The following is a 144,179-nucleotide window of genomic DNA, read 5'->3' as shown; positions in this document are numbered from 1 at the left end:
AATGTCCTTAAGGACCGGAGCAAATTTTATGAATATGACCTGTGTCACTTTATTCATTAATAACTTCGGGATGCTTTTACCTATCTGGCTGATTCTGAGATTTTCTCGTGACATATTGTACTTCACATTTCTTGTAAATTGGAGTCGATACTTATAACGAATCTTTATGAAAAAAAAAAAAAATAACGTGAAAAATTGTGAAAAAATGCATTTTTTCAACTTTAAAACTTTTCTGCTTATACAGAAAATGGTTATACCACATAAATTATATATTAAATAGCATTAGCAACATGTCTACTTTATGTTGGCGGCATTTATTAAACTATCTTTCATTTTTTTTTAGACAATAGAAAGCGTAAAACATTAGCAGCAAATTTTCAGTAAAAATTTCTAAATCAGATATTTTTAGGGACCTGTTCAGGTTTAAAGTGTATTTTAGGGGCCTGTATGTTAGAAAGCCCAACAAAGCACCCCATTTCAGAAACTGCACCCCCAAAACTCTGCAAAAGCACATCCAGAAAGTTTTTTAACCCTTTAGGGGAGTCACAGAAATAAAAACTAAGTGTGTAAGAAATTTGAAAATTTTTATTTTCTGTGCAGAGATTTTATTGTAATCCAATATTTTTCATAATTATAAACCTATTACCAGAGAAATGCACCCCAATAATTATTGCCCCGTTTCTGCAGTTTATAGAAATACCCCATATGTGGCCCTATTGTGCTATTTGACACAACCACAAGCCTCAGATACAAAGGAGCCCCTAGTGAATTTCAACGCCTCTATTATACTTGGTCATTTTTGACTGTACCACTTCAGGTTGGCAGAGGCGCTGGGGTGCCAAAACATAAAAAACACCCCTAAAGGGACACCATTTAAAAAACTACACCCCTCAAGGAATGTAACAAGGGGTGCGGTGAGCATTTGGACTCCACCGGTGCTTCACAGATTTTCCGAACAATATGGCGTGAAAAAAGACAAAAGTATTTTTTACACTAAAACTAGCCTTCTAGCCTTCAATTTTTCATTTTCACAAAGGGATAAAAGGAAAAAAAAAACACAAAACATGTAGCGCAGTTTCTCCCGAGTACGGAAATACCCCACATGTGGACATAAAGTGCCAAGCGGGCGCAGGACGAGCCTCCAAAGGGAAGGAGCGCCAAATGGCTTTTGGAAGCTGGATTTAACTGGAATGGATTTCAAGGGCCACGTCGCATTTACAGAGCCCTTGTGCTGCCTAAACACTGGAAACCCCCACAAGTGACCCCATTCTGGAAACTACACCCCTTAAGGAATCTAACAAGGGGTGCAGTAAGCATATGGACCCCACTGGTGACGGGCACAAATGTGGAAAAATGTGACGTGAAAGTGAAAATTTTCATTTTTTCACTTTCACGGCACAAATGTGCCCATCATCAAGGGGTCCATATCCTCATTGCACCTCATTGTGGGGGGTTTCAACTGTCTTGGCAACACAGAGGCCTTTTAAATGCAACATGGCCCCTCGAAATCCATTCCAGCCAAATCCAGCCTCAAAAAACCAAATGGCGCTCCTTCCCTTTGGAGGCTTACTTTGCACCCGCATGGGGCTTTATGTCCACATGTGGGGTATTTCTGTACTCAGGGGAAATTGCTCTACACATTTTGTGTTTTTTTTTTTATCTTTTAGCCCCTTGTGAAAATGAAAAAATCAAGACAAGATCAATGATTTAGAGTAAAAAAAAATTAAAAATTACACTAAATGTTGGTCTAGCCTTGATTTCTTTCCATTTCCACAAGGGGTTAAAAAAGAAAATAAACACAAAGCGTGTAGAGTAATTTCCCCTGAGTACAAAAATACCCCACATGTGGACATAATGTGCCATATGGGCACAGGGCAAGCCACCAAAGGGACAGAGCGCCATTTATAGGCTGGAATGGAGGCCATGTCGCAATTACAAAGCTCCTGTGCTGCCAGGACAGTAGAAATCCCCCACAAGTGACCCCATTCTGGAAATTACACCCCATAAGGAATCTAACAAGGGGTGCAGTGAGCATATGGACCCCACTGGTAACAGGCACATATGTAGAACATGTGCCGTGAAAATAAAAAATATCATTTTTTTTTCATTTTCACGTCCCAAATGTGGCCGTCACCAGGGGGCCATATCCCCACTGCCCCCCTGTTAGATTCCTTATGTGGTGTAGTTTTTAGAATGGGGTCACTTGTGGGGGGTTTCTACTGTCCTGGCCGCACAGAGGCTTTGTAATTGCATCATGGCATCCTCTAATGGGAATGGCGGCCATACCTATTTAGCTATAGGTGGCGGCCATACCTATAAAGGGGCAATTCTAATTTATTTGGGGGTATTAGGCCAATTATTAGTTTATAAGGTTAAAAATGACAGGTGTCCATCAAATTCAACCTGTGTTGATCCAGAGGAAGGCAAAAAACCCTTGTGAGGCAGACGACAGTAGCCTCATCACAGGGGAAAAATTCCTTCCCGACTCCATAATGGCAATCAGAATAATCCCTGGATCAACATGACCCCTGAAATAGGAATAAGGGACAGAATTTAGAAAATGTAGAACTCCAATGACGTGTGGTACGCCTTGAAGCGATCCAGTATGCAGTGGCCGGGGTGATCAGGACAGGTGGCACACTGGAAAAAAATGGTGTTGCTGATAAATGCCGCACTTATGTGCAGCACTTATCAGCAGACCGTGGCAGTAGGATATAGAAAAAAATACCCTACGCCAAAAAGGAGGAGTTGCTGATTAGCAGCACACTCACGTGCGATGCAGATCAACATTCAGCGGCGTAAGGGTGCGGAAAATATAAAAAAAAAAAATTGAAAAAAAAAAACCTTTACTACATGCTGAACATCCCTATAGCTGCTGATAAGTGTATTACACTTTTCAGCCGCTAGAGGGCAGCAGAGCGCTGAAAAAAAGTCGAGGACATCTGAGGGGCCGACGGAAAAGGCCGAAGACCCGAACAGAAGAAGATGACGTCACGGAACCCGGAAGACACCAATCGGGACCCCGGGATCCGGTGAGTATGGCCAAATACCTGCTCTGGACCCCTCAGCTACCTAGCTGAGGGGTCCAGGGCAGGTATTTATCATTTTTGGGGACTTTGATCGCCGTGGTACCGGCCGGCCGGTCTCGGCGATCGGGACGTAGCACCGTGGCCACCATTACTTTTAACAGTAATGGCGGTCGGTGCTGTCTCGGACAGCACCGGCCGCCATTATTTTCCGGACAGCACCGGCCGCCATTGAACTGATCAGCCAATAGCAGCAATCGTCAGCATGGGGGGGGGGCGACAGGGAGAGATGGCCTGCAGTGTGTTTCAACAGGCCATCTCTCCCGATCGCATGCGACCGGTCCGCGGCGCCCTCTTAAAGGACCCGCGTACCGGTACGTCATGGGTCCTTAAGTGACAGTGATCCATGACGTACCGGTACGTCATGGGTCCTTAAGAGGTAAAGAGCGACTTGGGTCCCATCCCTTAGAGAGCAACTTGGCTCCCGTCCCTTTAAGAGCGACATGGGTCCCTTTTAGGAGCAACCTGGGTCGGTTTAAGAGCGACCTGGGTCCCTGTGCTCTTAAAGGGACCCAGGTAGCTCTTAAAGGGACCCAGGTAGCTCTTAAAGGGACTCATTTCGCTCTTAAAGGGACCCATTTCGCTTTTAAAGGGACCAAGGTCGCTCTTAAAAGGACCCAGGTCGCTCTTAAAGGGACCCAGGTCGCTCTTAAAGGGATCCAGTTCGCTCTTTAAGGGACCCAGGTCGCTCTTAAACTTGGGTACCGTCCCTTTAATTCCTCTTACACAGCGGCTTGGGTACCGTCCCTTTAGGAGCTGCTAGGGTACCGCCCCTTTAAGAGCGGCTTGGGTACCGTCCCTTTAAGAGCGGCTTGGGTACCGTCCCTTTAAGAGCAGCTTGGGTACCGTCCCTTTAATAGAGGCTTGGGTACCGTCCCTTTAAGAGCGGCTTGGGTACCGTTTCTTTAAAAGCGGCTTGGGTACCGTCCCTGCTACATGCCTGCCTCAGCTCTGCTATTTTACTGACTGAACTCTGCTACTTATAATGGTAAAGATCATTGCTCGGTTACCATGACAATCTTACTCATGTCAGTGAGACAAAATCGTTAAGAACCTTCCATATATTACATCTTCTATTGGCCAATAGTGGACATGTGACTGTGGATGTTGTGATACATTGCCTGACAAGACCTTAGCGTTCCTATTGGCTGCTATATTTCAGCTATTTGCATATGTGCTGTGATTGGCTGTTAAAGGTTAGAGTGTGGCCATTATTTCCAATGGGCCATTATTTTCTATGGGAAATAAGGGGTGTTTAAACGTAAATTTCTTAAAAACGACAAATCCGATCGAAACGAAAAATAGATAGCACACCTCACACCGCCGAGGGCTTCGAAACGCAGTTTGAACAGAGTCTGTGCGCAAAGTGGTTCGGGCTTTATTACGCGCAGAAAAATGTCTGGAAGAAGAAGGAGAAACGGAAGAAGAAGAATACGGATTACAATATAGTGCTTTTCAAGCACTATAATGACAGGAGTCCTGACTTTTGACAGTACTTCTGGCTCTAATTTCCTACTTTGTGTGTGGAAGGAGATCGGAGCTGGGAGGGAACCACAACACAGTCACATAAAAACAAACACAAATGGACTGGCTACTCAGCCAGTCAGTGATTGGGGCGGGACTCCGCTCAAGTTATTGATTGATTGAGCAGGCTGTCCATTAGCCAAGACAAGCATTTTCCCTGAAGCGTGACATCATCACAACTCGGGGGAAAATGCCTTTCAGTGGGGACCCTGAGGCCGGTCCGGCTGCTCATCATGGGGAGAGGTAAGTTAGGACTCGTTATTACATTCCTCCTGCTTCTGCCTGCTGCCCGTTTTTTAAAATGGCCGGACTTCTACTTAAAATAAATCAATGCTCATCACAGGTAGTAACTTACCGGATAATCTGACAATCTTTCTCCTCTTGGTCTTACCAGGAGAAATACATTGGCAAAAAAAGAATTATCAGATTCCTGCTAGTTGCAGCCCATGCGGTCATTCCTAGGAAGTGGAAGTCTGTCTCACCTCCATCGATCTCTGAGTGGCTGCGGTAGGTATTACACATTGCTAGAATGGAGGAACTTAGGGCGGAATCGCATTCCACCCAAGTTGCTATTGCACGCTTATCGCATCTTTGGGAATTGTTTGTTTCATCGCCAGAGTTCTGTTCCTTTGGGACAGCCCTGACCATACCGGTATCCTCTAATGCTTAAATACTCCTCTCCTCCTTCCCCTCCTTGCCCCCCCCTCTTTGTTTGTGTTTCTTTACTCCCCCCCCTGGACCACACTGGCAGGTTGCCTACTCTGTTCTCCTAATTCTTTCCTTTCCTTACTCCTTCTCTCTTTTTCTCACTTGTTGTTACTTAGTTATACAGCAAGGCAAACCCTGCTAATAGGAACGCTGCAGTTGTTTTTTTTCCCTTTGTTTTTTTGGATAGGCTTTCCAATTACCCTTTTTAGGTTGCTATATTTGGGGTGATGAAGCCCCTTGGGATTGATGAAACTTGTTCCAAGCGCCTTACTTATCTGATAGTGATCCCCCTTTTCCATATGTTTCTCTTTATGTTATTGGCCTCAGAGTCTGTGGTTTCTTGTTATGGTTTTAATTACCTTGTGTTGTACTCTTACATATTCTGTATTTCTTTTTTAAATTAATAAAAAAAAAAGATTTGAATATAAAAAAAAGAAAAAAATCAATGCTGGGAATTTGAATGAAAACTTCTAAGCCCTTAAACATTGTAAACAAGTAAAAGAACACTTACCAAATGATGGCAACATAAAGTAGACATATTGTAAATATTAATTATTAAGGGGGTATTCCACTCAAACATAACTTTTTACATGTTGCTGCCCATGGTGAGACTAACAATTCATCCTATATGCAAAAGAACACTGCAGAGACACCATCACATGTCTCGACGTCGGTGAACTAGCCAGACCTTCCCTCCGGGAAGGAACAACCAAGCCAAAGGCGTTCTCCAGTCAAGGAAACCACCTCAGCAAGGTATCTGTCCACAGACAGCTGTTTCGGGGTTTTTGCCCCTCATCAGTGTGGAGTAGGTTTCTGGCTAGTGGGAGCAATGACTAGTAAGTGCATGCAAAAGGACGCTGGTTGACCTCAGGGAGATCAACCAAAACACCGCAGAGACACCATCACGTGTCTCAACGTCAGTATATTCTAGAACATTGCCCCCTGGGAAATCAAATATGCAAAAGAACACTGCAGAGACACCATCACATGTCTCGACGTCAGTGAACTAGCCAGACCTTCCCTCCGGCAGAAACCTACTCTACACTGATAAGGGGCAAAACCCCCAAAACAGCTGTCTGTGGATGGATACCTTGCTGAGGTGGTTTCCTTGACTGGAGAACGCCTTTGGCTTGGTTGTTCCTTCCCGGAGGGAAGGTCTGGCTAGTTTACTGACGTCGAGACATGTGATGGTGTCTCTGCAGTGTTCTTTTGCATATTTGATTTCCCAGGGGGCAATGTTCTAGAATACACTGACATTGAGACACGTGATGGTGTCTCTGCGGTCCTTTAACAATTCAGCCTATACTTGTTATCTATTTAGTCTCCTTCCCCCAGTTCTGAGCTGCTGCTTTCTGCTGAAGACACAAAAAAATATATGTGAGCTGCTTTTTCTGCCTCCCCCTCCTCTCCCTCCCTTCCCAGATGGCTGAGTCCTTGGCAGGCTTTATCTGAAACTTTGTAGCATTTTTTGTAATGCAGGGAGGGTTAATCTGAGGTCAAGTTGCTGATGAACTCACTATGATTATCCCTTCAGCATTACAAATTTGCTAAGAGAGGGGGTGTAAGGTTGGTAAGGTGAGGAGGCTAGTGGGGGGAGGAAGAGAAGAGATAGGGAAGGGGGAAAGGAAAGAGAAAAGAAAAGGAGATGAGGTGGGGGGAAATAACGCAAACCGGTATGCTGGTGTTACAGTGCAATATCCTAACAATAGTAGATGGTAATTTTTAAACAATATCACCTACCCATTTATGACCAAGCTTCCAAATCTGAATAACCAAAAATTAAGCACCTTGTGTCCCTAAGCTGATTTATTAAACGGTACCATCCTCTTTGTTACAAAAAGTACATAGAGAAATAACAAATATGCATATAGCTTTTTCCAGTCAGACATAACACCTTGCTGGTAAGTGGCAGCTATGTGATAAAAATAGTCACATTTTCCAGGGACATTCATTGTCACCCAAGGTTAACTGCTACAGGTTCTGTCAGCAATGCAAATTGTTTTGCCTGTGAAATCCCATTGTATTAGATAATTATTCAAATAATAGTTATACATAAAAGTTAATACAGCAAAGAACTAAACAATGGCTGAAAACAATAGTACTGAGCAATTCAGTGAACATTACATAGGAACTGAGAATGGTGGATAAACAAACACAAGTTGCTAAGTGACACCTTACTATTGCCTGTATGCGTAATGAACTTTAAACCAACATCATGGCCAGTGTGGGATTAAAGAGCAGACTTGGCAATGTACAGTATGTATTCATTTGCATAGTGTTTTATCTGAACAACTGATCCAGTTCTTTTTGTGCTAGTTAAAGTGACTGTACCACCAGGCCCAGGCTGAAACACTGGAGGCGGCCAACCCACCCCCAGTGGGAAGAAACCCCAGCCCCTCCATGACGTGACTCCATTAGAATCAACGGAACCCTATCATAGAGGGACTGGGGTTTCCTCCCACTAAGGGTGGGTCAGCCCACCTCCAGTGCTTCAGCCTGGGCCTGGTGGTACAGTCACTTTAAGTATATAAGGATATAAAGCTTAGTCAGAGAAATAAATCATTGAAGAAATTTTGAGTTGGCAAAACATGAAATATGAAAGGTATCTGAAATGATGGTCCCCCTGGATTACCCTTCAGCAAAGTGATCATCCATGAGACACTATCGACAAGATAGTTACTATTTTACCTTCTTTACTTTACTAATTCTGCTGTACCTTGGTAGAGCCCCTCCCCACTCTCCCTTGTTTTCCCCATTCTTTCTAGGTCTTGTATTTACACCATGTTTGGATTGTCCCGTGGCAAATTAAGGGGCCGGCAATTCTATCTCCAGTGCTTCAAAAAGCACTTCCACACGCCAGTCTTGGTTTATTCATGTAAAAAAAACAAAAAGCAATGTCCTGGTGGTACATTTGCTTTAAGAACAGAGCCAATTTTCATTTTTGCTTTTTACTTTTTCCTCCTTGCCTTCTAAGAGTCATAGTGCCTTGATTGTATCACCTACATGGCTTGTAGGGCATCATTTTTTGTGCCACAGTCTCTAGTTTCTATTAGTATATTTTTTTCATATTTTTTTCATATTTTTATTTTTTTTTCTGATAAATAATGTGACAAATAATCAGTGATCCGCTTTTTTCGTTCTAAAAAAGTTATTTTCGTTGTTCAATAGTTTAATTAAAACAAATCCATACTTTTGCAATTAAATATACTGTAAATAAATATATATATATATATATATATATATATATATATATACACATTTATATATACAGTGGTACCTTGGTTTAAGAGCAACTTGGATTGAGAGCGTTTTGCAAGAAGAGCTCACAGTTTTTCAAAATTGTGATTTGGTTTAAGAGCATTGCTTTGGTGTAAGAGCTCCCTGTACTGGGTGGGAGGGTGAGTGGGGGAGGGACATGGTCTGCATAGCGGGGTCTACAGCTCTGTACTCTGACCCAGGAAGTCTCCCTCACCTTCCAAATCATAGCAGATCCACTTCAGGCTGGGGCTTGCATCAGGGGACAGGACTGTGGAGGTAATCTCTTCATAGCTGTAACCCCTCTCTCCCCGGGCAGAGAGTGCTGCATGTGTGTGCCCACATGTGCCCTGCTCATTCCTTCATGCTCCCTGCAGTCTCTGTCAGTCCTGATTGGTCCATGCTGAACACACGCCCCTTCCCCATTGGTGTCATGTGACCACACAGACCTCTGACAGCAGCCCTGCTTCTCTATTCTAGCCTGTTGTACTACACTACTGCATTATGGGGATCTGCAGCTTCATCCTGTATCTACAAACTGCTGCTGTGTCATCAGGGTTATGCAGTTACTATACATTATACTCCACATGCTGATTGCCATACTGTACAGTAACTTATATATGACATATTCAGCTGTTTCTAAATGTTTTTTTATCTGTTTTACATGTTATTCATAATAATAAATAATTGTTTTTGGGGTGTGGAACCAATTGTCTGCATTTCAGTGATTTCTTATGGGAAAATTTGCTTTGGTTTAAGAGTGGATTTGGATTACAAGCACGGTCCCGGAACGAATTATGCTCGTAATCAAAGGCACCACTGTATATTTATTTTAACAGTATATTTAATTGCACAAATATGGATTCGTTTTAATTAAATAAAATAACTTTTTTTAGAACAAAACTTTGTTTTATTAAGTAAATATATTAACCAATACAGGTTCCGGCATTATTGCAGAGGATCGCTAACCCCCGTAATGCCTGTATTACTGATTCCCCGCTTTCCCAGGGAGCTGAAACTTTATTAAAACTGCTAAACAAACAATTGTTTAGCTGTTTTATCGAACTTGAACCCGAATCTTTGCAAGATGCTCGTCCGAGTAACGAGTACCTTAATGCTTGAACGAGTACCAAGCTTGGGCGAGCATGCTCGCTCATCACTATCTACGATCTTTACATAGAGCTTACCTGTGGAAGACTCTATGTGAAGATCACCAAGCTGTGGTGCAAGACCTCCAGCAGTCACTGTCAGTTAAATGCCCCAATCACAGCATTAAAAGGGTTCATTTGGAGGCTGCCGTGTGAAAGCAGCGGCCCATCAGTGACCTGAGAGTGGTCGGTTCTAACCTATTATGAAGCGAGCTCATACTGTGCAGGATGTGATAAGAAAGAACAGGAAAGAAGTATTTGGCATCATTTACAGCCAGAGGTTATGGCCTACCTTTCAACCTTTCAACAATACCTGATTTTTTTAGGTCACCCAATTCCCAAACTATGTGGGAGAACTTGATGGGAAATATGTGAAAATAAGAAATCCCAATCTAGTGGCTCATCTTATTTTAATTACAAAAAAGATTTTTCTATTATTTATTAATTTGCGATGCTTGCTATCGCTTATGGTAACACTAATGGGGTACTCCAGCTAAAGGTAAAAAAATAAACCAGCTGCAAAAGCATATAGCCTTGCTTACCTGCCTGACCCAGTTCTCAAACCAAAAATCCATTTGATTTGGGGTCTTAGTTCAGTATTTTGTGGTTGTATTTCCTGCTTGAGCAATTGCTTAGTACTACAAGTTCCACAATGCATTGCGCTTCCTCAGCTGTTCATCACAGCCCTCCACCCTGCCTAAAGCTGTTGCAGAACATCAAGGCTGTGTTCATTCATTGCAGTTTCATTGTGTTACTAAATTATTTAATTGCAGTACTCTATAGTTTGCAGTCCTGCATTACTTCATTGTATTCTCTACCTGTAACACCACACAGCATGCTGTATTCTCTACCTGTAACACCACACAGCACGCTGTATTCTCTACCTGTAACACCACACAGCACACTGTATTCTCTACCTGTAACACCACACAGCACGCTGTATTCTCTACCTGTAACACCACACAGCACGCTGTATTCTCTACCTGTAACACCACACAGCACACTGTATTCTCTACCTGTAACACCACACAACACACTGTTACTACCTGTAACACCACACAGCACGCTGTATTCTCTACCTGTAACACCACACAGCACACTGTATTCTCTACCTGTAACATCACACAGCACACTGTATTCTCTACCTGTAACACCACACAACACACTGTTACTACCTGTAACACCACACAGCACACTGTATTCTCTACCTGTAACACCACACAGCACACTGTATTCTCTACCTGTAACACCACACAACACACTGTTACTACCTGTAACACCACACAGCATGCTGTATTCTCTACCTGTAACACCACACAGCACACTGTATTCTATACCTGTAACACCACACAGCACACTGTATTCTCTACCTGTAACACCACACAGCACACTGTATTCTATACCTGTAACACCACACAGCACGCTGTATTCTCTACCTGTAACACCACACAGCACGCTGTATTCTCTACCTGTAACATCACACAGCACACTGTATTCTCTACGTGTAACACCACACAGCACCCTGTTACTACCTTTAACACCACACAGCATGCCATATTCTCTACCTGTACCGGGGGGGAGACATCTATAAGGGGGGAATAATAATGGGGGGGCGTCTATAAGGGGGCAATAATACAGGGGGGCAATAATACAGGGGGGCATCTATAGGGGGGGAGACATCTATTAGGGGGGGAAGCCATCTATAAGCGGGAATAATACAGGGGGGAGCCATCTGTAAGGGGGGAATAATACAGGGGGAGCCATCTATAAGGGGGGAATAATACAAGGGGGCATATATAAGGGGGGAATAATACAGGGGGAGCCATCTATAAGGAGGGAATAATACAGGGGGAGCCATCTATAAGGGGGGAATAATATTGGGGGGAGCCATCTATAAGGGGGATAATACAGGGGGGGGAGCCATCTATAAGGGGGGAATAATACAAGGGGACATTTATAAGGGGGAGCCATCTATAATCGGGGAATAATACAGGGGGGAGCCATCTATAAGGGGGGAATAATACAGAGGGGAGCCATCTATTAGGGGGGAATAATATGGAGGGGAGCCATCTATAAAGGGGCAATAATACAGGGGGGGAGCCATCTATAAGGGGGGAATAATACAGGGGGAAAGCCATCTATAAGGGTGATAATACAGAAGGGCCATCTATAAGGGTTATAACACAGGGGACCATCTATAAGGGGGATAATACAGGGGGGCATCTATAAGGGGGGAATAATACAGGGGGGCCATCTGTAAGGTTCGAATAATACAGGGTGGGGGAGCCATCTAAAAGAGTGATAATACAGGGGGGAGCCATCTATAAGGGGGAATAATACAGGGAGGGAGCCATCTATAAGGGGGGAAAATACAGGGGGGCATCTATAAGGGGAGAATAATACAGGGGTGCCATCTATAAGGGGGATAATACAGGGGGGCATCTATAAGGGGGGAATAATACAGGGCAGCCATCTATAAGGGGGATAATACAGGGGGGCCATATATAAGGGGGGAATAATACAGGGGAGCCATCTATAAGGGGGATAATACGGGGGGCATCTATATAGGGGATAATACAGGGGGCATCTATAAGGGGAATAATACAGGGGGGCATCTATAAGGGGGATAATACAGGGGGACATCTATAAGGGGGTCACATAGAGTCAGCCTACCCACTAAATGAGGGTGTAAAGGGGACAATACAGATGTGCAGTGTGTAGAGAGATGAGGATGGTGCCAGAGTGAGGAGACTAATATGTGTGTCTGGCAGATTCTGTGAATTCGTGGCTCAGAGAAGTTCTTATGATGGCCCAGGGCGGATGAAGAAGAAAATAAAAACGACTCTGATCAGAGAAGACGTCTTCTGTGAGTCACCTGATATAACTGCAGTGTAATGTATATGGAGTACAGAATCTGTGTACAGTTGGGTCTACTTCTATATGACTGAATAAGGTGATAGTGATCTGTGTACAGTGGATCTTATTCAGTAGCATTAGTCAGTATGTGGTGGTGGTATTTATTACTTGTGATCCGGTACTTTGTTTTATCCTGTATCCTTAGTATACAGGATTTTATCAGTAACAATGTGGTGATGGTAGTGGTTGTGGTGTGGCGGTAATATTTCCCTCTTGTATACAGGTATTATACTGGTATTATTGGCAATAGTGGTCAGTAAACGGGATTTGGTCAGTAATGTCAATCTTATCATATATATATATCCCGGTCGAGGCCCAAGTTGACAGTCTGCAGCCCTCAGGATATGATGGGAGTTGTAGTACAGTAGTACAATCCTCTGATAGCTGCTGCTATACACAGATGTATTGCTGGACCTTCAGGGCTGGTGGATGTGATCCACAGATTGCAGCCACCAGGAGACTCTGCACACAGTGATTTATTAAATGGTTGTCCACTCCTGCATACAGTAATTTATTAAATGGTTGTCCACTCAGAAACTACAGAAACTCCCGGCATACCCTGAGAGCTGTATAAATGTAGGGTATTCTGAGAGTTTTAGTTCCACTGAAAATTTTATTCACAAGGGATTTGTCACAGATACAAATAAATCCAGAGAAGGACCAGGCCAGCATGTCTTGTCTTACTGGTTCTATATTGGTGGGCCCTAAGGATCATTTCCTCTGGTGGGCCACAGGTACCCCAGTCCGACACTGTCTACCTGTAACACCACACAACACACTGTATTATCTACCTGTAACCCCACACAGCAGACTGCATTCTCTACCTGTAACCCCACACAGCACACTGCATTCTCTACCTGTAACACCACACAGCACGCTGTATTCTCTACCTGTAACACCACACAGCACACTGCATTCTCTACCTGTAACACCACACAGCACGCTGTATTCTCTACCTGTAACACCACACAGCACGCTGTATTCTCTACCTGTAACACCACACAGCACGCTGTATTCTCTACCTGTAACACCACACAGCACACTGTATTCTCTACCTATAACACCACACAGCACACTGTATTCTTAACCTGTAACACCACACAGCACACTGTATTCTCTACCTGTAACACCGCACAGCACACTTTCACTACCTTTAAAGGACAACTCCCATGAAAATCTTTTTCCCAGTAATTAAAGCATATTACAAAGTTATATAACTCTGTAATGTGCTTCAATCACCTATCTGCCTCCCTTCCCTGTCTTTTCCCCCCTCCACCCCCCACCAGGAAGTGGACTAAACTGACACATACCTAATAACTGTCGTCACCAGTTTCTTCTCTCAGCTCCTTCTTGTGACGATGAGTCATCAGCAGGAGGGCTGGTCTAGCTCCTGTTACACCAGCCTCCCTCTCCCCTGCCTTGTCAGGTGACTTAGCTTGCTCAGCTCCCATTGGCTGAGCAACTGCAAGCCATCTGAGTCCATGTCACTTGCTTAACTTCCCTAGTGACATGACTCATTTACTCACTGAGTCCAATCGGCAGCAGGAGAGAGTATGAGGGTAAGGGGGAGCTGCCTATGTGCTGGGAGTCTGTCACGAGGGACGATAAGCAAGTGACATGACTCAGATGGCTTGCAGTTGCTCAGCCAATGGGAGGTGAGCAAGCTGAGTCACCTGACAAGGCAGGGGAGGGGGAGGATGGTGTAACAGGAGCTAGACCAGCCCTCCTGCTGATGACTCAACGTCACAAGAAGGAGCTGAGAGAAGAAACTGGTGACGACAGTAATTAGGTATGTGTGAGTTTCCTCCACTTCCTGGTGGGGGGTTGAGGGGGGGGGGGAAGACAGGGAGAGGAAGGCAGATAGGTGATTGAAGCACATTACACAGTTATATAACTTTGTAATGTGCTTTAGTTACTGGTTACTTTTCATGGGAGTTGTCCTTTAACACCGCACAGCACACTGTATTCTCTACCTGTAACACCGCACAGCACACTGTATTCTCTACCTGTAACACCACACAGCACGCTGTATTCTCTACCTGTAACACCACACAGCACACTGTATTCTCTACCTGTAACACCACACAGCACACTGTATTCTCTACCTGTAACACCACACAGCACACTGTATTCTCTACCTGTAACACCACACAGCACACTGTATTCCCTACCTGTAACACCACACAGCACTGTATTCTCTACCTGTAACACCACACAGCACACTGTATTCTCTACCTTTAACACTGCACAGCACACTGTATTCTCTACCTGTAACACCACACAGCACACTGTATTCTTAACCTGTAACACCACACAGCACACTGTATTCTCTACCTTTAACACTGCACAGCACACTGTATTCTCTACCTTTAACACCGCACAGCACTCTGTATTCTCTACCTGTAACACCGCACAGCACGCTGTATTCTCTACCTGTAACACCACACAGCACACTGTATTCTCTACCTGTAACACCACACAGCATGCTGTATTCTCTACCTGTAACACCACACAGCACGCTGTATTCTCTACCTGTAACACCACACAGCATGCTGTATTCTCTACCTGTAACACCACACAGCACACTGTATTCTCTACCTGTAACACCACACAGCACACTGTATTCTCTACCTGTAACACCACACAGCACACTGTATTCTCTACCTGTAACACCACACAGCACACTGTATTCTCTACCTGTAACACCACACAGCACGCTGTATTCTCTACCTGTAACACCGCACAGCACACTGTATTCTCTACCTGTCTATGACAAAATTAGGGGGCTCAACCTCAATGCAAGCTACATCTAATATAGGGGTGTCACTCAATGTCTTATGTACACTACCAATGAATGTAAAAGAGAAGACAAGACACAAATTGAGAGTGTTCTACACAAACTATAATTAAGTCAATAGAATAATATTTTATTTTATTTATTTTATTTTATTACAACAAAAAAGAAACAACACTAAGAAACATAATTAAAATAACTTAAAAATTCCCATAAGGCACAGCAAATCTGTGGTTAACCCAAAGAAACAATACAAATGGGTGTAGAACCTACAGGGGGCTGCTTACAAATAATATTGAAACCATGATCCGGGTAAAAATAATCAATGATCAGAAATATATATACAAAATTCAATCTTCGGGTATTGGACAGCACAAAAAAAGAATAAATATACAAAAGTAAAATATACAATAATACAGCAACAAATCAAGATATAAATTAGTGAGCTATGAGTATACACTGGAATAAAGTGCAAATAATGCAAACAAAAATCCCACTTGCTCCCAAGGGGGAACACCTACTAACATAATGTACACCAATACTAATCTCCAGTAACTAATATAAATCACACATAATATGAAATGATATAAAGTAAAAAATCCCTGTGCACCAAAGTATGCTGATAAACTGCAAATACCACAAAAACCTCATAAAGCAGCCACCCTGGAGCAAACTCCACGTGTATCATCATCCTCCGGTGACTGTCAGTGTAGGTCGCTCCCAAGTGCTTTCATAAATACTTAGGGTCCTATTACACAGAGCGATTTTTATTGATTAACGACTAACGATAAACGATCGCAAATGAGATTGTTTATCTTTAATGGTGTGTTTACACAGGGAGATTTATCTCACAGATTTTGGAAGTCAAAACAAGGAACAGACTCTAAACAGGTCATAAAGGAAAGACTGAGATTCCTCCCCTTCTCACATCCATTCCTGGCTTTGGCTTCCAAAATCTGTCAGATAAATCTCTCTGTGTAAACACACCATAACCTGAAGTCGTTCACTATATTACACAGAACGATGGTCGTTAGTTACGATCGTTACTATGATCCTTTATTCCTTCTGATCACAGCAAAACAATGAATAATGTGCAATTACACTGAACGATTAGCGAACAAATGCGGAACTTGAGCAAAAGAATGTGGAATTACAGTGAATGTTTAGTGAACGATTAACGATAATTTTAGGTTCAGATCTAAATCAACGATCAACGACATACAAACAATTTTTGGATCGTTGCCTGCAATTACACAGAACGATTATTGTTTAAATTCGAATGACATAACGATTTTTCGCACAATAATTGTCCCACGTAATAGGGCCCTTACACATTATGCTGTATTCTTTATCTGTAACAACACAAAGCACGCTGTATTCTCTACCTGTAACACTGATATTGGAATAAAAGTAATGATCTTTTTAAATTTAATTTGTGCTTTTTTTTCTTCTCCTCCCCAAGTGCATATTATAATCGAGCATCGTTTATCTTTGAAGTTGAGCCCCACAATAAGGACTTTATCTGATATTATGTTACATGGGATATACTATTTATGTCTTGTTTTTTTGTCCAGGTGGGATTGACAGTCCCGGCTCTGATCCTCTGTGCTGTTTTTAATTATTTAATTTACTGATGTTACTGCATCATTTTTGTGAAGACGCTGCAGTACTGCAATGAAACTCCACCATGTGTGAACATAGCCCTAATGTCACTGCAGGCTTTTGCATCAGTGAAGTTGCAGCAGCTGCTTCTATCACTCCCTGCCTGCTCAGGTGTAGGCTGATGAGGCTGGTCAGAGATGTTGAATTGATGAATCATTCAGAGGGGTGAGAGATCCAGCCAAGCCTTCTGTGACATCAGAGATGATGTATCGACACGGAGGAGAGAAGCTGGGGTCATTACAAGTTTTGTAGTCCTTGCATTTTCCATTTCCTATTCCTGTCAGTGGTGAAAAGACAGAAAAGCCATTGAAGCGAAGACTAGTGGTAATAACATTATATTAGAAAGTTATATATTTTGGGGTAATTAAATACAATTTTCTTATACTGGAATACCCCTTTAAGACCTCAAATATGGGCCAAAGGTTGTATCCTTAATACCTGGAGAATGTTTATTAATCAGCTTACCAGAGTCAGGAGGCTGGCCAAGTGAAGTTTTGGTATCCTAACCTTAAAGTGGAGGGTCCTGACAAGGTGCATCCAGCTTTTTGAGAAAAAAAGTCTGCACTGCGTCCACAACTTCTGTCATGTGGATGAGAGATGAATTTGCTTCCTATTTTACCAACCCGCAGGGAAGTATCCCCTGGCAAGACATTATTGTGTAGGTAAGCACTAAATTAGGAGTTGTGAACAATTGTATCTTTTTTTTTTCTTTTTACAGGCAATGGTTGACAACCAAGGAGTGGCAAAAAGAACAAAGCAACTGAAATTGATTTTTTTGTTGTTGTATTCCCATGAAAACATAATGCAATGCACATAACATTTTAGTTGGTCATAGCTCACTTTTCAACAGCCCTGCTTGACATTGTAGCACACCCAGGTTTGCGCAAACCATTGAGACTCAACCAGTCAGCTACTGGGGCTGGATAACACTGAAGTCGCTGATTGCATCACTGTCAACATTTTGGGGGAGATTTATTAAAGGGTGTAAAATATACCCTGGTGTAAACTGCCCAAAGGAACCATTCACAGCTCAGCTTAGTCCACAGCTTAGCTCAGTCCTATGGGCAGTTTACACCAGTGTATATTTTACACCCTTTTCTCCCCCACTGATTGTGATGCATGATGGGGAGCAATGTAGGTAAGAATAGTTAGCAACCCCCCCATACACACACACACACAATACTAGAAACAGATTTTTAAAAATTCCTAGCTAATAAAAGAATTTCGCTATGTTCTAAAATTTTGTAGCTCCATAAACAGAGACCATTACATTTCAAAAAAGTAAACACTGAAACTATAACACTTTTATTTTAAACAAGAACACTTAAAGGAGAAGTCCGTGGGGGTGAAAATAATTTCGTTCTGAGGGTGGGGGGAAAACAAAAGAAAGCTATATTTACCTGTCTCTGTGGCCGAGCAGCACGCATCCCTCTCCTGGACCCTGTCGATAGCCTGCATGTCTCTCCCTGCTCCTACGTCACAACCAGGTGAGGGATCCCCCGCTCAGCCAGCCAGTGACTGGGGCAGGATACCGCTGCAGTCACTGATTGGCTGAGCGGGCCAAAGCCCAGCCTTCAGTGACTTGGCAGCCAGGTCATGACGTACTTGACAGCCAGTAGAAAATGCCATCTGGCGGTGTACAGGAAAATCACCCCCCTTCCCATTTTATACATAAAACACATAAAAATAATGAAGCTAAATAACATATAATATACTGTAGCGTGCGTAATTGTCCGATTTATTAAATTAAAACAATATTGTTCCCGCACGGTGAACGGCGTGAACAAAAAGCTGTAAAAAAACGCAGAGATTGTTTTTTTAAATTACATTTTATGTATAAAAAATTAATAAAAAGCGATTTTTTTTTTCATCTACAATGTTACAAATGAAAACTAGAGATCATGGCGCAAAAAATGATGCCCCATACGACCCCGTAGGTAAAAAATTAAAAGCGCTATAAGAGTCACAATAGGGCCATTTTAAATATACCTATTTGCAAACATGCATATCGCTGTGTTCAGACTGACCTATAGAATAAAGAAACAATGTCAGTTTTACTGTAAAGTGCATCATGTAAATATGGAGCCCCCCAAAATTTGTGGAATCACATTTGTTGACCCAAATTCAGCCCATAAATAATATTTTGGGGGTTCCATCATTCATTTTATGGCAGATTGAAAGAAGCCATTACAAAGTACACCTGTTTCTGAAAAAAAACTCACATGGCCCTGTAGGTGGAAAAATGAAAGAGTGATGGGTCTTAGAAGGCAAGGAGGAAAAAACGAAAACGCAAAAGTGACAATTGGCCCGGTCCTTAAGGTCATTTCAGGCTCTGTCCTTAAGGGGTTAAAATGGATGACACTAATGGTGCTTTTAGACGGAGCGATAATTCGCCCGATCGCACGATTAACGATGTTGAATGAACGATGTGTTTTTTATAACGATCAGTGTTTAGACGGAACGATACATTGTACGGAATAATCGTTTTGCGATCGTTCAAGCCTATCTCACACATAGGGTAAATCGGTGAACGACTGTTTAAACGGAACGATCTGCGAATTTTTTGCGAATGCCGAACGACAATTTTAGAACATGTTGAAAGATCAAAATGAACAATTTATCGCTCGTCGCTTGATCGTTCGCAGTATTTACATGTACGATTATCATTCGAATCCAATCGTTATCGTGCAAATTCGAACAATAATCGTTCCGTCTAAAAGCACCATAACCCCCTCAATATTACCAAAGTACCCACTGCTCAGGAGTACTGCGTTAGCAGGCTAGTATTATTAGTCTGGTGAGGACCAAAATAAATGGCCCTTCCCAACTTGGTATTACATAGGCTGCTGCTGTTTGGTGTTTTATCTGGTTGGTTATGAAAGAAACATTGTCACTTGATAAAGTTGAAAAATGTCCCTATAGAAATTCTCAGTGTCGCCTCGGACTTTTATGTTATTTCTTATCTGCCATGTCTAATCATATTTGTAGTTTACCGGTATTATCATTGATCACCACTAGATGTCACTATTGCTTAACCATTGTGTATCATGTCCACTAAAACAACAAAATGGCAGGGGAGAAATGATAAGACATGCACCACTTTTGTGCCGAAATTTTGGCCCATGTCAAATTATTCAATATAATTGTCATTTTTGATTCCAAATGTACAATGTAAAAAGCAACAATGTCCATTATTTATGACCATGAACACTAATAACAGCCGATGTTTTTCAACAACGACTTTTATTTGCCCTTATTTTTACATTGTGGGAACATAGCCTTAGACTGTGTTAAACCACAGTAAAATAAAAGCTAAATTCAACTATTTTTTTTTTTCACACAAAATAAATCAACATGGGAACAAGTGAATTTTTTATTTTTTTTGCAAAAACAGGTCATAAAAACTGATCATGTTCATTATTTGGAATGGTCATAATCAATCACAGCCTTAGGCCTCATTCACACATCCCCACAGCAACCAATCACAGCTCAGCTTTCAGCTCTGTTAAAATATAAGAGGAGCTGTGATTGGTTGATGTGGGATGTTTACACCAGGTGTATATTTACACCCTTTCATAAATCTCCCTCATTATTTTGAATGGGGCCATTTAAATGTCTGCGTTTATTGTATGTCTGCAATTGTGTTCCGCAAAAAAAATAGAACATGCTGTAGTGCGGATCAGCAATTGCAAAAAGCATCACTGTCTAGAATTTAGTGGTACATGAATTGAGGACCACTACAATGCTGTCAACAATGTGGGTCCATGATTGCGGTTCCACAATTGCCAACATGTGAATGAGGCCTTATTCTATACTCTGTGAGCACTGCCGTGTATATATCCACAGACTTCAATGGAGTGCAAAATATTTAAATTACAGCCATATTTTTACATCAAAATCACAGCTGTATTTTACCTTTATTTTATGGTAAGTTCAAACATTGTAAAATATATGTAAATCTACTAATGTGTTCTATTAAAGTTATTAAAAAGCAGACATAAAAACATCTGTAATTTCCAACACTGGATTTACAGATTTTTTTTTTTTATACAATTGCCCGGATTTATTAATCTGAGACAAAAATGATTTCAACTAATGATTGCAACCAATCACTGGAAATTGTGGACAAACGTGTGGCAGTGGCTTTAAAAGGCGTACAGCGTCAGGGATCCACAGTTTCCTGTAGTTAGTCTAAAAGAGAAGAAAAGGCATAATATACCAATTGTTATATCATATGAATTATAGCTACAACATTACATACCCTAATCTCATACTTTCATTAGCAAGTCTGCAATAATTATATAAAAAAATGTATCTCTAAATAATAGGTAAAAATGCATATGTACTGTGTATATGCACATATTACCAAATCAAATGCTGTATATAAATCCTTGGTGTAATGGTTGAGGATGTAGATCCGCTGGACCACCACAATCAGTGGAGAAAGCCGCACCAGGGAGCGGAGTCTAAAGGGGCTGTTGGCCTTCACCAGATCCTGCTGCAAGGCAGGTTTGGCTTGCTTGCTCTGGTGGGCGAGGTGCACAGAGCCCCATAGGGAGGGGGAAAAAGCCAGGAACAGCAACTGGAAATGGTACTACAGGCAGGAACAAGGCTGGGAACAATGTAATGGGGTAGGGACACAGAGGCTCCAAGAGAGGAAAAGGACAGGACAATATATATATAGGTGCACTAGCCCTTTAAATTTCAATGAACCGTCGCTTGCTTCTCCTAGGGAGCAGGGACACATGCACTGATAAAAAGGAGGAAGAGCAGGGAAGGGTAGGGGAACACGTGGAGGGGCCAGTCTGCAGGCAAACCCGTACCCCAATACCAGGGGCACAGGGTCCTCGCAGCAGAACAGGAGGAATTGGGATGGCCACAGACTAGGCTGACCAGTGATTTATAGAGGCAAAACTATGTTCTCATCTTTAGCATCTATGCCTCTTTTGATGCATCCCATGACTTTATAAGGCTCCGTGCACACAGAGCAAAATCGGCGGAATTGTCCGCCGTGGAATGTTGCTAGCCTTCGTGTCATAGTGACACTCTATGGGAGGCTCGCATGCTGCATATAGTGTCATTATGACAGGGAGTACTTATTTACTGCAAAACTCTGGGATGGATGCCTTTTGGGTCCGGAGATTAATTGATTTTAATGTTTTTAAGGTGCCACCTCACTTCTTGTTATGTTAGGCAGGTGAGATTTATGGGAGGATTTATATCACCCCTAGTCTTGTCATCTGTTATAGGATTCTCCTCGGTGAATATTTAGTAGATTGGCCTTTTCCTCATCCCCCTCCACCATTATCCCCAGATTATTTTTGAGGGGAGCAACATTTTCAGTTTTAAAGGGGTATTCCCAAAATTATTTTTGCATTAATACGCTGCCCACCCGTAGCTTTCCATCTTTCCAATATAAAGTTAGTATGGATTCTGCACAGTTTTTCTGTTATCCAGCTGCATTCACCCCCATGGAATGCATAGAATCATCAGACCTCAGTCCAACCCGACACGCTCCCTGCTCCCGACCCTCCGAGACGGCATCACGTGTCCTCAGTCCCAGTACAGTGAAGTGACTGAGAACACTGATGGGGTGGCTGCTGTTAGAGAGGGAGACAGTGATCAGCGCAGCTGTGACAGCATCCCTCTAACAGCAGCCACCCGGTCACCCCCAGCCCAGAGCTCACCCCCTGTGTCCAGAGCCTCCCGGGCGCACCGTCCAGCACTCACCCGCAGGACACAGCCCCCCCCATCCCTGCTACACCGTCACCGCCAATTCAGTTCTGCTACACCGTCACCGCCAACTCAGCTCTGCTACACCGTCACCGCCAACTCAGCTCTGCTACACCGTCACCGCCAACTCAGCTCTGCTACACCTTCCCCTCAGCTCTGCTACACCTTCCCCCAACTCAGCTCTGCTACACCGTCACCGCCATCTCAGCTCTGCTACACCGGCATCCCCAACTCAGCTCTGCTACACCTTCCCCCAACTCAGCTCTGCTACACTGTCACCGCCATCTCAGCTCTGCTACACCGGCATCCCCAACTCAGCTCTGCTACACCGTACCCCCAACTCAGCTCTGCTACACCGTCACCGCCAACTCAGCTCTGCTACACCGTCACCGCCAACTCAGCTTTGCTACACCGTCACCGCCAACTCAGCTCTGCTACACCGTCCCCCCAACTCAGCTCTGCTACACCGTCCCCCCTACTCAGCTCTGCTACACCGTCCCCCCAACTCAGCTCTGCTACACCGTCCCCCCAACTCAGCTCTGCTACACCTTCACCCCAACTCAGCTCTGCTACACCTTCACCCTAACTCAGCTCTGCTACACCGGCATCCCCAACTCAGCTCTGCTACACCGTCACCGCCAACTCAGCTCTGCTACACCGTCCCCCCAACTCAGCTCTGCTACACCGTCACCTCAGCTCTGCTACACCGTCTCCCCAACTTAGCTCTGCTACACCTTCCCCCCCAACTCAGCTCTGCTACACCTTCCCCTCAGCTCTGCTACACCTTCCCCTCAGCTCTGCTACACCTTTCCCCCAACTCAGCTCTGCTACACCGTCACCGCCATCTCAGCTCTGCTACACCGTCACCGCCATCTCAGCTCTGCTACACCGTCACCGCCAACTCAGCTCTGCTACACCGTCACCTCAGCTCTGCTACACCGTCACCTCAGCTCTGCTACACCGTCACCTCAGCTCTGCTACACCGTCCCCCCAACGTAGCTCTGCTACACCGCCAACTCAACTCTGCTACACCGTCATCCCCAACTCAGCTCTGCTACACCGCCAACTCAGCTCTGCTACACCGTCCCCCCAACTCAGCTCTGCTACATCGTCATCCCCAACTCAGCTCTGCTACACCGCCAACTCAGCTCTGCTACACCGTCCCCCCAACTCAGCTCTGCTACATCGTCCCCCCAATTCAGCTCTGCTACACCTTCACCCCAACTCAGCTCTGCTACACCGGGATCCCCAACTCAGCTCTGCTACACCGTCACCCCCAACTCAGCTCTGCTACACCGCCAACTCAGCTCTGCTACACCGTACCCCCAACTCAGCTCTGCTACACTGTCATCCCCAACTCAGCTCTGCTACACCGACAACGCCATCTCAGCTCTGCTACACTGTCATCATCTCCTTCATTGTCTCAGCTCTGCTACATCGCCATCATCAGGCAGAAGCATTGCAACTCAGCTCTGCTACACCGTCAATTCCAACTCAGCTTTGCTACACCGACACCGCCATCTCAGCTCTGCTACACTGTCATCATCTCCTTCATTGTCTCAGCTCTGCTACATCGCCATCATCAGGCAGAAGCATTGCATGATGGGAAATGTAATCAATCTTGGATATAGATCGGCTTTTAGAAAAACTTGTAACTCAGGAACGGCAGCAGCTAGAAAGATGGGAGACGTCTCAAAATACTCAGGGGGACTTGGTGAGTAAGACCAGCTAGGTTTGGGAGCATTTAATTTTTTTAGCTCTTGGGGGGAATACCCCTTTAAGTCTTATTATTTATATAGGTGAAGGTTTGGGACTCTTTTTACTTCCTGTGGCTATCCTTCTTTCTGTGGCAATTTTTTCTTCTTTTTTTTTTTACACAGTCTATTCTTTTGCCTATAATTGTAGTTTTAGTAGTCTGAACACTTTTTAAAATTATTTATTGCATTCCTAACAGCTGTAGTTAACCACATTGGTTTTCTCTTATTTCTATGTTTATTTCCATAGGGTAGGTGTTGTTCACAAGATCTACTGATGATACTCAAAATCAAAGTGTAAATCAAACTACAAGCTGATCCAACTTCAGTGGAAATGCCTCAAGACAAGGAAATGAGTAGAGTGTGGCCTCCATGTGCCTATATGATCCTCCCTACAATGTGATCCTGATGTGGTGGATGTTCTCACGAGTGATTTCTTCGTCATCAGTCAACTCCTGGACAGTCTGTGGGGCAGGGTGGCGTTGGTGGATGGAACGAGATATGATGTCCTAGATGTGCTTGATCTTTAATTTCTAAGGCCTGTTTGTGAGAGGTAAGGAGTGCACCAGTGCCACACATGGGATATTTCTAAAAACTGCAGATTTCTGTCAATAAATATTGAGTTATTTTTATTTTTAATACCTGCAGTATTGCAGAAAAATACAAATGTTTAAAAATTTGCAGTGAACACTATAAAGGGTTAACAAAGTTCCTAAACCTTGTTGTGAAATAGACCTATTTCCTTATCCCCTAGACAACCTAGGACGTACCTGCAGGGGCGGATTAACTTTACCATAGGCCCCGGGCTGTTCACCCAGCCTGGGCCCCCCCAACCCACTGTAACTATGGCAGCATTAGCGTGGTGTTCATAGTACAGGATAGCTAACATCATGTTGCCCTGATTTGTGCAGAATTGTGGTAAAAATGTAATGATTTTTTGCAAAGCATGACAGAACTGTAGCCAGGAGTCAATACATTACTGAAAGTATAAGTCTTTTTGGGTGGCCATGGGCCCCCCAGGAGCTCAGGGCCCCGGGCTACCGCCCGAAACGGACCTATTATAATCCACTACTGCGTACCTGTACGCCCTGTCCGCCTGTCACCAGACAACCCTGGTGGTAAATTGTAAAATGTAAAATGGTAAATTATTTTAATACAATGGCTGCAAGGTTGCAGCCACATCGCTCTGATTGGCTGAGCACCAGGAGACACAGGAAGCCCTCAAAGCAAGCCGGAGCAGGGAAATGGAAAAGTATGTACCCGGGCCGCAGGGGTTAAGGACTCTGACTTTGACATACTTGCAGTGGGATGACAATCCTGCTGAGAGGATGTCATTGCATTAAAGTGAATTGGAAGGTATCCGCAGTGGATTGGAAGGTATCCGCAGTGGAAACCGAAAACGCAAAAACTAAAATTGGCCCCGTCCTTAAAGGGATAATACATTACACTTCCATTTTTTTGTGCATGGTGACAGGCAATGTATATAGCTGTGTCCCACAATCAAGGTGTGGAAAACCTGCAGCGGGCTGCTAGGCTGCCACTAGCCACTTGGGGACCACTGTAAAAACACATATAGACTATCACTAATGTGTTAAATAATTTTAAAGCTCAATAAGAGATAGACTAAAGATCAAACTCCTTCTTAACATTTTGTATCTACAGGGTCCATTTAAACCTATTTGTATCCACACCTAGTAACAGAGCATGGCAAGTAAAAGGGGGCACAGGTTTTTGATGTGGGATTCTGAGAGCAATCTAACATGGCTGCAAATGTGTACATATCATTTAATGAATAACCGTTGTTTGTGCTCACCTTTCCACTAACCTGTTGCCAAGGTAAATGTGTACCTACATTTGAAATCCAATGTGTATTGGCAAGAACAGGTATTTGACAAATATATTATAGAACAAAGAATTTTAGATGATTAAACTAACCTGTTCTATCATTTATGGTGGATGACTCATATGATTCATATTGTGTCTATATTAGGTAACATAAATAAGATTTTGTGTCCCCATGTCCTCACACAATGTTTATAGTTAGAATAGCTCACCATCCACAGTTCCATCTGTGTTTCTTAAAGCCAGTCATCAAGGACCACCGACAGGTCATGATTAGAGGATTTCAGAGATTTCAGAACACTGAGTAAACATCACTTGGGAACAAACCCCAGTAATCTGCATTCTTTGGGCAGTGTAGGGCACTATGACAGTAAGAGAGGGCAGCAGAGTGGTCAGTGCTCTGCTTTAAAAAACTTTTCACACCACATCTTTGGGGTGTCTGGAAGGGGTATGCATTGGAGGACCCAATGTATATGGTAAGGGATCTGTCAAAAAAAGAATCCCATGTTAAAAATGCAAGGTATGCATTTCTTTAAAGGACCCTGCTCCATGGAACAGAGCAAAGGTCTGTACTACTCCATCCAGCAGGAAAATGTGGACTTTGTCAGAAAGCACCCAAAAGGAGGCTTGAATGACACTTTCCCAGCCTCTATCAGGTGACTAGGGTCTATGACTACGTTTGCTGTATTGCTGATTTCCATGTGGCAAAGTGACACCACAAATGTAGTGTGAACAGGGCTGTGTGTGGCTGCTGCCACTTATGAACAGCCATATTCCTAACAATAGTCCATATCCATAAGGTACTTTTCAATGGAAAAATGAACTATACAAAGTACAGTAACATAATCTTAAATAAACATATTCTGAGTGTATTTTATTTTAAGCGCTGCTTCATCACATTATTTAGCCAACTGGAAGCCAGTAGCTTTAAAGGGGTTAAAAGTGCATAGTTAAAAAGTTGAAAATGCTCTTAACACATAAAAAAGCATGCAATCGTCAGGTAATCATATTATTTTAACTGAGTAAGATTGCTGACAGTGTTTGAGGTCTTCATACAATCCATTTTTATTGCGTCACTTTTCAATAATCATATTTCCTGTGATCCTTTCTTTCTCGTCCATTTACTGTCTGTGCATGGTTCACAGGTAGGCAGAAGCAGGTGGCTAGAGAAAGCAGCATTCTACAACATCAGTGATGATGCAACATGACCATCCATGTTATATAGGTGGAGCAGTTCTGGTTCACAGTACAGTCAGTATATGGGTAAATATCCCGTGCTTTTTGAGATGAAAGAGCTACATTCATTTTTTTTTTATCTTTCATGCTTAGAATTAGCATCATTACGTTCCACAGTGACACCATTGGCTTTAGATGCTAGTTCCTTCTTATTGCAGTCTTTCTCCAGGTAAAACTCTGCCAGTACAGGACAGTGCTCTGATGCCACTCCTCCCCATGACCAGTTATCTGGAATCCATGGATTAGTGAGTCCCTCTCTTATCACCAGAGAATAACCTGTATAGAATAAAAAAACGATTGGCAGTTTAGTACACAATTACTATTAGGCTATGTTCACATGTTTTTTCAACTCCATTTTAAGTGACATCCGTCATTTTGGATCTAAAATGATGGACGTCATTTAGCTGTCTGGCTGCCCATCAGTGCAATGACAGCTGCTAGTACATTATTCTAGTTTGGGTTACCAATTGGCCTTTGGGTGGGTCTTTAATTGAAAAGTCCTTTCAATTTAATAGTAATAAGGTGAAAGGATGGTGATAATAAAAACTGTGTGTGAACAACAAAAAAATAATGTCCACTGTTTGCAATAGATGTCCGAAAATAATTGACATCATCATTATTCTGACATCTGCGCAGACAATGTCCATTATTTTTTTTACTGTGTGCATTGGACGTCCGTTATCCCACTGACTTAAATGCACTGAAGTCAATTAAATTGCGGCAATAACAGAGGTCTTTTTAAATAGAAAAAGTGATCGCCTTTTTTTTTTTGATGTTGTGTGACCATTAAAGAGTAAGAATTAACATATACAGTGAACCCTCAACTTACAATGGCCTCAGGTTACAATATTTTTAACATACAATGGTTCTTTCTGTACCATTGTAACTTGAGATCAGACTCAACATACAATGCTTCAGACAGTCAGGATCTGAGGCACATATGAATAGCTAGATGACCAATAAAATTGGCTGTTTTACTGGTACAACCCCAGTATTAGTGAAGTCCATGCAGTGACTGGCTATCTAGTATCCCCTTCCTACAGTACAGTGTGATACTACATGATCTGTACTGCTGTACTGCTCTTTACCTGTGCCAGGATGAGCTGCTCCTTTAGGCACCAGGTGATTTTGGTCTCAAGAAACAATATTATCAACATACAATGGTCGTCCTGGAACCAATTAATATTGTTACTCGAGGGTCCGCTATACTATGATATAACCTCACTACTCAGTACTTGGTGGCAGAAATATTCTAATAGGGAAGTTGTGTTGTGAGGGCTCTACTTAACCTAGGGCCCAATATATAGCCAAAGGAGTGTAGAAATATTCTAATGCCACCAAGGCTTTGAAAATCAGTCATTTAATCGCCATAAATTAACAATTCTGGGGCTTTTTAATTTTTGGGTCTTGGTACTCTCTGTTATGCAGTTCCTCTGTTATTCCTCCTGGAAACATATTAAGGAATGTACAATTCCTTGTCATGTAAGCAGGGCAATGGGACTAGCTAATAATGAATTAAACACCAGAGGAAATGTGAATGACTAAAAAGAGGGCACCATTATTGGCACTGCTGGGATGAGCTGGGTTATTGTGGCCAACTCTCAGAATGGTGATGCTAGGAAGTTTACTGGTGGAGGAAGGAACTGCCTAAACAAACACGAACAAAAGGGCATCCTGTCCCTGCGAGACAATCATTTTAATGTCTGCTAAAAATAATGCATATACTTCTGGCACTGACCTGTGAAGACTTTCTTCAAGCTCTTGCTGATCCAGATATTGTCTAAGGACTTGTTGCCTTGAGGAGTTTTTGTGCTGATATTCGTATAGGTGTTAGCTGGAAGCAAGCTCTGGAACTTCTCTTTTCTTAGAGAATCAAAGTTATTGCTGTCTGGTGGTTGGCTGAATCCTCCTAAAATGATCACATCTTTTTCCCCTGGAACAAATGAAAGAAAGATTATCCATAGAAAATGGACCTTTGTATAGGATGTAAAATGTATAATGTACATCTTGAAGTCATATCCCTATTAATACTTATTTACAACAGTGTTATTACAATTGACATCCACCTTTACTCCATCAGGTGTCCAAGACCAAGAGGTTGTCTCAACAAGGGGCTTATAGTTGTGCAGGAAGCTGAGCCCACTAAGGGACCCTCAAAAAGGCCATTCCAACAGTGAGCCATAAAAAAAATCATATTAGAGCCTCTTGTATGCTGGTTATAAACATATGCTGTTATAAAATACAACAATACAATACAAAGCAGTGGTGATAAACTATGTAGTAAATATGTACGGCTAAGGTAGAACTTGTTATGGCATTAGTATTGGCAAATGTGCTGTGTGTTACCAGCATTAGGCATTGTAGTAGGTATATCACCCATCCATATCTTCACAGAGGGGTTTATGTATTGAAATTACAGACACACAGAGGTGCATGCAGCTCTTTTTCAAATCCACACAGTATAACAGACAGTTAATGGGGTTGTCCGAAGAGCAAAAGATGGCTGAAGCCTTCAGCTCCCTGCCCTGCATTCACTTCCTGTAATTGAGCTTTTTGGGAGGAAAGCCTTTCAAGACACAGAGGGGGCCAATGTATATAATACAATCATTGCGTGTGGGCAAAACCACATCCCAATGCAGTGTCCAGTAGCTGCACAATGTCCCTGCAACATCATAGTACACATTCCCTCAGGTCAGTGATGATCACTACTATACTTCATGAATGTGAAATGTCAGAATAATACTAGTAATGGTGATTTATTTCAGAACCTTAACAGTAGTTACATTAGCACATTAGAGGGGCAGCTAAACATTCATCAATAGGTTTTGTTAAAGAAGCCATGCTTATCAGTGCACCTAGGGGTATAGTAATGTGTGCCAAAAGGCCTAATTTGCAAATTAATAAAATAGCATTTTAAAGAAAAATGGCGCTGGAGAGACATATTAAAGGTAATACTAGACTGTATGCCCTATTTGCCTTTACCACCAGAATAACATGGTCAAACCTGATGATTCCTTTTAAGTTGTCGAATTTGGGTCAAATATTTTGGGGCCCTACACAAGATGCTCACAAGCTGGGATGTTGGCCCATTCCTCCTGACAGAACTGATGTAACTGTGTCAGGTTTGTAGGCCTATGTGCTCATGCATGGTTCTTCTGTTCTGCCCCTGAATTTTTTATGGGACATGGTCACATGTTCCTCCATGTCGGCCATCTTATGGACAGTCTTACCACCGAGCAGGGCAGCCCATAGTGGAGGAGGGGAGTCTGATTTTAGCTCTATGAGGTACACAGCGAGCTGCTGTCAGTAAGGGCTGTGAGTACACTTACTAATACTGTACACTGACCTATTTTACTATATATAAGTTGCCAACCCTTTTTTTTTAAGTGATAGTAACATCTTTATAAAAAAAATTATTATTTTTTTTTTTTATCCTAGACAATTTTGGAGTCTTTTTTTTTAATCTTCATTACATTTGTAATGGCTTGTTTAATCGCAGGCCCTTAACTGCATGAATGTTGGCCACATGTCACCTGTTCACACAGGGAAATATGTGGCCGATAATGGTGATTTGGATGGCTTCAAAAACAATGCCATGATCTGATGCACAAGTATCTTCTCAATCATTGGCTCATTGGTGACTCTTTTACACATAGGAATGAGTGTCCTTATGGAGGCTCATTTGCTGATAATGGATTCATGTAAAAGGGCCTATAGTGTACCATAAGACCACAAGATACCAAAATGACATTACACATCTGAGGTTCTGCCAAAAGAATATAGGTATGAATAATTCTGTAAATACAAGCTTAAAGCCTAGATATTGCCAGTATTTTAGGCTGCATTCCAGGAATGACTCTCAGGGACAGGTTAGATCATGACCAGGTAGCCAGGTCTTGATACTTTGCATACCTTTCAGGGTCTCCTGAAGTGTTTGTCCAAAGGTGGATGATTTGTGGCCGTCGCTGTGCTGCTTTCCACCTTCATGTGGGGGAGGGCACAGATGAATGTTCACCAGGGTGACATCACTCACTCCAACCTAAGTAGCATAAAACAAATAATCATAACTGAAATCAGCTATGAAAGTATTACATGATATTTATTAATATAATGCTAACATATTTTGCAGCACTTACAAAATACAGAGGCTACATATCAGATTAGATCAGATTTTACACAGTAACAACTATTCAAACGAAGAATGGCCCTCCTCACAAGAGTTTACAATCTATAAGGAATTAGGATAAAAATGATTGATTTGTATGGTACTCCAGCCACCTTTTCTAAAATGTATACAAGCAGGGTAGTACACATGAAGCTACATGAGTCATTTAATAACCAGTATTTATGTATGTACAGATATTAAAGGGAAACCATCAGCATGTAAGAAGCATCTAACCAGCTGATATGGCCCTATAGCATACAGGCCATTGAGGACGAAGGTCATTTTCTGACCTTAATCCTCAGCACCATTTTTGGGAACTTTGTACTTTATTAGATATAGATAAATGAGGCAGTTTGGTGCACTGGGGACAGGACTACCACCTTAAGTGGACTGATTTACCCCTGCCAGCCCACCCTGCATTTTACAGTGAAGTCACTCTAAAGTTCATTTCTGTATTGACTGTCGGTGAGCTGGAAGCCCAAGCAGGGTCAAGGATGGAAGAAAAGCGAGGAGACATTTCAGCTTGTAGCACTTCAGGGGATTGGGAGGGCCTCTTTTACACTGTGCACAGGAAAATAAAATAATATTTTTATGTTTTTAGATGCCACAATCTAGGATGGACACAGCTTTGTTGCTGCTAAGATGCATTTTCTTTGAGCTTAATAGCTGACATCTGCACCAGATCGTGTATATTTGAATGGACCCTATGTAGGGTTGCCAGACATGAAATCCCTAAAAATTACACTGTCTGACATTACTTAACTTCAGGTCAATGACATTGATTGACACTATAGAGGCCAAGAGCCACCTTTTTCTCTTGCACTGCTAAATTAATCGGCCATTAGCAACTACATGGTGGTTATATAGCTAGTGGGTTGAAAAAAGGCCAATCTTTGATAAACGATATTGATAATATAGAATGGGTCCAAAGACAGGCTACAACATGGTGGTCAGCCACCTAACTCACCTGGCTTTGGGTAATTCTTTAGGGTGCTTTCTAAGTGGTTCCTGACTTTTCAACCGTTAAAACTTTTACAGGTATCAGGTCTTAGCTGCTACGGGTAAAATTGGCACAAATAGTTTACAAAACATTTATAATTGTATAGTATACAGTTGAAGATGGAACGCTTCAGTCATTTATTTACTGGAGCTCTGGCCCTGACTGGCACACATGGAACTTCTAACCAATGTATACCAGTTGAGAAAAGTCAATAAATGACCAAAACGTTCCATCTTCAATTGCATATGATACAAAATTAAAAAAGTTATGTAAACTATTTGGGCCAATTTTACCCGGAGCAGAACATTGTGTGTGTCTCTCTCTTTCTCTCTCTCTCTATATATTTAATGACAAAATAAACCAAAAAGCATAAGAAAGAAACTGTTGTGGAGTGCAATTGATAGTAGGAAACACTGGATTATTGTGCGCAGACATACTACTGAGACAATCATCTCTCTGCAAGCACTTACAAACAAACCATGGGCCATGTATTTTCACACATATGCATTCTTCCAGGGTGAGGAAAACAAATCCCTGTAAATTGCTACGGTTTGTATGTGGTGTATTTTTGGAGAGGGCTGGAGGTGGGCCAGCAGGGGACTTTGCCATCAACTGCATGAAAGTTTTATTTTAGAATAGATTTCATGGCTAAGCTCCAAAATGAAGAAAGTGGAAAAGAACAGAATTTTTGTAAATCAAAAAATTTCATTTTATGACCTAATACATTTATGAATCCTAAAAATATTTTCCACATTTAGTCTTTGAACAACATACTTCTCTTATACACTTTTTTAACCAGCGCCTCATCGACAGGATGCAGTTGTTTCACAACAGGAAGATCTTTGTAGATAATGACATTCTTAAAAATAATTCAAAGTTTAATCACCAAAACATCCTAAATGTGATGCCAGGTTTGCATAGAAGAAGCTCATTTAAAATCTAAAAGGGCACCTGTCCACAGGTTGTCTATCTTTTAACTCCTTGGTATAAACTATGCAATCAGAAAATCTAATATATATACATGCAAATATATGTATTTATATGTATATATTATAGACATTGACAGTACAAAGGAGAAGTCACAGTAAGCTGAGTGTGCTCCTTCACTGTCAGAAAAAATGGCTGAAAGATAGCCATAGTATTTTGGTCTTGACTCTATAATCCAATGCCATAATTACCAGTATCATGCAATTCCTTATAACCTGAGGGTATTCAAAAGGTAAAGATTTAGTTTGACAATCTTGCAATAAAGCCATCCTGTTTACGTTGCCAACAACCTGAATTATCTGAAAATAGTCTCTTACCTTAAAATGTGCAATGTAGGGTTGTGAATAAGTGTGTTTGCCATTGCCATTATTCTGATGAGCTTCATGTAAACTAACATTTTTCAATTCAATGCCAGCTGATGTATCCCACAGAAATCCAGAATACATTCCTTTCTGTAAACGAGAACAAGGAAGAAATGAATTAATTTCTGATAAACACTATTTACTATATGGGCTCATATGGAAATGTAAAGATGATAACAAATCCTTAAAGGGTAGCTATGATTTAAACAAACTTCTGACATGTCATAGCGACATAGAGGTTTGTATCAATCAGGGTCCGGATGCTGGGACCCCCGACGATCATTAGAATGAAGTGGCAGACGCACCAACAGCATGTACTTTTTCTTTTCATCTCTGTCTCACTACTAAAGTAGCAGTTGATGCAAGTATAATGGAGCCCTATGGAACTTCCGGCACAGTGATTACCAGAAGTTCCATAGGGTTCCATTAAAATTCCGTCGACTGCTACTTTAGCAGTGAGATGGAGATAAAAAGAAAGAGCACACGCTGCTGGCGCATCTGCCCCTTCATTCTAGCAATCGGCGGTGGTCTTAGCAGATGGACCCTGACTGATACAAACCCCATGTCACTATGACACTTTAGAAAATTGTTTTAATGACAGGTACACTTTAACCAGGATTATACATGAACACATCTCTGTGTGTACGGGCCCTAAGGGTATGGTCACACATAGAGAATTTATCCTGTATAATGAATGAATATATGAAATTTGCAGCACAAAATCCACAGCATCCATTTAGGTTCCATTCACACGGAGTAAAATTGGCAGAATCCTGCCAGCCTCCGTGTCATAATGACAGTCTATGGGAGGCTCACACACCTCCTCTCTCTGCGCTGAGGAATGGACATGTCCATTCTTTAGTGCGGAGAGAGGAGGTGTGCAAGCCTCCCATAGACTCCCAGTATGACACAGAGGCCCCACCAGTTTTACTCCGAGTGAACGGAGCCTTACAATGAGTAAAATAGTTTTTTGTAACCCAGACAAACCTGCCTAATAATGGCAAAAATTGGCAGCAAGGAGGGGGGAGGGGGGGCTTTCTTTCTGGTACATTTAGTATTCAATGGATCTTTATTACAGTTCCACATAGTTTGTTACGCAGCTCTCCCAAAACCATAAAATCAAAGCTGCTACTGGTAGCTGGAAGGGAGATTTCTTTACAGTAAATAGGTTTATTATGCAGCAGATTTACAAGCAATCTTGCATTTATCAACACATTACAAATATGAGAAACTCTGCAATATATCCTATTAAAGAAAAATGTGATCTTATCAACAAATAATGTTCCCTTCTGTTCCCCGTGCCCCCCCCAATTTGTTCACTCACTTATAAATCACTAAGGAGAATCTGTGCAGCAGATAGCAGGCTTTCAGCTTCACTAAATAATCAGGTTACACTGCCTACAAAGGCCTAAGGGTAGAAAGGGTATAAGGCTGCAGGAGGAACAAAGTGCAGTGAAAGAGATAAAAGCACAGGCTGGACTCACAGCTTATACTTTAGTACTGCTCTATAATGGTCTCTATGCTGCTACTGTTTCTGAGGGTTGCTATCGTGAATTAGGAAAGCAGGATAGCATATCCTGAAAAGACATCAGAAATTTCAGTTACATGTCAAGGAAACAGTGATCAGGAAAAAAGATGTTTGTGAGCTTTCATATGATGTTGTATTCTTGCAGTATGGTTTCCTTTGTTTAGTGGTCTGTTATTACAGCCTTATAAGCCTTTTTATTTTATACTGAAGCAAAAAATCCATGATTTCTTTAATCTATCCAAAGCTCATTGTAAAAAGGCTCTCAGATCTTCTGCATGTTGCTCTCCAGCTATTGGCAGCTATAAATCCTCTTGTGCGCAAAGGGTGGCATGGCATCACTGAAACAGCATCAAGGTCAGAACCATAAGAAACATTCTGGGTATTCTATGGATGTCTCTTTATCTTTTAAAGGAAGGCCAGCATAATGACCATGTAATGGATAAACTGCACCTGATATAGAGGAAAACTGTCCTGGAGGTCTTAGGTCTGGTTTCTGAAGCTCCGATAGGGAATTTATAGCCATGAATAATGTTAGAGTCTGACAACCCCTTTAAGGACTTGGATATAGCCACACTGCCTTTCACACAGAACAAATATATTTGTTATGTGGCGGATTAAATCAATATCACCTGATGACATCCAAGGACTGCATGCCCTTTGGAATCCGCTATTAGCATGAACTAATCTGTTTCAATCGATTGAATGAATATTTACAAAAAGTTAATGGCGCTTTTCATATATCGTCTCTGTTGCTGGAAGCTTTATCACATGCTGGGTTTGTTTTTTTCAACCTTGAACAACCTTGAACTCATAGGTGTACCAGCCTCACTAATTCGCTTTGGAGAGAAAATCGGCGCGAAAAAACATTTCTTGGACATGAGAAAAACCCTTTTTATGGCATGTTGACACTCTCTGGAGGATAGTAGCAGACCATCTCTCCTGGAGACTCAAATGGTCTCATATAGTACCTACTAAATAAAAATTACCTGTGTAAATCCCTGAAACAAAACAAGTACAGTATAAGCTTCCATGCTTTTCAATATATGTATATATTAACACTATAAGGCTAGGTTCACACTTCTACCGGGCTCATTTTGTTGATCTTAGTAGCATGTTCCATTTATTTTGCTGGATCCAAGTAGACAAAAAAATCCTTCAAGCAGTAGATGAAAGCTGATGAAAGTCAATGGGATCGCTCATCTGCCTCTGTGGCAGGCATGGTTTCTCACTGCAGGCATGGTTTTTCGCTGTGCGGTTCTGTCACTACAGTGCCGCAGCGATTCAAAGAGTTTCCCCATGGCGGCATAACATTGACACGTCATGTCGGGCGGGGAACGAATCCATTACATTCCTTCTCTGTCCGTAGTGTCCGCAAATTTGCAGACGTGTGAATGCTCCCTTAGGCTGCTGTTGCTGGAGTTTACAGAGTTGAACTGAGTAGACTCATAAGTGGGTTGGGTTCACTGTATGTGCAGTTTTTCTATGTTTCCTTATTCAAAGTGTATAGCTACTATATATCCTATATATGAGTAAGAAAAACAAATAAGACTGGAATTCTTCTTTAATTTCATTCTAGTCATGGGTCTATACTTATTTTGGGGTGTGTTCTAGGGTTTGTTGCCTCCCCTACACCCATCCTACATTTTCTACTGATGTGGCCTGTGTGTGGTATTGCTGATTGTGTTTTATTCCCCCTCACATAAGTCACATAAGTCAGCAAGCCAGAAAAGGCTGAAGTAAAGAAAAACTCACTAGCATGAGCCAGGGTCTTTAAGAAATAGAAAGCATAATGAACGTACATCTTCACTACTTATTCTCCACATCCTATTTAATAAGAACAGGAGGAAGGACCATGGCTACTGGTGCTGGCCACTGAGAGTTGAAAAGAGATGAACTGGAAATCTGTCATGCACTGGAGGAGTAGCAGCAGCAGAAGAAAGCTTAAAGGGGTTGTCCAGCGAAAAAAAAATTCTTTCAAATCGACTGGTGTCAGAAAGTTATATAGATTTGTAATTTACTTCTATTAAAAAATGTCATGTCTTCCCATACTTATTAGCTACTATATGTCCTGCAGGAAATTTTGTTTTATTTTCAGTCTGACACAGCACTCTCTGCTGACATCTCTGGCCAAGACAGGAACCGTCTAGAGAAGGAGAGGTTTTCTATGGGGAGTCATAGAAAACCAAGTCTTGGCCAGAGATGTCAGCAGAGAGCACTGTGTCAGACTGAAAATAAAATTTCCTGCAGGACATATAGTAGCTAATAAGTATGGGAAGACTGGAGATTTTTTAACAGAAGTAAATTACAAATCTATATAACTTTCTGATATCAGTTGATTTAAAAGAAAAAGATTTTCGCTGGACAACCCCTTTAAAGGGAACCCATCTGCATGATTGTGCTTATATGGTTCCCAGAATAATAGTATAGATCTACTGTGAAGCTTGCGGCACATACAGGTTGCTTCAGTAAAGAGAAAAAGTACTTTTATTCTGCCGTGCAAGGCAGGGACAGGGGCGGCAATTAGTCATCTGGGCTGGGAGCTGCCAATGACTAGTCACCGCTCTCTGCCTGTTGGCACACAGTGCGGGGATGATTGACATGCGGAGAGTGCTGATTGGTTCTCTTTAAGGACTCTCCCCTGCTTAAGATACATTGTTGGATGTGCCTTTGGTATTTCCAATCCTTTCCATGGAAACCAAATAAAGAGAAAGATTTCAAACTTTACGGGTAAATTCACACGGGCGTCTCGCATAAGAAATCCGCAGCTAAACCGCAGCTAATCCGCAGCTAATCCGCAGCTAATCCACAATACACAAATTAATAATAAGAAGAATAATAAATGTATTGCGGATTAGCTGCGGATTAGCTGCGGTTTTTCTATGCGAGACGCCCGTGTGAATTTACCCTACAACAGTTTTTTATGCATTTTATTGCAGGTGTAGAGAGCACGTCTTTTAGTAGTTCTTTTTACTGTGTCTTTGCAGTGTTTGTACAACACTGATATGATACTGCAAGAGTTCAAGGATAGTGTGCACTAATATTCTGAAAATAACATCCAGTCAAGCAGACATGAACAATATGTACATTTGTCCCCATGCAGATGATCTCAAGCACTTTGTAAACTATTAAAAGAAATTATGCCGCTGCCAAATGCTGAAACAATATAGTGGCTTAATCAATATTATTCCATTAAAGTGGTATTAATGACAAGCAAACTTCCTGCCAAGTTACAGCGCTCATCAACAATGCATAGATTGCATCTCATCTCATAAATGATGGCTTGAAATAGTTTTGCAAGGCATTGTCTTCCTATGCAGGTTATACACAATTCATTGCAAGTAAAAGCTTTTTATTTGATCAATCCACTGGCCCACAGTGCTGATGAAAGGAATAAATGGGGCAGATTTAATGTGCTGAGTAGACATAGGAACAAAAAATAACGCAGCCAAGGATGTCAGTGACATATGACGTTCTCTACGACACTTTAATGTAGATCATTTACTGTCAAGTAGAAGTAATCCTGGCACGTGACACAATATACCATCAAAACCAAGTATAACCCTTTAATGGCCAAGCAATTCATTGTCCCCTTCCCAGAGCAATATGCAAACCAGATGTCTTTTCGGCATGTTTTTTTTTTTTTTTTTATGAAAATGGACTAAAAGAAGCCCCCTTGCACTTAATATTACATCTGAGAGAAAATTGCTATTTTTTTAGACTTAAACAAATGTTTTATGAATGTTCTCCTTTCAAAATGAAATGAGTCCCATAAAAAGTATGTATACAGCCTGAGGCTAGGTTCACACTATGTAACTGTGCGGCTGTATTTTTTATGCGGCTGTAAATATGCGGATGAAACTACGGCCGTGGGAAAAAATAGACATGCGGCTGAAAACATACGGTCATTTACTTGGAAATCTGGTTCAACTAAAAATAACAAATACAATCTTAAGAAAGTGATGCAAACACCTCTGGATGCATCTGGGAAAGCAGGGAAACAGTTTACATGAATTGCTATTACCGGGTTTTGCGATCCTCTGCAGTGTGCCGATGCCGATGCCTCTCATGGTTAATATATTGAATTAATAAAACACATTTTCTTTGTAATAAAGTCCCTTTCGTTGTTCAATAATTTAATTCTAACGAATCCATCATTTTGCAATTAAATATACTGTTAAAATAAATATATATATAAATAAATGTATATTTATATATCTATTTATTTTTTGACAGTATATTTAATTGCACAATGATGGATTCGTTGAAATCAGTTTCGTTGTTCAATAATTTAATTCTATTTCAACGAAAATGTGTTTTATTAATTAAATATTAATTAGTACAGGAAGCTCCATAAGCCGTTAATTCATATTGCCGGCAAAAGAGCTTTCTGTACTAATCATCACTTTACTTTAATTAAAACATCAAATGTTTCTTCTAATTATGTTATGACAATAGCATTATTAGAAGAAACATTTAGAATTATATGTGCGCTCAGCTGATTGGCTGATCGGCTGAGCACACATATAAAGAGCCGGTCCGCAGTACAGTGACTTCATTGTGCTGCGGACCAGCGAAAAGGACACATCGGGGTGAGTATAGAGCTCTCCCCACCCCCTCCCCAGCACTGCACCCCTCCCAGCAAGGAAGGGGGGTCACTTAACCCCTTCCTTGCTGGGATGGGTGCAGTCTGACATCAGTCTGGCCCCCAAGGGGTTAAGGGGGATGCAATGCATCCTCCCTTAACCCCTTGGGGGCCAGACTGTAAGCAGCGATCTGTAAAGATGCTGCATACTGTAAGGTGCACAACACCGCTCACAATGATGGGTGTTGTGCTCCTGTTTGTGTGTTTTTTGTGTGTTTCTCCCTTTTTGTTTTTCAGATATCGGTATCCTGGGGATTCCGTCGGATTCCGTGGACTACGTCGATGACCAGCGGTTGTTTTTTTTTTTTTTTTAATAAAATGGTCAATGAGGGGTGTGGGGGTGTTTTTATTTGAATAAAAAAATTTTTTAACTTGTGTCTTGTCTTTATTTCTTTACTTTATAGACTTAGTAGTGGAAGCCGTCTAATAGACGGAATCCATTACTAAGTTGGGGCCTAGTGTTAGCCGGTATAAAATGGCTAACACTAACCCCCTATTATTACCCCAGTACCCAATGCCACAAGGGGTACTGGGAAGAGCCGGGTGCCAGTGGTCCCGGAGCGTCAAAATTGGCGCTCCTGGATCGGGTGGCAGCAGGCTGGTAAGATTTAGGCTGGGGAGGGCCTAAACCAATGGCTCTTCCCACCCTGGTGTTACCAGGCTGCTCTCGTTTGGTTTTTAACCCTGCTGGTTATAAAAATAGGGGGGACCCTATGCGGGTTTTTTTTTAAATAAATAAATAATTAAAAAAAAAAAACGCATAGGGTCCCCCCTATTTTTATAACCAGCCGGGTTAAAAACCAAACGACAGCAGCCTGGTAACACCAGGGTGGGAAGAGCCATTGGTTTAGGCCCTTCCCAGCCTAAATCTTACCAGCCTGCTGCCGCCCGGTCCAGGAGCGCCAATTTTGACGCTCCGGGACCACTGGCACCCGGCTCTTCCCAGTACCCCTGGTGGCATTGGGTACTGGGGTAATATTAGGGGGTTAGTGTTAGCCATTTTATACCAGCTAACACTAGGCCCCAACTTAGTGTTGGATTCTGTCTATTAGACGGCTTCCACTACTAAGTCTATAAAGTAAAGAAATAAAGACAAGACACAAGTTAAAAAATTTTTTTATTCAAATAAAAACACCCCCACACCCCTCATTGACCATTTTATTAAAAAAAAAAAAAAAAAAAACAACCGCTGGTCATCGACGTAGTCCACGGAATCCGACGTAATCCCCAGGATACCGATATCTGAAAAACAAAAAGGGAGAAACAAACAAAAAACACACAAACAGGAGTACAACACCCATCATTGTGAGCGGTGTTGTGCACCTTACAGTATGCAGCATCTTTACAGATCGCTGCTTACAGTCTGGCCCCCAAGGGGTTAAGGGAGGATGTATTGTAAAACTACGGCTGTTGTTGCAGAATGCCAACTATTCATTAAATGGCGGCCGCAGAAAACCCTGTCAGTGCACACTATGGAGCGAGCGGCTCAGGCCACACGCTTCATAGTGTGCAGTGGAGAGTTCTGATGCGGGCGCGCACGGATGTGCCCGCATCAGAACTAAGCGGCGCTAAAGATCATCCGGCTGGTACTGCAGTACCAGTCGGGATGATCTTTTCAAAGACTGGCCATACCGATACTGTGTATGAACTAGTGATGCACGATGCACCGAAATATCGATACTACTATCGATATTCGGGGCAAAAAAACGGTTCGGTACCAGGTTTTCCTGGTATCGATACTTTATATTAAATAGCGCAGCTTAACATAAAGTATAGTGCAGAGAACATGGCCGGCGGCTAGCTGAGCGCCGGCCATGTTCTGTGTGCTGCCCGCCCGGCTCACCAGCTCTTGCTCCGTGCTGCCCGGTCCCGAGTGTCGTCGTCCCCCCGGCCCAACCGAGCCACTCCGTACACAGCAGGCGATGTACAGTGACAAGAAGCAAGTAGCGAGGAGGCTGCGGCCTGTGTGCGGGGGCCGGGAGTCACAGCGGAGGGGAAAGGGAGGGGGAGTGACGCCGGGACCGGGCAGCATGGAGCAGAAGAGGCTGAGCCAGGATGTGAAGGTTCTGCTCCACTACAGCTATTACTATCCCCAACATACTATACTAGTGCTATGGGTCAGCACTAGTATAGTATGTTGGGGGTAGTAGTTGTATGGCTGACACATAACACTAGTATAGTATGTTGGGGGTAGTAGTTGTATAGCTGTGTGTCAGCCATACAACTACTATCCCCAATATACTATACTGTGCATCTGCCATACTATTACTCTTAACATACTATACTAGTGCTATGTGTCAGCCATACAACAAATACCCCCAACATACTATACTGTGTCAGCCATACAACTACTACCCCAACATACTATACTAGTGCTATGTGTCAGCCATACAACTACTACCCCCAAGATACTATACCAGTGCTATGTGTCAGCCATACAACTACCACCCCCAACATACTATACTGTGTCAACCATACAACTACTACCCTCAACACACTATATGGTGTGTCAGCCATACAACTACTACCCCCAACATACTATGCTGTGAGTCAGCCATACTACTACTACCCAAAACTACTATAATAAAAACAAAAAAAGGGGGAAATATTGGCATCATAGCCTGTGTAAATGCATGTTTAAATGATCACCTTCCCTAAAATGTTACATTTGTATACGGCTGGGTTCACACTATGTATATTTGAGGCTGTATTTGTGAGGCTGTATAGCAACCAAAACCAGGAGTGGATTGAAAACACAGAAAGGCTATGTTCACATAATGTTGTAATTGAGTGGATGGCCGTCATTTAATGGCAAATTTTTGCTGTTATTTTAAAACAACGGCTGTTATATTGAAATAATGGCAGTTATTTACCGTTATATGGCGGCCATCCACTCAATTTCAACATTGTGTGAACAGATCCTTTCTGTGTTTTCAATCCACTCCTGGTTTTGGTTGCTATGAGGACCTGACTTGAGGACCAAATACAGCCTGAAATATACTGTGTGTGAACCCAGCGTAAAGTGTAAGTTGTAAATTAAAAGGAACATATATTGTACCTTTGTAATAGTACCGACCTGAAGAATATAGATGACATGTCAGGTATATTACATGGTGAACATTGTATATGCAGTCGGGGGGGGGGCACTTTATAGAATTATTATGGGCGGGTTATACGCTAAGTATTGAAATGGTATCGAGTATCAAAATAAAAAAGTTGGTATTGGTATCGAACTCAAAATTCTGGTATCGTGACATCCCAAGTATGAACATGGCTCCAATGGGAAGGGTCTAAGTTAACTGGTCAGTGCTCAGCCAATGGCTGAATATGGTTTGCTATTTTGCACGGCACTTGGGTTGTTTCCTCACTCACTCATGCTGTTTTTGAACAGCTATTTGCCTTCACATGTATCTGTCATGATATAATGATAGATGGATGGATAGATAGATAGAACAATTTGTTGTGTACCACTACCACCATTTTGAAATATTTGGGTTTATGCAAGAAGGGGGCAAGAATACTATATCCTGCTGCAATGATATACTGTATCTTGTTTTTAGGGCTAACAAAATGAATTTATTCCAATAATACAATACTTATGGATATTACAGAGGTGTGAATGGGAAGGTATGGGATGCTCCTCCGCAGTCCACACATGTGCAAGGCTGCCAGTTCAGTTTTACTGGAATGTGAGAATGCTGTTGGTTTAGATGGGCAGTTATGGAGTCATTAGCTTATTTTATCAATGTTTCCATTATGTACAATGTTGATCTATGTTAAGGTATTCCTTGAATCCTAGTATAATTACAGTCTGCATAATATCCACACATGCTTTTAATGTCTAAAATAAAATGTATAGTTTTACTATAGTGAAGGTTGCAGTGCCTAGCTGTATTATGAGAACACAATAATAAAGTAAATGAATGTAATGACTTTAATGTAGAGTTGATAAATGTTAATGTTTGCTTCAGCTCTGGTCCAAGAACAGCACAGAAACATTCTCTAGGCTGGCCCTGGCAATGTGTAATCTTCATGGCTGCACAAGGTGCATTACAACTCCTTAGTATAAGGGGTGCCATTGATGTCAATAATCAGGTTGCCAGGCTCCTCCAAACATCCTTTAGGCTCCTTTTAGACCAAGAGATTTCTTGTCCATGGGGGCTGCAAAGAAGCGCCAATCAGCGAGATCGGCAGCTTGTTTGCAGTGCCTTTATACGGCACAAGAAATCGAGCAGATGGGCTGCATGAATGATCCTTGTATCGTTCATGTAGCCCTGGAAACTGACAGTACAGATATGTATATATCCGTGCTGTCAGTTTCCAGATCACAAGCAGCAGTTCATACTTACTTACACTCCTTGTAATCCTTTATCTGTCTCTCCGGTCCTTGCGCCAGCTGTATCTTCAGGCCCCGCGGTCTGAAGAAATGGCAGCAGCCAAAGGACTGAAGGACCAGAAGCTGGATGCTTGTGATCTGGAAACTGACATCATGGATACATGTCTGTGCTGTAAGTTTCTCTTTATCTTACTTGGCCACAAAAAGACAGGGAGAAGTGCGGCTGATAAAGATAAATTTTAAAGCAGGCTCAAAAGATGTGATCAGACGATAATCTGGCGTTTCCACGTCTTCAACTGATAACATTCACACAGGCTGATTATCAGCTGCAGGGGCATTTTTAGCGACGCTCCTGGATGATAATCGAGCCATGTAAAAAGAAATCTTAATAAGTCTGCAGGGCACCTGTAAACCCTTCTTAATATTTCTACAGGTTTTGTATGTAATAGTTTGTGAATAACCATACCAGTATACCGTTTGGGACTTATAGAAGTGTCCCTATAGAAAGAGATTTTGGACCTACCTACTGCAGTAATGTCACAAAAAACATCAGTTCTGAACTATAACTAATAGAAGTGGTATCATATGATGAACACGTACCATCTGTACTAATGGATACATGACCTATGTAGCTGATCTAGTGCTTGATCGTTTTCATGAAATGGCCTTTCTGGCCAATTTTCTTTTCTTTTTTTCAAATGAAAAAAAATGTAATATTTTATCCCATTCAACACCCCCTTTAATGATCATCTTTTAATATTGAGCAGAAACAGAGATCATCTAAATAAGTTATATTAAGATGATGCCTTCCTATCAATTTGGAAATAGGACTTGGAGACATGAGTGGATGACTGGTTTAATTAAAGTTAAAAAACATAATTCCAAACATGGACACACACAATGAATTGCTCTACTTTAGACTTAAGCTGGCTCACCTTTACAGGACTCAAAAGAACAGCCGGATAACTATCCCATGCCAAAAAATCATAAGAATAATAATGTTGGAGCAATGATTGCCAAAACAAATGAAGGCCAACTCCCATGTAGCAGAGGAAATTTCACAGAATCAAGAAATAGCAGTGGAACCAGAAATAAGAATGCTGCATACCTCACTGGGGCTGGATGATGGCTTTTCAGAAACCACGCACTTCCACGATCCTCTGACGCCTTTCCACTTGCGAATGTTAGGTAGGGATGGTTGGTTTAATTCTGAACAGAACTGGGGAAATAGAAATAAAGAAGCTGGTATAAAAGCAACACACTGACATTTTAAGGCATGTTATAGAAACATTTACATACAACAACCCATCCCACACTTATCCCAAATCCACATGCAGCTTATTGAAGCAAATCTATCAGCAAATTTTTTTTATACTTCCTGATCGGATCAACTGCACTGATTCTGGCAGTGCCGATCATTCGGAGATCCGTCGCTCCATTCTGCAGATATGACTCTTTTTCTTTATATGCCAATTAGCTTGTGTCTGGTGCACCAGAGGTAGGTCCATTCTATTCATTAGGCATGATATAAGTGCACTGGGGGCACGGGCCCACCCTCAGTGAATAAGACAAGCTTATAAGCATATAACAATATAGCATATAACAGCGGTATTAAGAAACTCTGTATAAGGTTTTATTAAGCAAAAAAGCCTCTTTCTGTACTCAAAAAGCAGTTTTGCACCCCCACCCCCACCACCCCACTTCTTATCTGCTCATTATCAGGGAAAGCCATCTTCACCATAGAGGAGCAAAGTGAAGAATGGTTTGCTGAGTCCATTATTACCTATGGAGGGGGGGGGGAGGGGTCGAGGGAGATGAGTGAGCAGGGAGAGCAAGGAAGCAGCTTTACAGTTTGGAGACTGTCTGGGCAGATACAATGCTGGATTCAGGGGTCAGAAAAGTCAGTGCTTATCTGGAAACTTGAGATAAGATTGCAAGGTGTTGTGCTGTGCAGGACTGCCTTTTCTCTTCTCTGTGCTCACTCACCCCCCTCAACCCCTCCATAGAGCATAATGGACACAGAAATCCTGCTTCTTCTGAAGTCGGAGGGAGGCTGCAAAACAGCTATTTGAGTACAGAAGGAAATTCTTTTGCTTAAAATCTCTTGTACTATTGATACTTATTAATTTCTAAAAAGTGACATGACAGTTACACTTTAAGGCTATGTTCCCACTACGTATTAACTAAATAAAGACAACAAACGTCCGTTGTTTAACAATAAACCATCATGAACATTAATTTCGCCCATTGTTTTACAACAACAGCCATTGTTTGCACTCATCTGTACGTAGTGGGAATACAGCCTAATACCTATGCTTCCCTGGGCTGCAGTGTAGCTCTGATATTTGGCTCTGAAAACATCATAGATATGTGACTACTATGGTGGTCCTTTGATCTATGAGCCATGGTTGTGGTCACCTCTGCATCTTAGCTTGCATTTGCAATTTTATTCCCATGTGTGAGTTAATTACAAGGAACAGAACATACATTTTGTCATTTGTTTTACTTCGGCATAATATGTAGGTTTTTTTTTACTTAAGTTACCTTTGAAGTCAAACTACACACTTGACCTGTTATTTGCACATAAAATGTGAAATAAAGATTTGCCTAAAGTTCTGAAAAAGAATGTTCTGCTTCTGAAATCCCCAAAGGCTGTCAAGGACAACTAAACCAATAGGAAAAGTGTTATGGAATAGCTTCTAACCTAGTGATGTAAGTGTGCCCAAGGCATTTAGCTGTATGTGTATGGACAAACAGACAGTTTAATAAAGTAAGATATGTGATTTATTCTTTTGTTAAAGCTATGTAGTACAAACTGCTGCTGTACTCAGTTAACTGTCAACATAAAGGCAGCAAAGAATAGTTACAACACATGCAGAAGAAAACATACCAAATACCAAAATCAGCAGTATGTTAGGCTACTTGGACATGGTGTTACATCTTTCCGGTTATAATAAGAGGTGGATAATAGAAACAAAGCAACTGTATGCCTATAAATTACACCTCATTATTCTAACACATACCATTTCAGCATCTATACCGCTTATACTGACTAGCGGAAGACAGCTTGGATTAAACATTAATGGACTAATGAGAGCTGCTTGTTCTTCCTTGTTTGTGTACGTAGCTATTGATTGTACAGTAATATAGCACCATTAAAGTGGTTGATGTCTACAAACTACAAGTTAGAAAGTAATGTAAAATCTTGATATATGTTTATAAGGATGATCAGTGGGTTTCCTGTTTTAGGGTCCATTAACACATATGGGATCTGCTGCAGGTATCAATGTAACTAGAGATGAGTGAATTTACAGTAATAACAAAGTGAAGCACTTAGTTGTTTCTGCAATCCACTGATCAGCCTGCTTCCATTTAGCCGACTGCTCCTCATCAGGTGTTGGGAAAAGCTGGATTCAGTCTTGAGAAACTTCACCCTGTTTCCCAAGACTGGATCCAGCTTTTCCTACCACTCAGGGAGGAGCCGTGGTTAGTTAACAGGCAGCAGGCTGTTGAAGAGATAACAAAGCGCTACCGCCCAAAACTAACCTATTATAATCCGCTACTGGGCTAAGTCCCCTCTACCCAACTTATGATTCAGTATTTCTTCAGGGGGGTCTTTTACAAGTAAGAACAACTTTTCACACATGTAACACACTTCCATACTACAAGCTCTGTTCACACCGCTATTATGGTTTTCAGTATAATAAAAAGCAGTGCTGGATCAGTCAAATGATGTACTCCAACAGTGTCCAATGGGCCTCACTTGTAATAGGTTTCACTGGGTTCTGTCATAGTGTTTTTTTCCATTGAGAGTAAGAAAAGCCCTGTATGCTGTGCTTTTTTCTAGTCAAGTGTGAAGGAGCTACCAATGGCATCTCTTAATGGGGCCTCTGATTGTAGTGTGAACAGAGCCTAACACACCTGATACCTGATCCCCCAACATGTGAGAGCAGACTGAACTGCTGGTCAGAAAATCACAAAAGTCAAAAGACTAATTCCCCATAAAATATATAGTTACCACTCAACATCCCATGAAATGAGATCTAGAGTTTAAATTTACTGTCCAATGCGAATAAAATGTACATTTAATAGCTGCGGCTATTACTATAGAATACCTTGAGAGCCAGAGACTTGCTGTGCAGAGATTCCTGTAGAGATGACTTACAGAATGATGAACTGTTTCATAAATGTGACTTCTGAGGTGACTTTGTCAACTTACACACTACTTAAAAACCTCAGAATTCTTCTCTGCCATATATATAATACTATACTGGGGTTTCTGTCAAGACAGTTATATGAGGCAATTGTTATTCCCTAACAATGTTATGGCCGTAACTGTCCCCTTTACAACTGGGATCATGTGCAAATGACTTTAGGCTGTCGAGCTCGAGGGGGTACAGTTTTGCTGAGACTCCCAGCTGGTGTAGGGAGTGTTACAACCAGTATTACCAAAGAAAAGCCACCCATAGGTGGCATAATAATAGCTTACTTTCTTCTGGATGACCGCTAACTTGCAGATCTGATAATGTTGAATGTGAAAAATGTTTATAATATAATGTTATCCACAATAAAGGTTATTAGAATGAATAAAGTATTGCATTATAACTGCATAGTAAAAGGGCTTTTCCAATTCTATAATAACATCTGACAAAGGGATAAAATAACAGAAGGTGTCATACTCACTTTACCAATCCTCTGGCTCTCCCATGCCAATACCTCCCTAATTCAGCTCTATGGAGCCTGGTAAATGAAAACTACTGTTAATCAGGAAAGTGTTGGCAAAGGAATGGCAAGGGATTGGTAATATTATGCTTACTCATTTTGGGCCATCATGCCCGAGGTAAAGGGTACTTTTGAGAAGTTTTTTTATTTATTTATTTCAAATTGTCAAAGTGTCAGAAAGTTGTAGAGATTTTTGAATTACTTTTGTATAAAAAGAAGAAAAACTCAAGCCTTCTAATACTTATCAGCTGCTGTATGTCCTGCAGGAAGTGGTGTATTCTTTCTAGTCTAACACAGTGCTCTGCTGCTACAGTACCTCTCTCTATGACAGGAACTGTCCAGAGCAGTAACAAATTTCATAGAAAACCTTTACTGCTCCAAAAGTTTCCTGACAGACAGCAGAGGTGACAGCAGAGAGCACAGTGTCAGACTGGAAAGAATATACCACTACCTGTAGGGCATACAGCAGCTAAGTTTGTTTGTTTTTTTAAATAGAAGTAATTTACAAATATCTATAAATTCTAAAACCAGTAATTTAAAAACATTTTTTCTTCTTTCTCCAAGATAATTGGTGAAGAAAAAGTCATGTGTGGTGTGTGTGGGACCCAATGGCAGTTGCCCAGCCCTGCCTTAGGGTATACACATTGATCACTAAAACCAACTATACTTAGATATGAGTACCATAAGACCACTTGAGCATTTTTCCCCATCTAAATAAAAATACACCTTAGCTGCTAAATAAAGAACGGCAAGTTTATGCCAAAGAGCAAGACGCCAACTTTTCAAGGACAACACTTTTATGAGCTAGAGGGAATCTTAAGATTGTTCCTTAAGGCCAGGAAGCCCTTTGTGCAGCCCAAACTCTCTCTCAGAAATCAGCGTACTGCTAGAAATGTATCTAAGCCAATAACAAACTTCTTGCCAACACTATATGTACAGCTAAAATTAGACTAAACATCACTTTGAAACCTGAGAACACATTCTTCTGTTTGTTTCCATCAGCAGGGGTTCTATTGTCCTATGACCTGCTAGAGCAGGTAAAGAAGCAGAAACTTACCAGCGACTCAAAATACATACAAAGGCTCAAGATTTGACACTACATTTGTCCCTAAAATGTTCCTGTTTGCTTTGCATTAATGAAGCTAATTTATTTTTACGGCACGCTTTTGCAGGGAGCATGTCTTCAGAAAATGACAATTATTCACACACATTCTACATCTTAAAGTGTACCTGCCATAATCACAGGGTCATTTCAAAGGTTTTGATCAGTGAATCAACCATGAGAACATGAGGACAGGAGACACAGGTAGTGGCTGTCAACCCACTGCCTCCAGGCAGAGCCATAGCCTTATAATGGAGCTACCTGGACAGAGATCTCCTTGACTGATGAAACTATTAAACATACCCCTATAACATGTCAAGATTTTTTTTTTGTTTATGACATTATGAAGTTTTTCTTTTCCAACCACAAAGCCTAAAAACTGAGCTAACACTAGTTTTGTACAAAATACTTGCCAGTAGTGTCTTCGTTGTCAAAGGCAGTCAAATTAGGCTTGGTTCACACCTGCCATTGTCTCATTCATGAACGGAAAAGTTCATATTAAATGAACAGATAAGCAAAAACTGATGAGCAGACTGATTGCAAAATTGCCAGTTTTTTTAATGGTCCATTTGCATTTTAGCTTTTGTTCATTTATATACTTCAGTCAGCATCTGTTTGTATATCAGTTCATAATTCTTCCTTCACTGTGCATGCTCAAAAGGGTAATGACAGATAGCATGCAAACGGATGTGAATGGAAATACCTTCCACTGTGTTCTATTTTCCAGATGGACAAACATTTTTTTTACATGGATTAATTTTACATCCATCCAAAAAAACTGAACACTGACAGATCTGATAAAAACAGAGCACAAGTGATGCAAACGGAGCACAATAAAAACCCATCAAAATTAATAGAGAGTTTGACGGATCCGTTTTTCTGTTATTAACGTGAAAAAGAGTAATGGAATTGTGGTGCAGGGTAAAACAGTGGTGTGAACTATACAAATACTTACAGTTAAATAACAAATTCAAAATAGTTGTGCCACAGCAAATTGCTAAAATATCACAGAAATATTTGTCTAACCTATGTTTTTTATTTGTACAGCGCCAACTGATTCTTGATGAAGCATGACCAAAGTTGCTGTGTAGTCCTACACAGAATTACTCATCATGACAACCAATTTACAAACAGTATATGGCTATGTTTGTACACAACACATTGCGCTGTTTTACAAAAATACTGAAAATAGAAAGGAAAAAAAACAGCAAAGGGGGGGGGGAACAGACCAAACATCTTTTGGTCTATTTGCAGCATTTTTTTTTTCAGAGGCTGGCTCAAAAATTAGTCTCATAGTGACCCTAGCTGCCTAGTAAAGCAATGATCTTAAGATATATTTAAGAGGGATTGAGATCTTCAATATCACTACATAAGGAGGCTTTTAAACGTCTGCAGAATTCTGTATGTGCACGGGCGGAGTTCTGCAGACTGGACCTCAGACCTCCCAGCATCATGAGGTAATGTCCGGTCCGTAGAACACCGTCTGTGTACGGGCAGAATTCTGTGGACATGTGAGTGACCCCTAGCTCTACAAACAAATGAAACCATGGAAATGATTGCAAGGAGCTGGGACATAGGGTATAGTATAGGGCTTATCTCGGGGATACTTAGGAAAAGTAAAGGTAAAAAGAAGAGGGAGTTTGGGACTATGCAAAGCAACGTAGTGACAATGAAACTTGAAATATGGTTGGATCTGATCTATTCGAAAGCAGATAGAATAGCTTTAGCAAAGTCCATAGTATTTTCAAAGTTGACATACATATTTAATGCAACGCCTATTAGGATAGACAAAGTAACCTTTAAAAAGATTGAAACAAGCATGAACAGACATATCTGGTGCAGGAGGAGAGTGCAGATACATCTGAAATTTTTCAGCTTGCCTAGGGAACAAGGGGGTTCGCTTCCCCAGACTCTCCTTCCTCGCCCTCACAGTTGTCCTTTTTGATGAACCAAGAACGGGTAGTTTTATAACCATTTAGTAGAGATTGCAGAAAGGATATATAACAACATATTAGAAATATTAGAAATGTCCCTTGAATTTACAAATTATTGTACAATTATAATCTAATAAAAATAAATTAACACCTTACACCTTCGGGTTCATACGAACCTGAACCTCGGCAGGTTCGGATCATCCTTAGGGATATTAGGTCTATCTGCCACTGCAGGACCGCGGGAGGACAGGTCCCTACTGACACAGGACAGCTATAAATTCCAAGGAACACGGGGCACTCACTCAGAAACATAAGCATAGAGGGACAACCAGTCTATTGTAGCCACTGCTACCGAGGACCAGCCCTCCCACTGCTTCTAACTACGGTATAGTGAGTAGCCACATCGTTGTGCTTGATATTACCTACAGTCCTCTAACTATATGTGTACTATGTATTATACCTAACTGTATTACATTGTTACAATCTAGTAATAGCCTCGGCGCCCCTGATGAGGTCACGTTTACTGGTGACTGAAACGTGTTGGGCGAGGCACAATTAATTGACTATTTGGATTAACACTACATGACAGTGATTGGTGTGATTGACTGCCATACTCATATCGAAACGGGATAGAGTTATTGTCTTGGCGTGACCATCACGGTGTAGATTTGTTTGTTTAAAACCGTTTGCTTGCTAATTTTGGTTACAATTAATGGACTATCACAAGCACCGGACTGTACTAGACATATCCCGACATAGGGAAAGAACGGCACGACAGTGTGTGTAATTTTTTATTAATGATCTTATCTGTAAATATTTGTATATATTGGTGAAGGTGTCACCTGAATAAATACTCTCTAATTAAGCATATCCTACTCTTGTTATTGTTGTTTATATTGCTAGGATTATTTGAACTATTTGGTACATGGTGTTACTGAACACACTCATCCATACATGAAGGTAACAGAGGGAACAGACACCACAGAAGGATTATGGGAGCACGGGGGTACAAGTGCAGACGTGGCTGTGACACCTGACAGCTTAGCCCAGCGCCAACTATGGGACACACCGGGAACAGGCCGCAGACATGACAACTTCATCCAATTAATTGGTTACAGGCACAAATACAAAAAAGTATGTCAAGAATATATAATAAATTGAAAGAGAGTAGAGGGATATTTAGGGATGGTCCGAACCTGCCGAGGTAATGATTCCTGCTGTCTGCCCGCTCCGTGGAGAGAGTGGATACAGCGGGAGGACCACCTGGAAAACTAGGATACAGCCATAGCCATAGGCTGTATCCCAGTTTTACAGGTGGTCCTCCCACTGTATCCACCCGCTGTACGGAGCGGCCAGACAGTGGGAATCTGATGCCGAGCGTTCGGGTTCATACGAACCTGAACCTCGGCAGGTTCGGATCATCCTTAGGGATATTACATCTACGTGTAGGTGTAAAAAGGACCTGGGCCCATTAACGGACAATCAATGGGATAGGATATTGTGAAATGGGTATCCATGAATCAGAATTATGAAATAGTCCAGTTCAATATTATACAAAGAACTGAATTTTGGAGGGGGTGTTGGAGGAGATTAAAAAGTAATAACATATAGCCCGGGGCTGTGTGTGTTAGATGAGGACATGCAGTTGATGATTAAGGGCAATGAAAAGGTTGAAGGATAAGGTTAAACAGATTACATGAAGGTTTTGGGGGAAGTACTTTAAACTTTTTTTTTCTCTGCACTGGAAATGTAGGGGCTTTTTGTATAATAAAGGTAATGTAATGTAGGATAATTAAGGGATCACTGGACCGGGAGCACTGCAGTGGTAAAGAAAAAAACACAGCAACTACTGCCCACACATCTCAGGTATACATACAAAGGCCATCCAGACTTTAAAAGATCTATTTCAGGATAGGCCATTGATGTTAGTTTAACGGGGGTAATGACCTCTGGAACCCCCATTGATCGGCTGTTTGAAGTTCCAGCATTCTTCATTTCTACTTGTCCTTTCATAAATGTACTATTAGTAGCACTGTGACTCCTTCGTACAGGTGATCAGCGCAGTGGTGCTGTCAGCTGGACCCCTGTCAGTCTAATACTGATGGCCTATGCGGAATAGGTCGTCAGTTTTATAAAACTAGATAAACACTTTAATGGTGTGTTCACACCTACAGGATCTGCAGCTGATTTTCTGCAGCAGATTTCAGTTAAATAACTGAACACAGCATCAGATTTGATGCTGTGTGCAGTTATTTAACTGAAATCTGCTGCAGAAAATCAGCTGCAGATCCTGTAGGTGTGAACGCACCCCCGGCTGGGTTCACACTATGTATATTTCAGGCTGTATTTGGTCCTCATGTCAGGTCCTCATAGCAACCAAAACCAGGAGTGGATTGAAAACCCAGAAAGGATCTGTTCACACAATGTTGAAATTGAGTGGATGGCCGCCATATAACGGTAAATAACTTCCATTATTTCAATATAACAGCCGTTGTTTTAAAATAACAGCAAATATTTGCCATTAAATGACGGCCATCCACTCAATTACAACATTATGTGAACATAGCCTTTCTGTGTTTTCAATCCACTCCTTGTTTTGGTTGCTATACAGCCTCAAACATACAGCCTCAAATATACGTAGTGTGAACCCAGCCTAGGGTGCGTTCACACCTACAGGATCTGCAGCAGATCTGCAGCAGATTTGATGCTGTGTTCAGTTATTTAAATGAAATCTGCTGCAGAAAATCAGCTGCAGATCCTGTAGGTGTGAACGCACCATAAAGGGTTATAATATGGACATGAGAAATACATGCTTCTCATAAACCAGAAGCCAAATTATGATGCCAAATATCTTAAAAATCTAGATAAATAACATTTGGATCCCTCTGAAAAAAACAAAGTACAAGTACAAGAGACTTCACTGCTAGTATAATAAACATTACATAACTTCAAAGTACAGTGTCATAACGATAATACATCTGAAAACAAAAGCTCATGTAAAATGCATGTAACCCATCTGATCTGCCACTTAATCTTTAAACCACAAGATTAGAAAGGTAAATCGTATTATATATTCAAGTGACTCAACAAGATCCTATTTTCCCCTCCTGAAACAGAGCCTTGAGAACAGCTCCTTGTGAACATTAAAACAATGGTTGGCTGGAGATCTGTGCTATACTGAGGTCACCCTCTATTGGCAAGCTTTGTTTCACCAGGGCTCTCTGCCAAAAGGTATGTTTAGTTTTTTACCCAGAACAGCTGTGAAATCCAAACCTCCACCAAACCTGACAATAGGTCTCAGGGGTGCTGACAGGTTTAACCTTAACAACAAGCTCTGGATTGTTCCGTTATTATGATGTTGATTATTGTGTCAACCCCATTAAATTTATACAAATATTTAACACAACAAGGGATTTTATGGGTGCTAAAAAATAAGGATAGATTTATCATCATGCCTTGGGTAGAACTTGTAAAGTTGCACATTTTTGCAGAAACCAGATTGTTTGTGCATAAATGTGTGACTTTCTGACAATTCGCTACCTATGCACCAGATGGACGGGGAAGTTGCACAGTGCTGATTTTCCAAGCAAGCAGGTGGAAATCATGGTGTTCCTTTACCAGCTCTAAGCTCAGATCCAAAAGAGGCACGTGCCTCTCAATAGATGGCTTATGACATGGCAAGAGTAGTGTGGAGCAGACTTGCTTAACTGTCCCTCGTTTGGCAAGAAGGTTTAACACCAGTCAAAAGTTATTTATAATGTCAGATACTCTTGAACTATGGGGAACATTTATTAAGACTGACGTACTCGTTAGCCCGTCTTAAAATAGGCGCACGCCTTTTGGTGAATCCAGCTGGCCAAGCTCCCAACCCTGCAACCAGAGTACCAAATCCACACCTGCTTCCAGCAGGTGTAGATTTGAATAATGATTTATGCCTGCAAGCAGGCGTATATTATGATAAATGAGGTGTGGAAGGAGGCTCCACCTTGCTCCCCCCCCCCAGTCCCCCCTACTCACCCATCGGGCGACTAGGGGATACGGCAGGTGTACACCAGGGAGAAGGGGCGAATCTGCGCCTTCTCCCTGGTGTACACCCTAACCATAGGTTTCATAAATGGCCCCCTATATGTCTACTTTGCTTTGGCATCATTTGTTGAACATGTTTTTATTTTTTAGAATGAGAAGTTAGACGTTCAGCGGCAATTATCCAAAAAGGACCTGTTATTTTTCACTCTGCAGGTTTGTACGATAGTGGCAATACCTAATTTATATGTATTATGGCTGTACAAACAGGGTACAAGTCCTCAAGTCTATCCCTGCAAATTATATTAAAAAAAATAAAGGGAATAGTGCCTAAAACCTAACTTTCATTATTTACAGTTAAGATACACTAATGTCAGTGTGCTTAACACCAAAAGCTACAGATATTTACAGAACTTTATGGTTTGTCGCACTTCTGGAATGCGTACGCCACCATCAGAATATATTTTTAAAAGTTTTTGTATTTACACTGGGGCCTGGTTACCCCAGGTGAACCTAATGGCCCTATTCCATGGGCCGACTGAGAGGAGCAAACGAGCGCTATTAGCGCTTTTTTGCTCCTCGTTCCCCGCTCGCTGTCGCCACTATTCCAGAGGGCAGCGAGCGGGTGAGTCCGGGAAAGGCCGCGGGGAGGTGCGGGGGGTTGCCTGAGTGATCGCTACATCGTCCGGGCAGCCCATAGCATACAGCAGCGGTTTGCTGCTACTGCTCCTATTCCATTGCTGTATGAGTTGTTTGTCTTTCAACATTTGTTGAAACGACGCAACGATCAGCCGACATGAACGATGTCGGCTGATTGTTGCCTTCTATACCACGGGACGATTAACGGCCGTAACGGCCGATAATCTTTAAATGGAATAGGGCCTTTAGTTGCTCCAGCTGTTTCAAAAACTACTATTCCTATCTTGTCTGCACCAAAAAGCCAAACTTCATTTTATCCGCCATCAGAACAAAGGCTCAGAGATCTTGGCATCCTACATCACTCATCCATTTGTCACACATTGGAGTCCCCATATACAGGCTGAAGGCTGTCAGTCCAGGGGATCTGTCCTGCCATCAGGCTGGGGTTTGTGGCTATAAACTGGTTGCAAAAAATAAATCTGTAATAATAAGGGAGCATTCACACAATCTTCGCAATCTGTCTGTAAACGGAAGGTGTCCTGCAGAGTAGACCTCGGAGCTCCCTACATCATGATTAGTTATGAAGTCATGAGCTCCCATACTATTTGAAAGTACACAACATTGTACTAACCACGTCGGCAAACGTGGCTGTGTCAGTACACCAGCGCAAACATTAAGGCTGGGTTCACACTACGTATATTTCAGTCAGTATTGTGGTCCTCATATTGCAACCAAAACCAGGAGTGGATTAAAAACACAGACAGGCTCTGTCCACACAATGTTGAAATTGAGTGGATGGCCGCCATATAACAGTAAATAACTGCCATTATTTCTATATAACAGCCGTTGTTTTAAGAGAACAGCAAATATTTGCCCTTATATGGCGGCCATCCACTCAATTTCAACATTGTGTGAACAGATCCTTTCTGTGTTTTTAATCCACTCCTGGTTTTGGTTGCAATACTGACTAATCATGATGCAGGGAGCTCTGAGGTCTACTCTGCAGGACACCTTCCATGTACAGACAGATTGCTGAGACGTCAATTCTTTGGGTAGACGGCAGAATGTGCCCGAGCATATAATGGAGTCTATGGCACAGGCGGAGAGTCAAGTGGCAGTGTGCGGCGACAAGCGTCAGAATCCGCGAGAATTCCGTAGTGTAAACGCACCCCAAGACTGTAGGCTGGTTCTGCTAAAAATGTCAAGTTGGGGGTGACAATTACAACTGCAATACAGAATGGCTATGGGTGTAGCCTCCAACTTTAACTTTCTATAAATTAAGTAAAGTTCCTCTTCAAAATCCATAATTTCTGACGCTAATATGTTAACAATGTACTTTTGTAATTTCTATAAGAGGTCCCTTGAGTTTATAATGTGTTTTGACAAGGATGTGCCTATAATTTTAGTTTTCACATCCATGGTTTATGGTTACTGTGAAAATTAAGCGTAGGAAATTATATAGAAAAAAAAGTCCTAAAAGGCAGATATAAAAGTGTCTTTGCTGACCACAGCAACCCATCACAGTGCATGGGTCCGGTTCACACAGTGCGGAGGGGGGGACCTGGGGAAAGTCTTTTTGAATGCAGATAATGGCATATTTGCCTAATAAACCCAAATACAAAGTTTCTTAATATCGCCTGTATTAGTGATTTGTACAAAAAAAATAAAAAATACGACAGTGACACTTTAACCCTTTGAGGACCAAGCCCAAAATGACCCAGTGGACCGTGCAAATTTTGATCTTAGTATTTTCGTTTTTCCCTCCTCCCCTTCTAAGAGCTCTAGCACTTTCAGTTTTCTATCTACAAGGCCATGTAAGGGCTTGTTTCTTACAGGAGTAGTTGTACTTTGTAATGGCGTCTTTAATTTTACCATATTTACCATATTTTGTTTTTTGGTGTTGTTGATTTTATTTTACCATAACATGTATGATGGAACCCCAAAATATTATTTATGAAGATATAAATAGGTGAAGTTGTAAAAAAGAATGCAATATGTTAACGTTTGGGGGGTTCCTGTGTCTACGTAATGCACTATATGGTAAAAGCAACATGATACCATTATTCTATAGGTCAGTCCGAACACAACCATATAAAGGTTTACACAGATTCTCTAATGTTATATATATATTTTTTAATGAAATCCTTTTTTTTGGCAATTAGTTATTAATAAAATGGCCCTATTGTGACGCTTATAACGGTTTTATTTTTTCACCTATGGGGCTGTATGGGGTGTCATTTTTTTCCGCCATGATCTCTAGTTTTTATTAATACCATATTTGTGAAGATCGGACGTTTTGATCACTTTTTATTAATTTTTTTAATATATAATGTAACATCAAATCGGTAATCTGCACACTTTTTTCCCTCCTTTCGTGTACGCCGTTCGCCATTCGCAATGACACTTGTTATATTTTAATAAATCGGACAATTACGCATGCTACGGTATATTATACGTTTATTTATTTATATATTTTTTATTTATATAATGGGAAAAGGGGGTGATTTCAACTTTTATTGGGGGAGGGGCTTTGGGGTAGTGTATTGGTGTTTTTAACTTTTTTTTTACACACATTTGAAGTCCCTTTGGGGGACTTTTACATACATCAGTGTGATTATTCACACTGATCACTGCTATGCCATAGGCATAGAATTGAGCAGTGTGATAGGCAATCTGCACATTGAGGCTCAGTGAGCAGATCGCCGATCGGACCACACGGACCTCCGGCGGTCCGATACAGCAGTTACACTGTGGGGGTCCCGATCGGTAAGTGACAGGGGACTCCCCCTGTCACTTACACTTAAATACCACGGTGGCTGCGATCGCAGCGTTTAAGGAGTTAATGACACGCTCCAATGTGATCGCTGCAGCCTGTCATTAACGGTGAGGTGCCGGCTGCTCACTGCAGCCAACCCCCACATCCTATGAAGCACGCTCCGCTCCGGAGCGCGCTTCATAGCAGGAGAAACACCCAGGACGTACAGTTACGTCCAGGGTTGTCTGGTGACAGACTTCCATGGCTTAACTGTACGTCTAGGGTCGTCTAGGGGTTAAGGACAAAGTGAGGATTAAGCAGGTGAGTAGCAGAGCTTCTTTGTTTGTTTTACCATAATCCCCACACCTGACGATTTTCTCAATAAGTTGGATAACCCCTTTAAGATTACATAATTCAGTCCTATGTATATTAAAAGTTCTGGAACGTTTCAATATTAGTTTCAATCACTTAAGGCTATGTAAGTACAGAAGCAATCGCGGCTGGTGTTGCCAATTCGCAACAACGACCATGATTACTACGGTACTTACGTAGTGCTGCATCTGAATGAATCCCGGCCGGAGTGTGTATACATAGGGGGAGATTTATCAAAAGGTGTAAAATGTAGACTGCCCACAGCAACCAATCACAGCTCAGCTTTCGGCTCTGGTGAAAGGAAAGAGGAGCTGTGATTGGTTGCTGTGGTCAGTTTGCACCAGTCTAAATTTTACACCCTTTGATAAATGGCCCCCATAGTATATACTCTGTCCGGGATCCCTAGCGGCTGACATGTCAGTTTTTTGCGACCGCCTTTCAATGAATAGCGGCCACAGAAAACCCTATCAGTTCACACAATGGAGTGTGTGGCTCCAGCCTGCTGTACAGCTCTTATGGTGCGTTTACACAGAGAGATTTATATGACAGGTTATTGAAGCCAAAGCCAGGAATGGAGTTGAAAAGAGGAGAAATCTCAGTCTTTCCTTTATGACCTGTTCCCTGTTAAGACAGTCTCTTCCTGGCTTTGGCTTAAAAAATCTGTCCTACAAAACTGTCTGTGTAAACGCACCATTAGATACACATATCAGATTGGTTTGGGAAATACTGTATACTGCAGTATAAACTGCACTTTTTAGCAGGAAAATGTCTTAAAAAAGTAACAGAGCGAGTGGCCTTTCAGTTTCAGATTGTCCTGACTGCTTCCCTAATGTTTGGGCAAAGCGCTAATTCAACCCTTGACTGCTAGGTGAACTGTGCAGCTACTGATAGCTGTATGCATGTCTGTCTGTGTCTGTATATATGGAGCAGAGCTGTTTGCGTAGGGAATGTAGCAGAGGTCTGTGTCTGTATATATGTAGTAGAGCTGTTTGTGTAGGGAATGTAGAAGTCTGTGTCTTTATATTGATTGGTAGTAGCATTGTGTGTGTCTATGGGTTTATGTAGCAGATCTGGGTGTGTGTATTTTTTATGTGGCAGAGCTGTGTGCATGATGTGACCCCTTCACTGCATTGACCCCTTCAGATCACCAAGGAAGTTTAATTAGCATGAAATATTTTTTTATCCTGTATTTAGTTGTCTAAACCAGGAGTGCATCTCATACTCAGTTTTCAATTAAATTAAAGGTATCTCTCTCTTATAACCTTATAATATATAATTTCTAACTTCATGTTACACTTTCTGTCATTATGTTTTTAGAACAAGTCATGTGATCCTAATGAAATCAATGATAAGTATGACGCTAATAGATGACAAAATTACTGTCAGGACATATTACGGCAATTGATGGAATATACTCTTATATTTTCCCTCAGTTTATGGCATATTTATTACATGCATGTAAATTAAATCAGCGAATAAAAAATCAGTTACCTTTTCTAGAGCATCTTTATCTGTCAGCTCCTGAACAGCTACGAGCTTGATGCTAAGGATGAAAGGAAATGTGAGTAAGTATTTTATAGAGTGCTATGACATTCCTGACATTCAAATAATGAAATTGCCGAGAATGTAAAAAAAAAAGTCTTCTTTCTGACCACAGAGGGCCCCAGTTTAAATGGACCTGTGATGCAACCAGACATAAGCGATGAATAAGAGCGAAGAAGTTTCTTGAAAAAAATTTAGACCTTTTATCTAATCCAGGCCAACAATTTTAACTTTTTCGTCAATGCGTGGGAAGAGGTGGGAGATAATAATATAATAATAATATCCATTCAGTCACTATCATGTCTAACCACTTTCATCCACAAGGCAGTCAAAGTCATTTCTCACATATTTGTACATATTTGTACAGATCAATTCAGTTGATATAAGTCTTGGCTACTAGATGTCTCACATTCTTGAAAATTGCCTTTCACTGCCTGCTGTTAGGGCAAATCTGTCTCTAGTAGCAGAGAGACCAAGACGTAACACAGGAAGTAAGGGCGATGATGAAAGTGCTGAGCAGGGGAGAAAGTAGGGCAGTCCCAGCTTGACAGGTAAATCAAGGTTTCCATTAGCTCTTACCACCAATAGTTTTAGGCACATGTCTCCTGTGAAAATGAAAGGCGAGGGTCCATATTTAGCAGACACAGTCATTTACAACCAATGTCCCTACTACCGTATTGACAGTGAAAGCCTCATAGTGAAAGGAGGAGGTTAGCTCTGCCAGCCCTGGTCATTACCATTAACTGGTTCAGTTGCTTACTGCTAGTTCTTGACAGTGCTTTTACACTTGAGCTCCTATTAGATCAGGCATGTCCAAACTTTTTTCGAAGAGTGCCAAATTTGATGAAGTGAACATGTGCGAGGGCCGACCATTTTACATGCTACATGCTATATGCTTTATAACACAGGCAGATAATAGCAAGCTGGATACCTGGGGGGCCGTAAAAGTTCGGAACGCGGGCCGCAAATGGCCCTCCGGCCGGACTTTGGACATGCCTGTATTAGATGTAACCTTCCCTGTGCACTATTCTATATCACTGAAAACCACCTGGCACATATATAAGACTATCCATCACTACTGTACTGTAGGAGCAGCACTGTTGATGGATGCATGACCTCTCATCTTTCCATCTCTGTGTCACCTAGTATAAGGAAACACACTAGAGAGCAGGAAGAGTAGAGAAGGCTGGTCTGTGATTGGTCAGATCTCTCCCTAGAAGTATGGGCACAGGAAGTCTAGTGTGAGTACTTCCAGCAAACATGCCTCTGAAAAAGAGAGTAGATAGACTTGTGCATTGGGGTGCTGGTCCCCAAGATAACAAGGAACAGTTAAAAAACACAGTAGTCACTACTGCCAGCGTTAATCATTACACAGCCAGACTGTTTCATAATTTTCACACCATAAGTACAGGTACACTTAAAACCTACAAACACAATATTGCAGATTAGTTGTAATGTATCTAGCAAGGAAGATCCTGGCCATTCAAGCTGTACCTACTGCCAGGCGTAACTAATACATGTGCATCAGTTGCGTTAATTTCCTTCAACTGGAGTGGATCGATAATACACACTTCTTAGCATCATGTACCATACATTAACACATGTAAATATACTGCTTTTTGAGATCCCAATGTTAATAGCCTATCTTCATGATAGGCCATAAATATTAGATCATCTGATGACTGAAAGGGACTACTATAATCCACCATGCAGCTAACAGATGACACTGTAGTGGTAGTCCAGCACGCCTATAGATTTTAATAAAATCCTGTGTGGCTCTTAGTTGTAGTTGTTGAGACTATGACCAAGGCTAGGTTCCTATCTGCGTTGGAGGTCTGTTCAGAGGGCTTGTTTGTAGATTTTGTCTGACTGGACTATTTGTGCACCTAAACACTCTTTAAAAAAAATCGAGTTCTCAAAGATCCAGAATGAAATTTTCCTGAAGTGTCATAGTATTAGTGTGACAATAAACAGGTGATAATACTAGGTAACACAGTCAGGGTTTTCAAACATGGTAAGCTAGAAATAACTGTAGATAAAAATATAACCCTATGCATAACACAATGTAACTGAGACCCGGCCAAGCCACATAAATCCTGTCAAATTGGTTTTCCAAGCTCCATTTGACATTTTATTGTTTGTTCCCTGCATTCGCAGAAAGCATGTTAAGCTTTTTATCATCACCACATACTGTAAAACATTGTTTAAAATACATATAGCTGCAATGGATTTTTTCCAGTAAAGATGGTTTTGTCGTAAATCATTGCAAGTTTCCGTTCTTTTCCAAATGTGTGACACATAATCTGGGAATGCATCTCTTTCTGTGGATTCCTATTACAAGAATTACTGTCATTCCAGTAATTGAAGATATTAAAGACCTCTATACTAACAACTGGCACATTTCCCTGTTAACTACATTACTTTATCCTTTTTCCTGGCATTTTGTAAAGTTTTGAAATTGCTAAAATTATGTTTTGTTATGTTGGTATATAGTTATTGTGATAAAAAAAGAACAAAAATCCATCAAGAAAAAAAATCCTTTTTTTTAAATGGCAGAGACTCAATTCACCAGAGAATATGCTGTTTAATAATTCATATAGATTTATTATTCTAGTGTAATTGAACACAACATAAAATTGGCAGCATTAAATCTCAATGTATACACTATGGGGGAGATTTAGCTTTTATCAAGGTTTCTGCTTATTACTTGATAAAGAAGCAAATAACCACAACCTCCCTTTTATAAAGCCATGTTAGTTTCTTAAAGCGACTCTGTACCCACAATCTGTCCCCCCCAAACCACTTGTACCTTCGGATAGCTGCTTTTAATCCAAGATCTGTCCTAGGGTCCGTTCGGCAGGGAATGCAGTTATTGTCATAAAAAAAACAACTTTTAATCCGGCAGCGCTGTGTCTAACGGCCGGGGCTTACATTTGTATATGCATTAGGCTGGCACCACCTTTCCGTCCTTCCTCCCCACCCTCCTCATCATTAGGAATGATCTACTGTTTGAGCTTTGCACAGGTGTATTAACGATCCAGCCCATGTTCATTATACACACATGTGGGGAATAGGAAGCAATCTGCCTGGATCATTCCTAATGCTGAGGAAAGTGGGGAGGAAGGACATAGAGGTGGTGCCAGCCTAATGTATATACAAATGTAAGCCCCGGCCGTTAGACATAGCGCTGCAGGATTAAAAGTTGTTTTTATGACTATAACTGCATCCCCTGCCGAACGGACCCCAGGACAGATCTTGGATTAAAAGCAGCTATCTGACGGTACAAGTGGTTTGGGGGGGGTCAGATTGTGGGTACAGAGTCGCTTTAAGACTGTATCATTATTTAATTCAGTGCTTCTCATACTGTGAAGTATCGCTCCATGTCTTAGTGACCTGGGGTCCTTGTCTGTGCCTGGCATCTGCAGAAAGCAAGGATTCCAAATCCACTGGGGAAGAGGGGGTGTACATGGACAGAAGACTGCTGTAACTGGAGAAGGAGGGGTTGTATATGGGGACAGACGTTTTGCACTGGGCCAGGGATGGCGACAGTACTGCGGTCACTAGTGCTGCACTGTGGTTTTGCAATAGGAGTGTTCTGTGCTGGACTGTGGTGTTGGGTGCTGCTGAAAAGCTATTATGTTCTGCACCATGGACACTTCTCTGCTGGGGAGTGTTTATGCTGCACTGCTAAAGATTATTATGTGCACTGTATAGTGGTATTTGTTTGGCCCTGTTGGGAGTAACGTGGATGCAGCATGGTGGTTTTGAGAATTTGTGGTAGTATCTGTCCACATGAGAGGTCCCTACATCACTATGAATTACCTGGTTAGACTTGAGTAGAAAAAGGTTTGAGAAGCCCCAATCTAAAACATACTGTTTAATATGACCTAACCATTTTGTGCACCAAGAAATAACTGTATACAGCACTGAGGTTTTGACTTTGTGCAGTCACTCACAGCTGCCCAAAGGGTCATGTCAGTTCTTTGGGCAGACAGCGGAATCCGCCTGAGCATAGAAAGGAGTCTATGGGATGGGCAGAGATTCAAGTAGCAGCTTCAAGTAGCAGCACGCAGGGGCGAGTAGCGGAATCCGCAGGAACGCAATTTCATAGAGGGATTCACATTTATAAGCCTTGTTAAGGGGTCTCTACAGAAAGCTATAATTGTAAACGATCATGAGCATAAAGAACAATTCTTTAAAGCTAATGCCTTCTACACTATTCGTTCTGCAACTCTGATGAAGAAGGCCTGTCTGTCTGTAGACTAGGAGAGAATCAGCTGTAGCAGAAGAATTGTTTTCTGGATCTTTAGGGACCAAGAGTTTTCAGTCTTATGAAGCATTTGACGTGTGTTGATATGTGTCTGGAGTACCAAATTGACAACATATAGTGCAAAAAACACAACTGTACTACACAAAGCCATGGCCTTACTGTTATATAAACGGCAACTTAGATAAATGATGTGTGCCTCCAGAAAATCATATGAAAAATGAATATCTCTGTACACCACTACTATACCACAAACTACTCTAAGTTTACTTATCTTCCATTACTATGCAGTTAAAAGGGTACTTCACTTAAGAAAGATTTAGCCCTGTTCAATCCCCACCCAAAATCTAAGCTTATTTGTAATAGGTTTCTATTACATGAACTGGGCCATTTGTCTGCAGCACATCCTGACTCCCAACTTGCAGCTGCAGAAAATCCACACTTGCTGGTCCACTTAGTCTTCTAGTCCTCCCCCTCCCTTCTGAGACCAAAGTCACATGATTTCTGTCTCTTATGTTGCCAGGCAAGCTGTAACACCTCATCTCTAAACAGCAGAACAGCCTCCTGAGCAGTATTAGGGAAAGGAAAAACAGTTGTTCCATCTCTCTCTTTCTAATCTAGATAGATAGATAGATAGATAGATAGATAGATAGATAGATATTTTCTTACAGTGTAAAGCAGAAGTAGATTGAGCCAACGATGGACAGATACTACAAGATGAGGCAGTTACTTGGCAGTTGTCTCTGAGGTGGAAAAGTAGTTTTCCAGCTGGCGCCATCTTGAATATAGACTGGCTTTTAGAAAAACCTGTAACTCAGCAATGGCGGCAGCTAGAAAGACAGAAAACAGCTAGGTTTGGCTGCCATCTTCCTGAGCTGTTTTTAAAGCAGCACTATCAGCAGGTCCTGCTGATATGCCACAGAAGTCCTCTACCTTAGGAGTTTATTGATGTTAGTAACGCTCCTCTGCCCCTCTGCATTCTTTATAAATTTGTATGTAAATGTGTGTATGTAAATTAGGGGCTGAAGAGCACTTGGGACATCGACTTTGTCCCAGAGCACTTGCTCGGCCCGCCCAGTCCGCCCCCATCTGTCCCGTACCCCTGCCCCCTCCCCGCCTTTCCAGCTCGCCACATAGTTATGCCCACTATGCCTCTTCCCAGAGCATGTGATGTGCCAGAAAGCTGTCCGCCTAACCCCACTGTAACCTATTTCCCCCACTGTGTGTTCCCCCTCGCCCCGGAGCTCACCCGCCCCGCATCCTGTGCAGTCAGTCGACCCCCCCCCCCCCATGTGAAATGGTGGCTGCGCGGCAACGCCCGCACCCCCCCCTCCAAATATATCTGAAACCTGGTGGCCACCCAGTGATCGCGAGTCCCGATACCTACCCCCCCCCCCCTGTACCATATCTGACCTGGTGTACGCCCGTAGCAGCAATCCCCCTGCCATCTGACTTGTTGTCACATGCTTTCACAAGCACTGGGAAGAGGCCGAGTCAGATGCCAGGGGGATTGCTGCCGCTGGCGGCGGGCGGACACCAGGTCAGATATGGTACAGGGCGGGGCACACTCTGTGACGTATGAAGAGGTCATTCTACATGGAGCTGCTATTGTATTATACTGGTGCTATCTATTTACTGGTGTCACATGTCTCTGCAATGCTGTACAGATTACCTTCCATCAGAGAGATTACTCTTATCACCACAGAAGAGAAGTCTCAGTTTAATTTTAGCCTCAGTGATGAGAATGACAATTGCAAGATCTCATGAATAGTTTATAATATAGAGAGAAAATCGGGAAATTGGGGCGGAAATTTAAACTTAATTTAAACAAAAGATCATTTTCTCATGACTCATTCCCTTTAAATAAGGGGAATGAGTCATGAGAAGGGGAGCATGGGAGGGCATACTACATACTACTACTTTGCAATTTATATATTTTTTGGGGGCAGTTTTTTTATATGATGCTTATACAGTGCTATAAATTTAGCCACTAGTTGTCTAACTTACTGGAAAACTGCAGTCAAGCTCCAGGGCTACAGAAACATGGCCACTCTCTTCCAGAGACAGTACCACCCTTTTCTCCAGTTGAGGTGTTTTTTTGCAGGTAAACTCCATTCACTTCAATGGAACTAAGTTACAAAACTCCACCCAAACTGGAGACAAGAGTGGTGCTGTCTCTGAAAGAAAGTGGTGCTGGATAACCTCTTTAAGGCCATTTGGTCTTTAGTAACAGCAAAAAAGAGGCGAAATGCAGTAAGTGATGTCTGTTGTCCCTCTACTCTTTAAAGGTTAGCCCAGTGAAGATGAATGTTGATTGGCCAGCAGCCGTACACACCCTGTGCAGCACAATGGGACACTAAATGGACCACTGAAGCAGTGATATTAAAATAAAAATCAACAGCATACATAACACAGAAAGATGTTATCTACTCAAAGTACCTTTTATGCATCTCTTACACTTGCAAACTGCTTTATTTCTTTCTCACTGTAAATACTGTAGTTTGCATAGCATTTATGGTATGCAGCTTAGGGGTTAATTCTGTCCATTTCAAACTAATTCACCTTCATACAACAGGAAGTAATGAGGCATGGAATACAGAATTCTGACATGCGCATACATAAATGTTCAACAACTCAATGGGGGAGATTTATCAAAGGGTGTAAAATCTCCTGATGAACTGAAGGAGAATACTCGCTGTAAGATATACCTTACATTTTTTGTGAAAGGCCCCTTACAAAATCAGTTCAGTTCAGTTCTTTACAGTCCTGCAATCTTTATTCTTCTTCCTGATTTTGAGACAAAAGCTCCAAAGCAGAGCCAACCAGGGCCAGTGAATTAATCAAAGTATGTCAGACAACTTTCTGACATACAAAAGTCACATATGTCATGACCATACATTTTACACCAAAAAGTAGCATATGTTATAGCTATGATCTTTGTTAGCTTCATGCATATCAGTTTAGAGGCCCATAGGCAGTGAAATGTGAGCAAAATGTATTAAGTGGTGTAAGCTTCTTATTACATTTGGCAGAACTTACTCCAGAGCAATTTGCTTGTTCAAGTACCCAGTGAGTACCCAGTGTATTCCCCCACACAGCAAGAGACCATCTTCTCTTATTCACTTTATGTGCATAATGCATAAGCCTAATGCCGCGTTACACAAAACGATAATTGGCCCGATCGTACGGTTAACAATGTCAGAGTAACGATTTTTTTTTTCATAACGGTCAGCGTTTAGACGTTACGATATATCGTATGGAAATTCGTTTTGCGATCCTTAATCCTATCTCACACATTGGTTAAATGGGCGAACGACTGTTTACACGGAACGATCTGCAAATTTTTTGCGAATGACGATTTTAGAACATGTTGTAAGATCAAAATGAACGATTTCTCGTTCGTAGTTTGATCGTTCGCAGCGTTTACACGTACGATTATCGTTCAAATTCGATCGTTATCGTGCGAATTCGCACGATAATCGTTCAGTGTAAACGCAGCATAAAGGTTGTCAATCAAACAGGTGTAGGTGAATGCAAGTGGGCACAGAAGCCATGAATAAGAGGACATGGGCTGGACTTTTACTGTGCTCCTATTAGTAATAACACTATATCAGAAAGTTATGTGTCTTGGATGATAGTTTTATTATAAGGCTTGATAAAGCGCTATATTGTAATCCCTTTTCTTTATTCTTCTTCTTTCACTTTCTCCCACTTCTCTGCAATTAATACAGCCCAAATCACTTTGTGCACAGAATCTGTTTAAACTGCCTTTCAAAGCCCTCAGCAGTGACAGGTGTGCCAAGGATTTTTCCGGTCAATCTGATTTTATTTTTTAAGAAATTTAAGTTAAGGGCCAATATTTCTCTATAGAAATGAACACTGGAATGCTCAGAAATTCAAATATCACCCAGCACAGCACTCACCAGCCAATCACAGCACACAAGCAAATATGTAAAATGTAGATGCCAATGGAAACTCACAGGTCCTTCGCCCAATGCCTGACAAGACCCACACAGTAACATGTCCCCTATTGGTCAATAGAAGATGGCAGGTGCTCACTGACATAACTACAGATTTTCACAATTCAAGCAATTTTCTTTACCATTATAAGGTCACAGTGCGTGTCACTGTTAAGGGGTCAGTATCAAAGTTGATTTTAAAGGACTAGTACCAAATTTACTCTTAAAGGGACAATACCAAAGTCTCTCTTTAAGGGACTGTACCAAAGTCGCTCTTAAAGGGATTGTACCAAACTTGCTTTTAAAGGGCAAGTACCTCATTCACTCTTTAGGCCCAGTAGTGAATTCACTTTTAAAAGGGGCGGTACTGGATTTGCGCTTAAAGGGCTAGTACTGAATTCTCTTTTAAAGGGCCAGTATCGAATTGGCTCTTAAATGGTCGGTATTGATTTTTCTTTTAAAGGGCTGGCACCAAAGTTGCTCTTAAAGGGCCAGTAAAAGTTACCCTTAAAGGTCGAGCACCAAAGTTTGACTTAAAGGATTGGTACCAAAGAACCCACCTAATACCCTTAACGGACCCATTAAGAAAAAAAATTGTGTCATTAAAGGGTTAAAGTTTCTCTTAAAGGGGTGCTCTTGAAGTCAGTGTTAAAGGGGCACTCTTTTCAAGCACTATGTAATTTATCCTGAAAATGCACATCTAGTTTAAATATAATTTTCTTATACTGGATAACCGCTTTAAAGCGACTCTGTACGAACAATCTGACCCCCCCCCCCCCAAACCACTTGTACCTTCAGATAGCTGCTTTTACTCCAAGATCTGTCCTGGGGTCGGTTCGGCAGGTAATGCAGTTATTGTCCTAAAAAAATACTTTTAAACTTGAAGCCCATGCCAAACAGGAGTACCTGTGCCCTAACTTTGCACCACCCCTCCATGCCTCCTCCCCACCCTCTTCAGCATTAGGAATGCCACTGAAACATTTTCTCCATGCTGAACATTGCACGGGTCCTTAAAGTGACACTGTCACCTTCTTTTTGCATTCTGACATCTCTACACAGGTGTAAAGGGTAAATTTAGCGGTTTTCATACCTTATTTTATATCATACGTCATGGTGCTTGTTCAAGTAAAAATTCATCTTTTATCAACTGCAGATTGTGTTAAGTGGGCGGGGCCTCGCGGCATTAGCGCCCCCAACACCACAGTTGGCCCCACCCCCTCGCTGGCCATTGGAACAGGCTGGCCAAAAGGTCTAGACCCCACCCCCTTTACATTGGCCAACCAATGGGCGTCAAGGGGGCGGGACCAAAGGTGCCATTGTGGGCAGGAGTAAGTGGCGCTAATGCCGCAAGGCCACGCCCACTTAATACAATCTGCAGTTGATAAAAGGACACTTTTTACTTAAACAAACACCATGACGTATGATATGAAATAAGGTATGAAAAACGCAAATTTTACCCTTTGCACCTGTGTAGAGATGTCAGAATGCACAAAGGGGGTGACAGTGTCACTTTAACAATCCAGCCCATGTGCTGGGCTGCCACAGGTGGGGAATAGGAGGCAATCTGCCTGGAGCATTCCTAATGCTGAAGAGGGAGGGGAAGAGGGACAGAGAGGTTGTGCAAAGTTAGGGCACAGATACTCCCGTTTGGCACAAGCTTTAAAGTGACACTGTCACCCCCAATAATCATTTTTCAATCTTTACAGGTGTGTGTAACCCGCCTATGTCTCTCTGCATACCTGTAACTATTTTTCAGTTTCATGAGGTGGCTTACCCTGAAATTGTAATTTGGCCGAGTATCTTCTAGCGCCACTGGGCGGGGCTTGGTCCCTGAAGCGCCACATAGCCCCGCCCATTACAGCACTGTTGACCCCGCCCCCTTGGGCTCCATTTTGAGGCCTCCGTGACGTGCGCGTCCACATCTCCTGCCGTCTTCCGCGTTCGGGAGCGTCATGTGGCGCGCAGGCGCAGAAGGTGACCGCCGGGTCACCCACAGCCGGGCTGTGCGTGCGATCGCACAGCCCGCCGATTACACCGGCCGCACCGTCCCTTGTTGTGTGGGACTCTCCGGAGGCCTCGCTGCGGCTGTGAAACCCTCCTCACAGCCAGCAGTGAGGCGCAGACATAGTGCGCAGGCGGTCACCTTCTGCGCCTGCGCGCCACATGACGCTCCCGCACGCGGAAGACGGCGGGAGATGTGGACGCGCATGTCAAGGAGGCCTCAAAACGGAGCCCAAGGGGGCGGGGTCAACGGCGCTGTAATGGGCGGGGTATGTGGCGCTTCAGGGACCAAGCCCCGCCCAGTGGCGCTAGAAGATACTCGGCCAAATTACAATTTCAGGGTAAGCCACCTCATGAAACTAAAAAATAGTTACAGGTATGCAGAGAGATATAGGCGGGTTACACACACCTGTAAAGATTGAAAAATGATTATTGGGGGTGACAGTGTCACTTTAAGTTTAAAAGTATTTTTTAGGACAATAACTGCATCACCTGCCGAACGGACCGCAGAACAGATCTTGGATTAAAAGCAGCTATCTGAAGGTACAAGTGGTTTAGGGGGGTCAGATTGTGGGTACAGAGTCGCTTTAACTTTTATGTTTCAAACATGTCATGCAATCTCATTCCATGCCAACAGCACTGCTGTCAGTATATTGCTGCACATTGCCTCGATCTTCCATCAGTGGCAAATTAAGTAAACAAACAGCAGCAAATGAGCCATCAACTTATACATGATACAATATTTAACAATATCAGACATAACGTAAATGGATGAGGATGACAAATGGAATATTTATATAACATTTTCATGGGTCAACACTCGGACAGATATCATAGGAAGTGCATAATCCTCTACCATTCAGAAGGGCATTAACAAGTGGCTTAATCCATTTTATCTATCCTGTAATACATTCCATTCTAGAACACAGCTGGGCACTGTGGCAAATACAGCACATTGCATTAGTGCTAAACCAGGGAGAACATGTGCTGAGAGAAGATATCAGCCACGTTACTTGTTCTTATTCAACATACGTTAAGTACAATATCTTAAAACAAAACATACAACTTTAAAATATTTCTATTTTGGGGTAATTATGAAGAAAATATGTGTTTATCATATATACAGAAAATAGGCAAAACATTACATGGTAAGGCTATGTTTCCACACAGTATTTTTGCTCAGTATTTTGGTCAGTATTTTGCAACCAAAACCAGGAGTGGATTGAAAACACAGAAAGGCTATGTCCCTCTGTCCACAACGGGGCTGTGCAAAGCGATCGCACAGCTCCCATGGTTGCTATGACAGCAGGAGGCTTCCCTGAGGCCATTCTGTGTCATAGCTACAGTGGCTGATCAGGCTCAGCCCTATGGCAGAGCCTGATCATTTTTGCCTATGACAGGCAGATTACAAAGATCAGCAATGTAACATAATCTGACGGTCCTCAGGCCATCAGAAATTGGTAAAACAGTATAAAAATAAAAAGAACACACACAAAAATAGAAATATCAATAAATAAAGTGTAATAAACATAAAATCCCCACATCCTCAATGCTAATAATAAATGTAAGGAGAAAAAAAGAAAAAAAAAATGTACACATATTAAGTATTACAGCATGTGTAATGACATCGGCAATAAAGTTAGAAAAATGCCTATTTTGTCACGTTTTCATGAAATGTGGACATTTTTCACAAGAAAATTGTATGGATATCAGACAAAATGTCCCACGACCTAAAGTACAACATGTCATGAGAAAACAATCTCAGAATCGCATGGATAAGTTATAGTATTATTGAGGTATAACTGCATAAAGGTCTGATTTAAAAAATGGGCTCTGGTCCTTGAGGTACTATTTGGTCCGGAGCTGAAGGGTTAAACTGACGGCTATTATTTGCCAATAAATGACGGCCATCAACTCTGTTTCAACAGTGTGTAAACATAGCCTTTCTGTGTTTCTAATCCACTCCTGGTTTGGTAGCAAAATTACAAATTAGTGAAAACATATCATAGCCAGCATTTTTCAGCAATTGGTATCACAGTAGGGACTGGACCAGCTGGGCTAGCCCATACTCATCAATGAGCCTTAAGGCCCTATTACACGGAACGATTAATCGTCCTGTGTAATAGAACACAACAATGACATGAACGATGTTGGCTGATCGTTGTTGTCGTTCGTCTTTCAACATGCTCAAAGACAAATGACTCATATAGCAGCGATCTGCTGCCGTCGCTCTGCGGCTGCTATATGACATGGGCTGTCTGGACGATCAAGCGATATACCCAGGCAGCCCCCCGGCACCTCATCCGCTCGCTGCCGCTGCGTGCAATAGCGCTCGTTTGCTCCTCACAGTCGTCCCATGTAATAGGGGCTTTAGGCTTTAATGCTCTGAGCCAGTTGTCTAGTCATCATAGTCCCTGCTTACACTAGTCCATTTTGACTGCTTCCAACTCATCAACTTCAGGTGACATTTTACCAAGATTGTCATTCCCTTCAGCAATCAATAGTCAGTGCATGTGGCCTAACCCTCATGCAGTCACCAATAGTTGCGTAAGAGAAATAGAAAGTAAAAAGAGACTTTCAATGGAACAAAGCGACAGAGAACTCAGGCCCATGAGGGCTAACATGGCCGACAATGGCTGCTATCAGATACTAAACTTCTATCCCAGAGATTATGGTTCTGAAGCCCCCAAATAAGAAATAATGAAGGTTAAAAAAATAAGCAGATAACTAAGACAGATAAAACATGTCAGAAAGAGCTGCTGGGGGCTGTAAATCCCTTTCTATGTATATGACCAGACCTTTTTCAGGGTCCTGTACAGTACACACAGTAGACCAGAGAAATAAAATTACTGCCCTCACCTGGCGTTCAAAGGGTTGGCTTATTCTGGCAAGAACAGTACAGGAAATATGGTGTTGTCCTGTACTCTAGAGAGATCTCTACCAGCCACTCCCACTTGCTGCAGATTGTATTATTGGATATGGCCTTTAAGTTAAAGGAAAGATCATCATATGTAGAAAATATTGTAACACAAGACACCTATATCTTGACCACTGTACATTTATATGTGGCTGCTGTACTATATGTTGTTGGGTTGCTAGTAACTTTATTTATGGATATTTGAGTTTTAGATTACTTGGTTACTTACTAGCGAGATTTTAAATAATAAAAGGAAATCTTATTTTTTCATATTCTGGGTCATGTGGATTAGCAAACAAGAAACAATGGTTGCATTCATCAGTTAAGATGCAGGAAAGCTTAGAAAAGCTATGATCAGAGCAAAGCAAATCCAAATCCCAGCCAACATGGTACAAGCTTTTACTATTATCAATTGGTACTATTAGGCCGCCGAATGCTGCGGAAACCACAAATGGGAGGAGAACAGGGGGTCTTCAGACAGCATTCTAAACCCACATGTGGAAACATAGCCTTGGCTTTGGTCACACTGTGCATTTTTATTGTGATTCCTGTTTTGGTTGATGACCTCTCATGTCTGTCAATAAATTTGCCAAAACAAACAAACAGAAAATGCATGTTAAAATTCCAACAAAAACTCACTATGTGAACACAGCCTAACAGACAGACACCGACACAGTTTAGAAGGCCCGCTGTCACATCCATAGCATTTTCACAGCAAATCTGAAAAACCACTGCAGATGTTTACACTGTCACTAAAAACCCATTTGATTACACTGAACTATATATACAGAAATATTTAGTGTACTTTGCGATCACAATTCTGTGACAAATACATCTGCCTTGCTGGGAATGGGCTGCAGGTCTGCCTGGCACATTAGCGTCTAGAACCAAGCTTATTAATGGAGAAACTTTTTGCTGTGTTCCAGGAAAGCTAGCTGACGATCTGTTAGAGAACATATAGCCTGGCTCTCAGTGTCAGTCTCCCCCTGCAAAGCAGCACCTTGTGACTTCCTGCTGATCTCATCATATATTATATACTAGGAACTGCAGCCCAGAAAAGAGTTACATAGGTACTTATATCTTAGCTGACTACAATTGACTGCTGTTAAGTATACCGTAAAATAGTATTAGATAACAGTGATTTAGTCCTGTCAAGATATATATGCAATATAGTATAGTAATTCAATCTACAGCAGTCTATATGCTATACATTATTTATATTTACAGAAGAAATAGGACAGGCTCATATTTTTGGGTCACATCCACACAGTGAAAATGGAATTTGCTATGGAATCTGTGACATAAATCCAATGCATAACCTCAGATTCCTGCCATGGATTTTTACTCTGTATGTCATGGATTCTGCCATTGGCTTGGATGTGGATATATTTATATAATAAATATGGCTAATACACATCCTGTCTAGCAGATACAATTTGTCACGTCACTAAAATGACTAAAATGACAAAAATGTTCTGAATGAAGAGGGCCTTAAAAGTAAAAATTACTGGGAAAGCTACCAAGTAATTTTCGTACCTAATTCTGAGCATTGTTTTTCGCTAAATCTTTATTCAATATGTAAATGAGGCGGTTTGGTGCACTAGGAGAAGGGACTACCACACACCGTGCACCGTTCTGCCCTGCTATCCCGACCCTCTTCCTGTATTTGAAGATGGTGCTCTGCAATGAAGTCACTCTGGCACTCATCACTACAGAGCGCCAAATCAATATTCAAGAGGAAAGGCGGGATGACAAGGCAAATCGGTGCACTGAGAATAATGGCCCCGCCCCCAGTGCAACCTACCTCATTTGCATACTGAATTTAATTCATAACTAAAACTACTGAAAATGACACTGAGGATAAAGCAAGAAGTTCACCTTCATTCTTAGGGTCCTGTGCCCTATGGGAACAGTTAGTTTCCCTATAAAAAGTCTTTGGACATTAGTGAACGCATTTTTTTATTATTGTGCTACTGAATAAATAAATTAGCTTAGTTTTTTTCTGGCAGCCTGAATATTTTTAGGACAATGCTCAGGGTAACACCTGCCAGAAGATCCATGGAGAATTTTTTTTTTTTACTCCATAACTACAATAAAGTGTCTACAAAAATTACATTCAAAGGTGTCCAAAGCTTTTAGTCATCCCTGAACAACAGCATCTGCCATACAACACCATGCAATGTTCTGGGTCTTCTTGACAAATTTATTTAGTAATAAAATGTAAAATTGCTGATATTTTTTCAAATTGCAGTTTACCAACCACAACTACTTAGCCAACCACTCAGCATAAAAGACTCACTGGCCTCACTGCAAGCGAAAGGTTACAATGGTTCGCAGCTTGGCTGTGCAAAATAGTAATTGGGTTAAACAGGGAGGGATTAGTATTTTTTATATGTATTCTGCGATTCTGCGGACAAAGTATGGATGAAGGGAACAGAAGGTGTCATTATTAAAGGGGTAGTGTGGCGCTAAGAAATTATTCACAAAATAACACACATTAAAAAGTTATACAACTGTACTATACATATACACTATACATACCTGATTCGTGTTGACCCCCGTCCGCATTTCTTCTGATGTAATCTTCGGGAGGCCGGCCGACCCGCTCCTGCCGTCCCCCCTCTGCCGCGTCATAACCTTTACCCATATAAATTGTAAACTTCCACAGGCTTTTGCTCCAGCTATATGTTTACGTTTTATGAAATAATTGAGAAGAGCAAAGAGTCACTTAAAAGCTAAGAGTTCTGTGAAGACTGGTGTTCAAACATGCCGGCAGAGCCTAAAATAAAATTCTATAAATACTCATGATTTCAGTGAACAGATGGTCTCGGTAGACAAGAGAAACAAATTTAGTATCAAAATAATTATAGGTAATTATATCTTACTCACTAAATAGTGAGGCTTAAACAAGGAACGCAGGCCTTTCTTTAGGCATTAATTACATGAGAAAGATCAGTCTTAACAATAAGAATGATAGGAAATTGTCATTGTTCTCTGAAGAACAGGAGTTTATACGATGGCACAACAGCAAGTAAATGTGAGCCAAATCAGAGCCCATAGAAGATACTAAATATAGAGTGAACGGGCACTTTATTAGAGGCCCCCTCCCCCCTCCCCAATCTTGTAGTGTGATGGACCTCTTCTGGCCCTCAGAAAGGAAACATTCTACAAGGCACTGAAATTGTTCTTATATTCGCTCAGGGTAGCATCTCCCATTTGCCACAAATTAGATCAAGGTACCACAAACGCTCTATAGGGTTACCATATGGGCACTGTGATGGCCAGGGAAGAAGGAAAACCATATGGCCCAGATTTATTATGTTGCCTGAAAGTTACACTATCTGGTTTTCCCCACAGAAACCCATCACAGCTCAGGTTTTGTATCTTAAAAGGGTTGTCAAGCAAAAATGTTTTGTTTTGTTTAGTTTTTTTTTTTTTTTCAAATCAACAAGTGTCAGAAAGTTCTATAGATTTGTAATTTGCACAAGAACACAGAAATGGCTGCACATCGCATCCATTGTTGAAACGAAAGCTTGTTCTGTGTGAACAGATCTAAAAGCCCACTCCATGTGCTACCCAGCTAGCCTGGGAAAGAGGACATGGAGTGGGCTTTTAGATCTATTCCCACTAGGTGTTGGCTGCCAGCCATTAAATCTGCTGGCCGTGCCTGCGGGGTGGCATGGCTCTGGCCGTGGGGGCTATGTTCTGTGACACTGGGGTCGCTGGACCGCTGGGCTGCTCCCCCCGTGGGCACTGGGTTTGTGGCGCTGGTGGTCGCCAGCAAATGCTGCACCATGGCTAGAGTAGGGACTCATGTGGAAGACCTGCACGTGGTACATGAGGCAATATGGTTTGATCAAATTATATACTAACTTCTGATGTTGGTTTTTAATGTAGCTGAATAAGCTTTAGTATCAACCATGGGTGCGATATGCAGTCATTTGTGTGTTCTCTAGGCTTGTATAGATCTGTAATTTACTTCTATTAAAAATTCTCATCTTCCCATACTTATAAGCTGCTGTATGTCCTGAAGGAAATGTTGTTTTATTTTCAGTCTGAGAATGTGCTCTCTGCATCTCTGGCCGGATCTGATGAAGCGCGCATGCGTGCGAAATGGCTGTCATGTCTAGTTTGTCTATGTGTAGTGGTCTGGCGTCTGCTGAATAGCGATATGCACCACTGAAATCTGTAACCTAATGTTGGAATAAAGATATAATGCAACTTACCTGTGAGTGCCCTCAGCTGTTACTGAACTTGTTGTTTATACTACACGACTATTTGTGAGGTGCACCTCCGTTATATACATTTGTGTTCCTGATTGTGAAAAAGTCTAAGAGTATATATTATTGCAGACTGGTAGACGGAGTAGTGCCGGTGATATCTTAAGATTGTGTGTCCTATATCTGTGCTATAAGGAGCACGTTTTACATTCAGACACAGTAGTCAGAGCACCAGTATTGCAATTTGCTTGACTAGGCATCACCTGTTCAGTGGGGGATTACCAATTGACCACTTCTGTTGAGTTGTTTCTGACCACAGGTTCCCCTTTCACTAGACATTTTTCCCCTCAGTCATCATATTACTCGAGAAAACTGCACAAGGTTGCCAGTCTTTTAAATCCTGGCCCCAGTCTAGTACTGATGACAGGCCTCATTTGATGTCATCCACATGATTTGGTTTTCACATTTTAATATGGATTCACACTGAAACTGATCCATAGAAAACTGTCACACTACACTCCAGGGTAATGTCCCTACAACAAAGCTCAGACCATGAAATCGCCAGTGTCTCTAATAAGAAGTCCACTCAGTGTTTATTTATAAGCATGCTGGTAACATACATGGTAGGTCACCCATACAAGAGTTAGCTGATCTCTATTTCTGACAACTTCACCAGAAGCATGCATGCGTAGCTGAGCATGCACATATACTTCATATACTTCAGACACCCGAATCAGCAGCTTATCTTCTTCTGGAACACTCCAACACGTCCCAGCCCTCTTTCTCTGACATCTGCGGTCAGTAGGCAATCAATATCAGAACAGTGGGGTCCGAATCTAGGCACCAAGAGAGAGAGCTGGGGCATGGTGTCCCCATTGATATTTACCAGGTAAAAGATATATGCACTCTTGTAGAAGCTGTATTGAACCTTGCTGCTTGCAGTGAGTGATATTCAGCTGCAGTATAAGGCACAGACAATTTTATAGTCCTGGAAAAAACCTTTATTGTCGCCTAGGACTGTTTCTAAAATCCTATTGGCATCATATCAGAGCTTTTGTCAAATAGCATATTTTCAACAAATATAAATGCTTTGCAAGAAATATAAATGTTAAGAAATAGAATTTATATTTAAAAAAAACAACAAATCCTTTAATTCATGTCTGAATCTATGAACAATGTGTAACCCATGAGTCCAGAAGAGTTTAGCAGAGAGCCGGAGGGTGAGGAGAAGCCTCCAAGGATTATGCTGACCTGCAGGTTGGAGACAAGAAGCTATTCTATAGACTGCCAATCACCACACTGAGAACCAAGTCCTTCTACAATTCAGCAGTAAAGAAGAGCAGTGAATGGGAAGCAGTCTTGTTTGTCGCAGTTTCCTTCTTGGCTCAGCTGGAGCTGAAGATAAAACAGAACGCACTCTAGTAACCTTTGTACACACATAAGATGTTGAACTCTTATAACTGGCAAGACCAATAACCGAAGGAGACTTGTGTGGTTACATAAGGACATAAAGTGAAGAAATGACAGCCCACAAGTAAAAAGCCTGGATAAACTGAATTAATGAGCACCAAGAGTTACTAAAGTTCTTTGAACTCAACTGATCACATGACTGTCATCTTACGTATCTTACTGTGTTTATAATGAAAAGACCTTCCTCATTACACAGCTCAGCTGACATTTAAAGTACTGAGTAATCGATTTAAAAGAATAAACAATTCACTTCTATTTTTCTAATGGTGTAATTTGTTATGACAAGGTGTGTGCCATGGTCATTTATTATACCATAATATACCATATTCATATTAACCCCTTAAAAGCCGCAATCTATTGGATTGCGGCATTAAGGGAGTCAGTGACAGGATAAGTACCTGCAACTGACTGATTCTGTATAATACAGAACTTACAGACAAGTAGGCCCTGCAATGGAATCTATCCCTGCCCAACATCATGTATCAATATGATACTGGTAGCAGGTAAAGTGTTTGATCTAATACTTACCTCCATCTTATCGGATTTGCAATCTTCAGCGAAGAGCAGGGATAATACTGATCAATGCTATACAACAGCATAGCACTGATCAATATATTCAGTCTAATGAATAGTGGTGTCAAACTCATGGCCCTCCAGCTGTTGCAAAACTACAATTCCCATCATGCCTGGACAGCCAAAGCTTTAGCTTTAGCTGGCAAGGCATGATGGAAATTGTAGTTTTGCAACAGCTGGAGGGCCACAAATTTGACACCACTGTTTTAATGAATTAGCCACCGCAGTGTCTATCCCAGTGTTCGTAAACTCCAGTCCTCAAGGACCACAAACAGGTCAGGATTTGGGGATATCCTATGCAAAGAACATCTGGGGCAATACATGATGCACTGACTAATTATATCTGAGAAATGCTAAGGAAATCCTTAAAACCTGTTGGTGGGCCTTGAGGAGTTGGGGAACCCTGTTCTATCCCACACATCATACTTTGAAATGTACGCCTGCTACCAAGCTAGCATACATTTCAGTTACAATATAGGCTAGCTCTAGCTGTGACATCATGAGAACCTTAAGAATATGCCATCATAGCATAAGCTGGAATACTAAATAGAAAAAAAACACCAAGTATAGTATTTACATCTCATGTATACACTAGAGAACTGTTCATCGTAATTTTCTATCACAAGGGACCATACTGCAATGCTTTCATCAGCAGAAAGTTTTCCCAGGGAGCAACTTGCTATCATCCAATAATTGTATTACGTAAGGTCCTAGTTAGGTAACAATGGATTGAGAGATCCCTACATACTTCATACTGTTTATCCATCATCATCTGGTAATGTTAAGAAAACTAAATATGCCTGGGTTCTCCCACAATCAATATTAGAAATGTCCTGTATCATTTTAGAAAGGGTGTCTACACCACCACGCATTTAGGGATAGCTGTGGGAGCAAAGGCTCTCTTTATTCTTCTATCGCACACACTCACAACACAATTGTAGGGTGCGACGAATAAATACAGTTAGGGCCAGAAATATTTGGACAGTGACACAATTTTCGCAAGTTGGGCTCTGCATGCCACCGCATTGGATTTGAAATGAAACCTCTACAACAGAATTCAAGTGCAGATTGTAACGTTTAATTCGAAGGGTTAAACAAAAATATCTGATAGAAAATGTAGGAATTGTACACATTTCTTTACAAACACTCCACATTTTAGGAGCTCAAAAGTAATTGGACAAATAAACATAACCCAAACAAAAAAAATTTTTTAATATTTTGTTGCGAATCCTTTGGAGGCAATCACTGCCTTAAGTCTGGAACCCATGGACATCACCAAACGCTGGGTTTCCTCCTTCTTAATGCTTTGCCAGGCCTTTACAGCTGCAGCCTTCAGGTCTTGCTTGTTTGTGGGTCTTTCCGTCTTAAGTCTGGATTTGAGCAAGTGAAATGCATGCTCAATTGGGTTAAGATCTGGTGATTGACTTGGCCATTGCAGAATGTTCCACTTTTTTGCACTCATGAGCTCCTGGGTAGCTTTGGCTGTATTCTTGGGGTCATTGTCCATTTGTACTATGAAGCGCTTTACGATCAACTTTGCAGCATTTGGCTGAATCTGGGCTGAAAGTATATCCCGGTACACCTCAGAATTCACCCGGCTACTCTTGTCTGCTGTTATGTCATCAATAAACACAAGTGACCCAGTGCCATTGAAAGCCATGCATGCCCATGCCATCGCGTGCCGTTCCCTTTCTTCTCCAAACTTTTTTCTTCCCTTCTGGTACAGGTTGATCTTTGTCTCATCTGTCCATAGAATACTTTTCCAGAACTGAGCTGGCTTCTTGAGGTGTTTTTCGGCAAATTTAACTCTGGCCTGTCAATTTTTGGAATTGATGAATGGTTTGCATCTAGATGTGAACCCTTTGTATTTACTTTCATGGAGTCTTCTCTTTACTGTTGACTTAGAGACAGATACACCTACTTCCCTGAGAGTGTTCTGGACTTCAGTTGATGTTGTGAACGGGTTCTTCTTCACCAAAGAAAGTATGCGGCCATCATCCACCACTGTTGTCTTCCGTGGACGCCCAGGCCTTTTTGAGTTCCCAAGCTTTTTTCTCAGAATGTACCCGACTGTTGATTTTGCTACTCCAAGCATGTCTGCTATCGCTCTGATGGATTTTTTCTTTTTTTCAGCCTCAGGATGTTCTGCTTCACCTCAATTGAGAGTTCCTTTGACCGCATGTTGTTTAGTCACAGCAACAGCTTCCAAATGCAAAACCACACACCTGGAATCAACCCCAGACCTTTTAACTACTTTATTGATTACAGGTTAACGAGGGAGACGCCTTCAGAGTTAATTGCAGCCCTTAGAGTCCATTGTCCAATTACTTTTGGTCCCTTGAAAAAGAGGAGGCTATGCATTACACAGCTATGATTCCTAAACCCTTTCTCCGATTTGGATGTGGAAACTCTCATATTGCAGCTGGGAGTGTGCACTTTCAGCCCATATTATATATATAATTGTATTTCTGAACATGTTTTTGTAAACAGCTAAAATAACAAAACTTGTGTCACTATCCAAATATTTCTGGCCCTAACTGTATGCCGATGCCACATCATATTGTGATAGGTGCCTGACAATTTTTCACTGACAAGTAATAATGCACTGGAATACAGCCACACCCAACATAATTTAAGTTAAAAATAAAAGAGGTTGTCTTATGACACCTTTTTAAAAAGAGGCCATTTTGGTGAACAGCTGATTGACATCGATCTAGTTTCTTTAAGGCTCCTTTGACATGTCGGATGACAGCCCAATAAGTGCCAATTGATTATGTACATATCAATCAGAACTTGTTTAGAGCCTTAAAATGGCCCGTTTATTGGGGGGTAAAGGGACAATAAACCTCTCCTGGATTGTTCATGCGGCCACTCGCTTCTACTATTGTTGGCAGCACATCACCTGTTTACACAGGAGACATGGAACTAACAAACAACAATGATTTATTGGCCTGCACAAAAGACACAATGATCTGACAAATGAGCTGTCGGCTGGTCATTGGGTCTTGTACACAGGGAAATAATCAGTCAATATGGCCAATAATTACTCTGTGTAAAAGGGCCTTAACCCAAAGCAACATCAAGGCTTACAATTCTTCTGCACGTGATACATGCCAATGAATAACCATTCATGATTTATTTTTTAAATATATATCAACTGGTCAGTGCTGGTGCAGAGATATACACACAGATATCCAAACTAGGAAAGGGGCGAGTATGTCCCAGAAACTTGTTTCCTATTGTATAAATATTTCTAAGTATAGGTCCTGCACCAGCCGCCACGAGCACGCCAGTCACTATGAGCATGCCGTTTAATATGGCCTGAGTGAGAGAAGGCTGAAGCTACATAGACTGAAGCGGGTAAACCAGGCTGGAGTGCAAACTCTGGAGCGTGGCCCCTAGAAAACAAGAACCCATGCACTATATTTATCTACCAGGAATAAGGAGTGAGGGTGAAACATACAGGTACAGCACTTAGCTATTGGTGGATTCTGAAACCAATTAAACCCATTTACATTACTACTTATGGGCAAAAACTGCTCGGTTATCAACCAGCCTGCCAGAACGGATTGTGGTTGAGTCAACTGTAGAAGCTGATGAATACAAACTAACTACTATATACAAGATTGATGAACTGACTCACAGATACAATTTAAAAGCTACAACTAACAATTTATGGGACAACCAACACAATATATATGTATAACTAAGGCTACGTTCACACAGAGCAAAAGGGGCAGATTACGCGAGGAAATATTTCCGCTTGAAATCAACTGACGCTGAATTCCGAGCAGAATATAAGCAGAATGTAAGCAGAATCCCTGCGTATTCCGCTAGGAAAGAGTTCAGCTAGTAATCAGCTCTTGACAAATTCAGAGCGGAATACTCGCGGAGTCCGCGCTGAATCCGCATGCATTCAGCACTGAAATTCAGCGAGTATTTGGCGAGTAAACTAGACTATACCAGAATATATACTAGAATCCTCCTCCCCCCCCTTTTTTCCCCATTTCCGCGCTGATTCAGCACGTAATTTCTGCTTGTATTCCGCGCTGAAACAGAAAATCAGAGCCCCATTGGTTTGTATAGGCTTCCGCTAGCGGAAGAATGAACATGTTCATTCTTCTGGCGGAAAGCGGATTAGTTCAGTGCGGAAATTCCACCGTGTGAACTGCAGAGCAGAATTTCCATTCAACACAATGGAAATTAGCTCTGCACCTATTTTAACGGCTGAAATTTCAGCCCTGATTCAGCGCAGAAATTCAGCTGCTTTTGCTCTGTGTGAACAAGCCCTTATATGCACAATCCTAATATTTATAGACATCTTTTTGGACCATGAATTATTAGTTAGCACTACCTTTTAGGCTAACTTCACACAACATATATTTTCAATTAATCACGGCCGTGCAAATTGTAACACCCGCCGTGAATAATTGAAAATATACATTGAACTAAAGTCTATAAAATCCCGGTCGGAGTGTACACAAGAAAAGTGTACACAAGAAAAACTGACATGTTTGTGCAGCTGCTATAAATAGAATAGCGGCCACACAAAACTGACTGTGCAGACAAGAAAAACTGCCATGTTTGTGCAGCTGCTATAAATAGAATAGCGGCCACACAAAACTGACTGTGCAGACAATGTAAAGTGCGGCTCCGGCCCCACTTTACATTGTGTGCTATGGGTAATTGGAATGCGGGCGCACCGGAATGTGCCTGCATCCAAATTCAAAAGAAATGAAGTTCACTGACAGTGATGATAGCACAGTTTTTCTTTAATTTGGCATATATTAATTAATAGATGGCAGTGACATCACTGCCACCAGCACTGTCACCCTAATCTGCTTCAGACCTTCAGAAAACAATCCAAATCACTAAAAAATTAAAATAAATACATTATAGACAACCACGACCTAAACCAATAACACACACACACATACAGTTGTACCATTTATTACTTTTGTTGTACACATTATGTAAAAGTTCACAGTACGCCCTGAATTTAATAACTTGTAGCCTCCCCTTTAGCAACAAGGATTTTGGACCATTCCTCCCTGTAAGTACAGTACAGCCCTCTTTGAGTCATGACGCAGCCTTTTTTGCCTTAGGTCTTTATACATCTTTTGGGCCACAACGTTTTCCTCTTTTTTTTTAAAAAAAGGCTTCTTTTGCGATATCCTTTTAAGTACACTATTAGAGGCTTCTTATGCTTGGTGGTGTCACAGAGATCCGGTCCCTAACAATCACAAACTCACCCCCTAACCTGTGAATAGGTCATACATTTTAATCTTAGGATAACACCAACAGGCACCTGGAATTAAGGCATATAAGTAAATGTAATTTTTTTCTATGAACAGATTAGATATGTTCATAGAAAGAAAGCTGGCAGATTAACTAACTATTAGGATAAATCTTTATAGACACTGGATTTGTTCTTAAGGGTGCCTTCACATGTACCGGATTCGCAGCGGATTTCGTGCTGCAAGTTTGAAGCGAAATCCGCTGCAAGTCTATGTAGTGTGAAGTTCAATGGGGTTACATATTCGCAGCTGCATTTTCATTTCGCTGCAAGTATGTTACCCGGCCCCTTTAACCCCCTGCAGCTCGCGGCCCGGAGCATACATTACCTGCTTGGTGCCGCGGCTGCCTGTGAGACTCCTGGCTCTCGTTGGTCCCCATCAGCAAATCAGTGCTGCCCGTGCATTGATTAGCTGAAGGGGACCGACGGGAGCCAGGGGCCTCACAGGCAGCCTCGGCGCCGAACAGCTAATGTATGCTCCGGGTGGCGGGGGGTTAAAGGGGCTGTTTATATACTCGCAGATAAAAGCAAATAACTTTCTGGATACAAATCAGAACTGTGAGAATTCAGACACATGACTGTTACAGTCCTATAAGCTGATCAGTTTCCTTTCTGGGTAGTAAATATCATAATAATCTCCTACTTATAGTCAAACAGATGACATGAGTCATACAATGTACCTGTGAATCACATTGTCTTGGTGCCTGGGCACGCACAGGTGCAGTACATATGAACTGGTTCCTCTGGTTTCATTTCACATTGGGAAGGTTTTTGCCTTTTTATTACTCAGCACTTTAGGCATCTTGACAGGGAGCAAAAATTATTTTTTTTTACAATTTGAGAACAATTTCTGTCTATAACTATATATGTATATATATATATATATATATATATATATATATATGTATCACCTAATATTTCATACCTGTTCATTTTTCATACACCTCTTTTTCATTTTACTAAAGAGATTTCATCATCTAATTTCATCTAATCTCACTAGAAATAGTTCTGTTCTGTAATCAATAATGGGCTGTTTGCCAGTAATACACACACAGGACTTCCTCATTTACTTCTCTAGCCAATCACAGCACAACACATCTGGTACTCATCTCTGCTATGCTGTGACGCATTGGTGGTAACAGAGTACTGAACAGATTTAGGCTATGTTCACACTACCTAAAAGCACGGCCGTTGTTGCCATCGGCAACAACGGCCGTACTTTTTGCGGAGCGCAACATAAACTTATCCCGTATGGGATCCCGGCCGCAGCATATACACATCGTATACGCTCCGGCCGGGATCCCATACGGGGTTGCAAATAACTGACATGTCGGTTTTCTGCGGCATCAGAGCTCTGCGGCCGGACGGATCATCTGGCCGGTACTTAAGTACCGGCCGCAAAGATCCGGGCACAGACCGGCCGTTCTGTGACCCGGCCGGGGTCACAGAACTGCCGGTCTGATACGTTGTGTGAACATAGCCTTACAGTGTGCTGGGTTGATAATTTATACAGTACACTACTATTAATGGCATGTGGAGAGAGAAAGGGTTACTAATGCACTGGCTTTGCAAGGTGCGGTGTGAGCAGAGAGGAAATAAAAAGCATCAGCAAAGCAAGCAAGGGGTTACAATAACCCCTGCTGCTGCCTTACCTTCTATGGACAGTGCATATCGAGATAAGGCTTCTAGCTTGCAGGTACACAACCCAAGAGTTCTCAGCCTTTTCTTTAACCCTTTACTGCACAGGGCACATGGTATGACCCACTCTCATTTCCTGTGTTCTCTCTTGTTGTCTCTGTTACTAGAGACAAATTCCACCTAACAACAGCAGTGAAGAGAAGACTGAAGGGAAGGGAGACACATAAGGGGAGAGTTATCAAACATGGTGTTAAGTGAAACTGGCTCAGTTGCCCCTAGCAACCAATCAGATTCCGCCTTTCATTTTCCAAAGAGTCTGTGAGGAATGAAAGGTGGAATCTGATTGGTTGCTAGGGGCAACTGGGCCAGTTTCACTTTACACCATGTTTGATAAATCTCCCCAATAGTGACCAAGATTTAATAGCTGTTTTTTCTGAGGTAAGGAGTAACTTTTGGTAAATTTAGTGCCTTACAAAAATGTTAAGAATTACATAGGCATCATATATCAAATGGGGTGGGGTGGGGGTAAGTTGTTAGGCTACTAGGCAGTTATAAGGATAGATGATTGAGGTACAATTTAAAGTTAAATGAAAATGTACATAATACATTTAATACATAACTTAGATCTGATGACCAGCATGTTATCAATATATCATAGTAAGTGCAGAGTGCAGAACAGGGCAAAACATGCTTTCCCTGACCTGCCTGCCATGGAGTTCAATGACCGGCAATTACTGTAATCAGGAGGGAAGAGGAAAGCAGCTTCTGCGACGGCCACAGACATGTGACCTGCTGCATGCTGAATACAGAAAAGCCTAAAGGGCTTAGCTGACAGGAAAACCACCGGCAAACACAAGCGTCACAAACACATTACTAAATAATACATTCACCTCTGGATCCCAGAAGCAAATCTTGCCTGTTCTTCCTGACTCATTTACACTCTATCTATTCTGCTTCACTGATAGACAGTTGGCAGCTAAGTACATGACAGAATATTATGGAGCTGGCCAGACAAAACACAGCAAAAAATAATAACAAGCAATCCTCATAATATTATGTCAGATGAAGAGCTTCTGATCAGGAATGGAAGGAATTTACAATTCCAGACCTGTGCAAAAACAAGCTAGAAAATCCAAAATAAAAATGAAATAAATGTGCGGGTGTACACTGCTGTGTCTGCAAAGCCAATGCAAACATATAAAACATATATAATATACAGAATTGTGACCAAACTGAAGACAAATAGAGTCATCTGTCTATGAGGCAAAAGTTTCATGTAAAATGATAACAGTAAAAAATGGTCAATCTTACTATTTAAATATATTATCTGAAGACCTACATGACGGATAACTCAAGGATTCTTCTGCTCTGCTTCCTCTGGAATATACCCTCACAGGGTCATGAAATGTTCTGCCCTAGGATACATAGACTTAGGGCTTATTATAGTGTCTACATAAGTTCTCAGTATTTGCAGATCCTCAATTACAGAGTACTTTGTAACCCATTAATTCCTATGGTCCAATTCACATATCCTCTATTCTTGCGGATCCGCAATGTAAAAAAAACAGGACTGGTTGTAATGCGGTCCGCATTACAGAAGTCTATGGGAGCCTCCGCATTTTGCCGAGAACACTTAAGCACTTCGCAAAACCATGCACAATTGCATTCTGCAATTTTGTCACCATTTAAGCTCCTCCTGGCAGGTTGGGACAGCCAGTGACATCATTTTATGCCATCCCACTTTTTATTTTCGCAGATCCGCAAAACACAAAGCACAATACGGATGCAATACAGATGATGCTTTGCAGATTGCAGAGAAAAAAATGCTGATCACGATTTTCACTCTTGAAAATATATTGGCGTGTGAATGTAGCCTCACACTGTAGCTTTCGTGCTATAGATAATGTCTGACAGAAAAAAACTGGGGTCTGGGGACACACTTTTTTCCCCCTAATAAATGCATGTAGGTGCTGCCAAAAAAATGAAACAAATGACCCATACTAACCTGCCCTGAGCCCCACCACAGTAGCCTTGCTGACAGTAGGCAGTCCTGTCTGCTATTGTCCCAACATTGCAGCAACTTGGCTTTGATTGGCTGAGCAGTCAATTCCTGCAGGTTTACAAGATAGTCAGAAGCAGGAGGAAGGGCAGGGAAAGGGGCCCTGGGTGCTGTCAAATGGCAGTGACAAAAGCCAAGTATGGGTTAGAGATATTTATAAAGAAATGTTCTTCCCCAGCAAATTCCTTTTAAAATCCTCTGCTGCTAAAGACACTAGGTACACTATTTGTTATCAATCCCACAAGCAGCATATGGACAAGATCTGGTCTTCAAAGGCATTCTGCTTGGCAGATATTTACATCATTCATAAACTTTTGCCACAATTGCAACCCACAAAGGTATTTACATGTATTCACAAACATACCAGTAAATACTTTCCTTAAGAGTAAATAAGGAGAGGTTGTAAAAAAAAACAAACAAACAGCAGATTAGAGTTTGTGTCGGGCAAAGATTTAATTGTGGAGCAAATAGGGTTTAGTGGGTACCAGGCTGAAATCCTTCTGTGAACTGTAAAGTCATATACAGACACAATCTCCTAACCTTAGAATCCACTGTTACTGTAATTCCTGCTGTGTCATTAGTTCTCAGCACTTATCTCCCTCCATTGTATGTATCTGCATATCCTGATGAAAAACACATAGCATCTGTATGGAAGGCATAATGCACATTGCAGAATGTTGATGTACATGTCTTTGTGCAGGTTACATCATCACAGAGCACGTGAATACCATTTTACAATTAAGATAAAATAAGAATCTACATATGAAACAGTTGAGTAACTTACATAAGTGTATGATATTATTTGAAATCTGTGTAGGCTCCAGGGTTTACCTTCAGTATTCTCTGCTGGTTCTATGTCTGTGCATTGGGGGAGGTCAAAACAAGGCAATGTACAGTACATGTAGTAATACTGAAGCCCATGCCTGTAATCAAGGTTCCTGACTGCTTCCAATAACAACCACAGCAACTGTCTATAATACAACACAGGCATTGCATGTTAAAAGTTACTCAATTTTCTGCATTAAGAAAAAACAACAACATTGGCAAATAAGATCCGACGTTTCGGGCTAGAACTGCTACAGTAGCACTGATTTGTTTTTTAATGTAATGATGTGTCATTTGATAGTTACATGCCCGAACCTGTCGGTTTTATTATACCGTTTACTTTAGCCGTTGTTTAAAAATAAAGGACAATTACTGTTTGTGTTAATTATCCTGTGTTATGAGAAGGTGTAACACTCGGAAAATTCGACATTTTTTAGTTCAACATAATTTAAATGTGGAAGCTCTCATGTTCAGAACCAGTTAAGGGTGGAATAATAAATTATAGGCATGAGTGTTCAAGACACTGTCATCCCGACAAATACCCACAGAGAACAAATGGTCCTCTCTCTCCGCATGGTAGGGATTAAACTCTTACCATGTTGTAATAATATTTCCATCTGACTGATCTCTACAGCTCTACAGAGATCTTTCGAGTGATCTGTTTACAACCTGGCCTCTAACCACCAAAAGGAGTATCAAAATTAGAGAGTTTTCACCATCAACACAGAAGTAGAGGTCCGCACTGACTGTCAGCTAGGGGCCACCAAATGTTGTGTGCGGCACTGCAGAGGCTGCCCTCCTGTCATTACTAATCACTAATGTCAGTGGGTGGGATGGAGAGGGGCCTGCTTACTACTGTGTGGGGAGGGAGCTGGAGACTTGGCATATGACTTTATTTAGCTGTCTGCAGTATGAATTAATTTCAGGGTTAAGGCTTATCTCGGTTACGAATGTATTCCAGAGTATTATATTTTATAGTGGTCTACAGTATTAATTTATTGTCTGAGTATGACTTTTATGGGTTCCAGCATATGCATTTATATAGGTGCATGGGATATGAATTTATATAGGGGTCTGGAGAATGGATTTTTTTTCTTGGGTCTGGGATCTAATATTATTTACGGGTCTGTGGCAGGAATTTATTCCAGGGTCTGCAATATGAATATCTTTGTGTTGCTATAGAGCAGGGGTCCTCAACTGGCGGACCGCTGTCTGAACCCGGACCGCGGAGGCCAGCTGTCCGGACCCCTGGTTAGACCTCCTAACCGCCTCGGATCCGTTTCGGGACTGACCAGATCCGGGGCGGTTAGGAGGTCCCGCTCCCCACCGCAATGCCTCCCGCCCCATAGGCGTAATGTCCTTAGATTTCAGTAAGCCTGTGGGGCTGAGGGCAGTGTAGGACCGGCCCCCGGCTGATACGCACTCTCTGGGGACGTCCCAGGGATTCCCCAGCAGAGCGCGCACCAGTTACCTCAGTGTACGCCGTCGGCCTGCTCTGCCGGAAGTACAGGCCGGCGGCGTACATTGAGGTCACTGATGCGCGCTCTGCTGGGGAATCCCCGTGACATCCCTACAGAGCGCGTATCAGCTGGGGGCCGGACCGACAGGAGAGGAGAAGACAGGCGCAGCGGGGGAGCGAGGTGCTAGGTGAGTTGTGGTTTATTTGTTTTTTTTGTCTGGGGGCCATCTATAAGGGGAGATCGCACAGGGGGGCTATATACTACAGGGGGAGAGCACAGGGGGCTATATACTACTGGCGGGGAGATCATAGGGGGCTATATACTACTGGGGGAAAGCACAGGGGGGCTATATACTACTGGGGGAGAACACAGGGGGCCTATATAATACTGGGGGGACCTCAAAGGGGGCTATATACTACAGGGGGAGAGCACAGGGGGCTATATACTACTGGGGGGAGATCACAGGGGGCTATATACTACAGGGGGAGAGCACAGGGGGGCTATATACTACTGGGGGGAGCTCACAGGGGGCCTATATATACTACTGGGGGGACCTCACAGGGGGCCATATACTACAGGGGGAAAGCACAGGGGTGCTATTTACTACTGGGGGAGCTCACAGGGGGGCTATATACTACTGGGGGAGCTCACAAGGGCCTATATACTACAGGGGGAGAGCACAGGGGGCTATATACTACTGGGGGAGCTCACAAGGGGCTATATACTACAGGGGGAGAGCACAGGGGGCTATATACTACTGGGGGGAGCTCACAGGGGGCTATATACTACAGGGGGAGAGCACAGGGGGCTATATACTACTGGGGGGAGCTCACAGGGGGGCTATATACTACTGGGGGGAGCTCACAGGGAGGCTATATACTACTGGGGGGAGCTCACAGGGAAGCTATATACTACAGGGGGAGAGCACGGAGGGCATTATATACAACTGGGGGGAGCTCACAGGGGGCTATATACTACAGGGGGAGAGTGCACAGGGGGGCTATATACTACTGGGGGAGCAACAGGGGGCTATACACTACTGGGGGAGAGCGCACAGGGGGGCTATACACTACTGGGGATGCAACGGGGGGGGGGGGTATATACCAGGGCAGTCACCCCCTTTGTACCTTATATCAAAGGGCTGGTGAGAGAGAAAAAATGCCAGTTTTCCCGCTAATAAGCAGCAATTCTGTATGTAAATAGTTGAACGTTTGTGAAACGATGTTCAGCTCGAACCTTCACCTGACTATAGACCCCGGTAAGTAGACCTTCACTAAAAGTTGTTGAGTACCCCTGCTATAGAGCATGTGGATGAGTTCAGACCTGAGGGGCCATAGATGTCTCAACAGCAAACTGTACAGTCATCAAGAGAAGCCATTGTGTCAGTTTGGACCAGATGAAGAAGAACTAAAAAGGGGAACAACTCTCATCAGAGAAGGTGTCACCTGTAGGTCCCTGGACTGTAGAGTTGCTGTCACTGATCCTGACATCTGTTATAATATAACAGAGCTCACAGTTTTTCAAAATTATGACTTAGTTTAAGAGCATTGCTTTGGTTTAAGAGCTCCCTGTACTGGGTGGGAACGCGAGTGAAGGAGGAGCATATTCTGCACAGGGTGGTCTACAGCACTGTACTCTGACCCAGGAAGTCTCCCTCATTTCAAATAATGGCAGATCCACTTCAGGCTGAGGCTTGCATCAGGGGACAGGACTGTGGAGGTAATCTCTCCATAGCTGTAACCCCTCACTCCCCGGACAGAGAGTGCTGCATGTATGTGCTCACATCTGCCCTGCTCATTCCTTTATGCTCCCTGCAGTCTCTGTCAGCCCTTGTGTTTCCCATCCTCTCCATTACTGTGCAGTAACTTATAATATCACATATTCTGCTGTTTCTGAATGTTTGTTTCATCTGTTTTACATGTTATTCAGAATAATAAATCATTATTTTTGGGGTGTGCAACCAATTGTCTGCATATCAGTGATTTCTTATGGGAAAATTTGCTTTGGTTTAAGAGTGGATTTGGATTACAAGCACAGTCCAGGAACGAATTATGCTCATAATCCAAGGCACCACTGTGTATATATATAATCACTGTATGGCCCACAAGATTATAATTCTGGTCCATTTTCTGCCATTACTGTTATTCATCCTGGAAATGTAAGAATAAGGCCTGGTCTACATAGAGACTTTTTGTGACACAATAGCAGCTACACAAAGTCTCATTGACATCTGCGTGTGTGTTACATAGTGGGAGGCTATAGCTGTTTTACAGCTCAAGAAACAGACTAAAATGATGCGTGTAAGCATTCTTTAGTGTGTTAAGGTGGGATGAGTGGTAACACCCATTTTTTTCTTACATTTCCTGGAGGAATAACCGAGAAAGATGCACCAGAATTATTTTCTTTGCATTAAAAAAACTATACCAAAAAGGGTGGACACAGCAAAACATGAGTGCAGGTCTCCCCGTCAGAAGAAACCACCACTGTTTCCTTAGCATCTCTTCTTTACCCAAAGAACAGACTTCATTACTTACAGGCTAAAATATTCATAATTATTTAAAATGTTTTTGAATTCAAGTCTGCCCTGTTTATGGCTAATATTATGCAGCCGCAAGTCAAGCTTTGCACTACTGTCCATGTAAATTTGCTATTACATACCATCAGGGGAGGATTTAGGAGCACAGAGTCAGAGAAGCACAGAGACAGTATTCTCAGGAATAGATAATGGGTAAAGAGGGCACATATTCTACTCTTTAGATGGGAACAGGGGTTTATAGAGCAAGGGGGCATGGAAAGTAGGAGCCAACTCCCATCCCTCATATAAAATAGCTGTCAGGCTATGTTCACACTACGGCCGTAGCTTTGCGGAGTGGGACATAGCTTTATTTTTAATGGGGTCCCGGCCGGAGCGTACACACATCGTATGCGCTCCGGCCTGGATCCCGTGCGGTGCCGGAAAAAACTGACATGTCAGTTTTCTGCGGCCGGAATTCAGTGAATTCCGGCCGCAGAAAGACCTGTCAGTTCACACAGTGAAGCGAGCGGCTCCGGCTGCTTGCTTCACTGTGGGCTATGGGAAGCTCTGATGCGGGTGCACGCTGATGCGCCCGCAAAGATCACGGGCTAAGACCAGCCGTTCCGTGACCCGGCCGGGGTCACCGAACGGCCAGTTGTTCACGTAGTGTGAACATAGCCTCAAACAGAATCGGCTCACTCACAAATGACCCATCACTACATGGTAAGCAATAACTAAGAACAGATCCTATTGGACACATGTATGCTCTTGGATATTGATGTTTAACCTTTTTTATGTCATTTTTGTTGGCAATGTGATCCATGTATGACTTGATTCATCAGGCAATGGATCCATCATAGCATTATAACTGCCCTTAATCCTTTAAAGCCTTGATACTAGTGTGAACAAAACCAATTATACCATCCTAATTGTTTTTAACCATAGCAGTTTCTAGTTTGCATAAGCAGCACCTCGTCTGCTTAGCTTCTTCTTCTTAGAGTATTCTGGGATATGCTTTACATTAGGGATCCTCAAACTTTTTATACTTGGGCCTTTTTATACCAGTCAATCGATGTTGATGCTGAGGCCTCACCAGAAAACACATACTACTGAGCAGCACCAAACACTGCTATGCAGTGCACATAATATCCCCCAGCAGCGCCAGACCGGCACCACTGTGCACCACTGTGCACAACTAAATACTTCCCTATCAGCAACAGACCAGCACCACTGTGCACAACTAAATACTTCCCTATCAGCAACAGACCAGCACCACTGTGCACAACTAAATACTTCCCTATCAGCAACAGACCAGCACCACTGTGCACAACTAAATACTTCCCTATCAGCAACAGACCAGCACCACAGTGCACAACTAAATACTTCCCTATCAGCAACAGACCAGCACCACTGTGCGCAACTAAATACTTCCCTATCAGCAACAGACCAGCACCACTGTGCACAACTAAATACTTCCCTATCAGCAACAGACCAGCACCACAGTGCACAACTAAATACTTCCCTATCAGCAACAGACCAGCACCACTGTGCGCAACTAAATACTTCCCTATCAGCAACAGACCAGCACCACTGTGCACAACTAAATACTTCCCTATCAGCAACAGACCAGCACCACTGTGCACAACTAAATACTTCCCTATCAGCAACAAATGATCATTACAATGCAGAAATAAATACTTCTCTACTAGCAAGAAACCACCTACTCCACCTGTAGTAAATTAACACTCCAGTGCAGCAGTCCTGTGCTCGTTCCTACTCCTCTGGTCATCTCTTCTGTTCCTCCAAAGCAAATCTTAACACTCCATTGTAATGCATCTGAGGCAAAGGCCCTGTGTGATCAATATCATGTAACCATGACATCATCGCAGGTCCTTTACCAATTCTAACAACAGAGACTACACATATAATGCAGGGCCTGCATTATCAGTGTAGTCTCTGCTTTAGAGTCCCTGCTATGTGCTACTGTCAGCTACAGATGACACCGTGCCTCACCAGACTGTGGTACCCACTTTACTAGTGAGGTGTGCCTCACAGTTTAAAAGGCACTGCTTTACAGCAACAGCAAGCTCCTTGAACTGAACACCAAGACAAATAGACTGGCCTAGACCCTATTCATTAGAATTAGAATGTTTTCTGGGAATGCTCTGTGAGCTGTCCAGAGGTCAATTCTCAGGGAAAAGGAGGCTGAGCTGTGAGCTTGAGCTACTGTCTTATCAACATACTGGTGTCACCTTTCACTGTACTCCTATTTGTGATAATAAGAAGGACACTGCTGAAAAGTGATCCATACTTCAGGTTTATTTTATGACATAGATAACATGGAAAATTTGAAAAAAAAACAAAATACAATGCCACACATTCTCAAAAAATAAATATGTTTAACATAAATACTTTATTTAAACAATAAGCGATTTTCTGAAGACACATTCCCTTTAAGCAGGGTAGGTAATCTGAGTAGTTTACAGTATCTCTTGAGTCTAATATCAGAAAGGAACACAATCCTTTCTTAATCTTATTTAATAACTCTAGTCCAGTTATGTACAGCTCATCAGCGTCATAATAAAGCAGGAAACCTGGTCATATATATACAGGATCTGTGTATAGCAGTCAGATAAGGAATATGTGTTTACTATTCTGTATTACCCAAGAAATCAGACTCTGGCACATTTTCACCCTACATCTCCAATGTAAATAGCAGGCAAGCAGAGCCCATCTGTTCAAGGGAAAAGTTAATGATTTAAAGCAGCACATTAACAAAAGTCTAGAATCAGAGTGACATGTTTGTTACCAACACAGGTAATTCCTTATATGTGAAAAACTGATTAAAATGTGATGAAAAAGTTAAAACTGTTATTCTAGTCATTCTGTGTATCATTATGAAAAACGTCATTTGGTGCCCTTAGATAAATGTTTGCCGGCGGAGGGGAAAGTGATGAAACTGGACACATTTCAGGATGTCTACACTAGCTACAAAATTGCTAAAACTTAAATGTGAGGCAATAATAACTTAAGTAACAAAGACATTGCAAGAATTATTTTTTTTTTTAAATTAACTTCTCACTAAATATTGCTAAGGCTGACTTTTGCAGTATAAGGAAAAGGGAGGGTTCATTCTCACAGCAGTATTATGGCCAGCAATTTGCATCAGTATTGGCAGGGCCAAAACCAAGACTGAATTCTAAAAACCTAAGGGGCCTGTTACACAGGCCGAACATTGCCCGGACTTTCTAAGCATCGTCTAGGCAGCCCCTCCCGCAGCTCCCCGTGCCCCCTCCTGCTCGCTTTATGTGCGTGTAATAGCACAGACAGCGAGCAGGGAACTAGGAGGAAGCAAGCGCTGATCTGACAGGTTGGCACTTGCTTCCCCCTCCTAATTGTGCTGTGTAATACAGTCCTGTTTTTTTTTCTAATCCTAGGTGACCATTTTAATTTACCTAGAAATGATGGTAAACTCTCTTGTGTAAAGAACATATAACCACACTTTGCCTCTGTGGCATTTTGCACCAGGTTATGCTAACAACAACATTTGGTGAGTTTTGGATAAGTAAGGTATACCAGCTGTGGGGAACCCTTTAATTTGCTTAAATGGCAAGTGTCACTAGAAGAGACTTTAGACACATCAAACTCGAGTCACTGGGGGACATTTATGAAATGTACGCCAGAGGCGTACACCAGGGAGAAGGTGCTGATTCACCCCTTCTCCCTGGCGTACGCCCCCCGTACGCCCGGCTCGCCCAATGGGCGGGCTGGCGGAGCTTGGGGGGTGTGATAAGGCGGGGAGAAGGCATGGCTACTGAAAGCAGGTCTAAATTTGGTACGCCGGGCGGAGATTCATGCGCCAGGCCGAACGCATTCACCTAGAGACGTGCGCCTCTTAGCGAATGTTGCCTGGAAAAAGGGGGCGGGGCTTAGTTCCCCTCTCTCCCCACTCGGTACTCAATGTGTCATGTCAAAAGTTTTCTTTAAAGACAGTTAGGAGATAACACTTTAACCCTTTAAGGACGGGGCCCATTTTCATTTTTGCGTTTTCGGTTTTTCCTCCTTGTGTTTAAAAGGCCATAGCACTTGCATTTTTCCACCTAGAAACCCACATGAGCCCTTATTTTTTGCGTCACTAATTGTACTTTGCAATGACAGGCTGAATTTGTGCATTTGGTACACTACGAAACCAGAAAAAAAAACAATGTGTGGTGAAATTGAAAAAAAAAACGCATTTCTTTTATTTGGGGGAACTGTGTTTTTACGCCATTCGCCCTGGGGTAAAACTGACTTGTTATGCATGTTCCTCAAGTTGTTACAATTAAAACGATATATAACATGTATAACTTATATTGTATCTGATGGCCTATAAAAAATTCAAACCATTGTTAACAAATATACGTTCCTTAAAATCGCTCCATTCCCATGCTTATAACGCTTTTATTCTTGGGTCTATGGGGCTGTGTCAGGTGTCATTTTTTGCGCCATTATGTGTTCTTTCTATCAGTACCTTGATTGCGCACATACAACTTTTTGATCGCTTTTTATTACATTTTTTCTGGATTTGATGCGACCAACAATGCGCAATTTTGCACTTTGGGATTTTTTGCGCTGACGGCGTTTACCGTGCGAGATCAGGAATGTGATTAATTAATAGTTCGGGCAATTACGCATGCGGCGATACCAAACATGTTTATTTATTTATTTGTTTACCTTTATTTAAAACCTGGGAAAAGGGGGGTGATTCAGACTTTTATTAGGGGAGGGGGCTTTTTACTATAAACAACACTTTTTTTTTTTTTTTACACATATACTAGAAGCCCCCCTGGGGGACTTCTAGTATATACACTTTGATCTCTCATTGAGATCTTTGCTGTATAGATATACAGCAAAGATCAATGAGATAGGCACTCGTTTGCTTTCGGCTGCTGCAGCCGGAAACAAACGAGTGCCGAGGCCGGGACGGCGCCATCTTGGATGAATCCCCGGCCGGCATCAGACAGGGAGATCGCTCCTCCAGGACAACGTCCCGGAGGAGTGACCTCCCCCACTATACCTCAGGGAAAGGTTGCCTCCGGTAACTGGAGGCAGCTGTCAACTTTGACAGCTGCCTCCGATTAGCTAATTAGCGGTCACGGCGATCAGACCGTGCCCGCTAATAGTGGCGGTCCCGGGCTACACGCGGCACCCGGGACCGCGGCGCTTCAAATCGGGGTCGCCGCGCGGACCCGCTTTGAACTGCTAATGAGGACATATGACGTACGGGTACGTCATATGTCCTTAAGAGGTTAAAGAGTCACTGTGACGGGGCGATTATCAGAGAACACACGGGGATGGAGCAACTTATAGAAAAGGAGAAGAATTTATTGAATCCAACTGTAGGAGGCAGGTAATCCAATGCCAATAGAGTCCACCCATACGGATTTAGCAAGAGTCCACACCGTCTATCAGTCCTCAGGTCCCCATGGAGTTCTTCCTCTTCATCCCACCGGGTGCTGTGCTCACATCAGCTCCTCTTCTCTCCTCATAAATCTTCTGAGTTCTTGGGGCCCCAGGATCTGGCCACAGCTGCAGCTCCTGGCTTCTTCACTATCTCACAATCAACTCCCTTCTGTCTTCTCAGCTCTTTTTCTTCTGCCCAGTCTGTTGGGGGTGGGGGTCTGCATAACCTACAGCCCCCTGCTCCACACCTAGTGTCCTCTATAAATTCCCCAGCAGAAGGTGATAAGACTCCATGCTGCCCTGCCCCCTTCCTTCTCCTCCAGACTCCTTGTCTCTGGTTAGGAGTCCACAGCCAGGCACACTGTCACAGTCACTGTTGTTTTTTTTTTTTTTTTTTGCAGAAATCAATAGTCCAGGCAATTTTAAGAAACTTTGTAATTGGGTTTATTAGCCAAATATGCCATTATCTGCATTTAAAAAGCCTTTTCCCAGGTACCCCCCCTGGAGGGGAGGGGGGAGGAGGAAGGAGGGAGTTAGCCGACAGCAGAAAGATGAGAACAAAGGGATTACAGGCACAGAGCTGGGTGAATGCTGTAATCAGAGCTCAGAGAGGTCAGTGGTGACTGTCAGAGGAGATAAAGGGTGAGGTATTTGTAGATTAACTCTTTGTTTTCCAGTTTTGGTGTTTTATTTAGCTCTCTCCATAGGAGAACAATGAAGACAGGGGGGAGAGCTTCAAACTGCTTTTTCATGATAAAAATGCATTTTTCGGCTAATAAAGCCAATTACAAAGTTTCTTAAAATCGCCTGGACTATTGATTTCTGCAAAAAAAAAAAAAATTCACGACAGCGATACTTTAATTCCTAGACATTTTCTGTTAAGGCATTAGACCAGGGGTGGGAAACCTTTTCCATGTAAAGGGCCGGTCGGGCATTAATAAAATCATTCGAGGGCCGCATACCATGCGCGGCAGTTAGTAGCGTGTTTGCAGCACCTGGGGCAAGGCAAAGTATTATTCCCCTAGTGCCCCTGCTATTGTAGTTAACCCCCAGTGCCTGTCCCTTGTAGTCTAGTTAACCCCCCAGTCATGTCCCTGGTAGCCTAGTTAACCCCCAGTGATGCCTTTGGTAGGCCTAGTTAACCCCCCCCCCAGTCATGTCCCTGGTAGCCTAGTTAATCCCCCCAGTCATGTCCCTGGTAGCCTAGTTAACCCCCATCAGTCATGTCCCTGTTGTCTAGTTAACCCCCATCAGTCATGTCCCTGTTGCCTACCCAAATAAAAAAAAAAAACATCCCACTCACCTTTCCTCCGCTCCCACACTGTCCAGGTCCTCTTCTCTCCCCTCTAGCCTGTGCCCGTCTTCTCCTGCAGGCGGCGCGCGCTGAAATGACGTCATCGCGCGTGGCTCGCAGGCCACGGAAGACGTGCGCCACTCTAGTGGGGAAGGAGCCGGCACAGACAGCATCCTCCTGGCAGCTGTCACAGACACCGGAGGATGCTGTGTGCGCCGGCTCCTTCCCCTCCAGTGCGGCGCGTGTCACAGGGGAGCTGCGGCCGCATCGGGAGGTCTCAGGGGCCGGATGCGGCCCGCGGGCCGGAGGTTCCCCACCCCTGCATTAGACTATTGTTAAAATGGAAGAAAAAAATTGAAGAAATAGTTAAAAGAGTAGTAACAAGATAATAGTCTGAAAAAGTGGTGACAGCTTATACAATTTAAAAGATGTAAAAGATTACAAAAAAGGTCTGGTTTTGTTTTCAGAAAAAGGGCTAAGGGCTATGCTGATAATAACAGCTCATTCCAATCCACGTAAGTAGGCCTAATCTGCAATTACAGCCCATGCACACAAAAGGCGCAGTTTCTGGAAATAAAAACAGACAGCTCACACAGGCTGGAAAAAGGGAGGAGAGGACACACAAGAAAGTGCAGGAGAAAATCATAAAGGCGGTGTACAAGAGTAAAGAGAAAGCAGAGCTCACACAAGAAAACTTTACAGGCCAGAGCAGCAATCAGAATCAGCAAAAAGCATCAGCGTGTGCCCGCATCAGAACTCTCATAGCAAACAATGAAGCAAGCGGCAGGAGCCGCTCACTTCATTGTGTGAACTGACAGGTCTTTGCTGCGCCGCATGGGATCCCAGCTGGAGCGTATACTAAGTGTATACCCTCTGGCCGGGATCACATAGAAAAATAGGCAGTGTTCCACTCCGTACAAAGTACGGCTGTTGTCGCCAATGGCAACAACGGCCGTACTTTTACGTAGTTTTAACATAGCCTTAAAGGGGTAGTGCGGTGCTCAGAAATTATTCACAGAATAACACACATTACAAAGTTATACAACTTTGTAATGTATGTTATGTCTGTGAATCGCCCCGTTCCCCGTGTCCCCCCACCCCCACCCGTGTACCCGGAAGTGTGGTGCATTATACATTGCCTGATCCGTGTCGAGGGCCGTCCGTCATCTTGTGCCAAACGTCATCTTCGGACGGACGGCCCAGTCACTGCCGCCCGTCCCCCCTCCGCCGCGTCACAACTGTGCTCAGCCGCGATTGGCTGAGCACAGTTATGCTCAGCCAATCGCAGCTGAGCATCGGATGACGCTGCAGAGGGCGGACGGCATTCGGAACAGACAGAGCTGTTCGCCGTCCGCCCGAAGAAGACGTCACTCGCTGAAGATAGAAGACTGGTGTCGGCACGTGACAGGTGAGTATAGCGCACCACACTTCCGGGTACACTGGTGGGAGTGGTGGGACACGGGGAAGGGGGCCATTCACAGACATAACATACATTACAAAGTTGTATAACTTTGTAATGTGTGTTAGTCTGTGAATATTTTTTACTGCCGAACTACCCCTTTAATGTAATCCTCTGTCTGGTAAGGAGGTTTGAAGCACTGCCCCACCCCCAGTGTGCTGATCTGCCCCAGGCGTCCCGTCCCTTTTAATGACTATTAGTGGAGCAGGCCGGATGGGTGCACTAGGGGTGGGGCAGTGCTACAAACAACCATACCAGACTACACGGGAATAGCGTGTTACCTTCATTCACAGCTTCCTGTGCGCAATAGGGAGCTATCAGCAGGTTAGACACTTCTAACCTGATGATAGTTCCCTTTAAACTAGATTCTAGATGCATTGATTACAATTGATTGTGATGTGGTCCAATGGCTTTCACTGTGAATTAACTTGAAGTTACACAATCCAAATGGGTAAAAACAAACAAACAAAAAAAATCACAAAATAAAAGCATTTAAATAATAAAAATGTCCAAAAAGGTGTCCATTGCCTCCCGTAGGTTACATACAGTAGCTAAGTGTTTGATACATGTAGGATGCATGAATGAAGGGGTGAATATTAGTGAATGTGTTCCACTGCGGGTATAATTAGATCCACATCTGCTGGGTGTCATGTGGAAACTGTCTATGTGTGCCAAACTTAGGAGGAAAAAATAACCTGGAGCACTCAGTACAAACTGTGGACTCCAAATCTGTCACTCCTCATATAGTAAATAGAATATTGAAATTATGGCTGCAAATTATGTAATTCACAATATAGATTGGAATTCTGTGTATTGCACTGAGATTAGTTGTGGTTAACATTAGGAGATGTATACATAAAAAGGAAGCTGAAAACTGCGGCCTGTGTGTGAAACATTTGTTTAGAGGTACTTTTCCACTATTGCGGTCTACAGTCTATAACATGGTTTTTTAACACATAAACGTCTGAAAAACAATCATTACATTGATAAACAAAAATAGCCCTCTGATATTTTAAACTAGTTTGTAAAATAACAGGATCGCACAGGGGCAGTAAGGGGCGTCACATGAGCTACCCTAGCTAGAATATGTTGGTTATAATGCATACTTATTACTGATGTACACCTATCTGATGTTCTCCCAGTTTCCCAGGACTGGATCCATCTTTTTTCAGCACCTGGGGAGGAGCGGCATGGAGCGGAGAAGACTTGCCCGCAAGCCTGCAGCCTGGTAAGCAAAATCCCAGTAGGAACGAAGTGCTTTGCTTTGTTCCTACTGTAGTTTCACTCATCTCTATACGCCATCTGTACACATCACATATGAATGGATGGATTCATACCTGTATCGGTTTAAAAATTGACCCTAAAGAATGCCACAAAAATATTCTCAAGACCATCAAAGTAGGTCCCAAACAAAAATACTGCCACCTTTTACCTGAAAGCCAATAATCATTCATTTTGCAACTATCGCACACTTTGTATACTCACTAAGCCAGCTTTTGACATGTGACATCCTTTATGAGACATGCCCTGCCGGAAGGAAGTTGCTATAATAATGTGACTCCACATTGTAGTAAGATGTATTTTGTTATCATGATGCTTCCCTAAAATGTTGTATACTTTAAAATGTACCTGTAAAAAAAACAAATCTTTTGCCATTTCCCAGACCAATGTACTTCTCTTCTGCTTTGCATCTGTGGGAACAAGATGGTCCCATAGACTTGCAGACGTGCACTTCTCCTAGTTTGTTCTAGCAACTGGTTGGGGTCTGCGTGATCATCCCCATCTATCCTATTTAACATTTCCCATTCGTTCCCTTGGAAGTGCCGAATAGTGGAAAGATTATTTTCCCTCCAATGTTGTATAGAATGTTTCATCACTCCCATCACACAAACACACCAGGGCCAAATGTAATCCTGTTACCCAGTGATGCAGGAGCAACATGGCACGTTACAACTAAAACAGAATGTTGCAAAGTGAATGATGAAAAAGCAGAAATTGCGATGTACCAGACAGCCATACTAGTGTAATTACAAGAAGTAAACAGAACCTAAAAAGGCAAAGCGGTTGTGCCTACAAGGGTTACGTACATAGCTTTTGCATTGGGGCTTAAAAAGGTGAACCAGTGACTTCAATACATACCTATGCTCTCAGTCATGCAGTTGCATGACTGGGACAACACTGTTTTAATGTCCCAACTGCATCAGTCAGAAAGGTGAGCTCTTCCCCCAAGCTTCCTGTAATGGTAGCATTTACAGCCTATTGGTGGGGGAAGGGACTGTAAACAATTTATTTTTTAGTAAATTATTATGTGGGCATTACCTATTGTGAAAGAACTGGTCCTGTCTTATCTATCAAATACCTCTCACTGTTCACTGTAATTCTGCTTGTGAAAATACTAAGGAACCCGCTAAAAAGGAAGCATCAGCTTATTATTAGGCTTAGTGGCATGAATAAAAACTGTAAGACATGACAATTATTTTAGAATACAGTTAGTAAAACGAAAAAATAAAAAAAGCACCAAAAATTCTTTAAACATGTTTGGCAGAAAAAAAAAGTCCATTTTATTCCTTTATTTTGCTAAGGTGCAGCCCAATATTCACCTTTTGTGTTACTGGTAGGAAAACCTCAGTTGTAAGCCAGCTGTATTTGGCTGGAGTGACCATTAGGAGTGGTCCACTGACCTTTACATCATGCCAAACAGCCACACCTAATAAATTATCTATTATATTACATTCCTATGCAATTATGCACTTAACCCCTTTAATGACCAAGCAATTTTCCTAAAGTGAAACTATAAGCACATGTGCTGATATACGATTTCAATACTCACTGATCAGTGGGAGGAGATATCAACGCACTAGGGGAGCTGGGCCCTCCTTCAGTGCACCTCCCCAAAAAATATTCTGTAAAACGGCGATGTTTGCAGAACGGGGAGGCTGATTTCCAATGAATGGCGCTACTGGAAACAGCACGGTGCCTCCGATCCGTGAACATAAAAACTTTTATCAGGATATGTGCTAAGAGATTCTCTTTAATCCTGTCATTGTTGTCTTTCACGTGCCATGACTTCTTTATTTTGTGTTGGTAAAGCTGTATGGAGGTTTGTTTGTTTGTTTTTGCAGGACAACTTGTATGTTTTAACCCCTTAAGGACCAGGCCAATTTCCATTTTTGTTTTCGTTTTTTCCTCCTTGTGCTTAAAAGGCCATAGCTCTTGCATTTTTTTACCTAGGGACCCACATGAGCCCTTATTTTTTTTTGTAACTTGTGTACCTTTTATTTTATTTGGTTGCTTTTAAAAAATTTAAACCTTTTTTAAAAAATAAATGTTCCCTAAAATTGCTCTATGACCATGCTTATAAAGCTTTTATTTTTTGGTCTATGGGGCTGTTTGAGGTGTCATTTTTTGCGCCATGATCTGTACTTTTTATTGATACCTTGTTTGTGTTTTATGCGACTTTTTTCACTTTTTATTACAATTTTTCTGGATTTGATGTGACCAAAAATGCATTCTGGAATTTTTTGGCACGTCATTTACCGTGCGAAATCAGGAATATGACAATTTATTAGTTTGGGCGATTACGCCCGTGGCGAAACCAAATTATGTTTGTTTATTTATTTATAAAATGGTAAAAGGGGGGTGATTTAGACTTTTATTAGGGGAGGGGATTTTTTATTAATATAAATATTTTTATTTTTTTTACACTCAAACTAGAAGTACCCCTGGTGGACTTCTAGTATAACTACATTGATCTCTTTTATTTAAATCTATGCTACTGCCGGGATCAGCGCCATTACACTCAAGTCACGAGGGGTGGGGAGCATTCCCCCCCACTAGACACCACCGATGGGGAAAAACAGCCATTGAAATGTAGCTGTCAACTTTAACAGCTGCATTTAAATGGCTAATTAGCGGGCATGGCGACCGCACCGTGCACGCTAATTGCCGCGGTCCCGGGCTGCAAATAGCACCTGGGATCGCGGCGGTTCAGAACGGGGTCACCGTGCCCCCCTCTGAACACCCTTAACGACGCCAGGGCATACATTTACTGGCACCATTTTGGGTACATATGACTTTTAAAAACCAAAATACAGCATTTCTGGTGTAGTTTTTTTTTTTTGCATTTACACCATGTGAAACAAATAGATAATTTTATAGTTCAGGTCATTAGCAATACCACACTTTACGTTTTACCTTTTACTAGTCCTACAAGGGGACATGGATATGCAATCTTCATATAATTCACTGCTATACTAGTTTGGTTCAGTGTATTATCCTGACAGCTTAACACTGATTGGCTTCCTAACCAGCTTTACTGGAGGCACATCTGAGAAGGCACAAATACATGGCATACCTGGGGGCCATCACTAGGCCCCCTGCTGGCATGGAAAACTGTCTGCATTCCAGCAGCTGTGTTTCCTAGGGGCTGATAGAATAAAAGATGCAAAAAAAAGCCCAAACACTTAAATGCCACAATCACAATTTATCCACAGCATCCAAGGAGTTAAACTACAAGGATCTGATGTTTCTCTGCTTCAGAATGCCTTCTGAACATGACCAAAGCCGCACCCCCATTTCTTTCAGGAATAGCTGAGCTATGTTGCTGGATTATGTTAGTGTATTTTGTTAAAATACAAACACAACCTTAGATCTCATGAGGTCTTCTTGGGTGGATGCTTGGATCATGACACTTACTAGCTCTCTAGTGTTTTATAACAAAAATATTATATGGTAAAACTTATTTGCTGGGACTGGGATCACCCTATGTAGGGATATGCCATTGACCTGGTTTAGTACTGCTTGGGGAAATGTTCTCACATGAGCAAAGTCTCTGACATACTTATCACTGTGCTGGTGAAAGTATATGCACATCAATGATTTCTTACACTGATGAACTGATGCTGAAAATCAGTATCTAAAATAGCACTTGGCAAGTTCTTTCTCGTGTATATATCTAAACTCAAGTCTTTTTTTTTTTACAAAAAAATTTAACTTTTGAAGTCTCTCCAGAATTGTTGGCTTCCCTGATGAAGCTCATGATCCAGAAATATAACCCTTGGGAAGGAGTTTATTCTGTATTACTTATTTTGTTCTACTTTGCAGCAAAAATGCCTTTGAGAGTTAACGGAACACAAGTCAGCACTGATAAGGAGAAAACCCTTTGTTGTATTTGACTCAGCAATAATAGGGTCACAATTTCTCACTGCTGGCATTTTGTGTTTTGTTTATTTCATATATGAGACTACGTTCTCATCAGATAAGTAGCCTACACTTGGGGATAGGACGATGTACTGGCAGAATGGTATGCTGATGTATATCGCAGCATACTTTTGCTGTGTCCACTGATTTTATGGACAGAACGAGCTCTACGAGTAACTAAGCTTAGCCCATTTCTGAGTGTATGCAGTATTGGGGAGATTCAAAAGTACAGCCACCTGCACTTTTGGGTTCCACAAATAAACTATATACCAGTATTCTCCAAATGTAGGCTACTTCTTTGGTGTGAATGCAGCCTGAAAGAAACAACAGTACATATTTAAACTATAAGAGTTAGTTATGTTTATTTAAAAATTAAATGGGGATATTTACTTAAGAGAAACTGACTTTTTTTGTTGGTTTGTGGTGCATAGTTCATGCGTGTGAGTAAGAGGACTCCATCCTCAAATGCTGTGCCACCAAAGGGAAGCCTTAGTTCCCATTCAGCCTGTATTCATTATATCATACCATTTTGGAAAGAAAATCAATATACTTACGGAGGACTTCAGAACTGTGAATCTGCCAGAGCCTATAATAATTTATATCCAGCATTTGAACTTGCATGGTTATCGCTTGGAATATGATGTTACTTGATGGCCTGACTGGATAATCATACCCATCACCTGATATCCATTCCGATTAAGATAAAATTCATGCCCATGTGACTGTTAACTGAATTGTCAAACTATAAAATTACATATCTTGGGAATGGGAGAGGTAGGTCCCTAGTGGGTAAGTAATTCACTCCCATTAGGAAGAAGCTGTCAATCATTGGAGTGCGCAGGAAGTTCCTGTGACAATAAACATCAGCAAAACTAGGAAAAAGAGGACTAGAAGGTGTGTCCCCCCCCCCCCAAAAAAAAAAAAAGAAAAACCTTTGCTACCTTTTTCATTAGCAATTTCTATGCAGTAGAAATAATTACTTTAGGCTTCATACAAAACTAAAATGTGCCATTACACATTGCAATGGCATTATATAGAACCCATACAATTTACACTGGTTAGTTAGTAGACTCTCATAGTCATGAGTTTTCACTAATAATTTAAGTTATACTGTATCTCTCACCGACACAGAACTGTCCTCAAAAGCTTCCCAAGCAGCCATGCAGATTACAGAATCATTTTCTCCTCCTCAGCATGCAAACAAGGCTGACCATTGTTTTACACTCTGATTCCACAGATTCCTAACAGAGAGACTGTCAGTCACTGACCATCCTACTGGAGTCTGTCACTGTTACAATACACTAGCAAGACTAAAGTTCATGCACGGGGTAAGAACATCCTAATTATCATTAGTTCATAAACATATCAAATATTCAATACTTTTGTCTGCAAAAAAAAAAGTTTTAACTGCAATATTCATTCTCCTATACATGTCCAAATCCAAGCAGTCAACCAAGACCATTCCTCTTCTGTTAATAGCGTTAGCGTTAATAAGCAAGCCTTTGAGGAGGCCTCTGTTGTCATTGCAGTTTATAGAATGAGACTCCAATCAACCAGGAGGTGGGGCTGACAGCCTCTGACCGCTGACATGTCAGGTCCCGTTCAGACTAGGAAGTAGCTACAGAACAGGGAACCAGGGCGGGGGACAGTGGGCCCCTGCACTGGAGCCGGGGAGCTAGGTGCATGTTGTTATGTTCAGCCACTTCCTCCCTAGCTCTTTTGAAAAAAAAAAGTCTGACCACGGACTTCCCCTTTAAGGATTTATATTAACCAAAGACATTAATGGCATACTGCACACTTCACTTGTCATCACTTTCTGATCATTCCAAATGTTACTCCCACTAATCCTTTATTCTCAGGATCAGCGGAGGTCCCGGCAGCCCCACTGATCAGAACATACTGCTATTTCCAAGTAACATGACATAGGCCAGTCTTTGGTGGGTTGCAGGATTGTAATTAGTTTCACTTTAAAGGGGTTATCCAGCGCTACAAAAGCCACTTTCTTCCAGAGAGTGCACCGCTTTTGTCTCCAGTTTGTTTGGGGGTTTATAATTTAGTTCCATTGAAGTGAATGGAGCTTAATTGCAAACCACACCTGAACTTAAGATAAGAGTGGTGCTGTCTCTGGAAGAAGGTGGCCATGTTTTTGTAGCGCTGGATAACCCCTTTAACCCTTTCCGTGGCCTAGATTGTGTATGCATTAGGCTGGCACACCCTCTCTGCCCCTCCTCTCCGCCCTCTTCATCATTAGGAATGCTCCAGGCAGACTGTCTCCCATTCATCAGCTGTGTTAGCATGGCACATGGGCTGGATCGTTAAGGCACCTGTTCAATGTTCAGACAGGAGAGAATTTTCTAGGGGCATTCCTAATGATGAAGAGGGCGGGGAGGAGGGACAGAGAGGGTGTGCCAGCCTAATGCACAGACACTCTAGGCCACGGCCATTGGGAATGGGACTGCCAGTTTAAAAGTTGTTTTTTTAGGACAATAACTGCATCACCTGCCGAACAGACCCCTGGACAGATCTTGGATTAAAAGCAGCTAACCGAAGGTACAAGCGATTTGGGGGGTCAGATTGTGGGTACAGAGTCACTTTAACATTTCTTATTACATCATGGCATAAGAGAAAATCGTTTACCAGTCTTTTATCACAAACAGGCACAATGGCCCAGTTGTACTAATGTGCCTGTGCCAATACTCTGTCCAAAATGTGGTATTATATTTTAGACACTTTTGCTTAAAAGGCTTGAGCCTAAAAGTGTGCCAAAATGCTGGTGCACAGTAATACTTGTAAGCATAGAGTAGACCGTCTTCTGATGTAACAGGTTTCAAACAGTCCATACCACGCAGATATAGCTGGTGCGGTTAAAGTCTGTCTATTCTAAGGGCCCTATTACACAGGACGATTTTCGTGCTAAAAATCGAAAAATCGTTTGTATGTAATTGATCGTTGATTTAGATCTGAACTAAAGTTATCGTTAATAGTTCGCTAATCGTTCGCTCAAGTTCCCCATTTTTTCACTTAATCGTTCAGTGTAATCGCACATTGGGATCAGAAGGAGTAAACGATCATAGTAACTATCGGTTAACAATAAACAATCTCGTTTGCGATTGTTTATCGTTAGTCATTAATCGTTAAAAATCGCTGTATGTGATAGGACCCTTAGGGTACTATTACACCAACAGATCTGACGACAGATTATCTGCCAAAGATTTGAAGACAAACCCAGGAACAGACTATAAACAGACAACAGGTTATAAAGGGAAGACTGGATTTCTTCTCTTTTCAAATCCACTCCTGGGTTTGGCTTCAAATCTTTGGCAGATAATCTGTCGTCAGATCTGTTGGTGTAATAGTACCCTTAGTTTGCACATAGGTTGGGTCAATAAATCTGGGCCAATGTGCCAACCAGCCAGTTTTATGGAACATTACCCTTTCAGGTGTCTTTAGATACACAGCAGAAAGCAATAATCAGACTGCATTATCTGCATAGTGCGGTGATATACGATGGTGCTGTATAAACAGGATGACATAAATAAATCTATATGGCTTAAATGTATTGCAGCTTATCTTTATGCATCTACAGACACCAGACCTTCAGACTAAACAAGCAGAGGGAAGGTTTAGCAGGTCCATGGCACGCTGCCTTATATACTGAATTAGATTTGCGTGTTAAATTTCAGGTCATTCACAGGTTGCAAGTTTTATATTGCACTCTCAAACCTAATATAAGCAAATACTCAACCATCAAACAATATACTATGCTTTTCATGATAAAAATCAGGGGTTTGAATGGGTTTTCTAACCAAAATATTGAATTGGGGACTCCAGCTCTTTCATAACCAAACTATAATAATACATCTACTGACAAGGTGCCACTACACAACATCTAAGCCCAAATTCCCACACCGTGGTCACCGAAAGACACACAGATTATTTTCAAATACAGTATATAAACTGTATCCTTTGCGTACAATGCATGTAACAGTGTCTATGGATTAGGAGGCATTGTCCTGGTGACAGATAATAATAGTAGATATTGGTTTTACACTGATGACTGGGAACTGGGTTTTTTACATGACAATTGCCTGTGTTAAAGCTCCTTGAGGCTGTGTAATATGTTGCCTTTTGCAGTATTTTCTGTAATCACAGGACACTGCAGTTTAAAAAAAAAACATGAGCTGTGATCTGACTGCAACATGTGAACACAGCCTGACCCATTTGTTCCAACAATCAGGTCTCTTAGGTTATAACTAGAGATGAGCCAATTTGCTTGGCACTCGGCTTATACACCAAGTTACATTTAATATCCGTGCCGCTCCACCCCGGGTGCCTGGAAAAGCTGTATCCAGTCCTGGAAAACTTTTACCAGCTTCCCAAGACTGAATCCAGCTTTTCCAGGCACCCAGGGAGGAGCAGCACGGAGATCAAAGGCAGCTGGCGCATAAGCCGACTGCCGAGAAAACAAAGCGATTCGCTTATCTCTAGTTATAATCTATAAGATACTGAAATTCTGCCATGTCCACAAATGATACTGTATGACCAATGGAAAAACTTAGAACAGCTGTGCATCGGTGTGACTACATGTCAGGAGAATCACCGCTTAGGATAATGACAGATCTCTGGAAAAGCAAGGAAAATATTCTTTTACTGTGATATTATCTTATAATCCCTGTACTGTAACATCACATGTGCAATAATCCACTGCTGTGACATGATTATCCCACTAGTGACATTACTGTTGGCTTCATTTCTGGGTGGTGAGTTTGCTAAGTGGATTATCCATGAGCTGTAACACTGCTGTGTGCATGATGTATATACTGTGATATTGCCATATGAATCATCACTAGTATCACCTGCCATGTGGACTGGTTATTCATGAGCTTGTCCTGTTCTGACATCACATACTCCTAAAGGTCCTCACAATTACATATTACACTCCTGCTGCTGATGCATTTGTGTGCATCTGTTTTGACCAGTTTTTTTTTTTTTACTTCCATTATAAAATTTAAAAAAGGATCAAAACGCAACTTTTTTTAGTGTACACAAAAACATGGTCTACCACATTTTTGTGTATGCTAAAAAAAAAAAAAAAACAATGCTCTTTGATCCGTTTTTTATCATGGAAGTCATGAAAAAAACGGATCAAAATGGATGCAAACAAATAAATCTGTTTTTTCATCCATTTTTTTTTACATAAAACAGATGAAAAAAATGGACTGCAAAAACGCAATGTGAACCCAGCCTTACCAGGTCCACATAAGAGATGCTATTTATTTTGCAGACAAACTGATGTCTAGGGTTAAATAATATTACAGCAAATTTGTTACTTTGTCTCCCATACATACTAAGCTGGTATTGTAGCAGGACACATAATAAAAGTATCGCCGCTGCACCTGTGAATTTTGCCTCTTTTGTTTTATTTTAACAAACTTATTTTATGTGGCCGTAACAATATCATGGAGGTAGTGCCTAGGGTTCCCATGCCGTACATGTTCTTTTTTTACTCAAAATAAAGCAAATGACCCAGGATTCACAGGTATGGCAGCAATATTTTATTTATTGTGTGCTATACTGCTACACGGTTTATATAGTTACATTATACTCTACATATTGTTTGTTATACTCTACAGTAATGATATGACATATTAAGCTGTTTATAAATGTTTGTTTCATTTGTTTTATATGTTATTCAGAATAATAAATCATTATTTTTGAGGTGAGCAACGAATTGTCTGCATTTTAATGATTGTGGGAAATTTTGATTTGGTTGGCTATGTTCACACTGCGTATGATTCCGTCCGTAGTGCGAACCGCAAACATACGCACGTAGTTTTGAGGTTGATGCGTTCGCTTGAAAGTATACGATATATGCCCACACAGTGCACACTACGTATGAGCTTACGGCTGGATAGTATGCGGCTCCGTGAAAAATGAACAAGACCATTGTTTGAGGACGGAAATATTCCAACTCACGGCCGTGGATTCCCATCCGGTCCCGTACAAAGTACTTATTTCAGCCAAATTGAACTTGATTTTTCGATCCAAAAGGTTCTGTGTGGTTTACGGGGCTGGGCGAAGATTTCCAAGTAAATGACCTGCCTCAGATCACTTCGAAACAAGCTAGGGAAGCATAACTGTACTACGGGCGTATGTTCACGGTTCGTACGCATTGTGAACATAGACTTAGAGTGGATTTGGATTACAAGCACGGTCCCAAAACAAATTATGCTCGTAATCCAAGTCACCACTGTACTTAAAAGTAAAGGGCATTTTAGGGCATTGTATTGATGACAAACTTTTGAGCAGCCAAGAAACAAAAATTAACCACTTTTTGATAATTGAAGACATACAACTTAAAGAGAGGAATCACAAATAACCTATTAGACCTTACTGATAAGGTGTACAATATAACTAAAGGGGACATGTCTGTCTGGCTGAGAAGGGGCTCTAAAATTCTTTGGTATCTCAGTCTGGATTGTCGATGTAGTTATGCTATTTATACTAATACACATCAAATAGGGGTTTTGTTCTATTAATAACATTTAACATGTTTACACAAAGCATGACGTCTTCACATCCCCAGTTTACAGTAAATACACTGCCGGTCAGTGACTAAGCAGAATGTACAACTAGGCACACATACATAAAAAATGCTTGGTCTAGTCCGAAACCCCTTATCTGTGTAGATACAGCAAGCTTTAACAATACAAGCATGTGATACTTACCTTTCAGTTCTCCTAGTCTGTCTTTTTATCATATTGTATACTATAGTCATAAATCTATTGAAGGGGTACTCCAGCGGGGGGGGCACTTTTGTGCTGGGACCGGGGAGGAGGTGGCCTAGGGAAAAGACGTCCACTCACCTCCCCGGTTCCCAGCCGCTTCCGGGTGTCTGACGCGGGCCCGAGACGTGATGTCTCAGGTCCACTCAGCCACTCAGTGAAGGAGACGGGATCTGAGCGGACTTGAAACGGATCCCGCCTCCTTCACTGAGTGGCTGAGCGGACCGGAGCGCCACGATGCGGGACCCGCCGCTGGAACCAGGGAGGTAAGTGGACGTCTTTTCCCTAGGCCACCTCCTCCCTGGTCCCAGCACAAAAGTGCCCCCCCCCCCCGCTGGAGCACCCCTTTAACTAAAAGCATACCGTACCAACAGTGTACTGGTGAGAACATTTATGACATACGAAAAGTGTAGCTTTAGGCCTCATTCAAATCTGCAACTATGGCCAAATTTAGGTCCCATGGGTTTCTATGTGCCTATTCAAACATCCACAATTTTTGCGGATCTGTGAACAGGCTGCGATCCACGCCACACAAAAATAGGACATGTTCTAGTGTGGATACGTAACTGCGGTATGGGTCACTGTCTATAATGTAGTGGTCCGTGAATTGCAAACCACTATGGATGCACAAAGTGCAATTGCTGACAGCACTATGGATGCATGAATATAGCCTAAGTGTGCCTTCACATGTAAAAGATTCTCAGCGGATTTCATACTGCGAATCAATGTAGTGCAAAGGTCTATGGGTTACATATCCGCAGCGGAATTTTCATTTTGTTCCGGATATATAACCTGGCCCCTTTAACCCCCCGCGGCATACATTACCTGCTCAGCGCCGCAGCTGTATGTGAGGCTTCCAGCTCCCGTCAGTCCCCATCAGCCAATCAGTGCTGATGTGCATTGATTAGCTGATGGGGACCGACGGGAGCCGGGAGTCTCACATACAGCCGCGGTGTCGAGCAGGTAATGTATGTTCCAGGCCGGGGGCTGCGGGTGGTTAAAGGGGCCAGGTTACATATCCCCAGTGGAATGAAAATTCCGCTGCGGATATGTAACCCCATAGACCTTTACACTACATTGATTCGCATTGGATTTTGCTGCAAACTCGCAGTGTGAAATCCCCTGCAAATCCAGTACTTGTGAAGCTACCCTTAGGCTAAATTCACAATACATAAATTGTTAATAAGTAATGGCCGTTGCAACACCGGACGCTATTTACTGAAAATTAAAATAACATTGTGTCCTATGGATAGCGGCCGCACAACACTAACAGTGCAGACAATGTAAAGTACAGCTCTGCCCACACATTACATTGTCTGTGCCAGCATTCCAAATGAAAAGTAGTGATTCGGCCGGTACTGCCCTTGTCATACACTGTGTGAATCCGGCCTTAAAATGGGGGGGGGGGGTTGGGGGTCACAGCTAAGACCTGCTTGGATCAGAAGATAAAGCTGGGGAAAGACCGTGACAGCTAGCTAGCTGCTTCCATCGAAACTGCACTTTCCACCAATTAAAGTTTCTGTGGCTCTTCCTCTGAGCTGTCCTAGATGCTGCAGTATCCTCACCAAGGAACATAGTGAGTGAAGTCTTCTACCTAAACTTACCTGAAGCACGCTGAAGATTAAGAAGAGACTGTACAGACTTTTCTTATTATTACCTAAAAGATGTTTTTGATTTAGGCATAAATATATATATACATATATACCACGGCTTTGTGTTTACATTCGCTATTTCTGTGCATCATAGGTGCAGAACAATGACAGCCTTGCTGGTGATGATGCTAACCAGTATTTTGCTGTATTTGCAACAAATCAGACATTGTAGGTCAGGTGCCTTGCTTGTACGAGCTATACCATAGCTAAGTCTTTAGTCAAAACCATATTTAGCTATTGGACGAAAGCAGAATTCATATATTTAAAGGATATTATTGCAGTATTTCATTATACATTTATTTATATGCAACAGATCGCAGCAACAAGTACCATGCCTTCCATAATCCCCCTGAAAATGGGGTCAGGTGAGGATATTTACATAACGCAATGGACTAGCTTAGACCTTGGCACTTACAACATGACCTATAACACTTGCACCAGTGCCCACTTACCAGTTTTCCAGAATGGTCATGCACACCACTTCCCTCACCCCGGGATTGCTGGCCTTGTCCAGACTACAGTTTTGTAGGTTCCATGTCGCCAGCCTGAGCACTGGCTTCCCTTCCCTGACACCACCAAAGACCTCCACAGCTGGCCGTGTAGATATGAGTTGAGTTGGTCCCCCAGGTGGGAAGTCCAGGTCTTCGCTCTGTAAGCTTAAAGAGGTTGGACTGGGATGAGGTTTGGCCATGAAGTGTAAGCCTCCATTGGTGTGAGTGGACGGCGGCCTAGACCTCTGTACATAGACCTGGTGCCTTACTTTATCCAGAAATGATATGGTGATAGAGTCCACCTTCACCAAGTCCTCAATGCTCTTCAAGGGGCCGTGCTGAGTGCGGTAGTGGACGATGTCCTGCGCCATCTCCTCGGTTAACCCTCTGAGGTTGAGGAGCTGGGAGGCGGTGGCGGTGTTGATGTTGATCCTGGTGGCAGACAGGTGCCCACTATGGTGCCCAATCTCCAGCTCCTTCTTCAGGGAGCTGGGGGAGTGCTGGGCAGAGCCGCTCTTACTGCTCACACAGATCTCAAACTTCACCTGCTCCAGCTTGGCCGCCCCCACCCCGCTCACCAGCGCCAGGTCCTCCACCTTCTTGAAGCCCCCGATGTACTCCCGGTACTCCACGATGTTCTGCGCCACCTGCCTGCTCACCCCCGGTAAGGTCATCAGCTCCTCCTCGGTGGCCGTGTTGATGTTCAGCCGCTCCTGGCTCACCAGGATGTTGCTGAAGTTACAGGCGGCGCTGAACTTGCGGTTCTTCTGACACAAGTCTGACGGGTCCTTAGGGATGGAGCGGTGACAGCCGAGGTTCCCCCCCATCCTGCGACTCTTCCCCACACCGGTCCTGCAAGAGCGGAGATCCCCAGAGCAAGGCGACTACATGCGGCAGCGCCGGGAGAACGGAGTGACTACTAGAGCTAGGACACCGGTAGCCATGTGCAGTGATGTCCTACCGGCATATGATGACAGCTTCCCGGTGTGCGGATGAGCGGCTGATGTGGCGGCGACCACCGGAGCAGCATCCCCGGGCAGGCGGATCACCGGGTCCTGTGCAGTGTGCTCCGCTCTGTTTCCTCACAGCTCCAGACGTATCGCCCAGACCCCGCCCCTCCGCCATGGCCCCGCCCCCGTGATGACTAGTCCCTCTGCACCGAGCGGCTCCAGCTCTTACCTCAGCGCCTTCCTTCCGTCTGTCCCGGTACCGTGCTCACTCGCGACATTACACGCTGTATCGTGACATTCTTCTCATGATAGAAGAGTATTTATCGCCTGTGCGGTGTTCCACAGCTGTGTACTATGTCAATGATGCTGCAGAGTGCAGAAGAAGGCAGCACGGGCCGTGTAATAATAGCAACAAATTGGAGTTTTGTGAAATTTGTCAAAAAGTGAGGAATCTTACACAACCTCCAACTGATACACTTCCCTCAGCTGTGAATGGAGAACATTATAGGAGGGGAATCACAACTTGGTTTAAGAGCTCACAGTTTTTCAAAATTGTGACTTTGTTTAAGAGCATTGCTTTGGTTTAAGAGCTCCCTGTACTGGGTGGGAGGGGGAGTAGGGGGAGGGGCATGGTCTGCATAGCTAGGGTGTACAGTACTGTACTCTGACCCAGGAAGTCTCCCTCACCTTCCAAATCATAGCATATCCACTTCAGGCTGGGGCTTGCATCAGGGGACAGGACTGTGGAGGTAATTCTAGCCTGTTGTACTACACTACTGCATTATGGGGATTTGCAGCTCCATCCTGTATCTACAAACTGCTGCTGTATTTCAGGGTTATGCAGTTACTATACATTATACTCCACATGCTGATTGCTATACTGTACAGTGACTTATTACATATCCAGCTGCTTCTAAATATTTGTCTCAGTTGTTTTACATGTTTTCCAGAATAAAAAAATCATTATTTTGGGGGTGTGGAATAAATTTTCAGCATTTACTTGATTTCTTATGGGAAGATTTGCTTTGGTTTAAGAGTGGATTTGGATTACAAGCATGGTCCTGGAACGAATTATGCTCGTAATCCAAGGCATCACTGTACATGAAAACTGCAATGAAGAGAAGCTACACATACACATGCATACATACACAGTGCTCGCAAAAAAAAAAAAAAAAAATCTTTACACTTGTGTAGCAAAAAGAAATTCTATGTAAAATCTGTGTCACAATTTCACTTCTTAATGCTATGTTCACACAACGTAAGAGACCGGCCGTTCCATGACCCGGCCGGGTCACAGAACGGCCGGTCTCTGAAAAAATCATCCCCGCCGGTACTGCAGAACCAGCTGGATGATCTTTCAGGCCGCAGACTTCTGATGCGGGTGCATCCGTGCACGCCCGCATCAGAACTCCCCACTGCACACTAAAGAGCGAGCGGCCAAATCCGCTCGCTCCATAGTGTGCACTGACATGGCTTTCTGCGGCCACTATTTACTGAATAGCGGCTGCAAAAAACTGACATATAAGTTGTTTGTGGTGCCGCGAAAGATCCCGGCCGGAGCGTATGCTATGAGTATACACTCCCATAGAAGATAAGGCAGCGTGCCCTTTCGTACAAAGTACGGCCGTTGTTGCCGATTGCAACAACGGCCCTACTTTTACGAAAACATACGCTGTGTAAACATAGCCTAAAAGTGCGGACAATAGGGGAGATAACCAAAAACTATCTCAGGATGCCCTCACACACACTTTTTGTCTGGCGTTTTTCATGCAATAAAAGGGCCAATGTGCCAATTTCGCACGTTTGTGTTTTCTCCTGGTGTTTTGACTTTGATCTTTTTGAACTTTTTAGGGGTTTAGGCGTTTCTGTGTGCTTTTTTTGAGACACCCATAACAATCCAATGAAGTCTATTGTAGAAAAACACCACAGTTTGGCAAAAACAAACAGCACACCCTCAGCATGCTTCATTTTGGAAAAACTGCCACAGAGCCTCAAAAAAAAAAATTATTTGCGTAGTGAAATGGAAAATAAAAAATTTTTTATTGGGGGAGAGTGGTTGTGTTTACACTGTTTGCCCTATCATAAAACTGAGGGCAAATGACCCACCCCGACTATCGATACCCACCCACAGAAATTGGAGAAATAACCCAAGGTGCGCAGCTAGTGTGTATGGGTGCTGGTGCGGAGGAAAAGATAACGGAGTCCCAGTGACATAAAAATATAACAGCTTTACTGTGCAGTCTCTTAGTAGTAAAATACAGTTTGGTAAAATAGCTCTTTAACCCCTTAGCGACCCATGACGTATCTAATACGTCATGGCGCCGCGGGGGGTGTTCAGAGCGGGGTCCCGCCGGGACCCCGCTCTGAACGGCGCTGATCCCGGCTGACACGTGCAGCCGGGCAGTGCCTCTGTTAGCCGGCGCGGGTAATTGCCTGAACTTTTAATTAATCACATTCCTGATCTCGCACGGTAAACGGCGTAAGCGCAAAAAAATCCCAAAGTGCAAAATTGCGCATTTTTGGTCGCATCAAATCCAGAAAAAATGTAATAAAAAGCGATCAAAAAGTCGTATATGCGCAATCAAGGTACCGGTAGAAAGAACGCATCATGGCGCAAAAACTGACACCTCACACAGCCCCATAGACCAAAGGATAAAAGCGCTATAAGCCTGGGAATGGAGCGATTTTAAGTGACATATATTTGTTAACAGTGGTTTGAATTTTTTACAGGCCATCCGATACAATATAAGTTATACATGTTATATATCATAGTAATCGTAACGACTTGAGGAACATGCATAACAAGTCAGTTTTACCATAGGACGAACGGCGTAAATGCAAAACTCCCCGAAATCAAAACAAATTCTTTTTTTTTCAATTTGACAGCGCAAATGATTTTTTTCCGGTTTCACAACATATTTTATGGAAAAATTATGCCTGTAATTGCAAAGTACAATTGGTTTCGCAAAAAATAAGCGCTCATATACGTCTCTAGGTGAAAAAATGCAAGCGCTATGGACTTTTAAACATAAAATGGAAAAAGCAAAAGCGCAAAAACGAAAATTGGCTTGGACCTTAAGGGGTTAAACAGACTTTAGTGCTTCACTTGGTTGTGCTTGAGGAGGTACTGAAGAAGTAGAATAGAAGACAGTTAGTTGTAGAGGTGCTTGAAGAATTGAAAGTAGAGGAGAAGAGTTTGTTGAGATAGTCCTAACCCAATGTAGCAATGTACTGTGCCGAAACTGTTGAGAATACTTGTAGAGTGAGAAGTTACTTGTACCTGTGTATAGACTTTGGTCTGACCACCTTGTGCCCTACAGTATCGAGTGTCCCGTCCTAATAGGGTGATACAAGTCCTACTCGTGGTTACCTGGGTGAAGCTAAGTTCCCAGGGGTGTTCCAGTTACCTGCACTATACATAGACCTTCCTTGGTAGCTTTGTCCTATCCAGGCTAGTTCCTCTTGTCTCTCAGGATACTGGCCTGCACTTTTTAGACTGGTTCACATGGGCTAGGATGTTCCTAGACTCTTCTCCTTTTGTAGTTTTTAGCACTGCATAGTAGATATAGTATAAGTAGTAAAAGAACTTGTTGTCTCTAGCTGCATCTGTACACTTTCGGGTCTCAGTCTCAACTTACTTTTGTCCATTTTGGCATAAGCCAGGGCCTGGCTTGGCTACAGAAGGGACGTTTGCTCTATGTGTCCTTCTCCCACGAGAATCTAGATAAGACCTGAAGTTACACCTCCCCCACCAAGTAACTACTTCCTACAGGGGCTAAGTAATCCACCCTGTGAGTGGTGGAAAGGAGTGTGTGCAAAAGAAAGAAGAAAGATAATAGGCTGAGAGTAGAGGGCACCTCCTATAGGTGACTAGAAACACATGGTATAAAAAGAACATTAACCCATTACCTTCCTCAGCTGTGCAATACCTAGTAATACATAATACAGACATCTAGTGGTGAAACCTTAAAAATACCTTCATCACCACTTAAAGAAACTCTGTACCCACTTTGTGCCCCCCACAACTACTCATACCTTCCTGTAGCTGATGATAAGTTCTTGCTGGTGGTATGTTTATCATCAATGGTGTCGCTTTCCAGTGCCCTAAAATCATACTTTACTGTAGCTGGAACCGTGTCTAAGAGGCATGGCCTAGAGCGATCGTGTCCTAGGCCAGCACCGCCTGTGTGGTGGTCTTCTCTGTCTCTCCCGCCTCGCGCTCCGCCTGCTGACCGCCCTCTGTCCGGTGCCCAGCCATCGCATTGTTTGCGCATGCGCCGCCTTGTAACCCCCCGGTGCTGACGCAATGACGTGTTTGGGTCAGCGCCGCCTCTCTGGTGTGGCCGCTCAGAGCCATCACTGCCCTGTGTTTCTGAAGTTCCTGGCCTTTCCCCGCCCCCCAGCCGCATACCATGGTGCTGCCCGCTGCCATCATCAGCTGGTAGTCTTCCTGGCCCATGCGCCATTGCGCTCCTAAGCCGTGCACGTGCAGTGATGCTGCCGGTTTTCTCCGACTAGCCACTTGCATCACTACGCGGGTTAGGAGCGCAATGGCGCATGGGCCGGGAAGACGACCAGCTGATGATGACAGCGGGCGGCACCATGGTATGCGGCGGGGGGGCGTGGACAGACAAGAGAGGCCGGGAAAGGCCAGGAACTTCAGAAACACAGGGCGGGGATGGCGCTGAGCGGACACACCAGAGAGGCGTCGGTGACCCAAACACGTCATTGCGTCAGCACTGCGGAGTTACGAGGCGGCGCATGCGCAATCAATGCGACGACTGGGCGCCGGACACATATATCTCTATGGCTGACTCCTCTATATCACTATGGCTGACCCCTATATTACTATGGCTGACTGCTACATCACTATGGCTCACCTCTATATTTCAGGAATCTGGCATTGTTAGCAGTATTTCTTTGTGTATGATGAATATTTAGTTAGAAACAGAAGATTGTAAGCAGAAAAAGACCGCCTGGTCCATCTGGTCTAGTTCTGAGTTGTTCAGGACATAGAGGCTGGAGACTAGCTGCATCCACTACACACACAGGAGAATCTGCTTGATATATTTGTCTTATTCACTCTTATTCACTATTTGTCTTTTTGACTCTTTACCCACAATCTGCCCCCCAAACCACTTGTGCTATCAGAAAGCTGCTTTTAATCTAATATCTGTCCTGGGGTCCGTTTAGCAGGTGATGCAGTTATTGTCAGCGCACTGATTGGCTGAGCTCCGGGATACGCCAGAAGCCCCCGAAGCAAGCTTGACATACTCGCAGCGGGATGACAATATGGCTGCGAGGATGTCATCTCATTGAAGTGAATGGGCTGGTATCTGCAGCGGATTTCGCCAGGAACTTGCAGCATAAAATCCACTGCCGATACAATACATGTGAACGTACCCTTAGTATGTTTTTGAAATACCCACACAAGTAATGAAAGAACTTAGAAACTGCATTCAGATGATGGAAATCAGTGGTCCTAGTGTAGTGAGGCAGTGTTAAACCACAGCCAGCCTTCTGACTTACGGCAGGTATATTCATTAGTGTTTAGTGTTGTTTTATATTTCATGGATGCCTCCCATATGAATGTGCATAGTCAGTGCTTTCATCATAGGCCATTCCTTGTCTCGTCTTACTAGCTGTGTCCTTCATTCCCCCTTTGTGTAGCTCTGATAACCCTTGCCACAGTCTCTAATGACTTACAGTACAACAGCTCTCCATTAGATGGTGTTACAATTGCTTTAGCCCTCAGTGTTCTCTATAAAACCACAGGTCGACCAAGCACAAATTTGTAACACTTTGGCTTTCTGTTAATGTGGTATGCCAAGTTTCGTAAGCTGAGATGGAAATGTGAATGCTTTGCTAAAATCACTTTCTTCATTCTATATTTAAATAACTCAGCTACAAATATCTAGCCTTTTGAAGAACTACGTGGCTATAAAATATTTTTCTTAAAACAGCAGAAGTTTTCTACTACCAGGACATATTTTACACTGGAGTAATGGCTATGTTTGCAGTAATGAAGTTATTGGCCAATATGCTTGTAATTCAGAGAATGGAGCAGTCTTGAAATCCTTGAAATCCTGTGCAAATTTGCTGAAAGTGAATCTTCAACCTATAACATGATTGTGATACTGTTCAATTTAATTATTGTGTTGCTGAATTCCAAATGCCCTCTATAGCTGTAGATATAAATGGTTTATACAATAAATTTAATAATAAAATGCCGTTATAAAATCATAGTGGCAAGTTGTACTCTTACTTGCTTATAGCCAGGTTTTTAAGTCTTTTAGGGTATAGCAGTGTATGAATATTGTACATGGAACCATTTAATTTATAACTGGTGATCAGAAGACGCATACTACAACACAATAGACATCAGATGGGCACTTATTTCAGATTTTGAGTGATTAAAAAACTAATTTAAATTTAAAAAAAAATAATGTTTACTAGTCTTACTACCCTATTATCATAAAGGTCACCTTGGTTCTATGTCGATATACTTGAAATGATATTTTGCTACAGTGACAACTCAGAACCCAGAAGAAGCCACTTTGAGAGAAACATGTGCCAGGTATGGTTGGGAGCCTTTCCTCCCTATAGTTAGATTCCTATTACCTGTTGGATAGCTGGGCTGCTTTTTGTGTCAGACCTGGCAAGTATACATGGCCCTATGGGTGTTCAATACTTAGGTCCAATTTGGGTATATTCTGTTATTTGACCTATCTGCAGGTGTGAGATTTTCTTGCTCAGTGTGGTTTGAATAGGGACACCCATGGGTGTATTTCTGCCGACTTTGGACTATTTATTTCTCTTACCACAATAGAGTGCCACTTGCAGTTTGTTTTTTAGATTGGAAGTTTCCTACCTGTTTTTCCTCTTTCTGTTGTCACTGGGCCATTTATTACTCACTAGTTATGTGAGTTGTTGTTTTTGTTCATGTGTGTTTTAATGTGAGATATAATTATAATGTTTATCTACTTTTCCTGTAAGTCTTTTTTTCTTTTAGTTGTATACAATGACAACTGATTAAAGCTTCTGCTTAACCATGAAGACCCTTTGGTCCAGTAGGCAGAATATTTTGTTTTAACAAAATAAATATATATTTGAGGTTTATTTCCCAATGGTGACCTTTTTGATGGTTATCTTGCAAAACATAACTCCTAGTCTAAAGTCTAGACATTACATAAATGTAGCAGTTGAATGTTACACACATACAAGGGCGGCAATACTAAAATTGACAGTGCAAAGGTTTTAAAATAAAGTTATACAGAGTATCTGCATACAGCATGCTGAGGTAAAGCTTCCCCTGGACATTGTATTGTGGCTTAAAAGTGCATTAAAGTCTACCATTATTGTTTTTATGAAAAATAACAGCACTATGCACAACACTCAGTTTTCTAAATCACTTTAAATTCAGGGCCAGAATAGTTTTCCAAGCACCTGTTCTAACCACTCCCTGCCACATATAACTATATAGCTTGTAGTGCAAGACCCAATATAGTGTAATTCTATGATGCTATTCTGGAGACAGGTGCTGTGGGGAAGGTGCAGTCTCCTAATGCATACTTATATTCAGCAGAGAGTGAGTATGGATGCTATTTTGGTTTTTAATTCAAAATGACAGCATTATAAAGGGGTAGTATACCAGATCAACTGGTGCCAGAAAGTGCTAGCGATATAAAATTGACTTTTATTAAAAAATCTCAAGTCTTCCAGTACTTAGCTGCTGTGTGTCCTGCAGGAAGTGGTATTCTTTCAAGTCTGCAGAGCAGGAGAGATTTTCTATGGGGACAAAGGTGACAGCAGAGAGCACTTTGTCAGACTGGAAAGAATACACCACCTCCTGCAGGACATATAGCAGCTGATAAGTACTGGAAGACTGGGGATTTTTTAATAGAAGTAAATTACAAATCTCTGGCACCAGTTGAAATGAAAGAATTTTTTTTATGTTGAACTATCCAGTTAAGTAGGGTGCACAATGCTTAATTATATACAAATAAAATCGAGAAATCGAGAACCACACTAATACTTAGGATCAACAGATTCTTTTGAGCCTTAAAAATTAAACTACTGAACTCTCTACTTTGAAGATGCGGGCTTGAGCTTTTCTTCGGAGTGTTGAAGCAGAATTTTCTGTAGTCTGTAGCTTCATATGGTGTCCTACATAAGCTTTCCCAATAATCCCCCCCCCCCTTGTCAAAACTCAGTACCAAATAGATATCAAGATACTCTTAAGTTGCAACAGTAGATCTTAACCTTTTGAATATTGTATATCTATGTCCTATATCTCACACACAATATAGTAATTATGGACGGCATATAACATGGTCCATGCACAGATTTAGCATTATATCAGTTTCTAGGCAGCCGTCACGTTGTCAGTGTCGGACTGGGGTACCTTGGGACCACCAGGGAATTTAATCCTAGGGGCCCACCCTACATATACCAGATATAACCAGCGTCAAGCCTTTCACATTACTATATTAACTTTGCACAGAGCTGTGGATGTAATCCAGCGGTACCGGCCGGTGCTCAAGCACGGGTGGTCGGCCGGGTCGCCCCCAGTGGGAGGGAATTCCCTTCCCTGTATGACGCGGCTCCATTCATTCTAAGTGAGCCGCGTCATACAGGGGAGGGAATTCCCTCCCACTGGGGGGCGGCCCGGCTGAAAAACGGACCGCGGCAATGGCTTCCCCGTGCCGGCGCCCATCGATCCGTCGGTTCAGGTTAAAGAGGATGTACCGGGTGGTACATCCTCTTTAACGATATCCGACAGACACAGGCCTCCTGCAGCTCCTCCAGCTGCAACGCTGCATACTTGGCTAATGGATCACTGACTCAATCAGTGACTGGGATGGGACACCGCTGCAGTCACTGACTGGCTGAGCAGTCAATCCATCAGCCGCTTCGTGACATTGCAGCTGGAGGAGCCAGGGCTGACATGTACACCGAACACGGGCGAAAAATACTTCTGGCAGCTGTGAGAGAGACCCGAGAGCAGGGCTATGGGGCATAAGGACTGATAAGTATACTTTATTTATTATCTTCACATACCCTACTGCCTGCCTGTCAATTGTTAGTCTCACAAGACTTCTCCTTTAGGGAGTCTGTCAGCTGTAATTCATGTTCCAGACTGCTGACACTGTTAGATGCTGTTAGGTCAAGAAGACACATGGTACCTTAAATATATTTGTCTGTGCTTCCATAGCATAGAAAATACTTTTATTCTATGGTAGAAAGAGTCCAAGAGGCTTTTCCCCGCTTAAAGGACAAGTCCGCCGAAATTTTTTTATTAAAGTATTGTATTGCCCCCCAAAAGTTATACAAATTATTGATATACACTTATTATGGTAAATGTTTATAAAGTGCTTTTTTCCCTGCATTTACTACTACATCAAGGCTTCACCTCCTGGGTAAAATGGTGATATCATGACCCGACTCCCAGAGCTGTGCAGGCTGTGGCTGCTGGAGTGGATGATGGCAGGGGATGCTCAGTGTCCCTCCAGTGCCCTGTGTCCCTCAGTGTCCCCCTGCCATCATTCTCTCCAGCAGCCGCAGCCCGCACAGCTCTGGGAGTTGGGTCGTGACATCACCATTTTATCTAGGAAGTAAAGCCTTGATGCAGTAGTACGCAGTGGCGGTCTTTGGCACCAAGCACCCCAAGCAATCATTTGGGGCCCCCAACATCCAGGAGGGCCCCCACGCCCCGCTCTTGTGCTCAAGCCTGCTGGACAGGGCCGCTGCCCCGCTCGCTGCTGCCATCTGAACTGTAACTATGAGCACTCGTAATGAGCGCTCATAGTTACATGCAGCAGCACTGACAGGGCAGGAGACATTGGCCCCCTTCCTGTCAGTCACTCTTGTGGCCGCAGGAAGGGTTTTCCCTGCGGTCACAAGTGGCGGCTTTGTCCTTGTGGTGCCGGCGCTCCAGTGACATCACTGGAGCATCGGCGCCAGGACAAGGGGAGTGGGGCCTCTTGTGATCGCAGGGAAAACACTTCCTGCGGCCACAAGAGTGAAGAGAAGAGGAGACGCCCGGACCCAGGTGAGTATAAGTGTTTGTTTTATTGTGTTATATACTATATGGGAGGGGGAGCACACAGGGGTCTGTTTAACTGGGGGAGCGCACATCGGGGGTCTATATAAATGGGGAGCACACAGGGGAGCTATATAACAGGAGGAGCACACAGGGGGGCTATAGACTACTGGGGCTTCACAGAGGGGTCTATATACTACTCGGGGCAGCACACAGGGGCTCTATATACTACTTGGGGCAGCAGAATGAGGTCTATATACAACTTGGAGAGCACACAGGAGGTCTATATCCAAGTGAGGGAGCACACAGGGGGGCTATATACTACTTGTGGAGCACACAGGGGTCTATATACTACTGGTGGGGCACACAGGGGGTCTATATACTACTGGGGGAACATACAGGGGGTCTATATACTACTTTTGAGGCACACAGGTGGTCTATATATAACTGGGGGAGCACACAGGGGTCTGTATACTACTGGGGCAGCACACAAGGGGTCTATATAATATTGGTGGGGCACACAGGGGGTCTATATACTACTGGGAGAACCACACAGGGGTTTATATACTACTAAAGGAGCACACAGGGGTCTATATCCAAGTGGGGGAGCACACAAGAGGTCTATATCTAAGTGGGGGAGCACACAGGGGGGCTAAATACCCCTGAGGGAGCACACAGGGGGCCTATATACTAGTGTAGGAGCATACAGGGGGTATATACAACTGGGGGCAGCACACAGGGGGTCTATATACAACTGGGGCAGCACACAGGAGATCTATATACTTCTGGGTGAGCACGAGGGGGGCTATATACAACTGGGGGAAAACACAGGGGTCTATATACTACTGGGGGCAGGACACAAGGGCTATATACTATTGGGGGCAGCACACAAGGAGTATATATTACTGGCGGTAGCGCACAAGGGGTATATACTACTGGGGGCAACACACAGCGGTCTATCTGTTTTGGAGACGTGTCGAGGGGGGGGGCCCAGACATAACTTCGCTTGGGGCCCCAGAAATGCCAAGACCGCCCCTGGTAGTACGTACAGGGAAAAACACTTTATAAGCATTTCCTGTAATAAGTGTATATTGGTGATTTGTATAACTTTTGGGGGGTAATACAATATTTTAATAAAATTTTTCAACTGACTTCTCCTTTAATTGACACTTCCCAGCAGGTTTAGATATGGGAGGGGGAGTTACAAATTAGTGAACATAACGTGTACATACAGTACATATTACATACAAATATGCACAATATATACACACATCATGCACATATATAAAGAAATGCACATTACCTATATGCATACATAGTACACACACACGCACGATACGTACATCAAATCCTTAGGGATTTTATTAAATCCCTGATTTTATCTTTTCCTGCAACATATATATGATGTACAGTATGTTTATGGTGGTGTCCATGCTGCTATGATATGCTATGATTGGTGTGATAGACAAACCTCGCAGATGGAGGTATAAACCCTGCTATGCATGTTTTTTCATCAAAATTTGAGTGCCCCTTTAGCCCAGGTATACGCACATACAGGCAGGAATTCTACTGTCCACTGCTTCATCCTACTTGTGTGCATTGTACAGGTGATAGATCGGTGTAGCAGGCAGATGTCCAGCTTTATGACTCTGCAATATGTGATGGATCCCCAACTCCCAAGCATAATAAGTTATACCAAAGAACGCAAAATAAAGACACAACACATTGTAATCAGGAGTCAAAGGGGCCCAATTTTATTTAAAATTACATGACACTGAAAATGGCAGACCCCCAACTCACGAAGAATCACCCTCCAGCACTCAGGCAAGGAAAAACCCCTTGTGGGGGAAACCTCAAGGGAGCCATGGCTGGAGAATTGCCCCTCCCCTGGGCTTAGAGGGTAATACCATACTATAAATATACTAAACTGGATGAGAGAGATATCTGGCTGCAATATATGTCACCTTATTGATGGCTAGGCAGATGTATCTCTTTTCCCTCACAGATCCAGGTCCACTCCACAAAAAGATGAAGACTTGATGAAGGGGTAGTCTAAAGCAGACCATCCCCTTTCCCCTGCTAGAACCTCCAAGGGGTAGGGGACAGTAAAGTAGTAAAGCTCAAGGTCCTCTGGCGCATTGCTTTATGGAACCTTCTTTATGACATAAGCGCTTGTCATCACAGTGCAGGGTTGCCATGGTTACTGCAGGCAAACACATCTGAAGCATTACCCATTAATGACTGCCAATGCACTTTACTGCAGAGGTCACTAAACACACTTGTGACCAAGCAAACAGCTTATGGTTAGGCCACACTAAGAACATGGTTTGATGTTGCCCATAGCAACCAATCACAGCCCAGCATTCGTTTCTCATATTACTCTGGTAAAAATAAAAGCTGAACTGTGATTGGTTGCCATGCACAACTTAGACAGTCTAACTTGCCCATAGCAACCAATCAAGGCTCAGCTTTAATTTTATAAGAGCTTGTTAATATATGAAAGGTGAGCTGTGATTTGTTGCTATAGGCGAATCAGACTGTTTTGACAGATTGATAAAGCTGCTCCATTGCTGTAAAGCTGATGATGATGATGAGAGGCAGTAAGTGACCAGGTAAAAGACATGCGCAGCAGTGTTGGATGATTATATGTCATCCTGGAGCTGCCAGACAGGGAGGCCCACCTTCTGTTTGGGGGCCCACCAAAGGGTAGGGCCCACCGGGGGATTTCCCTGCTCCCCTGTGGGCCAATCCGAGCCTGATTATACTCCACATGCTGATTGCTATACTGTACAGTAACTTATGACATATCCAGCTGTTTCTAAATATTTGTTTGCTCCCCTGTGGGCCAGTCCGAGCCTGCACGTTGTTGATGCCACAATAATAAATCAGTGACTTGTGTTTACTTTGGTCTAGCTTTGGATGGTTTCCCTATTTCTCAAGATGTTTAAAGTGACACTGTCACCTCCTTTTTGCATTCTGACATCTCTACACAGGTGTAAAAGGTAAATTTAGCTGTTTTCATACATTATTTTATATCATACATCATGGTGCTTGTTCAAGTAAAAATTCATCTTTTATCAACTGCAGATTAAGTGGGCGTGGCCTCACGACAATAGCGCCACTTAGCCCTGCCCACAACGCCACAGCTGGTCCCGCCCCCTCACCCGCCATTGGAACAGACTGGCGAAAGGTCTAGACCCCACCCCCTTTACGTCGGCCAACCAATGGGCGTCAAGGAGGCGGCCAACAGTGTGCGGGGCTAAGTGGCGCTAATGTCGCGAGGCCACGCCCACTTAATACAATCTGCAGTTGATAAAAGGACACTTTTTACTTGAACAAGCACCATGACGTATGATATGAAATAAGGTATGAAAACTGCATCAGGGGGTGACAGTGTCACTTTAAGCATCCACTTACTGGCATTCATTGTGATATATAATCTGACTAGCCAGCCTATGTGCTCTGCATTTATTGGTATGACTTTCTGTTTCATGTTTGTAGAGTCCATTATTTTGTATTGGGATTCGCCTTTGCTTAGAGAGTTTTGTCTTTACTATTGAGTTCTTTGACTCTGGTGTTCTTAGCTTACTTCCATTGAGATAGTATTGTCCTGGTTCTCTGTTATCTTTCACGCCTGTCTGTCATTCGTACTCATTTGCATTTGAATCACCCTGCACACCACTACCATTTTGTATTATTGCTTCTGACATTGATACCTGCTTGTATGATTTTCTTGCATGACTGCTAACTTGGCACCCTATTCTTCCCTACCCTAAGTCCTGTAGGTATCTAAATGCTGTGAGCCATGAAAGATGCTATGTCTAATCCTGCAGTTTTGTGATCTGTCATTGTCCAGAATCAGCAAGGGCTTTTATTTATGAAAAACACAACTTCTCCACAAGTACAAGCTGCCCAATACAAGTGTGTTTATTTGGGTTGGTTAAAAGAATGTTTTTATCAGGCTAATATTTGGTAATGAAAAGCCATATGAATGATTGCTGGAACTGCTGGCAGGTCTGTAGACAGGTGAGTTACCCCTAGACCAAAGCTCCAACACACTTGAGTTCAGAGATTCAACTATATCTGACAGTTTTTTTTCAGGCGTAAACTGCCTACAGAGGACTGATCTGCAACCAGAGAGACTGGCTGACAGCTGAGCGGGCAGGAGGCCAGGCAGCATTGATTATTCATGAAGAAGGGGGAGGAGGACGAAATGGGGAGGTGTGCCAGAGAGTGCGTCACAAACGACTCCTCTTTGACACTTCATTACAGTAGGATTGTGCATAATCCACTGCAAGATAAATTACCCAAAAAATTACCATGCTCACTAGGGGACTGCCAGCTACATTACACTGTCAGCACCTTAGATAGGGCCGGGTGCTGACAGATTCCCTTTAAGAAATGCAGTCATTTATTATTCACAGTTTGTATCAACATAGCAAATGAACCGTGTCTGCAAAATCAAATAATCAAATAGAGACTGACATTATAACCCATATACATCTCTGTCAAATCTGAAACTGGACCTCATGCAAAACTAAAAAAAAAAAAAAAAAAAAAAAAAAAAAGGGGATGACTGAAGAGGAGGAGAGATGGAGTTAACGTGAGTGTGTTCAGGGCTTTCTCTGGATTTATGAAGACCGGCATACAAGTACGCTGGTCTTATATTAGGCCCCACCCCCTTTCCCCGGCAGGATTTGCCTCTTAGTGAATCCGCATGTCTGCTGGCCCATTTCCGGTGCAGGCAGTGTGACGTACACTGACTGTGCCAGGGTCCCCGAAGCTCTCCCGAGCAGCCGAGTGTCTCATTTGAGAAGCTCGGAGATGCTTGGCTGCCAAGAGAGCTTCGGAAGAATGACAGAGGCTTGAGGTACTTCCGGAGCCTCTGTCATTCTCCCGAAGCCCTCCTGGCAGCCGAGCGTCTCCGTCACACTGCCTGCGCCGGAAATGGGCTAGGTGATGCGCGGAGGCCGGGGACGGGCATCAGGTAAGTTAACTGTTTGTTTTTTTACAGTGGTCACCCCATACGGTGGGGATGCGGCAATTTTTGAGCCCCTCCCCACACAGCATATGGGGTGACCATACCTGGTGTATAAGACGACCCCCGACTTCTAAGAAGATTTTTCAGGGTTAAAAAGTCGCCTTATTTGCCGGAAAATACGGTACTGTGTAAATGAATATAAATAGCTTAACACAGAAGAAACTGCAGTGTAAACAGTATGTATCAACACTACACTTAATACATTAGAAACGTTTTGTTATAGATTTCATATGTCAGCATGTCCTAGCTTGGTACATTGTATATTTTTGATCAATTCAGTAAGAACTATAGTAGATTTGGATTTCTTGTGACAATTTTCAAGATCTTTTATCTGTACAAACAGTTTGGAGTTAATTACTTTTCAGGCTGTTAAATTTTATCATTGTCAGCAGCGCATCTACAGTATACACAGGAAGATGTGCTTCCGGCTTACAATGAATTTTACACCATCCCCATTAGGCCAGTTATGTGCAGCATAGCCTTGAGCACAACATGGTAATTTGCTTAAATAAAAAAATTGCTTGATTATAGGCAATGTGAATTTGTTTTATTTTGGAAGTATTTATCTTATTAATTAAGATTAGAGATGAGCAAAGCAAAGCCAGATTTGCTGGGAATTGCACTGTCAATTCACTTCATTTTCCGAAGTTGATTCACAGGGATTTGTAAACAAAATTTGCTAAACATGGCAGCTGCAATGGCGGCCACGCATATTAGCCTGCAGGACTGTCACTGTGCGGCAGAAAGGGATTAACCATAATTCCCTGCGTCTGTCCAATCAGCTGCAGGCCCCTCTGTGATGTCAGCACCTCACACTCTATATAAGGGGATTTGCTTCCTGGATGCGAGTCTGTGTTTGTAGTGAAGATTAGGTGGTAGCAGACAGTGAGAGCAGAGCAGGGAGAGATATAAAGAGAGATATATGGACAGAGAGGCGAGGAGGGTGGATTGTGAGTAGATGGTGGGTGATTTTCTGGTGGAAGTTGTTAAGCCAGTATCCACTTTACCAAGTAACTGGGTGCCTGTTGTGCTTTATATGAAGTCACCTGGACCAGTTAAGACAAAGTCCATATTATTGACTGGGAACAGTAAACCCATAGTGTGTTATACCAATTTACTGGGATTAGTGAATTGAGTGTCCCCCTTCCAGACTTAGTGGGCATACTCAACTCATAGTGTGTTGTAACAATTTGCTTTTATTAGTGAGGGTGCTCTTAAATCATTGGCACAATACACCATTCAATAAAATGTCTTTTTTTCCCTTCAAAAATTCAGAAAAGAAATATGTCCAAGCGTCTAAAAGAATCACGCCCTTTTCAGGGTAGGGACAGTGTCAGCGGCCAAGGTGACACACAGGGTGGTGCCAGTGCAAGTCATGGGAGTAGTGTTTGGGTGACTGCGACCCAATTGCCGTTGGCGGTGCCGTCAGCCAGAGAGGTCCTGCTGAACCTAGCAGCTTTACTAAATCCTGATTTATTGGATGTAGAGGACCTTTTTGAGGAAGCTGCTAAGAGTCAAGTTGACGCACCCCAGAGCAGTGAGGAGAGCCAGGCAGGGGCAGCCTCTGGCCACAGTATAGGATTGTACCCCATGGCTCTGGAAGAAAAAAGCTGTGTTTGCTGAACAGATGTGTATTGCTAAACCTTTCGGTATTAAACCTTTTCCTCAATATCTGATTTCTCCTACCTACATACTGGAGGTCACATGGGCCCTCCAGCATGTAGATGAAAAAGTCATTTTGCCAGTGTAAATTACCCTAGATCTCAATTACCTCACCTGACATATTACTTTTTATGCTCTATGTTCTATTCTGTATATATGGACATGTTTAACAAATTTTCTTTCCGCATTTGTAGATACCTTTTAATTCTCTTTACTAAGTCTTCAACTTACCCTTTTCTCTTCTTTGCTTTCAAGCAGAGATAAGATGGCAATCATTTGCCCAAGAGTTCTCAATCTTCTAAAGATCATTTTTGATCCCTTTCCTAACTTTTTATTCTTTTCGCTCATAAGAATACCCCAATTTTTCTAAAATATATTTCTAACTTCACCATCTTTAGCAGAATATTTTGTAATAAACAATACCTCTTGTTCTATTCCTTTTTTTTTATTCTTTTTATTCTCACGTTAACAAGGTATGTACATATATACTGGACCCTCTAATGGCAGGTTTGGGGGTCTCAATAGTTAAAGTAATCACCAATTCCCCAAGGCCCTTAGGGAACCAGACTAAAATATAACCTTTAATTCATAAATTAAAATGAAATATATAGTAGAGTAGATCGAAGAAATAAATTTAAAATCACAATTTACAGTGCTCTAATATAAACTGTAGATAATACAGACTGGAAAAAATGGTGCAATGTAGAGTCTATCCAAAGATAGACTGTGGATATACTCTACATTGCACCGTTTTTTGTTTTTTTTCCAGTCTGTACTACTCACAGTTTACATTAGAGCATTGTAGATTGTGCTTTTAACTTTATCCATCTACTCTACTATATATTGATTATATGTCTTCATTTTTGCTCCATCACTTTTTTCAGAATTTTTTTCTCCAATAACCTCTCTTCTATTATCTTAGTTTGTTCTTCAAATACTTCTTTTTCTGTACAGTTTCTTCTTATGCAGACCATCTGCCCAAAAGGGACATTTGTTTTCCAACTTTTTGGATGTTCACCGATAACGGCGATAAATGTGTAAAAAAAAGTTTTACCGGGTTCTGCACCCCTCAGCTAGGTAAAAATAAAAAATTGAAGGCTAGAAAAACATACAGAGCCCTTTAGGTCCATTCGGAACAGGGTCTTGACGGAACGTCCACCTTCACATGCTGTGTAGTGACGTTTCGAGAGTAATCTCTCTTTCTCAAGCATAGCCAGTGCAGGGCATTGTATTTCATGTGGGTGGTGGAACTTCACTGACTATATTTGAGAAAGAGAGATTACTCTCGAAACGTCGCTACACAGCATGCGAACGTGGACGTTGGAACTTTTTTGTGTGTGTGTTTACATTGGCCAACATAAAGTAGACACATGGCTAATGCTATTTAATATATAATTTATGTGGCAAAACCTTTTGAAACCAAATTTTGGAAAAATGCAATCTTTCACGTTATTTTGTTGTTTTTTTTTAAATACGTAGTACAATATGTCACGAGAAAAGTATATCAGAATCAGCCGGATAGGTAAAAGCATTCTTAAGTTATTAATGAATCAAGTGACACAGGTCATATTCATAAAATGTGCCTCGGTCCTTAAGGCCATTTAAGGCCTTGTCCTTAGTGGGTTAAAATGTAGCTTCTTTGAGTCAGCAATACGTATATATATATATATACGATCCTGTGGGGGTCCCAATCACTCGTCCCAACAGGGGGGGGGCTGTTGGGGGGTAAGACACTTACCTCCGTCCTGTTGGATGGGCTATCTGTAGATAGAGTCTGCTCTCAGGCAGACTCTATGTACAGATCGCCGATAGTACTGATCTATGCTATGGCATAATGATTATATGTTGCGTCTAATGTTTGCATGTTTTACAGTAAAATAAAAGTGTAATTAAAAAAGTTTTTAAAAGTATTTAAAAAAAAACTATAAACCCTTATAAGTTTAAAATACCTCCTTGCCCATTATAACAATATGTAAAATAAATTAATAAACATATTATATATCGTAGCGTGTGGAATTGTCTGATCTATTAAAATATAGAAATATTGTGGTACCTTGGTTTAAGTTTAACTTGGATTAAGAGCGTTTTGGTTTAAGAGCTCCCAGTTTTTCAAAATTGTGACTTTGTTTAAGAGCATTGCTTTGGTTTAAGAGCTCTCTGTACTGATTGGGAGGGGGAGTGGGGGAGGGACTTGGTCTGCAAAGGGTGGTCGACACAACTGTACTCTGACCCAGGAAGTTTCCCTCACCTTCCAAATCATAGCAGATCCACTTCAGGCTGGGGCTTACATCAGGGGACAGGACTGTGGGGGTAATCTCTCCATAGCTGTAACCCCTCTCTCCCCAGACAAAGAGTGCTACATGTATGTGCCCACATCTTTCCTGCTCATTCCTCCCTGCTCCCTGCAGTCTCTGTCAGCCCTTGTGTTTCGTATCCTTGCCATTGTGGGGATCTGCAGTTCCATCCTGTATCTACAAACAGCTGCTGTGTTATCAGGTTTATGCACTTACTGTACATTATACGCCACATGCTGATTGCTATACTGTACAGTAGCATATAATATGACTGTCAGGATTGTTCTGTACCTGGTGTGAACTGGGCCTGTTTTGCTTTTGTATGACACACCAGCTTGCTTCTCATCTTCCTGGCAATGCAGGAGTTAAAGCGTAACTGTCATTTCAGGGTCATTTTTCTGAAAACATTAAATATCAACAGTACAAGCGATTTTAAGAAACTCTGTAATAGGTTTTATGTACTAAAAGAGTTTCCTTCTGTACTGAAAAAGCAATCTCCCAGCCTCCCCCCTCACATCAAATGAGGCAGGATTTCTGTCTCCATTATGTGGCTATGGAGAGGGGAGGGGCTGTTAGGAGTGACTGAGCACGGAGGATTTCTGCAAAGCACAACACCCTGCAATCTTCTCTGTAAGTTCATAGATAAGCACTGACCTTTCTGAAACCTGAATCCAGCGTTTTAGGTGCCCAGAGAGTCTACAAACAGCTGACCTTCATGTCACCTCTTCCTGCTCCCTCATCTCCCTCAGTCCCTCCCCCCTTCATAGGCTTACAATGGAGAGAGCAGAGCCCGTCTTCACTGGCTTCTCTGTAATGAAGACGTGTTTGCCTGATAATGCACAGATAAGAAGTCAGGGGGGGAGGCTGGGAGATTGCTTCTTGAGTACAGAAGGAGGCTTTTTTGGCTGATGAAACCTATTACAGAGTTTCTTAAAATCGCTTATACTACTGATTTTTGCAATAAAAAAAACCATGACAGTTACGCTTTAAGCTGAAGGCTGTAGGACTTGATTTACACAGCTGGGTGGTCTGTTTGATTGACTGGTTACTCTGCCTGTCTTCTGCCTGGAGGATCAGAGCGCCATTCTAATGAGGATCTGGACCGGGCCCTTGGTCAGCATAAAACAAATCTGAGGCAGTATCTCAGAGCTGGCTATTAGATTAAACAAACCAAAAATAAAGTGCCCTAAAGGTAGGTAATCTGGATGGTTCAAATACCAAAACAATTTTATAAGGGCCAAAAGCCCAGATCACATCCAGTAAACCTACCACTAAGTAAAACGTAACTTTTAATAACTTTCAAATAGAAATAATAAGTATAAAGTTGTGCTCATTAAAATCACAGAGCTTCCATAACCTTCTACAGTGAATCAACCTATATCTGTATAGTCATAGTAGCTGCAGACTACTGACTACCTCGTAGTATAATACTATCTAACTGGGCTATGAAAGCAATGAATTTAAAATCAACCGCACAGCCCCTCAACTAGTTTCACCCACACATGGGCTTCATCAGGAGGAGGGCTTATGTGACATAAGCCCTCCTCCTGATGAAGCCCATGTGTGGGTGAAACTAGTTGAGGGGCTGTGCGGTTGATTTTAAATTCATTGCTTTCATAGCCCAGTTAGATAGTATTATACTACGAGGTAGTCAGTAGTCTGCAGCTACTATGACTATACAGATATAGGTTGATTCACTGTAGAAGGTTATGGAAGCTCTGTGATTTTAATGAGCACAACTTTATACTTATTATTTCTATTTGAAAGTTATTAAAAGTTACGTTTTACTTAGTGGTAGGTTTACTGGATGTGATCTGGGCTTTTGGCCCTTATAAAATTTTTGGCTATTAGATTAATACCCTGATCCCAGCTTCCCCATGTCTATTCCTACGATTCCCTTCCTAACTCCCTCTGATTGCTCAGGCTTGTTATCTGACTTTCCGCCTGACTTTAGACTTTCTGATTTGGTTGCTGATTTTGTACTGCATTGCCCGTTTGGTTTTGACTTGGCCTGTTTACTATCCTATATTGTGTTTGTCTGTCTTGTTCTGTGTTCCACATATACAGCATAGGGAACCCCTTTGTGGTTGTCGACGGCTGCCTAGGGCCGACTGAGGCAAGTAGGTAGGGACAGTGGGTGGGTTGAGACCCAGGGCCCACTGTCTTGTCCTGTCTGTACCTTCCTGTCCTGACAATGACATATTCAGCTGTTTCTAAATCTTTGTTTTATTTGTTTTACATGTTATTCAGAATAAAAATCATTATTTTTGGGATGGGGAACCAATTGTCTGCATTTCAGTGATTTCTTACGGGAAGTATTACTTTGGTTTAAGACTGGATTTGGATTACAAGCACGGTCCTGAAACGAATTATGCTCGTAATCCAAGGCACCACTGTATTGTTAAGGGCGTAAAAATTAATAAAAAGTGGTTAAAAATTTTCTTTTACACCAATATAATATTAATAAAAACTAGAGATCATGGTGCAAAAAAATCACACCCAAAACAGTCCTGTAGGTGGAGAAATGGAAACGTTATGGCTCTTAGAAGCAAGGAGGAACATTGCATAAATTTGACTCGGACATCTGGGCATTAATGACCTCGGTCATGAAGGGGTTAAGCAACAGCTTTTTGAGTACAGAAAGAGGCCTTTTTGCCTAATAAAACCTACTGTATACTACACATTTCTGCAGTAAAAATTTAATTGGCAGTTACACTTTAACCTCTTTAGAACGCATGACGTACCCGTATGTCATGCGCCTGTAAGAGGTGTGAAGAGCGGGGCCGCGCAGCGACCGTGTTATGAACCGCCGCGGTTCCAGGTAGACTGCGGGTATTAGCGGGCACGGTCCGATCGCCGTGCCCTCTAATACAGTAATCAGATGCAGCTGTCAAACATGACAGCTGCATCCGATTACCGGACGCAGCTTATCCCTGGTGTCTAGTGGGTGAGATCGCTCCTCCAGGACGTTGTCCCGGAGGAGTGATCTCCGTACCTGCTGCCGGCCGGGGACCTCTCCAAGATGGCGCCGTCCCCGACTCGGCACTCGTTTGTTTTCGGCTGCAGCAGCCGAAAGCAAACGAGTGCCGATCTCATTAATCTTTGTTGTATAACTATACAGCAAAGATCTCAATGAGAGATCAAAGTGTATATACTAGAAGTCCCCCAGGGGGGCTTCTAGTATATGTGTCCAAAAAAGAAAAAAAAGTATTGTTACAAGTAAAAAGCCCCCTCCCCTAATAAAAGTCTGAATCACCCCCCTTTTCCCAGGTTTTAAATAAAAGTAAATAAATAAACATGTTTGCTATCGCCGCGTGCGTAATCGCCCGAACTATTAATTAATCACATTACTGATCTCGAACGGTAAATGGCGTAAGCGCCAAAAAATCCCAAAAAGCAAAATTGCGCATTTTTGGTTGCATCAAATCCAGAAAAAATGTAATAAAAAGCGATCAAAAAGTCGTATATGCGCAATCAAGGTACCCATAGAAAGGAAACATCATGGCACAAAAAATGACACCTCACACAGCCCCATAGACCAAAGGATAAAAGCGCTATAAGCATGGGAATGGAGCAATTTTAAGGAATGGATATTTGTTAACAATGGTTTGAATTTTATACCCCAGGGCGAATGGCGTAAAAGCACAGTCCCCCCTAAATAAAAGAAATGCAGTTTTTTTGTTCAATTTCACCACACATTGAATTTTTTTCTGGTTTTGCAGTGTACTTTATGCAAAAATTCAGCCTGTCATTGCAAAGTACAATTAGTAACGCAAAAAATAAGGGCTCATGTGGGTTTCTAGGTGGAAAAATGCAAGTGCTATGGCCTTTTTAACACAAGGAGGAAAAAAACGAAAACGCAAAAACGAAAATGTGTCATTTCCAAAATTCTCCTTACTGCTTCCTCACCTTTTTCATGTGGTATATTAAAATACAAAAATGCAACATCTAACATTACTAACCTTCCTGTAAGAGGAAAGCAATATATTTCCCCAAACGGCTTAAAAGGTAATTTATTCCCACAACTATCGGTGTCCCCAGAGGACAGATCTAGTCTTTTTGTAGCTTGGGCAAAAAATAAAAATAAGATGTTACAGGAATTTTTTACTAGTAAAAAAAATCTTTCTCTTAATTTTAGTTAAAACTCCTTTCTGACTTCCTTCCTTTATTAGTACCATCATTTTTTTCTAAAGTAATTCACATGCATCTTTTTCTTATTTCCGATAGGCCTCTTCAAGATAATAACTAGTAACCTTTGTCTATTGTTATAATGCACAGCCCCCCCATTTACTATGTTAATTATTTTATATTTCATTGTTCTTCAAATCCTTTAGGGCAAATAATTCTCTTTTCACTTTTCTGTCCCCTTAGTTTTATTAGAAAAATCTAATTCTTTTCTAGCACCATTTCATAAAAGTATTCTATATAATTACCTTTATCATTAATTGGATAAAAGGTAGATTTATTTAGACCTGACATAGGAGCATACCGATGGAAGTCTGGAACTTGCTGGGGGGATTGAAGTGAACCTGAGAGGAGTGGTGAGGTTTCGCAACTCACCAAGTGTTTAAAATGCATACGTTTTTGGTGTATGTTGAGATCATTACAATTACCATTAGTTAATAGTACCATTAACAAAAAGTGTTTTTATGATTTTATTTTAGGTAACTTGCAGTCCTATGTAACACCACAGATAACAGAGTAATGACTCTTTGAGTACAGATAATGTAGTAGATGTTACCTGTTCATGCCATGTGCAGAAAGGAGGAGGTGGAACTAAACCACTGTAAGGGTATGTGCACACTATGGAATTTGGGAGGAATTTTCAAGTGGAGTCTACGCGGCAGTCTCTGCTTGAATTTCTGTCTGTCCCATAGACAGCTCAATCTGCCATCCGCCCAAAAAATTGACGTTGCCCACGAGGGTCCAGCCCTATACAGATCATACCATTATATTTGTTAAGTTATAAAAGCTGGAGACATAAATAAGAACCTCTCTGGCTTATGTAGATTACACAGTGAATATTTTATGAGCAAATTCTTTTGCTCTATTTTTAGGAGCAGTTAGAATTAAACATTAAACACAATATTTATGTGGTTTACAGCCACAGTAAAACGTTACTCTTCCCAACATTTTAGGTAAAAAAGCTTAAGCCTCAAAAATGTCAATTTATTTATTAATCTTTGACTTAGACTCTGTTCATAATAGACCCCGAAATGTCTTGATATATCTCATTGTAATACATTCTTTTCATGCACAGTGTAAAATTATTAATAAGTATTTTTTTGTATTGTCTTACATATGACTTGCTTTAAATGTCTGATTGGTGGAGCCTTGTATAACACCTCTAAATTTGCAGCCAATAGAAGAGAGAGCTGTGAAACATGGAAAGTGACAGAAACAGCAAAGTATGTGGTCAGCTGTGTGATATCTTTTATAGACATCCTTGGGATATGTGGAAATAGACCCCAATCATTCCCCATTATTGCCAGTTCTCTCTTCCTTTGTATTATGCATTGTTATTGATTACCTGTTTTCAGGAGCAGTCATTATTACTACTATTATCGATTTTTTTTTAGAGTCCCATTAATTTTATAGGGCTATAGATTAGAAAAGCGGCTAAAAAATAAAAGACTGTCAAGGACCTACAAACTAGTGGGAGGGGAAAGAGATGTGAGGGAACAGCTGTCCATGATGTAGTAAAGTGGCAGCAGGGTTACTGTAGGGCAGTGCTTCCCAACCTTTTCCACCTCGGGGCACACCTTGGAAAAAAAATTTCCTCGGGGCACCCCTACTAAATAATGTTCTACAAAATAAGAAAACCGTCATACAGTGACTCACAGGTGACGTCTTCTTTGATCTGAGGAGTCACTTTCCCTTTTCCTCTCCATCCGCCATGTTGGCGGCGACCCCGCTCTGAACCGCCGCGATCCCGGGTGCCTCATGTAGCCCGGTATCGCGGCTATTAGCGGGCACGGTCCAATCGCTGTGCCCGCTAATTAGATAATCGGAGGCAGCTGTCAAAGATGACAGCTGCCTCCAATTACCGGATTCAGCCGTTCCTTGGTGTCTAGTGGGGGAGAACGCTCCTCCGGGATGTAGTCCCGGAGGAGCGATCTCCGTTACTGAAGCCGGCCGGGGACCTCTCCAAGATGGCGCCGTCCCCGGCTCGGCACTCGTTTGTTTTCGGCTGCAGCAGCCGAAAGCAAACAAGTGCCGATCTCATTGATCTTTGCTGTATAAGTATACAGCAAAGATCCCAATGAGAGATCAAAGTGTATATACTAGAAGTCCCCCAGGGGGGCTTCTAGTATATGTGTAAAAAATAAATAAATAAAGTGTTGTTATCAATAAAAAGCCCCCTCCCCTCATAAAAGTCTGAATCACCCCCCTTTTACCAGGTTATAAATAGAAGTAAATAAATAAATAAACATGTTTGCTATCGCCGCATGCGTAATCGCCCGAACTATTAATTAATCCCATTCCTGATCTCGCACGGTAAACGGCGTAAGTGCAAAAATATCCCAAAGTGCAAAATTGCGCATTTTTGGTCGCATCAAATCCAGAAAAATTGTAATAAAAAGCGATCAAAAATTCGCATATGTGCAATCAAGGTACCGATAGAAATTAAACATCATGGCGAAAAAAATGACACCTCACACAGCCCCATAGACCAAAGGATAAAAGCGTTATAAGCCTGGGAAGGGAGTGATTTTAAGGGACATATATTTGTTAACAATGGTTTGAATTTTTTACAGGCCATCAGATAAAAGAAAAGTTATACATGTTACATATCATTTTAATCGTAACGACTTGAGGAACATATAAAACATGTCAGTTTTTCCATAGGACACACGGCGTAAAAACACAGTCCCCCCAAAGAAAAAGAATTGTGTTTTTT

At 42.3% G+C, this 144,179-nt stretch overlaps 1 protein-coding gene across 1 annotated transcript; it reads right to left on the bottom strand.

Moving 5' to 3' along the window:
* Positions 1–27,270: 27,270 nt before the first annotated feature.
* On the bottom strand, positions 27,271–118,398 carry EEPD1 (endonuclease/exonuclease/phosphatase family domain containing 1). The gene is made up of 7 exons (XM_069958421.1): positions 117,251–118,398; positions 61,717–61,768; positions 45,787–45,897; positions 34,128–34,262; positions 31,571–31,697; positions 29,397–29,591; positions 27,271–27,934 (listed from the first exon to the last, which is right to left on the bottom strand). Exons 1-7 carry the CDS (start codon positions 118,114–118,116, stop codon positions 27,735–27,737), a joined length of 1,686 nt encoding a protein of 561 aa, XP_069814522.1. The 5' UTR covers positions 118,117–118,398; the 3' UTR covers positions 27,271–27,734.
* Between the last annotated feature and the right edge of the window lie 25,781 nt (positions 118,399–144,179).

This window comes from Dendropsophus ebraccatus, chromosome 2, assembly GCF_027789765.1.
Source record: "Dendropsophus ebraccatus isolate aDenEbr1 chromosome 2, aDenEbr1.pat, whole genome shotgun sequence".
Lineage (NCBI taxonomy): Eukaryota > Metazoa > Chordata > Amphibia > Anura > Hylidae > Dendropsophus > Dendropsophus ebraccatus.
This window is presented reverse-complemented; position numbering and strand designations above follow the sequence as displayed.

What these genes read in the sequence shown, in the direction of transcription:
- EEPD1 (XM_069958421.1), bottom strand. Translation starts at nt 118,116, where the DNA reads ATGGGGGGGAACCTCGGCTGTCACCGCTCCATCCCTAAGGACCCGTCA. An exon ending in ATGACCATTCTGGAAAACTG is followed by an intron (nt 61,769 to 117,250) that starts GTAAGTGGGCAC and finishes TTTCATCCTTAG; the next exon opens with CATCAAGCTCGTAGCTGTTC. An exon ending in CATCATCCAGCCCCAGTGAG is followed by an intron (nt 34,263 to 45,786) that starts GTATGCAGCATT and finishes TCTCGTTTACAG; the next exon opens with AAAGGAATGTATTCTGGATT.